At 49.6% G+C, this 141,162-nt stretch overlaps 5 protein-coding genes across 7 annotated transcripts in view; 3 read left to right on the top strand and 2 right to left on the bottom strand.

Moving 5' to 3' along the window:
* The window catches only part of MADCAM1 (mucosal vascular addressin cell adhesion molecule 1), a 179,274-nt gene extending 153,785 nt beyond the window's left edge, over positions 1-25,489 (bottom strand). Inside the window, exons 1-5 of one of the 2 annotated variants that reach the window (XR_013834565.1) lie at positions 24,793-25,489; positions 21,322-21,588; positions 19,508-19,822; positions 17,194-17,907; positions 14,369-15,698 (exon numbers count right to left, since the gene is read on the bottom strand). Coding sequence is in view for 1 of the 2 variants with exons in the window: in XM_079960757.1 (XP_079816883.1) it covers positions 15,592-15,698; positions 17,194-17,907; positions 19,508-19,822; positions 21,322-21,588; positions 24,793-24,844 (1,455 nt within the window). In the remaining variant the exon portion in view is untranslated. Of the gene's footprint in view, positions 1-13,612; positions 15,699-17,193; positions 17,908-19,507; positions 19,823-21,321; positions 21,589-24,792 lie in introns of those variants that run through there. The other variant, XM_079960757.1, reaches the window with a different exon arrangement.
* Positions 2,931-6,577, bottom strand: TPGS1 (tubulin polyglutamylase complex subunit 1). The gene is made up of 2 exons (XM_079960901.1): positions 6,164-6,577; positions 2,931-3,746 (listed from the first exon to the last, which is right to left on the bottom strand). Exons 1-2 carry the CDS (start codon positions 6,517-6,519, stop codon positions 3,215-3,217), a joined length of 888 nt encoding a protein of 295 aa, XP_079817027.1. The 5' UTR covers positions 6,520-6,577; the 3' UTR covers positions 2,931-3,214.
* On the top strand, positions 6,965-10,912 carry LOC307207145 (uncharacterized protein). Its single transcript, XM_079960903.1, has 2 exons — positions 6,965-7,211; positions 9,956-10,912. The coding sequence occupies exons 1-2, from the start codon at positions 7,066-7,068 to the stop codon at positions 10,683-10,685; spliced, it is 876 nt and encodes a 291-aa protein (XP_079817029.1). The 5' UTR covers positions 6,965-7,065; the 3' UTR covers positions 10,686-10,912.
* Positions 25,490-62,510: 37,021 nt separating the features above from the next.
* CIMAP1D (CIMAP1 family member D) lies at positions 62,511-68,910 on the top strand (the record flags this gene model as incomplete). Its single annotated transcript, XM_079960938.1, has 4 exons — positions 62,511-62,626; positions 63,249-63,359; positions 66,988-67,101; positions 68,426-68,910. The coding sequence occupies exons 1-4, from the start codon at positions 62,575-62,577 to the stop codon at positions 68,908-68,910; spliced, it is 762 nt and encodes a 253-aa protein (XP_079817064.1). The 5' UTR covers positions 62,511-62,574.
* A 5,047-nt stretch (positions 68,911-73,957) lies between these two features.
* On the top strand, positions 73,958-120,149 carry SHC2 (SHC adaptor protein 2). Of its 2 annotated transcripts, none has more exons than XM_079960629.1 (13): positions 73,958-74,583; positions 79,963-80,033; positions 82,890-82,950; positions 83,874-83,993; positions 89,118-89,171; positions 104,228-104,279; positions 107,101-107,227; positions 108,450-108,630; positions 110,034-110,100; positions 110,926-111,090; positions 113,235-113,551; positions 115,525-115,635; positions 119,793-120,149. In XM_079960629.1, the coding sequence occupies exons 1-13, from the start codon at positions 74,026-74,028 to the stop codon at positions 119,844-119,846; spliced, it is 1,938 nt and encodes a 645-aa protein (XP_079816755.1). In that variant the 5' UTR covers positions 73,958-74,025; the 3' UTR covers positions 119,847-120,149. The 2 variants fall into 2 exon arrangements, with proteins under 2 accessions (XP_079816755.1, XP_079816756.1); XM_079960630.1 differs by having other exon boundaries at positions 115,525-115,656.
* The last annotated feature ends 21,013 nt before the right edge of the window (positions 120,150-141,162 follow it).

Raw genomic sequence — 141,162 nt, 5'->3', positions numbered from 1 at the left:
GAGTGGCGTCTCTGGAGGGGGGAAGAGGGCGGGACCGGAGGGTGAGGACTGCATTTCCCAGGAGGCTTTGCGAGGAGCGCCTTCCGCATGTATTGAACACACAAACAAATAAGAGAGAAATTCACAAGACACTTCCCTACTTATCTATCTCTGTGTTTAATTACCTACATATTTTCAATGGCTGTTTTAAATCTGCTTCGTTTTTTACGGGCGGTTTCAATGCTTTTTGTAAACTGCTCGAGGTTTTGTTTTTTTTTGCCTTTTTGGAATCAAGCAGTATATAAATTGCATGAAATGGAATTATTATTATTATTATTTTATCATCATCATTATTTCTTTTTCTAATCCGCCTCTTCATCAGACTAGGCTTCAAAGGCAGCTTACAAAAATTATGAAAGTCCAGATAAACTACAGTCTTTTTTGCAATCAAGCAGTATATAAATAGCATGAAATGAATTATTATTATTATTATTTCGTCTAATCCGCCTCTTCCCCAGACTGGGGCTCAAAGGCGGCTTACAAAAATAATAAAGTCCAGCTAACTACAGAAAGCTTTTATATATATAAAGGTAAAGGTACCCCTGCCCGTTTGGGCCAGTTTTGCCAGACTCTAGGGTTGTGCGCTCATCTCACTCTAAAGGCCGGGAGCCAGCGCTGTCCGCAGACACTTCCGGGTCATGTGGCCAGTGTAACAAGCTGCATCTGGCGAGCCAGCGCAACACACGGAACGCCATTTACCTTCCCTATTTATCTACTTGCACCCGGAGGTGCTTTCAAACTGCTAGGTTGGCCGGCGCTGGGACCGAACAACGGGAGCGCACCCTGCCGCGGGGATTCGAACCGCCAACTATGCGATCGGCAAGACCTAGGCGCTGAGGCTTTACCCACAGCACCACCGCATCCACTTTATATATGTATATATAAAAGATACAACTACAGAAAGCTTGTGTGTGTGTGTGTGTGTGTGTGTGTGCGCGCGCGCGCTTTTTAGTATTATCTTTTTATTCTCATTTTAACGATTTCCATGGTGTTTTAATACTGTTATTATATATTCAACAATTTTAATTACTATGTAATTAAACAGTAACACTATTAAAACACCACAGAAATGTGTTAAAATGAAGAAAATAAAAAGAACACAGCCTTGGGGCTCACTACAGTGAATGCACAGCTTCTAGGAGTTTATGGGTTGTGCAGCTGAGCACAAGGTTGTGGGGAATGAGCAACAGGTAATTTCTCCAAAGATTTCAGTGATCTTACCAGGATAAAAGGCATCTGGCTGACCTTAAAGGTATTTTTTGTCTATAACAGAGCTTTCCAAACCGTTTGTCGCGACATGTTAGTGTGTCTGCTGCAGTGTGTAGTAGACGTGTCACACGAACGCTCCTCCCAGGGCTGGGAGGATATCCCAGCTATGCAAAAGTCAAGAGGTTTCTGCAGAGGCACAAAGACACTCCCCCATCAGGCAAGCAAGTGACATTCTCTCGGTTCAAAGATACATCCGAGTCAGGCGAAAAGTGTGTGGAGATGCAGCCTGAAAACCATAGCTGTCAACTTACAGATATGAAAATAAGGGACCAGCAGCCTCCAAAATAAGGGATCAGCAGCCAAAATAAGGGATTTTAGTCAACCAGCAGCCAAATGAAGCCTCAAGTGGTGGTTCCCACAGCGCAGCAACCCGGCAAAGGGGATGCAGCAAGGGAAAACACCGTCCCCTCTCCGCTGGGAAGTGCTGAGCAAAGGCGAGTCCCCAGGCAATGCGGCCGATTTGATCGGCACAAGGCATGCAAGCTCCACACCCCAGTCGTCCTTAAGACTCCTTATTGGGTGAGCAACGCAGCCAGGCAACACAGTTGGAGCCTCCCTCCTCCCTGGCCGGCAGGGAGGGAGGGAGGGAGAGGAGCTACTTCCTTTGAAACCCGGGAAATTTAAGGGACATCATCCATAAGGGACAGCAGGGAAAAGGGAGTTTCCCGCCAAATAAGGGACGGTTGACAGCTATGCATCCGAGTAAGGCAAAGTGTGTGTGGAAATGTAGCCTGGAAATAGGCCTGAGCACCAGGCAGGTGCCGAAAAGAGTACAGTGAAGGTACTTGCTTGACATCAATAGGCAGGGAGTTCCAAAGTGCATTTGTAAAAAAAGCAGCATGACCTACACTTTGAAATTCCCTGCCTGTTGATCTCAGGCACCATCACTGCATTATTTTCGGTGTGGGTTAAAAACACTTTTGTTAAGACAATCCCGTCCATATTTCTAGAATGCTGAAGTGTGTTCTAACCTGCTTTTAGTTTATTCCCAATTTTTTGAATGTTTTAAATTGCGGTTTTCTAAGCTGTTTCTTTTTTTTCCTTTTGGCTGAAAATTGTATTGTTTAATTCCTTTCAAAAACCGCTTTTGAGTTTTTTGTGGTTTATTTTAAACAACCAAGCGATGTACAGTCATTACCTCTTGTTACACTTGCTTCAGGTTAAATCTTTTCAGGTTGCGTTCCACGGCAACCTGGAAGTACCGGAAAGAGTTACTTCCGGGTTTCGCTGCTCGCGCATGTGCAGACGCTCAAAATGACGTCACGCGCATGTGCAGAAGCGGTGGATCACGACCCGCGCAAGCACAGATTGCATTCTGCTCATATTGTGAACGGGGCTCCGGAACGGATCCCGTTCGCAACCAGAGGTACCACTGTATTATGTTCTGAAATAATAAATAAACCTAAAAAGTCTAAGCTCGGGACACAGCTGATCTTAGAACACAGTTCAGCATTGAGAGCAAAAAAAGCACAGTAAAAAAACACTGGTCTTGTGTGCAGATTTCCAAAATCTGACTGGGGAATGTGGGCAGCTGGGACCACATTCTGGGCACACCCATAAAAGGTGTGGACTGGCGCAATGACTTGTGTGGTGTAATAAAAGAAGAAAGAAATCTGAGACAATTTGCAATATAAATAACCCAATTTAAATATCTCCATCATCCGTCAAACCTTTCCAGTGTTTGACATGAGATTTACTCAACAAAAGAGCAGCAGTTTCGGACATCAGTCATGCAGCTCTACTGAACCTCAGAAAGCGAAGTCAGTAAATTGTTGCTCCGTTTCGATCTCTCTCCATCGCCGGCCCAAAACAAGAAGTAGGCATTGTCTCTGCATCCTAGATGAACAGCCAGGTTGGTGATCAGGGAACCAGACGAAGCACACAAACACAAACCCCACTTCAGAGCTCATTCGACAGGTTTCACTCTCGCCACGAAGATGGACGAGGCTCTCTGGAGGAACTCCTCTTTCTTCATAGCCACGCTGGGTTTCCGCTCGGCCAGAGCTTTGTCCATGGCCGAAGCCAAGCAATCTGGCCCCAGCTTGGACCCGGCCTCCAGGAAGCGGATGGGGGCCGCGACCTCGGCGGGGCAAAGGGCATCTTCCAGGGTCCCAAGGACCACCGCACAGACTCGTTTGTCCACTGCCCCCGAGCCGCCGCCCAGTACATTGAAAAGCAAGTCTGCCTTGGCCAGGAATTCGAGGAGAACCAGGCAGGTGAGGACCCCATAGCGGAAGATGTCAAAGGGCACCGCCTCGTGGTCTCGGCAGGAGACCTTACTCAGCAGGGGCAGAGCGATGTCTTCTGGGGTCCCCTTGTCTTGGCACATCAGTCTTAGCAGCTCGCTGTAGAGCTTCCCGCTGACTCCGGGCTTCTTGCGCCTGCCGGCGGCGGACAGAGAATCATAGGCCACACTGACGTTGTTGTTAAAGGCCATCCTACGGGAAGGAACATAAAACAGATCACTGGTAAAGCAGACAATTTAACTACAGTGGTGCCCCGCAAGACGAACGCCTCGCAAGACGGAAAACCCGCTAGACGAAAGGGTTTTCCGTTTTGGAGGCGCTTCACAAAACGAATTTCCCTATGGGCTTGCTTCGCAAGACGAAAATGTCTTGCGAGTTCCTGCGGGGTTTCCCCCCCTTTCCCCCCCTTTTCCTAAGCCCTAAGCCGCTTATCAGCTGATCCGCTAAAAGCCGCTAAACCGCCAATAGCGCTAATCCGCTAAGCTGTCAATGGGCTTGCTTCGCAAGACGGAAAAACCGCTATACGAAGAGCCTCACGGAACGGATTAATTTCGTCTTGCGAGGCACCACTGTAGACGGCACCCTATGTGATATCGAGCAAGAGAATAATCTGGCTACGGTAAGGAAATTTTGACCACGGTATGAGTTCCATGGACTGCAAGAAGATCAAACCTCTCCATTCTTTTCTTTTTTTCAAATTTTTTATTGGTTTTTACAATGTTATAAACAAACAAACAAATAAACACACACACAAGACAAACAAAAATAACAAACATAAATCATAGCCGTATTGAAAATTACAGTTATTAACTTTGTTAATGACTTCCTCGCTTCCCCTTGGTTGAATTTCATTGTATGTCCTTGTTTTTCCAAATCCCATTTTTTTTGAAATTTAACTTAAACATTAATATCCTTAAAACTTCTCCTTATAGAGTTAAACATATTAATTTATCACTTAACATAAATAAAATCCTAAGCTCATTAAGTATCTGCAGGCTATTTCTGGTTAGTTTAACTTAACAAATTAAACTTCTGGTTAGTTTAACTTAACAAATTAAATAAACTAAACTTCTGGTTAGTTTAACTTAACAAATTAAATAATCATTAAATTTATTCCATTCTTCCTAATATTCCTCCTCCTCCTGGTCGCGGACTCTTCCGGTTAGGTTGGCTAGCTCCGAAAAGTCCATCATCTTCATCTGCCATTCTTCTACTGTTGGTAATTCTTGGGTTTTCCACTTTTTAGCTAACAAAATACGAGCAGCAGTTGTGGCATACAAAAATATTTTTGTATGCCACAAACCTCTCCATTCTGAAGGAGATCAGCCCTGAGTGCTCACTGGAAGGACAGATCCTGAAGCTGAGGCTCCAAGACTTTGGCCACCTCATGAGAAGAGAAGACCCTGATGCTGGGAAAGATTGAGGGCACAAGGAGAAGGGGACGACAGAGGACGAGATGGTGGGACAGCTACCAGCATGAGTTTGACCAAACTGCGGGAGGCAGTGGAAGACAGGAGTGCCTGGGGTGCTCTGGTCCATGGGGGTCCTGAAGAGTCGGACATGACTAAACGACTCAACAACAACAACATGATTATTTCCCACCTAGTCATTTTGACACTCAGGCAACCCATTTGCAGAATTTAACAATTCCAAAATTCTTGTGGTCCATGGAGGAAATAACAGAATAATTTTTTTTTTTAGAAAAATAAATGCAATGAAAAGGAAAGATCAATAAATAAACAAATCCCCTCAACTGAACCCAATATATAAAAAGCACTGCATGGAACGAAGGGAATTGTACATCAGCTATAAAATAACTTGTTTTTTTAAAAAAATAATTTGTTTTTAAAGCGTTCTCTCTTCCTATTTCGCTTCTCCTCTGAAAAAAGGGGGTGGGGGGTTGATAGAAGAATGGCAGATGAAGATGATGGATTTTTCGGAGCTACCCGACCTAACTGGAAGAGTCCATGACCAGAAGGAGGAGCAGTATCAGGAAGAGTGGATTAAATTTAATGATTACTTAGTTAAATATGTTAAGTTAAATTAACTGAAAACAGCTTGCCGACATTTAATTGGCTTAGGATTTTATTTATGTTAAGTGTTGAATTAATATGTTTAAGTTCAAAATGTGAAGATCTAAGGATGTTAATGTTTAAGTTAAATTTTACAAGAACTGTGATTTGGAAAAGCGTTAAAAGGATGTGCAATGAAATTCAACCAAGGGGAAGCGAGGAAGTCACCTAACAATGTAAATAAGTGTAATTTTCAATGAGGCTATGATTTATGTTTGTTTGTCTTATGTGTTTGTTTGCTTATGTTGTGAAAACCAATTAAAAAAAATTGAAAAAAAAATTCAAGCGTTCACTCTTACTAATTATAATAATAATAATAAATAATAATACATTTTTATTTATATCCCGGAAGCCGGGCTCAGGGCAGCTAACAACAATAATTCGCTTCTCCTCTGAAAAAACGGTAAGTGGGGGAAGACTTCATGTCCCAGGAGGCCCCGCGCGCCAAAGCACAGCGAAAGAGCCCCGAATCTTGCCGCGGTGCATTCTGGGCGCTGTAGTTTTTCCCGCCCCGGCCTCCCTTCCCACCTGCCGCACCTGTGGGAGTGGTGAGCCAGGCTCAGGTACCACAAGGCCCGTCCGAGGCGCCCCCGCAACAGCCCCCGGGGCTCCCCGCCGCCGTCGGCCGCCGACAAGGCCTCTCCCGCCTCCGCCTCCTCAGGGCCGCCCTGCGCCAGCCTCTCGAAGTAGCCGGCCAGGAAGCCGACGGGCTCCTCAGGCCGCGCCTCCAGCACCTTCAGCAGGGCCTCGCGGACCATGTCGCTCACGCCGGCCTGCAGGAGGAACTCCGCCTCGCTCTCCGACGGGGCGCCGTTCGAGGGAAGGGACGGCCGGACCGGGTCGCTCCCGGCTGCCGCCGCCGCCGCCGAGCGCCGCTTCTCGCTGGCCGCCATTTTGTCTGAGGGCGCCGCTTAGCGACGGCCGCCATCTTGGGTGAGGGCCGCGCGTCGGCCATTTTGGGTGAGGGCCGCGCCTCGCGCTCTTGCGACGGGCAACCAATCAAAAGCCAGCGGGGGAAGAGGAGACGCTGAGGCGGCCGCCGTTCTTGTTTTTAACCCAGCTTCCACCATGAAGAGGGAAATGGCTAGAGCGTCGCCCTCCATCATTACCGGAAGTATAGGCCGCGCTCTACCATAAAGTTGCTAAGGCATAAGGCAGCGCTGCTTTGCGTCGAACATATCGATGATAGATATCCAGTATTATTTTTTTTATTAAAAAAATCATAGTTATTCGAGTGTGTGTGTTTCCCCCCCCCTCGGCCAGTCAATCCCTTCCTGCTCTATGGCACTCCATTTCCGTCGAAACTGCCGGGGCTCCGTCAGGATAGCGGAAGTGTCGCGAGAGTTGGAGCAGCAGCCAATCAGAGCGCTGCGCCAACTCGCGGGGCGAATAAGGCGTGCTGTTTGGGCGGGGGTGAGGCGAAGGCAGCCATCTTTAGTATGGGCAGCGTGACTTTACCCTTACTATGCCTGAAAAAGCAGGTTTTGTTGCTGTCTCTCTTAGTGTACCGGCTGAGCTGTGACTTGGGGAGTTTTATCTGCTTGCGTGGGCAGTTTGACCCCCAGCCCCCTCTTGCTGGAGCTCAGTAAGTTTGCATAAAGTGAGATTGCATGGTGGGTTTTTTTTTGGGGGGGGGGGGGCTAATAGCATTGCAAAGCTATTAAGGACAATAATAATAATAATAATAATAATAATAATAATAATAATAATAATAATAATAATAATAATAATAATATTTTTTAATTTATACCTCGCCCTCCCCAGCCAAGACCGGGCTCAACCAATAATAAAAACAAGTTGATTAAAATACAATTTAAAGCTATTAAGGGCTTTGCAATGCTCACTGCATGATATTTGTTTATTTATCAATAAGGGTGCGGGTTGCTAATCAGCCTGTGTGGTGTTGTTTTTTGCCCGCCCCCCAGAATTTATTTAAATTTTCAGCCTGGTTGCAAAACCAGCTTGCAGGGGGGCGTGGGGGCAGAGAAACCATAGAATCCTAGAATCCTAGAGTTGGAAGAGACCACAAGGGCCATCGAGTCCAACCCCCTGCCAAGCAGGAAACACCATCAGAGCACTCCTGACATATGGTTGTCAAGCCTCTGCTTAAAGACCTCCAAAGAAGGAGACTCCACCACACTCCTTGGCAGCAAATTCCACTGTCGAACAGCTCTTACTGTCAGGAAGTTCTTCCTAATGTTTAGGTGGAATCTTCTTTCTTGTAGTTTGGAACCATTGCTCCGTGTCCGCTTCTCTGGAGCAGCAGAAAACAACCTTTCTCCCTCCTCTATGTGACATCCTTTTATATATTTGAACATGGCTATCCTATCACCCCTTAACCTCCTCTTCTCCAGGCTAAACATCCCCAGCTCCCTTAGCCGTTCCTCATAAGGCATCGTTTCCAGGCCTTTGACCATTTTGGTTGCCCTCCTCTGGACACGTTCCAGTTTGTCCGTGTCCTTCTTGAACTGTGGTGCCCAGAACTGGACACAGTACTCCAGGTGAGGTCTGACCAGAGCAGAATACAGTGGCACTATTACTTCCCTTGATCTAGATGCTATAACCAGGACCAACTCTGTCTCTTGGGTGCACGTGCCTGTGTTTATTTATATGTTTGCTTCTGGTTCCTTCCCCCCACCCCCATTCAAAACGGACAGAGAAATAAAGAATCAAAACTGCAAAGCTTGGGTCCGGAGGATTAAATCAAGAAGTGGCACTAAAAGTAGAACGCCTGGGGTACACACAGACACAAACAACACACTCCATTTGGAAGCCTGTACCAAACACGAAAGCTTATACCTAAAACTACTCGGTTGGTCTCTAATTTTATAATTATAATTATAAAATTCTTTGGGAAGGATTCTTTGAAATACTTAGATCATATAACTTTTTTGAATACTTGATTCTTTTAAGGGAGTTTTAAGGTCTTTTTAACTAACTTTTTAAAGAATAGTTTTAGTTTATTTTGACTACCAGGGGGTCAGCAAACTTTTTCAGCAGGGGGCCGGTCCACTGTCCCTCAGACCTTGTGGGGGGCCGGACTATATTGGAGAAGAAGGAACAAATTCCTGTGCCCCACAAATAACCCAGAGATGCATTTTAAATAAAAGCACACATTCTACTCATGTAAAAACACGCTGATTCCTGGACCACCAGGGGGTCGCATTTAGAGGGCGATTGGGCCGGATCCGGCCCCTGGGCCCTAGTTTGCTTATCATAACAGCAGACCAACACAGCTACCTACTTGAATCTAGTATAATTTCCCAGTAATCTTTCTTTTCCTTTTCCAGTAAATCAGTGTATGCCTTTTATGAACTGAATACACTGGTACCTCGCGTTAAGTACAGTGGTGCCCCGCAAGACGAATGCCTCGCAAGACGGAAAACCCGCTAGACGAAAGGGTTTTCCGTTTTGGAGGCGCTTCGCAAAACAAATTTCCCTATGGGCTTGCTTCGCAAGACGAAAATGTCTTGCGAGTTCCTGCGGGTTTTTTTCCCCTTCCCCCCCCTTTTCCTAAGCCGCTTATAAGCTGATCCGCTGATAAGCCGCTTAACAGCTGATCGCTAAAAGCCGCTAAACCGCTAATAGCGCTAATCCGCTAAGCTGTCAATGGGCTTGCTTCGCAAGACAAAAAAAACCGCTATAAAGCCTCACGGAACGGATTAATTTCGTCTTGCGAGGCACCACTGTACTTAATTCGTTCTGGGGGTCTGTTCTTAACCTGAAACTGTTTTTAACCTGAAGCACCACTTTAGCTAATGGGGCCTCCAGCTGCCGCCGCACAATTTCTGTTCTCATCCTGAAGCAAAGTTCTTAATCCAAGGTACTATTTCTGGGTTAGCGGAGTCCGTAACCTGGAGCGTCTGTAACTCGAGGTACCACTGTAGTATCATTTCCCAGTAATCTTTCTTTTCCTTTTCCAATAAATCAGTGTATGCCTTTTATGAAATGAATACAGTGGTACCTCGCAAGACGAATGCCTCGGAAGACGAAAAAGTCGCAAAACGAAAGGGTTTTTCATTTTTTGAGTTGCTTCGCAAGACGGATTTCCCTCTGGGCTTGCTTCGCAAGACGAAAACGTCTTTCAAGTTTGTTTCCTTTTTCTTAAAACCGTGCATTCACTTCGAGGAGCAACTCATAGCACGCGGTGTGGTAGCCTTTTTTGAGGTTTTTGAAGACTTTGGTGCTTTTTGAAGCTTTTCCAAAGTCCGTGCTTCGCAAGACGAAAAAATCGCAAGTCGAAAAATCTCGCGGAACGAATTAATTTCGTCTTGCGAGGCACCACTGTAAATAAATCTACCCCACCATCCTCTGCTCCATCTTTGCCAGGTGCCTGGAACCCATGGATGCCGGACGCGCCCCTCCTAAAACCCGCCCCCGGAAGAAGAGGAAGAAGGTGACGGTCCGGTCGGGCAAGCTGAGGCGCCCCCAGGCCCCCTCCGCTCCCGCCGGCGTGGACGTCTTCCGCTGCACCGTCTGCGAGAAGGACATCAAGTACCTGACGAACTTCCGCGAGCATCAGCGCATCCACACGGGCGAGCGACCCTACCAATGCAAGCGCTGCGCCAAAACCTTCACCCGATGCGCTGACCTCATCAAACACCGTTTGGTGCACTCGGCCAAGCGGCCCTTCCGCTGCCGGACCTGCGGGAAGCGCTTCAAGCTGCGGGCCGACCTGGACAAGCATGGCAAGGTGCACTCGGACGAGGCTCCCTTCCCCTGCCACTTGTGCGCCAAGCGCTTCAAGCGCACGTCTTGCCTGGTGAAGCACTTGCGCATCCACACGCAGGAGAAGCCCTTCGCCTGTGCGCACTGCGCCCGGCGCTTCAAGTGGGAGGCCTCGGTCAAGGAGCACGAGCGGGTGCACACCGGCGAGAGGCCGCACCGCTGCGGCGAGTGCGCCAAAGCCTTCGCCCACCGGTCCACCTTCCTGCAGCACCGGCGCACCCACCAGGCTCAGCCGGCCTTCAGCTGCAAGCAATGCTCCAAGGCCTTCAACCACAAGTCCAACCTCTTAAAGCACATGAGGAACGTGCACACTGTTAACGGAGAAATCTGAGGGATCCCTTGGGAAAAAAACAAGGACGCCAGCCAGGAATACCAGAGCAAAATGGCAGCCAGACTGGGGACTGGGAGTGGCCGCCGGGACCACATAACACCGGTCCTGAGAGACCTGCATTGGCTCCCAGTAGGTTTCCGAGCACAATTCAAAGTGTTGGTGCTGACCTTTAAAGCCCTAAATGGCCTCGGTCCAGTAGACCTGAAGGAGCGTCTCCACCCCCACCGTTCAGCCCGGACACTGGGGTCCAGCTCCGAGGGCCTTCTGGCGGTTCCCTCATTGTGAGAAGCGAGGTTACAGGGAACCAGGCAGAGGGCCTTCTCGGTGGTGGCGCCCTCCCTGTGGAACGCCCTCCCACCAGATGTGAAGGAAATAAGCAGCTATCTTCTCTTTAAAAGACATCTGAAGGAAGCCCTGTTTAGGGAAGTTTTTAATATTTAATGCTGTATTGTTTTTAACACTTGATTGGAAGCCACCCAGAGTGGCTGGGGAAACTCAGCCAGATGGGCTGGGTATAAATAATAAATTCTTCTTCTTATTATTATAAAACAGCAGCCAGTAGGCTTGGTCTTTATTGAAGACTGTCGCAACAGGACTCCCACTTGCCACAAGGTGGAACAAGATGGAAGCCCCAAACAAAAGAGAACCCAAACTTTTATTAGCTGCTCATCCCCATGTTAAATTAAAGATAAAGGAACCCCTGTTTGTTAGGTCCAGTCGTGGCTGACTCTGGGGTTGCGGCGCTCATCTCGCTTTATTGGCCGAGGGAGCCGGCGTACAGCTTCCGGGTCATGTGGCCAGCATGACTAAGCCGCCTCTGGCAAACCAGAGCAGCGCACGGAAACGCCGTTTACCTTCCCACCGGAGCGGTACCTATTTATCTACTTGCACTTTGAGGTGCTTTCGAACTGCTAGGTGGGCAGGAGCTGGGACCGAGTAACGGGAGCGGGATTCGAACCGCCAGCCTTCTGATCGGCTCTGTGGTTTAGACCCCAGCGCCACCCGCGTCCCAAGAGAAGTCACAGAACCACTCTATTCTGCCTTGGTCAGACCACACCTGGAATATTTTGTCCCATTCTGGATGCCACGATTTAAAAAGGATGTTGACAAGTTGGAAGGTGTGCAGAAGAGGGCGACCGATATGATTGAGGGTCTGGAAAGTAGTCCTGATTAGGAACGGTTGAGGGGACTGGGCATGTTTAGCCTGGGGAAAGGGAGACAGGATAGTCACAAGACAGGTGGAGAAAAGCTTGCTTTTTGCTGCTCCAGAGGGTAAGAACCAAACCAATGGCTTCAAACTAGAGAGAGATTCCGTCTAAACACCAGGATGAACTTTCTGATGGCAAGAGCTGTAAAATTCATATTAAATTGCTGTTCTAGGGGTTGTTTTTAAAAGTCTGGAACCAATTAATCCATTTTGCATTACTTTCTATGGGAGAGCGCGCCTTGGTTGTGGAACGCTTTGGTTTTGGAACAGACTTCCAGAACGGATTATGTTTGAGAACCAAGGTACCACTGTAGATTCAAACTCTTTAAAAAAATGTAGCAACCTGTTAATTTTGTAATGTCGGGACTGGGATGGGGATTGCAAACGAATATTCTGATTAAAAACCTATTGGATGTAGCCTAGCTGCTGCTGCTTTTCCCCTGTGGAACCTACCAAGTGTTGGCTGGGCCATTCTGGTGTTACAGAACATTCACAAACATTCCAACTTCGCCGAATGAAGGCGCTCCTCCCTTGCCTCGTTTTGAGGACTCAAAACTGCTGCCAGGATTAGAAGGGTCAAGCCGATGGCGAGATGAGAAAGTTGCCTTCTTTCAGGTCCACCTCGCTTGCCCGTTTAGCCAGCACTGATTGGCAGTGCCTGGTCTTTCAAATCCAACACCTGCCCCTTCCACCTCCTCCCTGATCCTATTAACTGGAGGGACCAAGGATTGGAGCTGGAGCCTTCTGGATGCAAAGCAGGTGTTCTGCCACTGAGCGCAGTCCCCCTCCCCTGAGAAATAGGGGTCCAGTATACCTGAAGGACCGTCTCCATTCCCATCGTTCTACCCGGACGCTGAGGTCCATCTCCGAGGGCCTCCTGGTGGTTCCCTCCCTGCGAGAAGCCAAGTTACAGGGAACCAGGCAGAGGGCCTTCTCGGTGGTGGCGCCCGCCCTGTGGAACGCCCTACCACCAGATGTCAAAGAGAACAACAACTACCAAACTTTTAGAAGACATCTAAAGGCAGCCCTGTTTAGGGAAGTTTTAAATGTTTAATAGGTTATTTTAGTGTTTTGTTGGAAGCTCCCCAGATTGGCTGGGGAAACCCAGCCAGATGGGCGGGGTATAAATAATAAATTATTATTAATTATTATTATTATTATTATTATTATTACAGGGATCAGCAAACTTTTTCAGCAGGGGGCCTTTCCATTGTTTCTCAGACCTTATGGGGGGCCAGACTATATTTTGAAAAACCTATTATTTAAACAGAGATGCAGTTTAAATAAAAACACCCATTCTAATAATATATAAACACCAAACAGGCCCCACAAATAACCCAGAGATGCATTTTAAATAAAAGGACACATTCTACTCATGTAAAAACACACTGACTCCCAGACCGTCCACGGGCCAGATTTAGAAGGCGATTGGGCCGGATCCGGCCCCCGGGCCTTAGTTTGCCTACCCATGAAACAGAACAGCCTTTCTCAACCTGTGGGTCCCCAGATGTTGTTGAACTACAACTCCCATCACCCCTTGCTAGCAAGGCCAGAGCTCAGGGATGATGGGAGTTGTAGTCCAACAACATCTGGGGACCCACAGATTGAGAAACGCAGAAATAGAAGAAGCTATCCTCTAAGCAGTTGAGGTATCCCGTCTTCCCACGATAGATGGGGCTGCTTTAGGTTTAAGGCTCGTTCAGATCACACAATGCAGACATGATGTGGAAAAGAACCCCATTTAATTACAGCAGTGGTAATCTGTACAGAAAACAACAATTGTATGTACAATAGATAGGGCTTATATACAAAGCAATCTATTTAGGGATATGGCTGCCGTTGACAAAGGCATTTCTGGATGAACTCACTTGATGGGAGCAATGATTTGCCTGGCACCCACCCTGTCCACAGACGATGTCCCCTTCCTCTGCTGTTTTAAGCCCAGAGAGACTTCCCCTGACTGTGGAGGTTCCATCACTAGCAAATTGACACATCTGCCCTCCATAAAAAAGACCAGAAGAGCCTTGAGGGATAACTCAGTCAGTAGAGAAGGAAACTCTTAATCACAGGGTTGTGGATTCGAGTCCCGCATTGAGGAAAAGATTCCCGTGTCACAGGTGTCCCAATTCTACGATTCTGTGATGCTTGGCTGCCTAAGGCTGTAGTCATCGCTGCAATTAAAAAAAGGTTAAGAGACCCCTGACCATTAGGTCCAGTCGTGACCAACTCTGGGGTTGTGGCGCTCATCTCACTTTATTGGCTGAGGGAGCCGGCGTACAGCTTCCGGGTCATGTGGCAGCAGGACTAAGCCGCTTCTGGCGAACCAGAATAGTGCACAGAAACGCCATTTATCTTCCCGCCGGAGTGGTACCTATTTATCTACTTGCACTTTGACGTGCTTTCGAACTGCCAGGTTGGCAGGAGCAGGGACCGAGCAACGGGAGCTCACCCCGTCACTGGGATTCGAACCGCCGACCTTCTGATCAGCAAGTCCTAGGCTCTGTGGTTTAACCCACAGCGCCACCCGCGTCCCTGAGAATTAAAAGTCCTCAAAGAAATACCTGATTTGATTTGTGCTTGGGGGTCTGTTGGCCAGCCAGCATACCCAGCTATTGACGTCTCGAGTTTAAGAGTTGGGAAAGAGGGAGAAATGGAGGAGATGTTGGGCCCACACCTCTAGGGATAGTTTCTATCCAGTCTCTTCTGCAGTGTTCAAAACTCTGGATCATCTGTTTGCCTCCTGCCCACCGCCCTGACCCTAAAAAAGGCCAACTCAAAACACACTGAATTTCAAGTGCGGTCAGAAGCAACCTGTGCTTAGGGTTGCGGCCTCAAAAAATGTCAAGGAGGGACCGGCGCTTGACTGGACAGCTAGACTCGGATGACCTCCTAAACCTCTTAGGATTCCGGCGTATGGTTTCAGTCTTGGCAGAAGTTGTTCCTGTCGATTGGTGCATAGCTGTCAAGCGTCCCTTATTTGGTGGGAAAGTCCCTTATCCCAGCGCCATGTCCCGCTGCTGTCCCTTATTGATGATGTCCCTTAAATTTCCCGGGTTTCAAAGGAAGCAGCTCCTCTCCCTCACTCCCTGCCGGCCAGGGAGGAGGGAGGCTCCAACTGTGTTGCTTGGCTGCGTTGCTCACCCAATAAGGAGTCTAAGAACGACTGGGGGGGTGGAGCTTGCATGCCTTGTGCCGATCAAATCGGCTGCGTTGCCTGGGGACTCGCCTTTGCTCAGCGCTTCCCAGCGGAGAGGTGACGGTGGTTTTCCTTGCTGCATCCCCTTTGCCGGGTTACTGCGCTGTGGGAACCACCGCTTGAGGCTTCGCTTGGCTGCTGGCTGGGCTTTCTGCCTTTGGCTCGGAGGGGCTCAGAAGTTGAACGTACCTGTGCTTTGAAAATCCCTTATTTTCGAGGCTGCTGGTCCCTTATTTTCAAATCTGTAAGTTGACAGCTATGGATTGGTGGGTGGGGAGAGTCGACCGCCCTCCGCTGGGGTAGTAGGGTACCTCTGCTGGTCTTGCCTCTTCTCTGTGACCCCAGGAAGCATGGAAAGAAACCTCTTGAGTCGTCCTGCGGGTCCTCTCTAGTAGCAGCAGCTGGCGGGAGAGGCGCCCCAGAAAAATTCAGGGGGGGAACATGGTAACTGCTGCAGAGAGAACAGCACCAGAACAGGTGGGTGTCGGTAGAGCCGCCGGATCCTAGCCGCGCCGCCGCCACAAGCGACGGGCCACGTAACCAGTGATGACAACCCCTAGGAGTGAGCCGGTGCTTCCGATGGCGACGGCAGTTTCTGTGCTGAACATACCTGGAGAGAGACACAGAAAGGGAGACAGCGTGAGCGGTACAATTCCGCGGTTCCCGAAACTGCAAGAAGCCTGGCGCAATCTATGGGGAAGCTGGTGCTGAGGCAATAACTCCCCCCAACACCCCCCTCCACTTGAGAAATACAGTGGTACCTCGGGTTAAGTACTTAATTCGTTCCGGAGGTCCGTTCTTAACCTGAAACTGTTCTTAACCTGAATCACCACTTTAGCTAATGGGGCCTCCTGCTGCTGCCATGCTGCCGGAGCACGATTTCTGTTCTTATCCTGAAGCAAAGTTCTTAACTTGAAGCACTATTTCTGGGTTAGTGGAGTCTGTAACCTGAAGCGTATGTAACCCGAGGTACCACTGTAGCAATCTATGCCAGAAAGTCTGCCACGCATCTCCCACAAGGGACGGTCTAACTCAGGGCAAACTAAGGTCCGTGGGCCAGATCGGCCCAATCACCTTCTCAATCCGGCCCGCGGACGGTCCGGGAATCAGCATGTTTTTACATGAGTAGAATGTGTCCTTTAAAATGCATCTCTGGGTTATTTGTGGGGCATAGGAATTTGTTCATTCCCCCCCCCCCAAAAAAAAATATAGTCCGGCCCCCCACAAGTTCTGAGGGACAGTGGACCAACCACCTGCTGAAAAAGTTTGCTGACCCCTGCTCTGGAACATAGGAAGTCACCTTATACCAAGTCAGAACATTGGTCCAGCTAGCTGGGAGTGGCTTATTTGTGGGGCCTGCCTGGTGTTTTTACATGACTCAGCCAGTGGAATAAAAAGCAGAGCCAGTACAGAGACCCTAAAGCAGAGACATCACCTTGCCAACAAAGGTCCGTATAGTAAAAGCTCTGGTTTTCCCAGTAGTGATGTATGGAAGTGAGAGCTGGACCATAAAGAAGGCTGATCGCCAAAGAATGGATGCTTTTGAATTATGGTGCTGGAGGAGACTCTTGAGAGTCCCATGGACTGCAAGAAGATCAAACCTCTCCATTCTGAAGGAAATCAGCCCTGAGTGCTCACTGGAAGGACAGATCCTGAAGCTGAGGCTCCAAGTCTTTGGCCACCTCATGAGAAGAGAAGACTCCCTGGAAAAGACCCTGATGTTGGGAAAGATGGAGGGCGCAAGGAGAAGGGGACGACAGAGGACGAGATGGTGGGACAGTGTTCTCAAAGCTACCAGCATGAGTTTGACCAAACTGCGGGAGGCAGTGGAAGACAGGAGGGCCTGGCGTGCTCTGGTCCAGGGGGTCACGAAGAGGCGGACACGACTAAACGACTAAACAACAACAACAACAACAACACAGAGACCCTAGGGATTCAAAAGGCCAAGAGGGGAGGACCGCCTAGGCGACAATGGGTGGTTGTCCCGCGACGGACAGCAGGGCTTTTGCAGAGGCCAGAATGAAACGACCTAGAAAATCTGAAGAGGCCTGCCTCCAGATTTGAGACACTGCTGAAGAAGGGAAAAGGAGCCCCTGTCTACTCACCGTTAGGCACGATGGAGATGGTCAAACTGGCTATCTGGGGCTGGCTGGCTATCGCGACACACCGGTAGACCCCTTGATGCTCCAGGGAGACACTCTCCACAACCAGGGTGGACCGGCCCTCGGCTTCTTCCTGGCGGTACCGGGACTTAGCCACAGGCGTCTCCACCCACCGGACCGGGACGTCTTCGCCGCAGTCGGCCGCGAGGCACGTGATCCGCAGGGTGCCCCCCGTGCTGCCTTGGGTGGGAACAGGGGTGATGACAGGGCGGCAGGGGTCTCTAGAGGGGTTCGTGGTGGCTGAGGAGCTGCGTGGCTTTTCGGCGGCGAGCGTGGCGAGGCTGCTGGCCATGGCGGGGACGGGCGCGGTGGTAGGTGGTTCATCTGTCAAGCAAGGGGGTTGCGAAGTCGCTGGCGTCTCCGTCGACGTCAAGACAGGGACCTGCACGGTGTTGGCCCCAGTCCCAGAATTCTGAGAGCTCGTCTGCACCGCCGCAACAGGATTCCTCGTTGGAGAAGGGCTACTTGTTTCCGGAAGGGGTTCTGGGGTGGGAGATGTGGTCAATGTTGTGGTCAGGGGTTCGGCGGAGAGAAGGGGAAGGCCCTGGGTGGTCGCCGGCGGCTCGGCGAAGGCCGACTCCTGAGTAGCCACGCGGCTTGTTCTTTCCATCACGAGAGCAAAGGTGGCCTCCTCTGTAGCGCTGGGCACCTGTGTGGCTGCGAACCAAAAGTTTTTGCATCTTTTTAAAAAAAGGCATTCACAAGATTTTCACTGGCAGATTAATCAACTAGAGTTTAGTTGATTAATCCGAGCCAGTTCTTTTTTATCAGCAAGGGCTGAGCGCTGATGCTGTATTTTTAATGTCAACGCCAACCTTTCCCCAACACAGTGCCCTCCAATGCTTTGAGCCACGGCTCCCACCAGCCCTGACCAAAGGTGAGAGTTAATGGGATTCGTAGTGCAAAACATCTACTGTAGTCCATCAACTAGGAGGGCTTTAATAATAATAATAATAATAAAATTCTTATACCCTGCCCATCTGGCCGGGCCTCCCCAGCCACTCTGGCTGGCTCCCACCAGAACATTAAAAACACAAACATCAAACATTAAAAACTTCCCTAAACAGGGCTGCCTTCAGATGTCTTCTGAAAGTCAGATAGTTGTTTCTTTCCTTGACATCTGATGGAAGGGCGTTCCACGGGGCGGGTGCCACCACCAAGAAGGCCCTCTGCCTGGTTCCCTGTAACCTCACTTCTCGCGGTGAGGGAACCGCCAGAAGGCCCTCGGAGCTGGACCTCAGTGTCCGTGCTGGATGATGGGGGTGGAGACGCTCCTTCAGGTGTACTGGGCCTTTGAGGCCGTTTAGGGCTTTCAAGGTCAGCCCCAACACTTTGAGTTGTGCCCGGAAACATACTGGGAGCCAATGGAGGTCTTTCAGGACCAGTGTTATGTGGTCTCGGCGGCCGCTCCCAGTCCCCAGTCTAGCTGCCGCATTCTGGATTAGTTGCAGTTTCCGGGTCACCTTCAAAGGTAGCCCCATGGAGAGCGCATGACAGCAATCCAAGCAGAAGATAACCAGAGCATGCATCAGTCTGGTGAGACAGTCTGCAGGCAGGGAGGGTCTCAGCCCACGTACCAGATGGAGCTGCCCTGGACACAGAATTGACCTGCGCCTCCATGGACAGCTGTGAGTCCAGAATGACTCCCAGGCTGCGCACCTGGTCCTTCAGGGGCACAGTTACCCCATTCAGGACCAGGGAGTCCCCCACACCCACCCGCCCCCTGTCCCCTCAAAACAGTACTTCTGTATTGTCAGGATTCAACCTCAATCTGATGGGACAAATTCAGGGAGGATAAAGCAATCAGGGATGCGGGTGGTGCTGTGGGTTAAACCACAGAGCCTAGGACTTGCCGATCAGAAGGTCAGCGGTTCGAATCCCCGCAATGACGGGGTGAGCTCCCGTTGCTCGGTCCCTGCTCCTGCCAACCTAGCAGTTCAAAAGCACGTCAAAAGTGCAAGTAGAAAAATAGGTACCGCTCCGGCGGGAACGTAAATGACGTTTCCCTGCGCTGCTCTGGTTCGCCAGAAGCGGCTTAGTCCTGCTGACCACATGACCCGGAAGCTGTACGCCGGCTCCCTCGGCCAATAAAGCAAGATGAGCGCCACAACCCCAGAGTGGTCCACGACTGGACCTAATGGTCAGGGGTCCCTTTACCTTAAAGCAATCAGGGGGTTAGTAGGCGTGAAGGCAGGGAGGGGGGCATTGCTCTTAGGCTTGTGTCTCCATGTGGGTTTCACACACGGTCAAAGCTTACTTTGGGGGTTCACCACGGCCACCCTGGATTGGCGGAAGGTGTCCGTCTCGACCTCCAGAGTAGCTTCGCACTTGTAGGTTGCTCCCTCTGCGGCCGCCGGGACCTCAAGGATGGAGCGATAAAACATCAGCTGCTGCTCAAAATCCACCATGTCGTCTTCCACCTTCGTAGCCTCCAGCCTCTCCTCTCCCCGGAACCAGGTCAGCGTCAGGGAGCCCGGAGGGTACACCTTGCTCAAGGAGCAGATGAGATGAGCTGGCTGACCAGTCCTCATAATCTTCGGCTCAGAGACCAGTTGCAAGGCATCGGGGAAAGCTGGAAAACAGCCCGTGGGGCGTTAATAATAATAATAATAATAATAATAATAATAATAATAATAAACTAAATTTAATGATTACTTAGTTAAATATGTCCAGCTAAATCAATTGGAAACAGCTTGCAGGTACTTAATTGGTTTAGGATTTTATATAAGTTAAGTGATGAATTAAAATGTTTAATTTCAAAATTGAAAGATCTAAGGATGTTAATGTTCAAGTTCAATTTTTTAAGAACCGTTAAAAGGATTTGCATTGAAATTCAACCAAGGGGAAGCGAGGAAGTCACTTAATAATGTTTATAAGTATAATTGTTAATAAGGTTATGATTTATGTTTGTTTCATGTGTTTGTTTATAATTTTGTGAAAATCAATAATTTTTCAAATAATAATAATAATAATAATAATTTATTTATACCCCACCCATCTGGCTGGGTTTCCCAGGTTTACAGGCAGAATTGGAAACCAGGAAGACGACCTCTTTAATAAAGAATGGGGAAAGTTTATAATTTCGTTGAAAAGCTATTTTAAAGAGTTACATACATTGGTAGGATTGACAGAAAACTTGTAGTAAAAATTTGAACTACGGATGGAGAAATGATTTATAAAAATAGAGTTATGAAAGGGATGCAGAGGGGGAAATCACTACATTAAGATGCTGCACTGGTTGGAGGGGATGATAAGCAGCACGTCGGGGCTGCCGTCGTCCTGGCGCGAGGAGTTCCATCGGCCCTTCCCCGCCTGAGAGAGAGGGAGGGAGAGAGAGCGAGAGAGAGAGCGAGAGAGAGACTGAGACTGACTCTTGCCCATGCCGCACGCGAGCCCGGTATGAGGCGGTTGCGGCACCGCGGCAACCGCTGAAGCGCCGCCCTTCTGCGTCCCACCCCTTCCCCTTCTCTTCCTCCTCCCTCAGGCCGCCTCTTCGGCCACCGCCACCGCCTCCGGCTTCCCCTGGCAGCGCGGCGGAAGTCTTGCAAGAGAGGGGCTGCCTGCCTGCCCGCCGCCACCCGTCTCCTCACGACGTGCCCCGAGGCGAAAAAGGGAGAGACGGAGACACGGCAACTCGCACGCGCTCTCTCTCTCGTGTGGCGGAGGACCCCGAGCCGCTGCTTCCCTCCCAAGCCGGGCGAGCATAAAACCCGGGAAATTTAAGGGACATCATCAACAAGGGACAGCAGCGGGACACGGTGCTGGGATAAGGGAGTTTCCCGCCAAATAAGGGACGGTTGGCAGCTATGGTTCAGATTCGGATTGACACCTATCAGCCTAATGTCAAAGGATGGGACAGAGATGTCCAGATTCCTAGACCAGCTGCCTTAAACCTTTCTGAGTGAGCCCAGTTTGCACCTCGATCTGCAACACCTTCTGCATGCAAAGCAGGTGTCCTTGACACCACATGAGGCCCCTTCTGCAGGCAGCTGCAACCTCAGGGGTGGAGCGGGCGCTTGGCATGCAGAAGGGTCCCCCGGCCGCCCCCTTCGCCTCCACCTCTGCACTTACAGTACACCTGCAGATCCACCTTCTTCTGTCCAGAAGTTCCCCTGCACTGCCCTGTGCAGAACTTGGCTCCTTCCATGCTGACGGTGGCTTTGGCGATGGTCAGGATGCTGTGAGTCTTGTTGGAGAAGATTTCACCCTGCTCAATGTCCAGGCCTTCCCACTGGACCTTGCCGCCAGGGCAGTCCGTGGAGCAGGTCAGCCGGATGGAGCCTCCCAGTTCCACCAGTGCCTTCTGAGGGTGGACGTTCAGGACGGAACTGGGAAGACCTGCATGGCACAGAGGGGGAAGAGAGGTCAGTGCTGAGGGTGGCATGGATGGGGCCCCCTGTGGTTGGACTCCAGCCCCCACCGTCCTCTGACCATTGGTCCTGCTGGCTGCTGCCGCCACAAGCTCTCTAGGTAAAGGTAAAGGGACCCCTGACCATTAGGTCCAGTCGTGGCCGACTCTGGGGTTGCGGTGCTCATCTCGCTTTATTGGCCGAGGGAGCCGGCGTACAGCTTCCGGGTCATGTGGCCAGCAGGACTAAGCCACTTCTGGCGAACCAGAGCAGCTCACGAAAACACCGATTACCTTCCCGCCAGAGTGGTACCTATTTATCTACTTGCACTTCGACGTGCTTTCGAACTGCTAGGTTGGCAGGAGATGGGACTGAGCAACGGGAGCTCACCCCGTCATTGCGGGGATTCGAACCGCCGACCTTCTGATCAGCAAGTCCTAGGCTCTGTGGTTTAACCCACAGCGCTAGGCAGCCCGATTAAGAAAGGCTGTCTTCCTGCCAGCCTTTCCCTCTGGTAACGGGAAAGGGCCATGGGGTTGTAGTCCTGCTCAGAGTAAGCCCATTGGAGTTGATGGACGGGACTAAGTTGCCTTTGGGAACCATCCTGAGATCTTACGATGAAGGGCGGTGTATTATTATTATTATTATTATTTTGTTTCAAAGGATCTAACTCAATAACGATAATAATATGGTGCAGATGTACTATTATTATTATTATTATTATTATTATTATTATTATTATTTCTTTTGTTTCAAAAGATCTAACTCTGTTATTATTATTATTTTGTTTCAAAGTATCTAATTCTAATAATAATGATAATATGGTGCAGATGTACTATTATTATTATTGTTTCTTTTGTTTCTAACTCTGTTATTATTATTCTTATTACTACTTATACCCTGCCTATCTGACCGGGCCACTCCAGCCACTCTGGGCGGCTCCCAACAGAATATTAAAAGCACAATAAAACTTCAAACATTAAAAGCTTCCCTAAACAGGGCTGCCTTCAGATGTCTTCTAAAAGTCAGATCGTTTTTTATTTCCTTGACATTTGATGGGAGGGCGTTCCACAGGGCAGGCGCCACCACCAAGAAGGCCCTCTGCTTGGTTCCCTGTAACCTCACTTCTCGCAGGGAGGGAACAGCCAGAAGGCCCTCAGAGCTGGACCTCAATATATGGTCTGAGGGACGGTGCGCCGGCCCACGGCTGAAAAAGGTTGCTGACCCCTGCTCTAAAAGTTAAAATGTCATTTTTTTGTTTTGTTTTTAAATGCAGTATTCCAGCACTTATTTAAACAGCTAAGAAAGAGCAGTGGGGGAATAAGACCTTAAAATCAACAGCAATATGAAACTTTTTAAAAAATATGTTTATTTTAAAAAGCCAGCTTTTTAATCAGAAGTACCTTAGATTTAAAAGGCGCTGCAAGGGCAATTTCGAAGCCATTTCTGAAGGGGTGACATGTTAACATCTTGTGGCGGGGTGTTCCGTAGACATGGAGCCAACAAATGCACTCAAGGTGGCTCGCAGATAAGGATAAAATGAAACTTTGAAGGCTCAGTGCCATAATGGGCTACTTTTAAAATGAGGCTGCATTTGAAATTGCGTTTTAACCTGTATTTTAAATTGGTCCCCTCCCCACCCACCTATTATGTTTTTACTGTAATTTTACTGGTGTTAGCTGCCCTGAGCCCGGCTCTGGCCGGGGAGGGCGGGGTATAAATATTATTATTATTATTATTATTATTATTATTATTATTATTATTATGTCCCAAACATCTAGTGGCAATCGGTTCTGTAAGACGCCCCAAGATTTTTGTACGTGACTGTAGAATTTACGTGACTGTAGAATTTATTTGACACTTACCAAATGGGTGGAGGGGAGTCCAAGGCTAGGTAGAGCCTAAAATATTGCGATCTTTTGATTTTTTGTTTCTTTTTTTGGGGGGGGGTATAATTTGGGGAGGGGATATAAGAAACTTTGTAAATGAATTCTATGTATAGATATATGTACACTGATACGTTTATGGATATGTTTATTTATGTATTCAATACTTACATTGATATATTTATTTGCATAATTTGAATAAAAATGCATTGAAAAATAAATAAATTTGTATTTCTTCCCCCCGCCCAAAGCGAATTTCGCATCCTTTCAGCGATTTTTCGCCTTTTCGACTTGTCCTTTCACTGCCACTACAACACCCCTGGGCAGCCTCGTTCCATTAAAAGGCCCCGGAGCCGACTTGCTTGGGTGAGATGTGGAGGAAAGCAGCCAACGAAATCTGTTTAGTAGTGCAAGAAATCATCTTTTTTAAAAAAAATAATAATGGGGGAAAACAAAACAAACAATGCACATTTTCCTTTTGCAAATGGCATTTTGTCGAGATGGAAAACATTGCAATTTTTTTCTGGTTGGGACGGTCTTGGGAAAATTTCCTTTTTATTATTGTAATAATAAATTACAATAACGCCAGATGCGTGGGGTATTATAAGGGGCAGGTCGTGGAAGGCGGAGGGAATAGCATTTATTTATTTTTCTCTCTTTTAAAAAAATTACATTTTCCCCTCCCTTCAAATAATATTTATTATTTTCAGTAGATAAACATAGTATATAAAAAAAGATTAACAGTAATAAAAACAAAGAAAAAGGGAAAAAAGAAAAAAGATACATCCAGCATATTACCACTTAATTAATTAAAATTAACCCATCTTCATAAACATAGTATTCGACTTCCTCGAATCTCTCCCATCTGAATTTCTTAGTAATTACCGTATTTTTTGCTCTATAAGACTCCCTTTCGCCCTCCTAAAAAGTAAGGGGAAATGTGTGTGCGTCTTATGGAGCGAATGCAGGCTGCGCAGCTGTCCCAGAAGCCAGAACAGCAAGAGGGATTACTGCTTTCACTGCGCAGCGATCCCTCTTGCTGTTCTGGCTTCTGAGACTCAGAATATTTTCTTTCTTGTTTTCCTCCTCCCAAAACTAGGTGCATCTTGTGGTCTGGTGCGTCTTACAGAGCGAAAAATACGGTATATGTAGCAGTTTCCAATATCAGTGTTTCAAAAGACCATGTCACAGTCCTAATCATATGACATAACTTTCCTTATCGTACATTTTCTTACTTGTAAACTCAATTCCAGTTTAATCCTGGGTAAAAATTGCATTTTGGGAGGGGGGGAGGTGATTCGACTTACCCCAGCCAAGCCTGACGAATACAAACAGCAGTCCCAAGTTGATGGTTGCCATGCTCTTTGCAATTGAGTTATATCTCTACCTACAGTTACACGGACTTATTCCAGCAGCTGCAGCAGCCTGTCTCTTTCCAAATTAATGTAGTTCCTTCCTTCCTCACGGCACTCTCGCCCTGGTGCAGTTTCCAAGTCTGCCTGCAATTCAATGACACCAGCACCTCATAAATCCAAGGTGGGTGTCTCCGCCCACCCCTGTGTCGAGGGGGGGGGGCGTTAAAAAACAATATCCACCCACCCCTCACAGTCTGCCTCTTCCCATAATCCGAGTGATGTTAGAATCCTGGATTTAGCCTTTTTTCCAGAAATACTTTCCCTCCCCCTTTTAATCAAAGAACGAAGAGGAGCAATTAACTCTTCAACTTTGCTTATCAGCAGACGAATCCCGTTCTGTTTATTGGAGGTGTTCCAATAAACTGCAAAAAAAGCCGTTTCCCAAGTGAAAGCCGTCCAGGGGAATCCCACTGCGACCCTGAACGAAGGAGCCTTCCTGCTGGATCTCTGCATGATATGTGGTCACCGAGAAACCAGCCTGACTAAAGGCGCTGCGTCGCTCAGATTCAGAAGTTCGGAACGCTAATTTTCTCCCAAGCTGAACGCACAGCAGGATTAGCCTCCCTTAAAATAAAATAAAGAGTTTGTTTGTTGTGTCTCTGTCAGAGTCCACGATCTGGGCTAGCTCCAGAGCAGCGATTTGTTCAGGGCAGCCCCCTCTGTTGTTATTGTTGTTCTTGTTGGTGTTGTTTAGTTGTTTAGTCGTGTCCGCCTCTTCGTGACCCCCTGGACCAGAGCACGCCAGGCACTCCTGTCTTCCACTGCCTCCCCCAGTTTGGTCAAACTCACGTTGGTTGCTTTGAGATCACTGTCCCACCATCTCGTCCTCCATCGTCCCCTTCTCCTTGTGCCCTCCATCTTTCCCAGCATCAGGGTCTTTTCCAGGGAGTCTTCTCTTCTCATGAGGTGGCCAAAGTCTTGGAGCCTCAGCTTAAGGATCTGTCCTTCCAGTGAGCACTCAGGGCTGATTTCCTTCCGAATGGAGAGGTTTGAACTTCTTGCAGTCCATGGGACTCTCAAGAGTCTCCTCCAGCACCAGAATTCAAAAGCACCCATTCTTCGGCCATCAGCCTTCTTTGTGGTCCAGCTCTCACTTCCATACATCACTACTGGGAAAACTATATAGACCTTTGTCGGCAAGATGATGTCTCTGCTTTTTAAGATGCTGTCTAGGTTTGCATTGCTGTTGGATTGTTTGCTGGACCTCAAAGGCTGAAGTAGGTGAACTTAATAAGATAGTTCTGTCCTTTGATAATGTAAGGTAAAGGTAAAGGTACCCCTGCCCGTACGGGCCAGTCTTGACAGACTCTGGGGTTGTGCGCCCATCTCACTTAAGAGGCCAGGGGCCAGCGCTGTCCGGAGACACTTCCGGGTCACGTGGCCAGCGTGACATCGCTGCTCTGACGAGCCAGAGCCGCACACGGAAACGCCGTTTACCTTCCCGCTGGTAAGCGGTCCCTATTTATCTACTTGCACCCGGAGGTGCTTTCGAACTGCTAGGTTGGCAGGCGCTGGGACCGAGCAGCGGGAGCGCACCCCGCCGCAGGGATTCGAACCGCCGACCTTTCGATCGGCAAGCCCTAGGCGCTGAGGCTTTAACCCACAGCGCCACCTGCGTCCCTTTGATAATGTAGACAGTTGTTAATTTTTACGGAGAGCTATACAAAGTAGGCCCTGGGGAAAAACTGGAAAAGTGATAGAATACTTGGAGAAAAATAAACTGCCTTAAGGGAGTTTCCTAAGCGGCTTTCCCCTGTTCTGTGCCAAACAAAGTTCGTACCACCTTGCTCCAGAATGCCCAAGAATGCAGCTTTTAGAGCTTTCCAAAGTAAAGCAAAAACAACCAGCACAAAAAGTAAAGCACAAAAATTCTACGTGCTCTGAAAAGCAGGCAGAAGGATCTGTAGTGAGCGTGGAGCCAATCAAAGGTTTGCAGGTGAGAAGTCTTCCCAGACCCCACACTTACCCACTTCTGATGTGCTTTTCTAGCTAGTGCACAAGATACGTGCCCCCCCCCCCAGCCAACCCCGGATGCTGGTCCTGGAAGCTGCCCAGAGTGGCCGGGCAACCCAATAAGATGTATAAAGAGCAAGATTATCATTATGGAATGGGGCGTGCCTATTTTCATCTGAGAAATGTTGGAGGGTACAAACATCAGAAACAATCAAAACGAGGATAATGCCGCCATGGGTCTGGCGGTAGTCGTTTTGTGCGTGGAAGACTCCTTTTTCCCCTTTTGCAATATTTGCACCCCTCCTGGTCCTGTTCCTCATTCCACCCCCAACACAACACTTCTTGTTGCTGAGTCGTTTTGTCGTGTCCGCCTCTTCGTGACCCCTGGACCAGAGCACGCCAGGCACTCCTGTCTTCCACTGCCTCCCGCAGTTTGGTCAAACTCATGTTCGTAGTTTCAAGAACACTATCCCACCATCTCGTCCTCTGTCGTCCCCTTCTCCTTGTGCCCTCCATCTTTCCCAGCATCAGGGTCTTTTCCAGCGAGTCTTCTCTTCTCCTGAGGTGGCCCAAGTCTTGGAGCCTCAGCTTCAGGATCTGCCCTTCCAGTGAGCACTCAGGGCTGATTTCCTTCCGAATGGAGAGGTTGGATCTTCTTGCAGTCCATGGGACTCTCAAGAGTCTCCTCCAGCACCAGAATTCAGAAGCATCCATTCTTTGGCGATCAGCCTTTTTTATGGTCCAGCTCTCACTTCCATACATCACTACTGGGACAACCATAGCTTTAGCTATATGGACCTTTGTCGGCAAGGTAATGTATCTGGTGTACCTTAACAGGAGTAGGGTGGGGGGGAGAGGTGTCCGATGAAATTGGCATGGGGAAGGGGGAAAGTTTCACAGATGCAGAAATCCTTTGGCCTTACGCTACCCTCTGGCCTTTGGTGGAACGGACACTTGCGTGGTAGGAAAACCCGCCTCAGTGTCCCATGCTGAAATCGCGTTTCCAATGAAATTCGTAAGCTTCCTTCTCGTTTCCACTGAAAAACCGTGGAATCAGAGGAGGCCTTGCCAGTTTCTAATCTCTGTGTTTTCACTCCAAAAGATTTGTCAGATTTATGAAAAGGTCAGCTCGTAGACAAACAGAAACCCGGCCAGCTATGTTTGATGCTGGCCTCACCCTTTTCCTTCCAAGGTTTGCTGTTTCAAAGGAGTCCAAGGCGGCGGGGACTGTGAAGGAAACTGGGGCAGCCCCATGGATGAGCAGCCTTGCTGCCTCTGCAGACCAATGTCCAAAAAATTACACCCATAGAAACAACAACAATTTATTACCGTATTTTTGACGCACCTGACCATAAGACGCACCTAGTTTTTAGAGAAGGAAAACAAGAAAACATATATTCTGCAGGAAACAGTGGATGTATGATTTTTGTGGTTCATGCTGTGGCCACAGATGTGATTTGATGTTGAGTTTGGGGTAGCCCAATGCAAAAATCCTGAGGATCCATGTGGATCTGTGCTTTGTAACCACGTTTTTGCGCCATTGCGGCCCCACGCAACAGTCGGTGCGTGGGTTTTTTGGGTGCAGACTGTAGCCATGGACATGCTATGTGATCTGATGGTGAATTTGGGGTGACCCAATGCAAAATTCCTGAGGATCCATGGGCTTTTACCTCCTCCTCCCAGGCAGCCTCCTTTATCGCTAGCGTCCCTTATCTCCCTCCTGATCGCTTGCTGATCAGCTGCTTTCTTTCAACACTCCCTTCCCTCTTGTTTGCCTTAGTGTCTTTTCCTTAGCTGGAGCAGTTTTTTGCTCCTCCTTTTCTTCTAATTTCTCTCCTCATTGCTTTAGTCTTCCTGTCTCCTCTCCTTGCAAGTTCGCTGTCTTTACCTCCCCACTCCCAGGCAGCCTCCTTTATCACGTCCCTTATCTCCCTCCCAATTGCTTGCCAATCAGTGGCTTTGTTTCAACACCCCCTTTCAAAAAAAAAAAAAAGAAGAAGAAAGAAAGAAAGAACGAAAGAAAGAAAGAAAGAAAGAAAGAAAGAAAGCATGATCTGCTTTTTGCCCCTGGGCAATTCGGCTCCAGGGACCACTTATTCGCTCCATGAGACGCACAGACATTTCCCCTTACTTTTCAGGAGGGAGGAAAAAAGTGTGTCTTATGGATCGAAAAATACGGTATTTATACCCCGCCCATCTGGCTGGGTTTCCCCAGCCACTCTGGGTGGCTTCCAACAAAAGATTAAAAATTCTATTGGTCATTTCATTCTTCTAAACTACTTTGAGGTTTTCTTTCTTGCCATCAAGCAGTGTGCATATTACAAAAAGGAGTAAATAGGTAATAAAGCATGCAATGTTAGTCCTACTCAGAGTTCGTTGTTGGCACCTGTCTGTCTCGAGAGGGCCTTCTCGGTGGTGGCTCCTCCCAGGCGACAATAAACAACTTTCTAGAAGACATCTGAAGGCAGCCCTGTTTAAGGAAGTTTGTAATGTTTGATGTTTTACTGTGTTTTTAATGTTCTGTTGGGAGCCGCCCAGAGTGGCTGGGGAGACCTGGCCAAATGGGTGGGATATAGGTAATAAATTATTATTATTATTACTACTACTACTACTACTACTACTACTACTACTACTACAGGGATGTGGGTGGCGCTGTGGGTTAACCCACAGTGCCTAGGACTTGCCAATCAGAAGGTCGGCGGTTTGAATCCCCACGACAGGGTGAGCTCCCATTGCTCAGTCCCTGCTCCTGCCAACCTAGCAGTTCGAAAGCACGTCAAAGAGCCAGTAGATAAATAGGTACCACTCCGGTGGGAAGGTAAACGGCGTTTCCGTGCGCTGCTCTGGTTCGCCAGAAGCGGCTTAGTCCTGCCGGCCACATGACCCGGAAGCTGTACGCCGGCTCCCTCGGCCAGTAAAGCGAGATGAGCGCCGCAACCCCAGAGTTGGCCATGACTGGACCTAATGGTCAGGGGTCCCTTTACCTTTACCTTACTACTACTACTATTAAAATAATGTGCAAAATTGCTTCATATTAGGGGAGTAAGTTGCTGTAGCAGTAGTAATAATAATAATAATAATAATAATAATAATAATAATAAGCAGGACAATGTAAAATTGGGTGCAAAAGCAAGGCAGGAACAGGCAGACCAGCTTTCGCACAACATTTCCTTTTTTTAAAAAAGTTGCCAATGGGTGTGGAGCGAACTGGGAAACAGAACATAAAAAACTGCCCCTGCGACTTTCTGCATTCAAAAGAGATGCTCCAGCGCTTAGTGAAGAAAGCCTAAAGTTTGCGAAAGACGAGAAATTGGGAAATGGCATAAGAAGATCGGAGGAGGTAAGGTCAACAGCCCTCATTAATGCAGTTTTATTTCCGCAAGATACTTCCCTTGGCTGCCTCTTGTTTATGGGAAAGTTGGTCTTCCTGGGAAATAAGTACCTTCCCGCCATTGGCTTGGCTGCAGCCAGCCTTGGAACTACTTGTAAGTAGAAATTTCCTCCCCAAAGAAATAAAATAAAATAAAACTTTCGCCAAGGACAAGGGAAGCTGTGGCTCTGCAAAGGCCGCACCCCAACTCTCCACAGTTCCCCCAGTATGGTCAATGCTTTGAGGCAAGGATAGCCAGCAATTTCTGGAGGGCCTAAAGTTCAGCATCTTTGGGGAAAGACCTCCCTGGTCCTGAATGGGTTAACTGTGCCCCTGAAGGACCAGGTGTGCAGCCTGGGAGTCATTTTGGACCCACAGCTGTCCATGAAGGCGCAGGTCAATTCTGTGTCCAGGGCAGCTCCATCTGGTACGCAGGATGAGACCCTACCTGCCTGCGGACTTTCTCCCCAGAGTGGTGCATGCTCTAGTTATCTCCCGCTTGGACTACTGCAATGCGCTCTACGTGGGGCTACCTTTGAAGGTGACCTGGAAACCACAACTAATCCAGAATGCGGCTACTAGACTGGGGACTGGGAGTGGCCGCCGGGACCACATAACGCCGGTCCTGAAAGATCTCCATTGGCTCCCAGTACGTTTCCGAGCACAATTCAAAGTGTTGGTGCTGACCTTGAAAGCCCTAAACAGCCTCGGTCCTGTATCACTGAAGGAGCGTCTCCACCCCCATCGTTCTGCCCAGACACTGAGATCCAGCACCGAGGGCCTTCTGGTGGTTCCCTCACTGAGAGAAGCAAAGCTACAGGGAACCAGGCAGAGGGCCTTCTCGGTGGTGGCGCCCTCCCTGTGGAACGCCCTCCCTTCAGATGTGAAGGAAATAAGCAGTTATCTTCTCTTTAAAAGACATCTGAAGGCAGCCCTGTTCAGGGAAGTTTTTAATATTTAATGCTGTATTATTTTTAACACTTGATTGGAAGCCACCCAGAGTGGCTGGGGAAACTCAGCCAGATGGGCGAGGTGTAAATAATATCTTATTTTTATTATTATATAAAGAACGTGGTTTCAAAAAGGTGCAGAATGGATGAATCTTTATTTGCGTCAGCCATCGGCCATAGCAGCAAAGCAACAACACAATATACAAAGAACAGAAATGAAAAAGTCAATTCTATAAAACACACTTTAGGGTCCTGAATCAACAGTCGAATAGCGGACCTTATTTTGATTGCCCCTTGCCACCTTTGCTGTCACCTGCTCATCTTGATCTGCCAGGAGAAAGGGCACTGCGGCAGTGGTTGGGTGACCCGGGATGGACAATAAAAGAGGGGTGATAATCTCATTCCTCAAGTCTTTATTAAGAGTGCAAGCCAGAAGGGCATGCGCCACCGATTCGGGACTGCCATCTCAAAAAGGGACAGAAGCATTTTTCGTGCGGGATCTGTTGGAATTGTCTCTCAAGTCCAGCCGAGGGCAAGACATTCAATCTTGAATATTGATACTGATATTGTATAAAAATGTGCTGTATTAACTATACAAAACTATACTAAATTAAGGTTATAACACTTAATTTAAATTTAACACTTAACTTAAAGGGATGTGGGTGGCGCTGTGGGTTAAACCACAGAGCCTAGGGCTTGCCGATCAGAAGGTCAGCGGTTCGAATCCCCGCAATGACGGGGTGAGCTCCCGTTGTTCTGTACCAGCTCCTGCCAACCTAGCAGTTCAAAAGCACGTCAAAGTGCAAGTAGATAAATAGGTACTACTCCGGCGGGAAGGTAAACGGCGTTTCCGTGCGCTGCTCTGGTTCGCCAGAAGCGGCTTAGTCCTGCTGGCCACATGACCCGGAAGCTGTACGCCGGCTCCCTCGGCCAATAAAGCGAGATGAGTGCCACAACCCCAGAGTCGGCCACGACTGGACCTAATGGTCAGGGGTCCCTTTACCTTTACCTATAACACTTACTTTCATATTAACTTCATATTAATAAAGTTATTTATAATTATTAGTAGTTTACATTATATGTTTACACCTCTTCTTATTTCATGTTACAAAAAGTTTCTATAGACTAGAGTATCAGTCTTTGTCAATTGTGTTTCTATAGGAACTTTTGTTATTGCCAAATGCCAATGTATTTGCGTTATTAAGTTTGTTAAGAATAAAAAAAAACATTCTAAGCTAGAGCTTCATCATTATTTCCCTATTAATATACTTCTTCTTAATTGCACTTCACTATTAATATCCTTCTTCTTAATTGCATTTCAGCTCAACAATTACTTTGATAAAGTGCGTGTTTTGTTATGTGCAAATGGCTTTAGATACCCATTGTTGTTGTTGTTGTTTAGTTGTTTAGTCGTGTCCGCCTCTTTGTGACCCCCTGGACCAGAGCACGCCAGGCACTCCTGTCTTCCACCGCCTCCCGCAGTTGGGTCAAACTCATGCTGGTAGCTTCAAGAACACTGTCCCACCATCTCGTCCTCCGTCGTCCCCTTCTCCTTGTGCCCTCCATCTTTCCCAACATCAAGGTCTTTTCCAGGGAATCTTCTCTTCTCATGAGGTGGTCAAAGTCTTGGAGCCTCAGCTTCAGGATCTGTCCTTCCAGTGAGCTCTCAGGGCTGATTTCCTTCCGAATGGAGAGGTTTGATCTTCTTGCAGTCCATGGGACTCTCAAGAGTCTCCTCCAGCACCAGAATTCAAAAGCATCCATTCTCCGGCGATCAGCCTTCTTTATGGTCCATAAATTACCACGTAGCATATATTCAACACACAAAAAAGCTAGCAACAATTTGTTGTTGACAAAGGACAGCTGGACATATAAAGGGCCCCATTACCTTCAGTCGCTGAGGGCCTCATCAGACCTAAATCCAGCCCTTGCAATGACCAATGAGATCCACATGGAGGCGCATGGATTTAGGCAAGTTTAGAGCACAATGGGAACACTCAAGGCTTTCTGGTATTCCCCGGTTTCCCCATTCTTGGAAGCTGCACTTCTGACCCCTTGATTTGAGTGTGCTTTCCTCTCACCTTTGACTCTTGGAGGGAACTCAATCTCCGCTTCCAGGGCAGAGAGAATCCAAGCCACGGAACGACAACAATGAAAATCCGTTCTGCGGCGCTTAGGAAATGCAGTAGCAAGCACTCCTCAAAAATCCCCAGCATTGTCTAGCGGACATATTTTCGGGTGGGGTGACCCCACTCCGGCGCAAAGAGCGTCCCTCTCTCTCTCCTTCGGACGGCCACCCATCGCCAGCAAACCACCCAAACCTTTGGCCTTGATTTTCTGCACAAAGGCAGGTCCGAAAATTTGCTGATTCCGGAAAGCCCTCTTGGGTGTTTAGCTAAGGCTGCTTGTTTTCCTGTCGTCTTATCCGTCGGGTCATCAGCTAATCAGTTTTTAACTGGTTTAGGAAGTGGGTTTTTAAACAGGGGCGTTCGTTTTCTTTTTTTAGAGGTTTGCCATCATGGAACGAGGAGCTTAGAAACTGACAAAGAGGTATTCAAGAAGACACAAGCCCTTGAGTCTCACTGAGACCAAGATTCTAGATCTCATGGTTCTGCACAAAGGGCAGGTTTAACTAGGAACTCCATTGTACTCAATGAATTTAGGTCAGCTACAGACTAGGGAGGGACGCGGGTGGTGCTGTGGGTTAAACCACAGAGCCTAGGACTTGCTGATCAGAAGGTTGGCGGTTCGAATCCCCGCGATGGGGTGAGCTCCCGTTGCTCGGACCCAGCTCCTGCCAACCCAGCAATTCGAAAGCACACCCGTGCAAGTAGAAAAATAGGTACCACTCCAGCAGGAAGGTAAACGGCATTTCCGTGTGCTGCTCCGGTTCGCCAGAAGCGGCTTAGTCCTGCTGGCCACATGACCTGGAAGCTGTACGCCGGCTCCCTCGGCCAATAAAGCGAGATGAGCGCCACAACCCCAGAGTCGGCCACGACTGGACCCTTTACCTTTTACAGACTAGGGAACTGGGCCAGCATTAACACAGTGAATTTCCACAGAGACAAATGTACGGTTCGGCATACCCTCCAACATTTATCCAGTGTTTGAATCCCATTCCGTAATGATAATTTTACTATTTATACCCCACACATCTTACTGGGCTGCCCCAGCTACTCTGGGAAGCTTCCAACATATATAAAAACACAACAGAACATTAAAAAAAAATAACTTCCCTATACAGGATTGCCTTCAGACAGCTTAGGGGTCGGATAACTCCATACCCTCCAACATTTCTCCAATGAAAATAAGGACCCCTAAGGAAAAATGGGACATTCCAGGATCAAATCATTTCCTGGGACAGCTTCTCTAAATCAGGGATGTCTCTGAAAATAGGGACATTTGGAGGGTCTGGCTTCTCCACTTAGGCAGGAAGAAGCAGATGCACAAATTTAGGATGGGGGACACCTGGCTTGACAGCAGGACATGTGAAAAGGATCCTGGGGACGTAGTAGAACACAAGCTGAACATGAGCCCACAGGGTGATGCAGCAGCAGAAAAGGCTAATGCTATTCTAGGCTGCATAAGCATAAGTCTAGTGTCCAGATCAGGGTGTGCTGATCCCGGGGGGAAGGTTACCGTAGGCGTAGTCAAAGTCCGGTCCTGGGTCACTAGCCTGGAATCGGTCCACAAGGAGCGGGGCGAGGTCCGAACCAGGAAGCCGGGCGGGGACAGGAGCACTGGAGAGTCAGGTCTGGGTCCGGGCAGGAACAGGAACTCAACAACGACGTTGCTCCCACAACCTGGGACCGGACCGACTGGCCTTTATCTGTTCTGAGGCCAGGGGCGGTCCCGGCCCCCAGGAGACCCGCCTCTCTTGGCCTTAAGGCGAGCACTCCTCCTGGGAGCAACCAGTTCCCTTCGCCTCTCTGCCCTGAGTCTCTGCAGTTCAGGAGAGGCTAAAGGGTTACTGGGCCCAGGGGGAGACTCACCTGCAGGCACTGAGTCCTCAACCACCTCCGGAGCCAGAGTGGGATCACCTGGTGCCTGCTCCTGAGGCTCCGACACAGGTGCAGGCGCTTCAGCATCAAGGCCCTGCCCCAATTCAGCCGGCCCTGGAGGCGGGGACTCCTGTGCAGGCTGGGATTCCTCCGGTTCAGCCTCTGAATCGGAATCCCAGGCCATCACACAGGGGAAGGAATAGTACTGCTCTATTCTGCCTGGGTCAGACCACACCTGGAGTACAGTGATACCTCGGGTTACAGACGCTTCAGGTTACGGATGCTTCAGGTTACAGACTCCACTGACCCAGAAACAGTACCTCGGGTTAAGAATTTTGCTTCAGGATGAGAACAGAAATCGTGCTCTGGCAGTGCAGCGGCAGCAGGAGGCCCCATTAGCTAAAGTGGTGCTTCAGGTTAAGAACAGTTTCAGGTTAGGAATTGTTACGGAAAAATTCCGGGTGCTGAGTTTCCTTGCCACCCGGCTCGTCGGACAATGTCCGCGGGTCCTAGCGGAAAATGAGTTCAGCCGGAGACAGGAGCAATGAACGGAGATCCCAAGTTTATTGCGCAACAGGTTCAATAAATGGCATTGAACCCCGAGAGTGGGGCGACATGAACTTTTAAAGGTTCCCTCCAGGTCCCAGAATACAGTGCAGAAAACGTCACATATACATCATAAAGAGGTGGGGTTACACGGATCAGCAGTACAAGAAATCGGGTGGTGGTTTACACAAATCAAGGTGGGGGCTACAGAGATCAGCAGTATAATAAGGTAGGCAGAGCAGAGATCAGCAGTATAATAAGGTAGGCAGAGCAGAGATCAGCAGTATAATAAGGTAGGCAGAGCAGAGATCAGCAGTATAATAAGGTAGGCAGAGCAGAGATTGCCCGGAGTGGTAGAGATATGCATAAACGTTTCCTGAGTACAGGTGATGGCAAGACAATGGCAGAGCCATGCATCGCCCATTATCCGGTATTGTCCGGAGGAAGGGCTTGGCTGGACCATCCGACAGGATTAAGGTTTCCCTGAGTACGTGACCTGTCGGTTCGAGGATTATGGCGTCGAGGGTAGCATCATGGAGTCCGGAGGGAATCGAGTAGAATAACATTAAAATGGAGAAGATCGAAGCTTTGGCTGATTTTATATTATTTTCCGAAGTTTTCGGCTTCTTGCCGGTCAAGTGTATATTGTAAATTGAGAGCGGAAACAAATGGATACAATGTAACAGGAGTTTGACAGTTTTACGAGGTCGCTAGTTTCGGATCCATTGTTGTAGCAGTGGGGGGCCGTCAACACCTTGTCAGGAGGTTAAATGAGGCGTGCAAGAGCTCCCTGAGCTAGCTCCTGCAGGGGAATGCACGTTCCTGATTGGCTAAAACGCGGCCATTATGGTCAATGGGGAAACAGTATGATACGGTCTACTCATTAGAAATAGGGGAAACAAGGCTCAAGCGGAGGCTGTATATAGAAGGAAAGATATAAGGAAAAGATATTGTCTATAAAGTGGGGGGTATAGTGTGGTGCTTGTGTAACAGTGTGGGGGTTCAGGAGTCACGGCAGAGCTGGGTGCCACCGAGGTCATCGCCTCGGGCCCCGTAGTCACACGGAGGAGGGGTGAGGAAAGGTCCCCCCCCCTCCTTCCGTATCAGTCCCCCATTCGGAGATAGATTTGCATTAAAGTTCTGTAAGAACTTGCAAATCCTTTCTCCGCACCCTATACCCCCGTGATTTCGTACTCCCCTTCCCCTAGGTGTCTCATTTGTACATATTCAGGGAATATAGAGGCACTGTGGGAGCGGGAATAAGCTCGGATAGGAAGAGGGGTGGATTGAGTAGGACAGCGGAGGAGAGAGCAACAAGGAGAGACACAGTGTATAGTACAGCAGAGCATTGAGGCACAAAGGATAATAATAAGGGCAGTGAGCAGTATCACCTTGAGTAACTGTCGGAGCCATCCGAGCTTAGGCAACCATCCCCACAAGTCTATGTCGGATAGACCCTCATGTCGTATCTCATTTAGTTTTCCTGCCAGCTCGTGGATATTGTTCAAATGTCCGGTAATATTCAAAGTCTGATCAGTCACATATGTACAACACTCAGTGCCTATTAGGGCACAGGTCCCTCCTTGACTGGACAGGAGAAAGTCCGTCGCAATCCTGGTCTGCAAACTAAGTTGTCTCACCTCTGACAGCTCCGACATCAGAGAGTCGGTGATTTGGGTTGCCTCTTGCATGAATTTCAGAAGGATGTCGGTAAGCCGGAGGATGTCCACATGATTAGAGCCGGCCCCATAGGCAGGGAAGAGTGCACGACCGACAGTCTCTCCGTTGGCGGCGACATCGGATAAGTCCGACAGTCCTTTTTGTTCCCTTTTATTTCTCTGCCTCCCAGGGGGTAGGTGTGGGATTACTCTAATGCCGGGGACAATGTATCCTACGAAGCAAGATCCTGACATATGAGGGCTTACCCAGGTATATGCGCGATGGCCACATACCCAAAACAGGCCGCTGAGGTAAGACTCCATCCTCCCGGAGGCAAAAGCTTGGAGCAACATGGAGTCGGTGGGCTGAGGTAGCCAAGTAGGTGGGTGTCCGATGACAGTGGCCCAAGCAAGGGTGAGATTTTGGAAGGTGTGGGACCCAGTCACATCGGTAAGAGTGACGTGACCAGTGGGCAAAAGTTCCAAGTTGGAGGGGCAGGTACTGGACCCAATGAAAGTTCCCTCTCCTGTGAAAATGCGGCAAAGGGGCCCTTTTGTAGAGCCAGTGAGGTAGAGGTATTGGTGGGTCAAATTCAAGGCCGTTAAATTCCAAGAGGTGACATCTCCGGATCGGAACTGTTCAGTGGTCACGGGTACAGGAACAAGGGGGAGACTTTGTTGGAGGTGGCTGGGTGCATGTGCGCATATCCAGCATTCAGGATAGGGTGCTTCTTTAGCCACCTGGCCCAAGAGTTTGATGTAAGAGTTCTGTTCCCAAGAGGAGAGGAGGTCTTTTCCTGGGAGGGAGGGATCGTTGCCGAGCTGACGGGGTGCCGTGCCGAGTGGATGAAGAGGGTCCGTGGTATTAAGGAGTCGCCTATCCTTGGCTACGCCCCCGCATCTCAAAGGTCCAACGTGATCCCAAGTGGGAGAGCGTGAGGGATGTACCGGATGATACCATCCTTCTAAATATTCTGCCCCTCTCCAGTCGTGGACGACTCCAAGATTCCAGAGGCAACAGAACCCTCTCAAGCAAAGTCCTTGTAGTTGGGGTTTCTGGGGTTCTGGAGTCATGGAGAGACATTGGAACCCGAAAATTAGGTTGTCAGAGGGGTCTGTTGTGTCGGTGTAGGACGATGTGGCCCCCCCTTTTGTGACTTCAGTCCAATTTGGGTTCCTTGAGACTTCTCCGTTGCTATAAAGAAAATGGGTCCCGTTCTTACAACTAAGGCGGTAGTAGGAGCGGTCAAGGGTGACTGTTGCCGACCCAATCCGGTGTAGGCGTCCATCTCTGATGAAAAGTTCCCAGTACTCGTTGCCAGTTAATCGGGGCACAAGGGAATGGCGTAGCAATGTCCGAGACTCAGGGAGGCAGAAATCAAAGTCCCCCATTCGGTCCGGGTTTGACTTCCCGCCGGTTTCGACTCGATGGTAGCCTAAAAGGTGGTAATCCGTAGTTAATCCGGTGCAATGGTCTGTTGGTGTGACTGAGGATTGAGTCAAAGTCCCGTAATCAAGGAAGAGGAAGAAGAAATACATGATCGGAGTCTGGGGACAGCAAGGCATGATCGAGGAGAAGAAATTATAAAGTGTGCTAATCACGGAGTCGTCAGGGCGTGTCGTCAAAGAAGCTGTTATCGAAGGTACGCTGTCAAAGACGCTGTCAAAGCGAGCTGTCAAGCGCGCTGTCAGAGGTGTACTGTCAAAGGCGCTCTGTCAGAGGAGCCGTCAAAGCTAGCTGTCAAGGCGCGCTGTCAAAGGCGCGCTGTCAAAGGCGCGCTGTCAAAGGCGTGCTGTCAAAGGAGCTGTCAAAGGCGGTGTCCAAGCAGCTGTCAGAGGAGCTGTCAATAGAGCTGTCAAAGGCGCGCTGTCAAAGGCGCGCTGTCAAAGGAGCTGTCAAAGGCGCGCTGTCAAAGGCGCGCTGTCAAAGGAGTTGTCAAAGGCGCGCTGTCAAAGGCGCGCTTTAAGCGTAGTTTGATGGCCGTGGGATCTGGGATGATCTCAGACGTCCAGATGGGTGGATCTGTGCTCGATCCGGTCTGTTGGGCCCGATTCTGGCCCCGGTCTGCTGGTCCGGTCTGTTGGGCCCGATTCTGGCCCCGATCTGCTGGTCCGGTCTGTTGGGCCCGATTCTGGCCCCGATCTGCTGGTCCGGTCTGTTGGGCCCGATTCTGGCCCCGATCTGCTGGTCCGGTCTGTTGGTCGTCGTTGTCGTCGATATATGAGGTTGGTGGAGTAGGAGGGGTCGAAAAAGTGAAGTCCTCGCCGAGGTCTCCCTCCGTCTCTTGAGGGGGGGGCGTCGATTTACACCTGGTATGGTGTAACCATGAGTGCTTCTCACCTATTTTCACGGCGGTTGGCGATGTGAGGAGAATTTGGTAGGGACCTTCCCACGCTGGCTGAAGGAGTGCCCTCTGATAGACTTTGACAAGGATCCAATCGCCTGGTTTGAAGGAGTGTGCCTGGACGTCGGTGGGTAGATTTTGTCCTTCGATGGCCGCGTAGTGGTGGAGACGTTGAAGCTGTGTCTGGAGCTGAATGACATAATTAGTGAGTTCTGCTTCCCCCAGTTCAAGTTCTGAGAGGGGAAACAGAGTGTTGTAAATGGGAGGGGGTCTCCCAAATAGGAGTTCGTATGGGGATAGTTTCAATGGTCCAGTTGGGGCACTTCGTATGTTATGGAGAACTAGTGGAAGGGCATTTACCCATTTTAGTCCAGTGAGTTTGCAGAGCTTTCCTAGTTGTGTTTTGATTTCTTGGTTCATGCGCTCTACTTGGCCGGAAGATTGTGGGTGATAGGGCGTATGAAGGTCCCATTTTATTTGTAAGGCCTTGGCCACTAATTGTACTATTTGAGCGGTGAAATGAGTTCCTCTGTCACTGTCTAGTCGACGGGGAACCCCAAATCGGGGAATAATGTCGTGTAGGAGGGCTCTGGCCACTACAGAGGCGGTAGGTTTTCTACAGGGGAATCCCTCTACCCAGGAGGAGAGTTTATCCACTATGATCAGAGCGTGTTTGAAACCCTGACAGTGCGGTAAGTCAATAAAATCCAGCTGTAGACTTTCAAAGGGAACGAATGCCCACAGTCTGGCTCCTGGTGGTGCTCTAGGTTGTCGTTTGGGATTAAAGGAGCTACAGGTAACACAGTTCTTTGACGCTGCTGTGGCCGCTACCGCAAGTCCAGGAGCGTACCAGGATCTTTTAACGTGCTCTATCAGTCTCCCTTTTCCCCAGTGTGTACGTTGATGGAGGACCCTCACCAATTTTGGAACCCAAGCTTTTGGAAGGACAGTCCTTCCGTCGGGGAGAGTCCAAACGTCATTTTGTTCGATCGCACCCACAGAACGCCAGAGAGTCTTTTCCTCCTCGGGGGCTTCTTTGTAAATTTGTGTGGGATCAATATGAAGTGGGATTTGCAAGGCTTGAAATTCCGATTCATTGTTTGGGAGGCGGAGCGCGGCTGATTGGGCTGCCTTATCAGCTCGCCTGTTACCCCTTGAGACGGGGTCTCTACCCCGGGTATGCGCTTTGCAATGGACTACTGCGATTGCGGTAGGTAGATGGATAGCGGTCAGTAGTCTCTCTACTAAAGCGGAATGTGAAATTTTGGAGCCTGCAGCGGTTAAGAAGCCTCTTTGTAACCAGATCTGGCCAGTTGTATGGACTAATCCGAAACAGTACTTACTGTCCGTGTAGATTGTAGTTCGCTTGCCTTCACTGATCTCGCAGGCCCGTATGAGCGCTATTAGTTCTGCAGCTTGGGCGCTATATTGTGGGTTTATCGGATTTGATTCTATTACTTCGAAGTCGGTGACTACAGCATATCCTGTTTTCCTTTCCCCGTCCACAACCTTTGAACTGCCGTCTGTATAAAGTATTAAATCTGGGTTTTCTAATGGTAGGTGGTCTAGGTCTTCTCTGGGTTTCTCGGCTTGACGGACTATGGTGGCGCAGTCATGGTGTGGGGTTCCATCATCAGGGAGAGGGAGGAGGGTGGCTGGGTTGAGGGAGTTAACCCTCTTTATAGTGACATTTGATGGGGTCAATAGAAGGGCCTCATACTTGTTTAATCGAGAGTTTGAAAAGTGATGGCTGCCTCTGAGGGTTAATAGGGTGGAGACGGAATGGGGCACATGGATGATGATTTCATGTCCCAGAACCGTTTCCTGAGCCTTTTCGAGGAGGATCGCTGCGGCAGCTATGGCTCTTAGGCAGCTTACTGCGCCTTTCGCGGTGGTGTCTAATTGAAGACTGTAATATGCTATAGGTCTCTCTTGGTCTCGGAAAGACTGTGTCAATACCCCGGAAGCTACTCCCATTTGCTCATGGATAAACAAGTTAAATGGGATCCTGTAGTCGGGTAAGCCTAGCGCAGGGGCAGATCTTAGTTCTCGCTTTAAACGTTCAAAAGATTTGTATGCGTCTTCCTCCCAAACTAGGGTGTCTGGATGATCTTGGCGGGTCATAGCGGAGAGGGGTTTTGTTATTTCGCTGTATCCCGCGATCCAGGCTCTGCAGAAGCCAGCCATACCTAAAAATCCCCGAAGTTGTCGTTTAGTTTTTGGAAGGGGAATCTTAGTGACTGCTTCTATTCTATCGGTCGCTAAGCTTCGGGTGCCTACTCCTAGGATATGCCCGAGGTACTTTACTTCTTGCTTGCAGTATTGCAACTTTTTTGGTGACACCTTATGTCCTTTTCTGGCTAGTTCTGCAAGGAGATGTTTGGTGTCTATCTTACATGCTTCCTCACTGGTGGAACAGAGAAGGAGGTCATCCACGTAAAGCAAGAGGGCGGAGTTTGCAGGGAGCTGGACATCCTGTAAATCTTGGTGCAAGATGGCCGAAAATATTGCAGGTGATTCCACGTATCCCTGGGGTAACCTCGTCCAGGTTAATTGACTGGGTCCCCAGGTAAAGGCGAAAAGAAATTGGCTGGCTGGGTCCAGGGGGATACTAAAGAAGGCGGAGCACAAGTCTGCGGCAGTGTACCATTTGGTTTCTGCTGGAATGGCGTTCAAGAGGGAATTGGGATTGCCGACTACTGGATGGCGGGGTATTACAAATTGATTCACCAGTCTCAGATCCTGGACAAAACGGTACCGGACTGGGGCCCCTTCTGTCGATGGTTTCTTTACTGGAAGTACTGGGGTATTGCAAGGGGATGCGCAAGGGACTAGGATGCCCTTCTCGAGGAAGTCTTCTATCATAGGAGTTAGTCCCTCTATGGCTTCTTTAGGTAGGGGATATTGCTTTGTGCACGGAAAGGGTAGGTCTGTTCTATAGACGATTTTGACTGGAGCTGCCGACAACAAAAGACCTACTGAAGTTGACTCAGTGCCCCATAGAGAAGAGGGCAATTCATTTTCCAGTTCTGGAGGGAGTTCCGGGAACTGCCTGTCTGTTTTGGCCTCTTCAATTATTCCCTGGAAGGCGGGGATGGATTCCTCTGGCATATGTAAGTAGATGCCTTCCTCAGAACATTTAATGGTGGCATTTAATTTGCAAAGTAGGTCCCTTCCTAAGAGGTTCACCGGGCTGTTGGTTAAGAGGAAGGTATGTTCCGCTAGTAGGGGTCCGAGGGTAACTTTAGTCGGACGCGATAGCGGGCAAGTGCGGGGTATCCCATCCAGACCCATGACTTTTCTGGTCTCCGGACTTGGTTCCAGGTGGCTATCCGTTAAGGTGGAGTAAGTGGCTCCTGTGTCCAATAAACATTGATATGGATGGCCATCTATCTCAATGGTACAGAATGGTTCTTCGGAGGATAACGTTAAGATTGGGCAGATAGTTTGGGTTTGGTTGGGATCCCCTTCTAATTGTCAATAACTCCCTTGATCGTCCGGAGGGGGTTGGTTAGGGGGGTGTAAGGGAGGTGCTGTAGCGTTGGCCCACGGGCGGGCGGATGGAGTGATCGCGGGCATTTGAGCCTTTGGTCCTGGTAAGGGTCTTTGGGTTTGAGCAGGTATAGTTGGAGGTGGCGGTGGTTTGTGGGGGGCAGAGGCTGGCTGAGGGTTATAAGTGATGGGCGGTGGGTTTCCATATCCATAGGTTGCATTTGGATGTGGTGTCCCGTAGATCGTGTTATTGAGGTACGGGCAAAACCGCCTAATGTGGCCTTCTTCTTGGCAATAAAAGCATCCGGTGGTGGTAGGTCCCCAAGGCCTATGGGGATTGGGATTGGGGTTTCCTCCTCCTCGGATTCCCCTCCCTCGGTTGAAGCCCCTGCCCCTACTAGGGTTTAACTCCATACTAAGGGCTAGGACTTGTTCGGTTTCAGGTTTGGGGTCCCTTTTCTTCCTCTCATCTCGTGAGTTATAGACTGATTTAGCGATGGAGAGGATTTCGCTGATACTTTTCCCATCGTATCCTATCTGTAAATTTAAGGCTTTTCTAATATCGGGACAGGCTTGATCTTTAAAGAAGCCTTTCACTATGACTTCGTGCTGAGAGTTCTCTGGATCAATTCCTCCCCAGGTCTTAATGGCGGATACAAGTCTCGTATAGTAATCGGACGGGTGTTCATTTGCTCCTTGTAGCACAGTCTGGACTTTCGTCCAGTTAACGGTGCGTTGTCCGGCGGCCTTGATGCCGTCTAAGATTGCCTTTTTAAACAAATTTAAGCACCAGATTCCGTTTGTGGTATTATAATCCCATGTCGGTTCGGTGCGCAAGCATTGGGCTGTGAGCGCCGCTAACCCTACCGGGCGTCCTGTCTGATAATCCGGGAGTTCAATCATTTCTCCGGCTTTGGCTAAAATATCTGCCTTCTCAGCCTCGTTGAAAAGTGCGTTCAGGAGAACGTGAACGTCTGGCCAGGTCGGCTTATGGGTTGAAAATATTGCGCTGACCTGACGGTGACATTTATCTGGGTCGTCCCTCAATGATGGCATTTGGTTCGACCAAGTTACCAGGTCTGCCGTATAGAATGGTTGGTGGGTATATATCATTCGGGGGGCTCCGTCCGGCTGTAACGGTGGGATTGGCAGAGCCCTTAAGGGCATCTGGACGGCCGTAGAGTCCAATTGCCTGGACGTCCCTGGGGTCTCTTCGGGTCTTTCTAAAGGGAGTGAGGTTCCTAGGGTAGCATTTTGTACCTCCCTGGCTAAGGAGTTGATGTTTTCCGTGATAGCATTCTGTATCTCCCTTGCTCGTGTCAAAGGGCTGATGTTCTCTGAGGTCGTACCCTGAACTTCTCTAGCCGGTGGGAGGGAGCTAAGGTTTTCCGAGGTAGCATTTTGCATTCCTTTGGCTCGTTGCCTAGTTATGATTTGACTCCCCCCCCCCCGTGCCCCTTGTTCCTCTGCCTCTTCGCTGTTATCATTATCCTGGTCATCACTTGGGGCGGGTGGAACAGTTTGTCTGTAGTAAAAGGGGATAAGCGTTTGTTCCACGGAGTCGTCTATAGGGTGTCCTTCGTAAGGGGGGGGCAGAGGAGACCTCCCATGATTTAGGATGGGCAGTTGGTAGGTCGCTCCTCCCTTTGCAACGTGGAGCAGTCCTCGGACGGCTTCGAAAGCGGCTAAATACCCTAGTTGACGGGGTTTTTCTTCCATCAAGTAGTTTCTTAGATGCCTCAGGCGGTCTTCATTAAAGGAGCCCCCTGTTGGCCACCGTAACTCGGGCTTTGCAGAGGCAGTCCCGGCCGGCCAGGTTTCTTTACATAGATCTTCTAATTTCTGCTTCGACAGCAGGTTGTGCCCGGGGATAGACTTCCAATAAGAGATGACGAATTCAAGAGGGGAGTCGGGGTCCCTCTGGGATTCAGATGGCTTCCTTGAAGCCTTCTTCCCGGAGTGAGCCCGCTCATGTTTAGAAGCTTGGGTACCCATTTTATTCACGCGTGTCTGGGTAAAGAGAGGGAGAGGGGGTCGTTAGGGTTTATTTGGGTCTTGGGGATTATCAACAGTTTCCTAACGGGGTTTGAGAGCTCTTTCTACTTATTTCCTATTCTCTTCCTTTCCTACTTCTTCTTCAATTTCCTGGGGTTTCCTTTCCACTCTGCCAAGTCCCACCCAGTCCTCCCTGGACTATCCCTCCTGGCAACCTCCTACCTATCGTCACAAACTTGGGAAAAGGGGGCCCTACTGAACGCCCGCGCCGTGCGGTGCCAGATCGGGTGGTCCCTTGATAGAGTTTTGAACGGAAAATCCCCCTTGCTTTCGGAAGCGGGCTCACGCACGATTCACGTGTTACGTGGCCCGACCGGTGCGGCTGGGATTGATACAGAAAGTCAGACCCCTTCCTGCCCCCTCCGTAAGGGCGCTCGGGAAGTTCGGAAGAAGAATTCCAGACCCTTGCTTCAACTGAGAGAGTCCGTTGCGGGGAGTCGGCTATCTTTTCAAGCCGGGTCTCTCCGTCTTATTTTCGGACCCCCAATTGGTGCAGCTGACTGGAGGGTTTGAGAGGAGAAAGAGATAGAGCTCAGAACCCCCTTTTGGGTTGAGCAGTGGTCCCCGTTCTCTCTCGCGACGGACCAAGGGAAAAGGTAAGAAGGATCGATAGAGAGGAGGGCAGAGAATTCAGTTGCCAGGAGATTCCACCCCCTTACCACCAGTGCACTGGGTTTCTCTACTATACTCACGCGTCTTCAACGTTGATCCCGGGATCGATGAATATGCCGGCCGGATTCCCTTTGCTCCTGGGCTGAACCCTGGGACGTTCGATTACCGCCCGGAAGATGGCCGGGGGTCCTAAGGATCTTCCCAGGCAAAACGGCCTGGTGCCGGCTGAAGATTTCGGGGCCCCCGGTCAGCAACACGGGAGAACCGCCCTGCCCCACGTTGGGCGCCAAATGTTACGGAAAAATTCCGGGTGCTGAGTTTCCTTGCCACCCGGCTCGTCGGACAATGTCCGCGGGTCCTAGCGGAAAATGAGTTCAGCCGGAGACAGGAGCAATGAACGGAGATCCCAAGTTTATTGCGCAACAGGTTCAATAAATGGCATTGAACCCCGAGAGTGGGGCGACATGAACTTTTAAAGGTTCCCTCCAGGTCCCAGAATACAGTGCAGAAAACGTCACATATACATCATAAAGAGGTGGGGTTACACGGATCAGCAGTACAAGAAATCGGGTGGTGGTTTACACAAATCAAGGTGGGGGCTACAGAGATCAGCAGTATAATAAGGTAGGCAGAGCAGAGATCAGCAGTATAATAAGGTAGGCAGAGCAGAGATCAGCAGTATAATAAGGTAGGCAGAGCAGAGATCAGCAGTATAATAAGGTAGGCAGAGCAGAGATTGCCCGGAGTGGTAGAGATATGCATAAACGTTTCCTGAGTACAGGTGATGGCAAGACAATGGCAGAGCCATGCATCGCCCATTATCCGGTATTGTCCGGAGGAAGGGCTTGGCTGGACCATCCGACAGGATTAAGGTTTCCCTGAGTACGTGACCTGTCGGTTCGAGGATTATGGCGTCGAGGGTAGCATCATGGAGTCCGGAGGGAATCGAGTAGAATAACATTAAAATGGAGAAGATCGAAGCTTTGGCTGATTTTATATTATTTTCCGAAGTTTTCGGCTTCTTGCCGGTCAAGTGTATATTGTAAATTGAGAGCGGAAACAAATGGATACAATGTAACAGGAGTTTGACAGTTTTACGAGGTCGCTAGTTTCGGATCCATTGTTGTAGCAGTGGGGGGCCGTCAACACCTTGTCAGGAGGTTAAATGAGGCGTGCAAGAGCTCCCTGAGCTAGCTCCTGCAGGGGAATGCACGTTCCTGATTGGCTAAAACGCGGCCATTATGGTCAATGGGGAAACAGTATGATACGGTCTACTCATTAGAAATAGGGGAAACAAGGCTCAAGCGGAGGCTGTATATAGAAGGAAAGATATAAGGAAAAGATATTGTCTATAAAGTGGGGGGTATAGTGTGGTGCTTGTGTAACAGTGTGGGGGTTCAGGAGTCACGGCAGAGCTGGGTGCCACCGAGGTCATCGCCTCGGGCCCCGTAGTCACACGGAGGAGGGGTGAGGAAAGGTCCCCCCCCCCTCCTTCCGTATCAGAATGGACCTCCGGAACGAATTAAGTTCTTAACCCGAAGTACCACTGTATTATTGGGATGTGGGTGGCACTGTGGGTTAAACCACAGAGTCTAGGGCTTGCTGATCAGAAGGTCGGCGGTTCGAATCCCCGCGATTGGGTGAGCTCCCGTTGCTCGGTCCCTGCTCCTGCCCACCTAGCAGTTCGAAAGCACACCAGTGCAATTAGATAAATAGGTACCGCTCCAGCGGGAAGGCAAACGGCGTTTCTGTGCGCTGCTCTGGTTCGCCAGAAGCGGCTTAGTCCTGCTGGCCACATGACCCAGAAGCTATACGCCGGCTCCCTCAGCCAATAAAGCGAGATGAGCGCTGCAACCCCAGAGTCCTAATGGTCAGGGGTCCCTTTGCCTTTACCTTTACCACTGTACTGTGTCCAGTTCTGGGCAGCAGAATTTAAGAAGGATGTTGACAAGCTGGAAGGTATGCAGAGGAGGGTAACTGAGATGATCAAGGGTCTGGAAACAAAAGCCTTATGAGGAGTATTTGAAGGAGCTGGCTGTGTTTAGACTAGAAAAGTGGAGAATGAGAGGAGATGTGAGAGCCATCTTCAGAAATCTTAAGGGCTATGAAATATACTCAGAGTCGCAAAGTGATTTCATGCTCTTTATTCAGCTCATAGTGGTGAGGAGGAATGAATGAAAGTCCCCTCAAAGTATCTGCTTTATATACATTATTTACACAATGGGCTGCACATGATTGGCTAATTCTGGAATTCTACTGTAAGCCAATCAGGTTGTGGATTCACTTCTATCTGGAGCATGATTGGGTGGTTCCTGCCAACCAATCATACTGCTGCATTGTTCTAGGACCAATCAGACTGCTGCATTCTGAATCCTATTGTTCTAGGACCAATCAGACTGCTGCACTTTGGATCCTATTGTTCTAGGACCAATCAGACTGCTGCATTTTGGATCCTATTGTTCTAGGACCAATCAGACTGCTGCATTCTGGACCCTATTGTTCTAGGACCAATCAGACTGCTGCATTCTGGACCCTATTCAACTCAGTACATAACAGTGTTTGAGACCACAGCGCCACCCGCACCCCTCCTGTACCCTCCTCACGTCAACTGCTGAGCATTGTGTGGGCGCCCAGTTGGCCACTGCAAAAACAGGATGCTGGCCTGGCCTTTCGTCTTGCCCTCCAAATTCCCCCTTGCCAACTGCGGACCTCAGGAAAGAGAGAAAGAGCCAAGCAGGGTTGGCGGCGGCGGAGGAGGATAAAGGACACTTGACGTTCCAGACTGACATCTGTCACCCTCAAGGTTGAGAAGAAAGGGTGGCCTCAGCGCTTTTCTCCCAAAGCGCCGAAGTGTCCAGAAATAAGAGCCCGGCTGCACAGGAAAGGAAGGCATCCATTTCCCAAGAAGGGGACCGCAGTCCCACTTGAGGGAAACAATGGGTTTGGAGGACAGGGTGAAGGGCAAATCATTCCAAGGCTGGAAAATCTGCAGATATGCCAAGGACTGTGGAGGGGACCCAGCGCCGGGATTTGTGGAGACAACAGGAAATGTTTGCCTGCGCTTTCCTATGGTTGTCAAACTTGGAGTTTTGAAGTCTGTGGTGCAGCAAAGCATGCATTTTTTAAAAGAATCAGCAGCACCTCACATCCTTCGATGTAAACATCCCTCTAGCACTGAAGGACAGGTTGTGGCGAGGGGGTTGAGAAGATGACCTCTTGACCGCCTCAGGGAAGCGCTGATCTTTACGTCGTAAGGTAAAGGGACCCATGACCATTAGGTCCAGTCGTGGCCGACTCTGGGGTTGTGGCACTCATCTCGCTCTATAGGCCGAGGGAACCGGCGTACAGCTTCCAGGTCATGTGGCCAGCAGGAGGAAGCCGCTTCTGGTGAACCAGAGCAGCGCACGGAAACGCCGTTTACCTTCCCGCCGGAATGGTACCTATTTATCTACTTGCACTTTGACGTGCTTTCGAACTGCTAGGTGGGCAGGAGCTGGGACTGAGCAATGGGAGCTCACCCCGTCATTGCGGGGATTCGAACCGCCGACCTTCTGATCAGCAAGCCCTAGGCTCTGTGGTTTAACCCACAGCGCCACCCGTGCCCCTTTATGTAGTAAAGGATGAGGCAAAAGAGGACCAGAGTTCAGGGACAGAGCCAAAGGACCCTGGTTCCATCCCGAGACCCTCAAATCACAGAATCTTAGAGTTGGAAGGGACACCCAGGGGTCATCTAGTCCAACCTGCTGTAACGCAGGAATCTCGGCTAAAGCATCCCTGACCATCCAACCTCTGTTGAGAAACCTCCAAGGAAGGAGAGAAGGAGAGTCCATCACCTCTTGCTCTCACTGTCAGAAAGTCTTTCCGAACGTCGAGTTCCTTGCAACTTATTCGGCTTAACCTAAAACTGTTCTTAACCTGAAGCACCACTTTAGCTAATGGGGCCTCCCGCTGCTGCTGCGCCGCTGGAGCACGATTTCTGTTCTCACCCTGAAGCAATGATCTTAAACTGAGGTACTATTTCTGGGTTAGCGGAGTCTGTAACCCGAAGCGTCTGTAACCCGAGGTACCACTGTACATTTACCAGTGAATTCTTACATTTGGTATTGTGCAGCAGAGGCCCTTGGAATAGATAGGAAGAAACTGCGATGAAGTGTTTTGTGGGGACAAATCGCAAAGGCCACAAAAGCAATGGTGCTGGTTTTTGGTAGCGGGCTGCATGTGCGTGATATCTGCTGGAGGGGCAACCCCCCCAACCTATACACAAATTCCTGCAACAGTGTGCACAAAACTGAGCTGGAGACCAGCGGCGTAGCGTGGGTTGTCAGCACCCGGGGCAAGGCAAGTAATTTGCGCCCGCTAACCCGGGGCAAGGCAAGTAATTTGCGCCCCTAACCCCTAACCTGCCGCCGCTGCCAGCTTCTTCTTGCTGCTGCCTGGGCTGGGGTATTTACGGTAAGGTAGCCACGGCGGCACGGGACGCAGGTGGCGCTGTGGGTTAAAGCCTCAGCGCCTAGGGCTTGCCGATCGAAAGGTCGGCGGTTTGAATCCCTGCGGCGGGGTGCGCTCCCGCTGCTCGGTCCCAGCGCCTGCCAACCTAGCAGTTCGAAAGCACCTCCGGGTGCAAGTAGATAAATAGGGACCGCTTACCAGCGGGAAGGTAAACGGCGTTTCCGTGTGCGGCTCTGGCTCTGGCTCTGGCCAGAGCAGCGATGTCACGCTGGCCACGTGACCCGGAAGTGTCTCCGGACAGCGCTGGCCCCTGGCCTCTTAAGTGAGGTGGGCGCACAACCCCAGAGTCTGTCAAGACTGGCCCGTACGGGCAGGGGTACCTTTACCTTTACCTTTAGCCACGGCGGCAGCAGTGGTGGGTCCGTGTCAGGTAATCTGAGGCGAGTTGCCGCTGGCGCTGCCGCCCAAACGACGCCGCTTGCCTGGAGGAGGAGGGCAGAGAGGCGAGGAAAATGCAACATGGCTCAGCAGCTGCAGCAGCAGCGGCGGCGGCGGGGCTGTGAGGAGGGGCTGCCTGGCGCGCCCTCCGCGGCCCTGACGTGCGGGGACCGCGGTGAGCGCTGAGAGCCGCTGCCTGCCGGATGCCTTCAGCCCGGACGCGCGCACAGCTCGTCGGTTCCGCGAGACATGGGGCTCTGCTACAGCCTGCGCCCGAGGCTCTTCGGTGACTCTGGATGTTGCGCCCGGTGCAGCCGGCCCCCCCTGCACCCCCCACGCTACGCCACTGCTGGAGAGGCCCCATGAGAACATAAGCTGACCCCATGTAGTCTAGCATCCTGTTCTCACAGTGGCCAACAGGATGGGAAGCCTGAAGGCAGGATTCAAGCGTAAGAGCCTTCTTCCCTCCTTTGGTTTCCCCCTCTTTACACACAAGCAGTGCCAGATTGACGTATAAGCTAAACAAGCCGTAGCTTAGGGCCCCGCTCTCTTGGGGGACACCCCAAAAAATTAAAGGAAAAACACCTGGATGTACATTCCCAAAATATAAGATTAAAAAACAACAACAAAATAAAACTGAAATAAATAATTTAAGGTCTTATGCATATAGTAAAGGTAAAGGTAAAGGTACCCCTGCCCGTACGGGCCAGTCTTGACAGACTCTGGGGTTGTGCGCCCATCTCACTTAAGAGGCCAGGGGCCAGCGCTGTCCGGAGACACTTCCGGGTCACGTGGCCAGCGTGACATCTCTGCTCTGGCGAGCCAGAGTCGCACACGGAAACGCCGTTTACCTTCCCGCCGGTAAGCGGTCCCTATTTATCTACTTGCACCCGGAGGTGCTTTCGAACTGCTAGGTTGGCAGGCGCTGGGACCGAGCAGCGGGAGTGCACCCCGCCGCAGGGATTCGAACCGCCGACCTTTTGATCGGCAAGTCCTAGGCGCTGAGGCTTTAACCCACAGCGCCACCTGCGTCCCCATATAGTAAAGGTTCATAAATGTACCAAGAAAACGCGTACATAGAAATATAGGCCACATGTCTGAAGCTGCACAGGAGAGCAGCCATGGAGCCATTTTGATTCCTAAACTGAGCAAATGTTTTCTCTGCAAGGTCAAACTGGAAAAGCCTCCCCATTGCCTTTTCCTTCACAAATCCTGTCTTAAGGGTATATCTGTGTATGAATGGGGCGAGCCTGTGACCTGGCTCAGGAACTAAGTATTTATCATTACAGAAGAGTGGCCAGGCTCCCAGGGTATCAATCCAGTAAACATTAACAGGTAACTTGCCAGACAAGGGATGCAGGTGGCGCTGTGGGTTAAACCACAGAGCCTAGGGCTTGCCGATCAGAAGGTCGGCGGTTCGAATCACCGCAATGACGGGGTGAGCTCCTGTTGTTCAGTCCCTGCTCCTGCCCACCTAGCAGTTCGAAAGCACGTCAAAGTGCAAGTAGATAAATAGGTACCGCTCCGGCAGGAAGGTAAACGGTGTATCCGTGCGCTGCTCTGGTTCGCCAGAAGCGGCTTAGTCCTGCTGGCCACATGACCCGGAAGCTGTACGCCGGCTCCCTCGGCCAGTAAAGCGAGATGAGTGCTGCAACCCCAGAGTCGGCCACGACTGGACCTAATGGTCATGGGTCCCTTTACCTTTACCTAACTTGCCAAACAGTAGGTAAACAACCCACTCAGATTTCTGCCTTAGCCTGCCCTTCCTGTGATTTCGGTATGATGTTTCCGGGGGTGGTCTTTGACTCCAAGGTGGGCAATTGAAAGGGCGGACACACCTTCATTCTGGGTCCTCCTCCTTCTCTTGTGTGTGAAGAGAACACCCTGTTGCCACAGTTCAATAAAGATCAGGCTTACAAGCTGCTTTGCTTCTCAATATTCTCTGGTTGGCCTCTGTTTTTTTCCTCCGACCGATGGAGAACCTACAAAGGACGCTATGAGGGCTCTTGTTGTCCCCCATAAGGGAATAAGGGCAGATTTTCGTTTATTACAAAACCTACATACAGCAGCAGTGTTTTGTGTTGTGTCGGCTCCTCTGATGTAGGTCATGCCCCCCCCCCTGCTAGCCTGCTCCCTAAAATATCCCAGGTTTGCTCCTTTCTATATATAGGGTGCCTACATTCTGCATGGACTGGTTGCAGGACAATATAGGCAAATGGCTTGAGATACCTATTAGGTCCATAAATGACCATATAGCATATATTCAACACAAAAAAACAGCGACCATTTGTTGTTGACAAAGGACAGCTGGACATAGAAAGGGCCCCGTTACCTTCAGGAGCTGAACCTAAACCCAGCCTTGCACACAGCTAACCTTTCCCTGAAATTCTCTCTGTCCCTTTGACCGATGCAAATTCTCCCATGAAAGGCCATCCCCGCTAATGATCAGGAAGGATTAAAAAATAAATTCAATAGGAGGACATCATCATCATTACGTTGCACACATTCTCTTGGCTACTCAAAAAAAGAGAGGAAAAACCCCTGTAATTCCGATTTGGTTGTCACCCACTGGTGAGAAGCCTTCTGAGAGACTGCCAGGAAACAAGGGAGAAAAGTTTATTACCCCTGCCGCCAGAGAAATCAGATCCTACAAAATCCCCACAGAGAAGGAAATGGCATGGATAGGTTGAGCGCAATGCCTCTCTAATGGGAGTGGAAGCCTTGTTGATACAGACATCGCTTGCTATGGGCGGGGAGACGAGGTTGCGAGAAGCAGGAATGGCACAGGGCCACATGGAATGAATTCCTGGATAATGAAACTTGCTTTCTCGGGCTTCTTGTCCAAGAGCAGAACTTTCATTTCATCCAGTTATCATTAAGGTCGACGGCGCTCGTTAATGCGGTTTGATATCCTTATCTCCGGCTGCAGGAAAAGCGTCTTTTGTTGATGGGGAATGTGGGTTTTCCTGGGAAATGGAACTGTTCCCAGCACTGGTTTCACCACGGCCAACTTTGGAACTACGACTTCTTCTTTTTTCGTAAATTTGTTTATTTGGTTTTTTCGTAAATTTGTTTATTTGGTTTTTCAAATCAAGATTTTACAGCTGTGGGTAGAGCCTAGGGCTTGCCGATCAGAAGGTCGGCAGTTCGAATCCCCGCAACGGGGTGAGCTCCCATTGCCCAGTCCCTGCTCCTGCCAACCTAGCAGTTCGAAAGCACATCAAAGTGCAAGTAGATAAATAGGTACCGCTCCGGCGGGAAGGTAAACGACGTTTCCGTGCGCTGCTCTGGTTCGCCAGAAGCGGCTTAGTCCTGCTGGCCACATGACCCGGAAGCTGTACGCCGGCTCCCTCGGCCAATAAAGCGAGAAGAGCACCGCAACCCCAGAGTCGGCCATGACTGGACCTGATGGTCAGGGGTCACTTTACCTTTTATCAAACATAAATCATAAAGACAGGATTCCATGGAATCTCCTGCACTCCCATCCTCTCCTTTGTGGGTCCTATTATTACGGTAATCCTTTCCTCCTGCATCTTTTATGATAATCCAAACCCTTTAGCCTCTTCCATTATGTCTAGAATTCAGCCTTAAACTACAGGTGATATTCCAATCCTACAAGCAATTTTAACTATTTACCCCTAAAAAACCCGTAGCCTTCCTGCTAGGAATTATGTAACCTCACTTCTCCCAGAAGGCGCTCGGAGCTGGACCCCAGTGTCCGGGCTGGACGATGAGGGTGGAGACGCTCCTTCAGGTATACTGGGCCGAAGCTGTTTAGGGCTTTCAAGGTCAGCATCAACACTGTGAATTGTGCTCGGAAACGTCCTGGGAGCCAGTGTAGGTGTTAAGTTGTGGGTGAACATATCAGACAACACAGCGATTCCTCAAACAGCTCTTGTTTATTCACAGGCCAGTACAGAACAGGACTGAACTGAAGGGTTCAGCCAGCCTGCTTATACAGAGCTCCAGTACCACACAGGTGGCACTGTGGGATAAATTGCAGAGCCTAGGACTTGCCGATCAGAAGGTCAGCAGTTCGAATCCCCGTGATGGGTTGAGCTCCCGTTGCTCAGTCCCTGCTCCTGCCAACCTAGCAGTTCGAAAGCACATCAAAGTGCAATTAGATAAATAGGTACTGCTCAGGCGGGAAGGTAAACGGCGTTTCTGTGCGCTGCTCTGGTTCGCCAGAAGCGGCTTAGTCCTGCTGGCCACATGACCCGGAAGCTGTACACCGGCTCCCTCGGCCAGTAAAGCGAGAAGAGCACCGCAACCCCAGAGTCGGTCATGACTGGACCTAATGGTCAGGGGTCCCTTTATCTTTTTTACCACGCAACTGTAACAACTTTCTGTAACTATCCAACCACTGAACGTCACTTTCAATCCCTTATTTGCATATGTGGACCTGAATGAAAACTATCTACGGTATCCCCCTGCTGGCCCAGGGTGAGAAATTCAGTAGGTCTTTCAGGACCGGTGTTATATGGTCTTGGCAGCCGCTCCCAGTTATCAGGGATAATTGGGGAAAGGAAGCATATAAATACATACATACATATATACATACATACTTACATACCTTCACCAGTATTGCAATCTCTTCCTACAAATTCCGAGGTGTACGTAACGTTGCTTCTACTCAGAGTAGGCCTGTTGAAATTAATGGGCTCAAGTTAGCTGTCTCTGTTCTTTTCAATAAGTCTACTCTGGGTAGGGCTAAGAGTAGAGACAATCCATTGTGTGAGGTTCTGGTCACCGTATCTGAAGGAAGGAAGGAAGGAAGGAAGGAAGGAAGGAAGGAAGGAAGGAAGGAAGGAAGGAAGGAAAAGTTTACTAATCACAAAGTCTATCATGCCATCTAAAGTTTTTCATAAAAGTGTCTCTGCATGTGTCTCCCTCTCTCTTCCTCTCACTATGGTTCATTAAAATCCAGCTTTCAGCCAACTAACATTCTCAACTGATTCATCAAATCTATATTTATCGGGGCTGCGGTGATTAAAAAAGGTTATTATCTTCCAAAAGGTTCTGTCAAGTTTCTGAGCGGCTATGCCCAAACTGTCCTCTGGGCGGCACTGGTGCACAAATTCCAAAAACAATGAATGCTAAAAAGTTTTAACACGACTTGGGAATTAAACCCCCCCCCACACACAAAAAAAACATTTTGGTTGCATTAATATAATTTGCTTTTGCTTGCCAAGTTACATTTGTGTAAAACTGCAAAATAGAAATCATTAAAAATGATGGCTAAGTACACACAGTTGTAGTAGTAGTTGTTATGCCACAATGGAATGTCTAGGCAACATTTCCTTTTTTCCTGCGACATTTATTACTCTTTTTGTTATTGTTGTTGCTGCTGCTATTATTCATTACATTTCTATATCGCTTTATATTTTAAAGGGAAAAAAATCTCAAGGCGGTTTACAACACATGTAAATCTCAAATAAAACAATCTGGAACTAAACAAAGCTTCAAGGAAAATATATCAGAGTAACATTTTGCTTTGAATGCCTACTATAAATGCCTACTTCATATATATATATAAAAGGTAAAGGACCCCTGGACAGTTAAGTCCAGTCAAAGGCAACTATGCGGTTGCAGCGCTCATCTCACTTTCAGGCCAAGGGAGCCGGCGTTTGTCCACAGACAGCTTTCCGGGTCATGTGGCCTGCGGGACTAAACCGCTTCTGGCACATGACGGAAACCAGAGGGCATGGAAACACCGTTTACCTTCCTGCCGCATTGGTACCTATTTATCTACTTGTGCTGGCATGCTTTCAAACTGCTAGGTTGGCAGGAGCTGGGATGGAGCAACGGGAGCTCACGCCGTCACGGGGATTCGAACCACTGACCTCCTGGTCAGGAAACCCAAGAGGCTCAGTGGTTTAGACCACAGCGCCACTGTCAGGAGTGCTTGCAGGAGCCAGACCCTGTGACCAGTAGGGCTTCGCAGGACTGGGGCCTTCCTAAATTTGTTCTGGAGAGGCAAGGTGCGGCCGCACAGGTGAGGCCGCTTGGTAACTCGCTGCACCTGGTGGCAACAGCAGGGAAGGGATATAAGGTCAGCATTTCCCTTTGGCTTTTTGCCACAGCATCACGTTCCCTGCCTTGCTGCGTTTGACTCCTTGCTTCTTGACCCTCAGACCCCTGACTTCGTGACTCCTAGCTTCTCGACCCTCAGACCCCTGACTTCGTGACTCCTTGCTTCCCGACCCTCGGACCCCTGACTTCGTGACTCCTAGCTTCTCGACCTTCGGATCCCTGACTTCGTGACTCCTTGCTTCCCGACCCTCGGACCCCTGACTTCGTGACTCCTTGCTTCTCGTCCCTTGGACCCTTGACTTCGTGACTCCCTGCTTCCCCACCCTCGGACCCCTGGCTTCTGGACTCTCATTCCTGCTCCCACCCCGCCATCTTGTCCCCGGTCCCGACGTCCTCAGCTGGGACTTCGATCGCCCGTAGACCGGACTGTGACAGCCACCCTGAGTCCCTAACTTCATTTATAGAGCTGGACTCCAGGAAGGCAGGGTGGTGTAGTGGTTAAAGTGTCAGACTAGTACCTGGGAGATCAAATCTCCACTCCATCACAAAGCTCTCGGGGCTGACTTTGGAGTCAGTCGCAGCCTCTTCTCTTTCCTCACAGGGTCGTTGTAGTAGGAGGAGGTTGAACCATGTTGTATTTGGAGGGTGGCGGTGTTACTGAGGTTATGTGGGCAGCAGGGAGATTCCTGAAGACAGCCACCATTCCACCTGCTATGCCAGTCCCAGCGATGAGTCTGACCTCAAAATTACCACCCAACTCCAGCTTAATAGCAGGGGAAGATCCGCTGCCTATATTCCGCTTTAATAAGTAAACAAGGTGAGAAAACACAGAGTGGCTTCAAGTTGACTTCAGTAGAAGCAGCGACAACGGGAGTCGGCTGCCGAATCTGCCATGTCGGGCCTGCAGGACAAAGAATGCCAGAGGAGAAGGAACGTCGCCCGCCTGTCAAGCCTCAAGAGTTCCAATTAGCTAAATTGGCAGCAGCAGTGCCCAAGTCGAGAGAAGAAAGGAGGGGAGCACACCACTAGTGCAAGGTGTTTTAAAACCTTTAATGAATGCCCCCGGGGGTGAAGTTTCCGAGGGCTCCGCGCGAGGTTTTCTTTCAGTAGATTGGCGTCAACGCTGACGAAGCTGCTAATTGGAAGATGCTCGGTAGGTTTGGCGGGGCGGGGAAGGAGGGCTGACCGGGCTTCTCCAAGTCGGTGCCCCCACCTCCATATCCTGCCGGACCTCTAACTCCTCATCAGCCACACCCAGCTTGGCCAAAAACCGACTCTGGGCCCAGGCTGCCAGAAAGACCGTTATTCTCCCTGCCTGGGGGAAACACCGTTCTCGGTCCCACCACCCTCACAAGCGAATTGGGTAGGGACACAAGAGAGGGCCTTTTTGGTGTTGGCTCCTCCCAGATGTCGTGTAGCCTTATTAGACTTTACCGGTTGGTGGGGTCTGCGTTGCTCCCAGAGGGGAGGAAGGAAGTCAAATGACACCAAGGTTTGGTTCAGAGAAAGAGTTCTTTATTTCTGCTCTCCGGAGCAGCAGAAAGGTCAGTTCACAGCAAGTCCAAAGAAATGAGAAATTTCATGCAGTATATATATCCTCCAGGCACCCTCTCCCCCCTTCCCCAGGAATCCAGCCACGTCAGCTTATACAGTGGTGCCTCGCAAGACGAAAAGAATCCGTTTGTCTAGCGGTTTTTTCGTCTTGCGAAGCAAGCCCATTGACGGCTTAGCGGCTTAGCGCTATTAGCAGCTTAGCGGCTTTTAGCGGCTTATCAGCTTAGCGGATAAGCAGATAAGCGGCTTAGCGGCTTAGAAAAAGGGGGGGGAAGGGAAAAAAAGTCAGAAAAACTCACAAGACATTTCGTCTTGCAAAGCAAGCCCATAGGGAAATTCGTTTTGCGAAGCGCCTCCAAAACGGAAAACCCTTTCGTCTAGCGGGTTTTTCATCTTGCGAGGCATTCGTCTTGCGGGGCACCACTGTACACGTAAGTTGACATCCATGACCATAAACAGATATCCCTGTCCTGGGACCCTTGACCATAAAAGGGTGTTCCTGTTCCTATACTCTTATCTTGGGGCAGGAGGTCACCAACTCTGAGAACACTCCTGGCACCGTTCCTGGGTCCCTTGTCAGACCTGACAAGATCTGTGCGTCTTTTTGTGGTCAGGATGTAAGATAAGACCCAGACGTGCCATCCCTGCTCCACTGGAACAGCCAAGGCCATCCATTGCCGTCACGGACTGATAAAGGAGAGGGCTTTGAGAACTTGTTTATACAGCTGGCTTTCTGTTTATACATTGACCCAAGAGCTCAAGTTAATGCATTTTAGAAATGCTCCCTTGGAGGAGGAAAAATGGCGATTTTGGGTCCCATTTCAGACTGACTGTACAGAAACCCATTCCTTCAGTCGGAATTCCCTCCCTAGAGAAACCGGGCTGGCTCCTGCCTTGCCATATACCCGCTACAGGCGGAGATCACTTTATTCCAACCGGCCCTGGAAAAGACCCTGATGTTGGGAAAGATGGAGGGCACAAGGAGAAGGGGGCGACAGAGGATGAGATGGTTGGATAGTGTTCTCGAAGAGACCAACATGAGTTTGACCAAACTGCGGGAGGCAGTGGAAGACAGGAGGGCCTGGCGTGCTCCGGTCCAGGGGGTCACGAAGAGTCGGACACGACTAAACGACTAAACAACAACAAGGTCTGGGCCAAATGAGATCCTAAAACAGGCAGAGATCAAGACACACAGCTGCCCGTTTGCAAGAGAAACAGTCACCTTATAAGGACGGCGTAATGAGCTTCCTAACGGAATGCATGCGAAGCACTTAAAAAAGTTCTATATCGGTGCCAAGTATTAGTGGTCCTAATTAGCATTAATAGCAGTAATTAGAATTAAATTAAAGCTGGGGCGGCATCACGCCGGCAGTTGGTGAGCTGAAACAGGAGCAGATCTCTTCAGAAGGAAATCATTAGGCATAAGAAGGGAGGCGGAAATGTCAAAATAAATAAATGAAGTAATGGCGTAAGAGACCACGCCGCAGATTGGTTAGCATCCGATTTGATAAAGAGGAAAATCTCCGCTTCTACCCCAGTATCAATACTATTAGGGTGTTAAAGGTAAAGGGACCCCTGACAATTAACTCCAGTCATGTCCGACTCTGGGGTTGCGGCGCTCATCTCACTTTATTGGCCGAGGGAACCGGCGTACAGCTTCCGGGTCATGTGGCCAGCAGGACTAAGCCGCTTCTGGCGAACCAGAGCAGCGCACGGAAACGCCGTTTACCTTTCCGCCGGAGTGGTACCTATTTATCTACTTGCACTTTGACGTGCTTTCGAACTGCTAGGTGGGCAGGAGCAGGGACTGAGCAACGGGAGCTCACCCCGTCATTGCAGGGATTCGAACCGCCGACCTTCTGATCGGCAAGTCCTAGGCTCTGTGGTTTAACTCACAGCGCCAGCCGTGTCCCATTAGGGCGCTAGGTGGCTGCCAATATAAGAGTGTACGAAAACCTGAAAACAAGCCCCTCTAGTCCACCATATTCTCACGGCAGCCATCCAGTAACTCTCCCCTACTGCAGTTTGCCGCAACTTGAACTCAGAACCGTATTGCTTGGTTTCACAGGCCTGGGGTTGGGGGTAGGTGTCTGGAGTCTCAGCTAGCAAGGTAAGGAGTCATCCATGCTGAATCCGTCCCCCCCCCCCAAATCTCCCCTCCTCTCAAGGGTTGTCATACATCCAAAATTTCCCAGACATGGCTCAGAAAAACCTCGAAAACTTCAACAACTTTGGTCGAACAGTACAAAAGCCACACCCATTGGCCCGCCTCCTTTGGCCTCTGGCTCCGCCCACCAGGGCATGTGGCCCTCAGAAGGTTCCATACAAGGCAATATGGCCCCTGCATGAAAAAAAGTTTCCCCACCCCTGCTCCAACCACTATGCAGCACTGCCTCTCTTGGATTACATTGATTCTTTGCTAATATTCCCCACTCTCCAACTCCCAATTTTCTTTGGGCTTCCCTCATGAAGGCAGAACAGGGTATAAGCGAGAAATGATGTGTTTTTGCCCGACGCTGCAAGGCTTCCAGGGAGATTTATATACGATCGATAATAATGATGATAATAAACAACCTTTTGTCTCCCCCAAACCTTTGCATCTCTCCATTAGTGCAACAAGACTGGATATGTGATATAATCCTTTTTGTTTTTAAAGAAAAGGTTGACATCAATTACAAAAATAGATTTCTCCCGTTTAGCGCAATAGCCGCGATGTGAATTTGATTGGTAGCTGCCTTGAAACTTTGTCGAAAGGCAAGATGCGAATCTAGGCTGGGGGCGTGCCAATAATCAACGAAACCAATCAATTTCTCTCACAGGTTTATTGCTCGATGCGAACGAGGTCTTCTCTGAACACCACTGATCAGTTTTTTGTCCGTTTCTGTCAAATGAAGAGCACGCATCTCTGCTACAAAGCAGGGATGGGTCAGGTTGGTTAGGCTCTCCCCTCTTCCATGTGTCCCAGAATCAGAAGAGGTGTGAAGAGGACAGAGCAAAGACAGGCAAGATGAAGGAGCCTCAGATTTCTTGGAAAGGAACTGGGGGAGGAAGGGACTTAGGTAAAAGGTAAAGGACCCCTGGACGGTTAAGTCCAGTCAAAGGCGACTATGGGGTTGCGGCGCTCATCTCGCTTTCAGGCTGAGGGAGCCAGTGTTTGTCCACAGACAGCTTTCTGAGTCATGTGGCCAGCAGGACTAAACCGCTTCTGGTGCAACAGGACACCGTGACGGAAACCAGAGCGGTACCTATTTATCTACTTGTGCTGGTGTGCTTTCGAACTGCTAGGTCGGCAGGATCTGAGACAGAGCTCGCCCCGTCGCGGGGATTCGAACCGCCGACCTTCCGATCGGCAAGCCCAAGAGGCTCAGCGGTTTAGACCACAGTGCCACCCACATCCCAAGGGACTTAGAGAGCGGTGGAAAGGCGGAGACCTTCAGCCTTCGCAACGGCCTCATTGGGGAAGAGTTACTGTGCTCACGGGCTCTGAGCTGGTTTGTTTCTTTGAATAGTTAACTTTGCCAACGCCTTGTGAGTTATTGCGGACTTGCTCACGATGCCTCTGTTCTGCCTCCGCAGTTGGGGCTGCCAAGTCTTCTGAATCCCAGTTGCTGGTAACCGCAGAAGGCGAGAGCTGCGTTCGAATCCAGCTGTGGGTTCCCCCCCAGGCACTGTGAGAAGAGAATGCCAGACTTGGTGGCCCGTTGGCTTGATCCAGCAGGGAGCTTTTTTGATGCTCTCTTTGTTTACCTGCCGCTCACCCGGCAGAAATATTTCGCGAGTGCAATGTCTAGAAACATGGAGCAGCACAGCTCCCCGAGGGCATTTCAGCTGTCTGCGCCAGCGTTCCTTTTGTGCCACCATATCACTCTCTTCGGAAAGATCGGGAAGATACATTTACAGAGACAATCTCTCTCCGGCCACCTGCTGCGTATCCCCTTTCAGAGCATCCTTTTATCGACAGATCGCCGGCAACCCGAATGACATCTCGCCGTCCCTGACAGTGAGACGTGAGCAGGCGCAAAGTCACTTCTCTTCTTCCTCGCTGCGGGCCGGTCCACCTGGAGAGATAGAGAGAGAAACTATTCTCTACGCGTGCAAACGCCTAAACATTTGTGTCTTACTGGCAAGAAAGGTGTGTGTGTGTTTTTCCTGGGTTGGGAGGACAGAGACAAGAAAACATTATTGACCCCCGACGAACACCATATTTGCTGATCCAAGATGGAAGACTCCGGACTGAAAAAGATGCCAGCGATTGCTGCTCGCGAGACGGGTATGGAGGACTATTGCTTACTTTGTTTATACTGAACATAAAGATAAAGGTAAAAGGACCCCTGACCATTAGGTCCAATCGTGACCGACTCTGGGGTTGCGGCGCTCATCTTGCTTTATTGGCCGAGGGAGCCAGCGTACAGCTTACGGGTCATATGGCCAGCAGGACTAAGCTGCTTCTGGCAAACCAGAGCAGCGCACAGAAACGCCGTTTACCTTCCCGCCGGAGTGGTACCTATTTATCTATGGAGTCGGACATGACTAAACGACTAAACAACAGCAACATTCCAAAGACCTATTCCAAAGACGCAGGTGGCACCGTGGTCTAAACCACTGAGCCTCTTGGGCTTGCCGACTGAAGGTCGGCAGTTCGAATCCCCGCGATGGGGTGAGCTCCCTTTGCTCCGTCCCAGCTCCTGCCAACCTAGTAATTCAAAAGCACACCGGTGCAAGTAGATAAATAGGTACCACTGCGGCGGGAAGGTAAACGGTGTCACCATACAGTCTGGTTTCCGTCACGGTGTCCTGTTGCACCAGAAGCGGTTTAGTCCTGCTGGCCACATTCTTAGTCACTGAAACCTGTTTCTAAAATGTTTCCCCCCCCCCTTCATATACCATGCCAGGCCCCGGACCGGGATGTTACACCTTGCCTCCGACAGTTGGGTTTGTCAACCACGACTACACTCGATTCACCAGTCCAGCTTACTCCTTCCACCAGAGGTTGAAAAACAGACGTGAGTAGTTGAACCGCCAAGTGGTTACCTGTAAGGTAAAAGAGCAATGCTTGAGGAGGAAGTTGTGGCTTCTATATGGGCTGTTGTTGCTTGAGTGGGTGGGTGGCAGTTGTTTACAGTGATTAGCTTTTGAATTGATGCTTTTGAATTGTGGTGCTGGAGGAGACTCTTGAGAGTCCCATGGACTGCAAGAAGATCAAACCTCTCCATTCGGAAGGAAATCAGCCCTGAGTGCTCACTGGAAGGACAGATCCTGAAGCTGAGGCTCCAAGACTTTGGCCACCTCACGAGAAGAGAAGACTCCCTGGAAAATACCCTGATGTCGGGAAAGATGGAGGGCGCAAGGCGAAGGGGACGACAGAGGACGAGATGGTGGGACAGTGTTCTCGAAGCTACAAACATGAGTTTGACCAAACTGCGGGAGGCAGTGGAAGACAGGAGGGCCTGGAGTGCTCTGGTCCAGGGGGTCACGAAGAGTCGGACACGACTCAACAACAACAACAACAACAGTGATTAGCAGCCATTTGTGAGGTGCTTTCTGGGTCGGAGAAGGACCCAGAAAGCTTCTTCGTGGCCTAGGTTCAATCTCCTCAGGGAGCAGGTGACTGGGAAGGCCCTTTTCAGTCGATGACTCTTATATTCAGATTGGCTAATACAGTGCAGATGACACAACCTTGATGGCAGAAAGTGAGGAGGAATTAAAGAACCTCTTAAGGAGGGTGAAAGGGGAGAGCGCAAAATATGGTCTGAAGCTCAACATCAAAAAAACGAAGATCATGGCCTTGGTCCCATCACTTCCTGGCAAATAGAAGGGGAAGAAATAGAGGCAGTGAGAGATTTTACTTTCTTGGGCTCCATGATCACTGCAGATGGTGACAGCAGCCACGAAATTAAAAGACGCCTGCTTCTTGGGAGAAAAGCAATGACAAACCTAGACAGCATCTTCAAAAGCAGGGACATCACCTTGCCAACAAAGGTCCGTATAGTTCAAGCTATGGTTTCCCCAGTAGTGATGTATGGAAGTGAGAGCTGGACCATAAAGAAGGCTGATGGCCGAAGAATGGATGCTTTTGAATTCTGGTGCTGGAGGAGACTCTTGAGAGTCCCATGGACTGCAAGAAGATCAAACCTCTCCATTCTGAAGGAAATCAGCCCTGAGTGCTCCCTGGAAGGACAGATCCTGAAGCTGAGGCTCCAAGACTTTGGCCACCTCATGAGAAGAGAAGACTCCCTGGAAAAGACCCTGATGTTGGGAAAGATGGAGGGCACAAGGAGAAGGGGACGACAGAGGACGAGATGGTGGGACAGTGTTCTGGAAGCTACCAGCATGAGTTTGACCCAACTGCGGGAGGCAGTGGAAGACAGGAGGGCCTGGCATGCTCTGGTCCATGGGGTCACGAAGTCGGACATGACTAAACGACTAAACAACAATACAGTGTCTAGCATGGGGCTCATGGGTTCAATTGCACCTTTAATATTCTGGTACCTCTGAGCCTTCTTCCTACACTCATTGCTTCTGGTAAGGACGGTTACCCTTTTTCCTCACTTGGAAAGGACATAGAGTTGAAGGAGGAAGTTGGAAGAGTGGCGCTCTTTCCCACTTCCTCTTTCAGCTCACTGTGTTCAGATAATAATAATAATAATAATTTATTATTTATACCCTGCCCATCTGGCTGAGTTTCCCCAGCCACTCTGTGCAACTCCTAATCGAGTGTTAAAAACAATACAGCATTAAATATTAAAAACTTCCCTAAAAAGGGCTGCCTTCAGATGTCTTCTAACAGTAAAGATAGATCTTTATCTCCTTGACATCCGAAGGGAGGGTGTTCCACAGGGCAGGGGCCACTACCGAGAAGGCCCTCTGCCTGGTTCCCTGTAACCTCGCTTCTCACAGGGAGGGAACCGCCAGAAGGCCCTCGGAGCTGGACCTCAGCGTCTGGGCCGGACGGTGGGGGTGGAGATGCTCCTTCAGGAACCATTGGGCTACTGGCCTCGCCTCTGCTTGAGCTGTCACCTATCTGTGGTTGAGGGCAGTCTAGTAGGCAGTGGTGACAGTGTCAAGGAGGAGGGGGCATGTTTAGGGAGAGGGCCCTACTGAGGCCATCTTTCCCACATGGCCACCTCTAAATAACACACACACACACACACACACTTCATATGTAGCAGTGCTACCAGCTATGCAACGGGCTGGGAAACTTCCAAAATGCTTCTGAATATTTCTTCCAGGAAGTCCAAACGAGCTGTCCAGATGTGGACAGATGTGCTGGAATGTGTGTGCATTGCACCCAATGTCAGAACAGGAGAGCGCTTGCGGTACAGCGGGATGAAGCGACGAAGCACAGGCCAAACTTTCCTAAAATCGCAGAAGGCGCGGTTAAAATTAGCACATGAAGAGGAATAAAAGGATGTACATGTTCTCAAAGTTAATGGAGCTTATAAAACAAATGAACATGACTGAAATGGAGACGAGATAAACATTTGACAGGTGGCATGAATAGCTGTCAGGATTCAAGTCTCCATGACAATTTTCAGAGATGGGGCCCACAGACATCTCTCTGCACCTGGAAGCCCTTACCGAAAACAGTATCCAACTTTAGTACTGCTCAGAGTAGTCCCATTGAGATTAAAGGACCTGCATGCATTTTTGTCAGTGAGTAATCTCTGACCGGGGTCGGATTTAGGTTTGATGAGGCCCTGAAGGTCATGGGGCCCTTTCTCTGTCCAGCTGTTCTTTGACAACAACAAATCGTTGCTGTTTTTTGCATTGAATATATGCTGTATGGCAGGGGTCAGCAACCTAAGGCCCATGGGCCGGAAGAAGAAGAAGAAGAGTTTGGATTTGATATCCTGCCTTTCACTCCATTTAAGGAGTCTCAGAGCGGCTAACAATCTCCTTTCCCTTCCTCCCCCACAACAAACACTCTGTGAGGTGAGTGGGGCTGAGAGACTTCAAAGAAGTGTGACTGGCCCAAGGTCACCCAGCAGCTGTATGTGGAGGAGCGGAGACTCGAACCCGGTTCCCCAGATTACGAGTCCACCGCTCTTAACCACTGCACCACACTGGCTCTGGTGTAGCCGGATAGGTCGTTTGACCAGTCCACGAGCCACACCCCGAACTGAGCTGCCCGTTCGTGCGCGGCACTAAATCGGCACAGCGCAGCGTGGGGACTCGGAAATCGCGTCTGTGTCTGCGCATGCGCAGGTGCTGAAAATCGCAGGTGCGCACACGATCTAGCCCATGGAGGGATCTCTGCAGGATCGATCTAGCCCAGGCAAGATAAACTTTGCTGACCCCTGCTATACAGTAATGCAACCAGTCCATGCAGAATGTAGGCACCCTATATATGGAAAGGAGCAAAGCAGTGATATTTTAGGGAGCACGCGGGGCCCATGACTTACATCTTGGAGCTGCTGTATGTAGGTTTTGTAATAAACGAAAATCTGTCCTTATTCCCTTATGGGCGACAACAAGAGCCCTCATAGCGTCCTTTGTACGTTCTCCATTGGTCGGAGGAAAAAACAGAGGCCAACCAGAGAATATTGAGGTATGCTGTCCCTCTCTAGGTGTACCCATTGTTTTGTCTCGTCTTCTAGTATATCTGCTGTTGTTGTTTTTCCTCCTCTCCAGTAGACCTGAAGGATTCAAGCCCTGGGCCGTGTTACTTTGTGCACCCTGAGCTCACACGCTTTGGCCGGGCGAAGGGACCTTCCTACTCCATGCTGGCAAGAGCGAGAGCCCCAGGTAAGCGGGCAGGTGGGCTTTGGAAACACCCATGAAACAGAGAGCATGCAAGATAAGGGGAGTTTGGGTACCGACTAGATTGCTGTGAGATGCTTAGGCTGGGGCTGCCCTCGGAGAGGGCACAAAGGTTGCAGCTGGTTCAAAACACAGCGGCTAGACTATGAGCTTTACCAGGCTGCCGGTTTGTTTCTGGGCCCAATTCTGGTGCTCATCTGGGCCCAATTCTGGTGATCAGCAATCCCTCCACGCTCAGAGGCTTAGGCCGGTGCTGGTCTTGCAGGAGAGGGTCTCGAAGTGGGAGATCTCCCCCCAAAAGTGCTTCTGGTATCTTCATCGTACTGCTTTCAGCAAACTGCTGACGACAGACCTTTTTATCCTGGCTTTTGACACTTGAGATGTATATTTGGTGACAGGGAGGGGCCGCCGAGACCACATAATGCCGGTCCTGAAAGGCCTCAATTGGCTCCCAGGATGTTTCCGAGTACAATTCAAAGTACTGGTGCTGACCTTGAAAGCCCTAAACGGTTTTCACCCCCATTGTTCAGCCCAGACACTGAGGTCCAACTCCGAGGAGCTTCTGGCGGTTCCCTCCCTGCGAGAAGTGAGGTTGCAGGGAACCAGGCAGAGGGCCTTCTTGGTGGTGGCTCCCACCCTGTGGAACACCCTCCCATCAGATGTCAAGGAAATAAACAACTATCTTACTTTTAGAACCCCATAGTCACCTTTGACTTAACCGTCCGGGGTCCTTTGCCTTTTTTTTTACTTAGTAATAATTCGACTCCTGGGACACGGGTGGCGATGTGGGTTAAACCACAGAGCCTAGGGCTTGCAGATCAGAAGGTTGGCGGTTCAAATCCCCGCAATGGACGGGGCTAGCTCCCGTTGTTCGGTCCCTGCTCCTGCCCACTTGGCAGTTTGAATGCACGTCAATGTGCAAGTAGATAAATAGGTACCGCTCCAGCGGGAAGGTAAACGGCGTTTCCATGCGCTGCTCTGGTTCGCCAGAAGCGGCTTAGTCCTGCTGGCCACATGACCCAGAAGCTGTACGCCGGCTCCCTCGGACAATAAAGCGAGATGAGCGCCGCAACCCCAGAGTCGGTCATGACTGGACCTAATGGTCAGGGGTCCTTTTACCTTAATTCGATCCCTACATTGGGCATAAGATTCCTGCATTGCTGGGGTTGGGCTGTATGACCCACGCGACCCCTTCCAACTCCTCAATTCCGCAACTCAGCTCTGTGCGAAGCTACTTCCTGTTCTCCGACCACTACACCATGCTGCCTCTGTGCCCAAGCTGTGTTCATAGTGTGTATTTTCCCTCCAGGTCTGCCCCAGACCCCTGGGCCGGGGACGTACAGCCCCGAGAGGGCCCCTCCTCCGTCGCAGCAGAGACCGCCTTCCTTTTCCATCGGGGCCCGGACCAAAAGCCGCCTGGTGGACCCCGTCCCGGCCCCCAACAGCTACACCCTCCCCTCGCTGCTTGGCCCGCGGGTGCCCAGCAAGCCCTCGAGTCCATCCTTCACCATCCGTGGCTGGAACGCCAAGGGGAGCTACGCCGAAGACCTCTCCCAGACCCCCGGCCCGGGGCGTTACAACACCACGGACCCCAGCGTCTATCTCTGTCGGCCCCCATCTTTCTCCATGTTGGGGAGGTTGAAGAAGCCCACACAGGTCTCCCACACCCCGGGCCCCGGGGCCCACAGCCCAGAGAAGGTCAAGGTTCATAGGGCGAAAGCTCTTTCCTATTCCCTTGGGGTCCGCCACTCAGAATTCCTCATGCCCCTCATCACAGATGTTCCAGAATGGTAGAATCAGGGACTGGCTGGGCACATAAGCGACTGCCTCACCCGTCGCACATCTAGGACATGCGGATCATACCCAGCTCTACCTCTCTTCCAAATCAGAACCAGTGAAGGCGGTGAAGGTCCTGTGTGAGTGTCTGGAGGCTGTTGGAGGATGGATAGTGGCTAACAGATTGAGGTTGAATCCTGACAAGACAGAAGTACTGTTTTTGGGGGACAGGGGGCGGGCTGGTGTGGAGGATTCCCTGGTCCTGAATGGGGTCACTGTGCCCCTGAAGGACCAGGCATGGGAGTCATTTTGGACTCGCAGCTGTCCATGGAGGCACAGGTTAATTCTGTGTCCAGGGCAGCTGTTTACCAGCTCCATCTGGTACGCAGGATGAGACCCTCCCTGCCCGTGGACTGGCTTTCCAGAGTGGTGCGTGCTCTGGTTATCTCCCGTTTGGACTACTGCAATGCACTCTACGTGGGGCTACTTTTGAAGGTGACCCAGAAACTGCAATTAATCCAAAATGCGGCAGCTAGACTGGGGACTGGGAGCGGCCGCCGAGACCACATAACACCGGTCTTGAAAGACCTACATTGGCTCCCAGTATGTTTCCGAGCACAATTCAAAGTGTTGGTGCTGACCTTTAAAGCCCTAAACGGCCTCGGTCCAGTATATCTGAAGGAGCGTCTCCACCCCCATCGTTCTACCCAGACACTGAGATCCAGCTCCGAGGGCCTTCTGGTGGTTCCCTCACTGTGAGAAGCCAAGTTACAGGGAATCAGGCAGAGGGTCTTCTCGGTAGTGGCGCCCTCCCTGTGGAACGCCCTCCCACCAGATGTCAAAGAACAACTACCAGACTTTTCGAAGACATCTGAAGGCAGCCCTGTTTAGGGAAGCTTTTAATGTTTGATGTATTACAGTATTTTAATATTTTTTTGGAAGCCGCCCAGAGTGGCTGGGGAAACCCAGCCAGATGGGTGGGGTATAAATAATAAATTATTATTATTATTATTATGAGAGACACAGACTGATTCAAAGCTGCAATGATACACTGCGCAAAGGATTTGGGAATGAACGGGCGAATGAATCTTTATTTGTGTCAGCCACCGGCCATTGCAATAAAACAACAATGCGATATACAAAGAATGGAAATAAAAAGTCAATTGTATAAAATACATTTTAGGGTTTTGAGTCAATAGTCAAATCGCGGACCTTATTCTGATTGCCCCTGCTAAAAACCTTGCCACCTTTGCTGTCACCTGCTCATCTTGATCTGCCAAGAGAAAGGACACTGGGGCAGTGGTTGGGCGACCCGGAATGGACAATAAAAGAGGGGTGATAATCTTAATCCTGTTGTCTTTGTCCATGGAGTTTTCTTGGCAGGGATACTGGAGTGGCTTGCCGGTTCCTGCTCCAGGTGGATCATGTTTGGTCAAAACTCTCCACTACGACCTGTCCATCTTGGGTGGCCCTACATGGCATGGCTCATAGCTTCTCTGAGTTATTCAAGCCCCTTCGCCACACCAAGGCAGTGATCCATGAAGAGGATGAAAGATGGAGGGCACAAGGAGAAGGGGATGACAGAGGATGAGGTGGTGGGACAGTGTTCTCGAGGCTACCAGCATGAGTTTCACCAAACTGCGGGAGGCAGTGGAAGACAGGAGTGCCTGGCGTGCTCTGGTCCAGGGGGTCACGAAGAGTCGGACACGACTAAACGACGAAACAACAACACAATCTTATTCCTCGTCTTTATAAAGAGGGCAAGCCAAAAGGGCATGTGCAACCAAATCCTAGCTGTTGTGGCATACATAAATAGATTTTTCTGAGACCTAGCTATGTGCCTCCTGTACCATTCCTAAAAGAAGTGACTCTGCTTGTTAGGGGTGTGTGTGTGTCTTTTAAACATGTTTTTCATCTTGTTATATATCATTTCCTAATTCTCTAACTATTTTGCATGTCCACCACATGTGGAAAAAAGTTCCTTCTGTTTCCAACACAATGACACAGTCCCTACCAGTGAAGAATGGCAGATTAAACTGATGGACTATGCAGAAATGGCAAAACTGACTGGAAGAATCTGGAATCAGGAAGACCAACATTTCAATAATGAAATGGCGGAAAATATATAATTTACCGTATTTTTCGCCCCATAGGACGCACCGGCCCATAGGACGCACCAAGTTTTTTTGGGGGGAAATAAAGAAAAAAAAAATCCCCCCCCCAGGCGCTTGTGGGGCCGGCAGCGGGGAGAAGCGCTCTTCTCTCCGCCTTCAGACCAGGTCCGGGGACAGCAGGAAGACGCGCTGCGCCTCCCAGCTGTCCCCGGAGCTTGCGGGGCTGGCGGTGGGGAGAAGCACGCGTCTCCCCGCCGTCAGCCTCCAAACCACATCGGGAGACAGCGGGATGGCGGCGTTCCACCTCCCCGCTGTCCCCCGACCTTGTGGGGCTGGCGCTGGGGCTCTCCTGAAGCCTGGAGAGCGAGAGGGGGTGGTGCGCACCGACCCCTCTCTCTCTCCAGGCTTCAGCAAACGCCTGCATTCGCCCCATAGGACGCACACACATTTCCCCTTCATTTTTGGAGGGGGAAAAGTGCGTCCTATAGGGCGAAAAATACGGTACCTATATATATAAAAAAATCATTGTAAGCGATTAAAATTATTAGTAGTATTGGAATGATGCTTGTACTTAAATGTTGGGCCGTGGTTTTATTGCAGATTTAATAGAACTGGATTAATGAAGAAGATGCAGAAATTAACATAAGGGTAAATGAAAGGTAAAGGTGAAGGACCCCTGGATGGTTAAATCCAGTCAAAGGCGACTGGGGTTGCAGCGCTCAACTCGCTTTCAGGCTGAGGGAGCCGGCGTTTGTCCGCAGACAGCTTTCCGGGTCATGTGGCCAGCAGGACTAAACCGCTTCTGGTGCAATGGGACACCGTGACGGAAACCAGAGCGCACGGAAACGCCGTTTACCTTCCTGCCACAGTGGTACCTATTTATCTACTTGCACCAGTGTGCTTTTGAACTGCTAGGTTGGCAGGAGCTGGGACAGAGCAACGGGAGCTCACGCCGTCGCGGGGATTCGAACCGCCCACCTTCTGATCGGCAAGCCCAAGAGGCTCAGTGGTTTAGACCACAGCGCCACCCGCGTCCCTTAACATAAGGACCCACATATGGGAGGAGGGAAGTCCAAGGGAACTTACAGGGTTTGTTTTATTTATTTGTTTGATGTATGTCTGTAAATCTGAAAATTTAAACGATTTGGTGTGTTTTTTAAGAGCAAAATGGCACAAAACCTCTGGCAGAGGAGTAATTAATTCATCACTTGCTTTCTCTATCCCTCCCTGTGGCCTGGTCCCTCGACCTGCCGAGGAGAACAGCTCTCACCTGTTTTTTTTTTGCCTGTGACTGGGCTGCAAACTCAGAATTGTACGGTCTCTCTCTCTCTCTCCGCCAGAAAATAATCCGAGCCTCTGAGACGACAGGCCAGCTTTCTTCAAGCACCAGAGCATGTCCACCTTCTGACTGTCATTCTCTTTAATGAACTGTCCTTGATCCACTCTGAAGATAGCAGGGGCTTAGGGAGCCAAAGATTTGGCTGCTTGCAGAATTACGATGCCTATCCTGCTGGCAAAGGAAGGAGCAAGCAGGCCTTGTCTCTGAAACCAGAGGCTTACGGCGGATTCGCAGCAGCCTTTTTTGCTGGGGGGTCAGGGGGACGCTCACGGGGGGGGTGGTGGGGGAGTCCTAGCAAGGCAGGCAGACCCACACCCTGTTTTCCAGACATATCAATTCCACGATGTTGTGCTGCCGAATGCCGTTTGCCTTTTAGTTGTGTCTCAACGAAACCACTGACTGTCTGGCGAGAGTGGTGCATGCTCTGGTTATCTACCGCTTGGACTACTGCAACACGCTCTACGTGGGGCTACCTTTGAAGGTGACCCAGAAACTGCAACTAATCCAGAATGTGGCAGCTAGACTGGTGACTGGGAGTGGCTGCCAGGACCACATAACACCGGTCCTGAAAGACCTACATTGGCTCCCAGTATGTTTCCGAGCACAATTCAAAGTGTTGGGGCTGACCTTTAAAGCCCTAAATGGCCCAGTATCCCTGAAGGAGCGTCTCCACCCCCATCGTTCTGCCCGGACACTGAGATCCAGCTCCGAGGGCCTTCTGGCGGTTTCCTCCCTGCAAGAAGTGAGGTTACAGGGAACCAGAGAGGGCCTTCTCGGTGGTGGTGCCCGCCCTGTGGAACGCCCTCCCTTTAGATGTGAAGGAAATAAGCAGCTATCCTATCTTTAAAAGACATCTGAAGGCAGCCCTGTTTAGGGAAGTTTTTAATATTTAACGCTATATTGTTTTTAATACTTGATTGGGAGCCGCCCAGAGTGGCTGGGGAAACTCAGCCAGATGGGCGGAGTATAAATAATAAATTATTATTATTATGCGTTTGCAAAGCTAAGCAAGAACTTTGCTTCAGGATGAGAACAGAAATTGTGCTCTGGCGGCGCGGCAGCAGCGGGAGGCCCCATTAGCTAAAGTGGTGCTTCAGGTTAAGAACAGTTTCAGGTTAAGAACGGACCTCCAGAACAAATTAAGTACTTAACCCGAGGTACCCTGTATATGAAACCCCTAAGGTTAAAAAACACCCCAACACACCTGAATCTTTAAAGTTTCCATGATGAAAAATAATAATATAATAAATTTTATTTATATCCCGCCTTCCCCAGCCGAAGCCGGGCTCAGGGCGGCTAACAACAATAAAATTCTAAAATCTAAAATTCTAAAAATGTGGGGAACGACCCCTTCTTTTCTTGGGGATGGGGAACGGCCGCAGGAACAGCGAGTTTATTTTTTCTGCCAATTTGTCTGGGCAGCTGGAGAGAGCAGCAGCAGCAGCCTCCAATTCTGCAGCGCTTGTGTGTGCAAAGAAATAAATAAATGGTAGCCAGGGAGAATTACGTCATGGTGTGTTCTCTGATCTTCCCAAGGGTTGGGTAAGAGAGGGATGTCTGCTGGAGGCCTGTATTGGCGGAGGGGGGGGGGGCGGCATGCGGCAGGGGCGGCGTTCGGCCGGCCGCGCTGCTCAGAGCGACCGGGAGCACTCTAAAACCACTTAGCCAGACGAGCCGGGGATGCTAGCAGTGCCGAAGTATGACCGTTTTTGGAACGACGCCCTGACTCCGTCGGAGAAACCAGCCATGAGCGGCAAGGTCGCTTCGGCCACCGGGCCGCTGCCGCCCCCCTCGGCCGCCCCCGCGGACCCCCCCTGCCCCCCGCCGCTGGGCGAAGAGCAGGAGGCCGTTACCACCTTCTGCATGCTGATTCCCAAAATGCCCCAGTGGAAATTTTCCAGCCCTTCGGGGTTTCTCAGCCGGAGCCCCTCCGGCAGCAACAAGGAGATTTCGGCCGCAGGGAGAGAAGTCCGGGGCACCCCGCAGCCCCCCTCGTCGGGCCTGGCTGCCGTCCTCAGCGCCTGTGAGCCCGTCTGCGCCACGCCCTGCAGCCTGCAGGTGATGAGCCGGCTGAGGGGGGGCCCTGTCGGCGGTGGGAGGAAGGCCCCACGGGCCGAGGGGGGCCGGCCGGCCGGGGAGGAATGGAGTCGGAAAGGGAGCTTCATCAGCAAACCGGTCAAAGGCTGGCTGCACCCGGACGAGAGAATCCTGGGCCCAGGGGTCTCCTACATCGTTCGGGTGAGTGGCCGTTGGGCCCCTGCTTCCTTCGCAAGGGGGGGTCGTTTTGGGGACAACGTCTGGGGGCAGTTTTGTGGGGGGGATTTTTTGCAGGTTGGGCTATGTCGTTTTGGGAGGGGAGCAGAGGCGAATCCAGGTGGCAGCTCTCCCTGGGGGCAGGGAAGAGTTAGTCCACTTTGCCCCCAAATGGCAACAGGATAACCTGCAATCTGGCCTCCTCGTGGTTAAAAAGAGGCAGTGCCGTGCAGTTGTTAGAGTGTCAGAGATCAGGGTTTGAACGTCACGGCACCTGCTGGGTCTCGATCATTTCCCCGAATACAGCCGTACCTTGCTTCTCAAACGTCTTGTGACCCGGATGTTTTGGCTCCCGAACGCTGCAAACCCAGAAGCGAGCGTTCTGCTTCGCGAACTTTTTCCGGAAGCCGAACATCCTACATCGTTCGGGTGAGTGGCTGTCGGCCTCCTGCTTCCTTTGCAAGGGGGGTCGTTTTGGGGACAGCGTCTGGGGGCAGTTGGGGGGGGACTTTTCGTAACAGGCACCAAACCTCACGAGCCCATCCATGGCCCGAAATCTGGAAGCGCCGGGAGTGCTAATTCGTGCGATTTGGCACAGTGGGCTGCCAACCAGAAGGTTGGTGGATCAAGCCAACCCAGGGGGCATTTCAGGGGGTTGGACTAGATGACCCCCGGGTCCCTCCCAGCTCAACAACTCTATGATTCTAGGGGGCATGGTGAAAAAAGAAGCAGACCTCAGGGGAAGCCCTGCCGATCAAATACCCAGTCTGACCTACTGGTTGCAGTTGCTCTGTGGAGTGGAGTTCACTCTGCACGTGCTCAGAGGCCATCCCCGATAGTAGTTTGCTGCTCTTATGGGTCTTTTGTGTGCTGTGGAGCATTTTGAGAGCGCCCCGGCATGGTTTCAGTCGGGGTAAGGCTTTCAGAACAAATCGAGCGCGAGCCTCGGGACCTCTTGCTCATAAGCTAGCGGACAGCGATCACTAGTTTGACTTTTTTTGGCCCTAACAACAAATGTATGGGATGCGGGTGGTGCTGGGGTTAAACCACAGAGCCTAGGGTCGAATCCCCGCGATGGGGTGAGCTCTCGTTGCTCGGTCCCTGCTCCTGCCAACCTAGCAGTTCGAAAGCACGTCAAAGCGCAAGTAGATAAATAGGTACCACTCCGGTGGGAAGGTAAATGGTGTTTCCATGCGCTGCTCTGGTTTGCCAGAAGCGGCTTAGTCCTGCTGGCCACATGACCCAGAAGCTGTACGCCAGCTCCCTCGGCCAATAAAGCGAGATGAGCGCCGCAACCCCAGAGTCGGCCACAACTGGACCTAATGATCAGGGGTTCCTTTACCTTTACCTTAACAGCAAATGTACCCATTGCACAGACTGGAATGACGTACCAGGGAATCGGGACAGGCGAACTCTCTCGCGCTTAGTCTCCGTTTTGAATTAATCGGGCCAGAAGTGGATGGGGGTTGAGGTTTGTGTGTTGGTGGAGGGGAGACAAAAAGACAGAGTAGGTTTTGCGGTTTATATTTTAGCCCCCTCCACTCAGCGTGGGATTGAAGGGTGTAAAGAGGATCTGATCTGGGGTGTCCTCCTAGCGACTTACATGTAACAGCAGCCTGGAATCACAGTGGCCTGTTTGTTGATGCCCTCAAAGGCTGGAGTTCAAAAAAGAGTCGCCTCCCCATTTCGGCAGCACCAGTGATATGGGGCTGTCCTTTAAATCCTTTAAATATATAAACATAAGAATAAACCTAGGTGTTAAATGATAACCAGGGCTGGTGTGGCACCTTGCGAGACGCGAGTTCGAATCCCCGCTCCGCGATGGAGCTGACCTACCTTTCAGGGTTGTGAGTGGATGGGAGAAACATTATTATTATTATTATTATTATTATTATTATTATTATTATTATATTGCCATGAACTCCGTGGAGGTATAGATAAATGCTGTAGATAATTATCACAATGCTGATCTTCAGGAAACAGGACGCAGAAACCTGGCACTTTCTTTCTAGAGAGGTAGAGAGCACTTTCTTAAGTCAGTTAGAAAATGGGCACGACTTCCTTGAAGCTCCCCCTCTTTTTTTTAACCGAGCGCTTCAGCCAGGAAAGAAAACCTCCGAAAGCTGCTTGCAGATATCAGGGAAAGGGCAATCTCTGCCCTACAGCGTAAAACTGGAAAGACACATCACAAAAGGAAAAGAGGGAGGAGGAGGGAGGAGGAGGAACCCTTTCGCTAACCCCTTGTTCTTAATTCGTTTAAGGGGCCATTTATTTTGACAGGCAAATTGCAGCAGCAAAGCCTTTTTTTGTGGGGAGGGGAGGGAATCTTCCCTGCTTGAAAAATGATTATAAATCAGTCCTTGTTAAGCTGGGTTTCTCGAGAAACATCCATTGTTCTGAACCTCCGCTGGCTGAGAAGTCAGAAACGAATGGCATATGGAAATAAATGAGGGCAGAACAGTTCTGAGGGTCACAGGCCGGCTGTTGGTGTACATGGGATGTGATCCCCCGGTGTGTTCAGATGGCTTTACTCTCGAGTAAGGATGGAGGGACGCAGGTGGTGCTGTGGGTTAAACCAGAGAGCCTAGGACTTGCCGATCAGAAGGTCGGCGGTTCGAATCCCCATGAGGGGTGAGCTCCCGTTGCTCGGTCCCTGCTCCTGCCAACCTAGCAGTTCGAAAGCACGTCAAAGTGCAAGTAGATAAATAGGTACCACTCCGGTGGGAAGGTAAACGGCATTTATGTGCGCTGCTCTGGTTCGCCAGAAGCGGCTTAGTCCTGCTGGCTACATGACCCGGAAGCTGTACGCCAGCTCCCTCGGCCAATAAAGCGAGATGAGCGCTGCAACCCCAGAGTCAGTCACGACTGGACCTAATGGTCAGGGGTCCCTTTACCTTTAAGGATGGAGGAGAGAGTCAAATGAGTGAAACTGTATGAGACAGCTAGGTATGTTTAACCAGGAGAAGACTGAGAGGTGATTGTGAGAGCCATCTTCAAATATCTGAAGGGCTATTCCAGGGGTCAGCAAACTTTTTCAGCAGGAGGCCGGTCCACTGTCCCTCAGAACTTGGGGGGGGGCGGATTATATTTTGAAAAAAGAAGAACGAATTCCTATGCCCCACAAATAACCCAGAGATGCATTTTAAATAAAAGGACACATTCTACTCATGTAAAAACACGCTGATTCCCGGACCGTCCTTGGGCCGGATTGAGAAGGCGATTGGGCCGGATCCGGCCCCTGGGCCTTAGTCTGCCTACCCACAGGCTATTCCATGGAAGATGGAGGGTAGGACTCGAACCCATGGCTTACAAGAAAGGCGAGTCCAGCTAAACATTAGGAAGAACTTTCTGAGGACAAGAGCTGTTTGACGGTGGAACAAGACTCCATCGGAAGGTGGTGAAGGTTTTTAAGCAGAGGTTGGATGGCCGTCTGTCAGGGATTCTTCAGCTGTGATTTGGGGGTTGGACTAGATGATTGCTGGGGGTCCCTTTCAACTCAAAATTCAATGATTCTATGCTCCCGTCAAACCCTCACTTTCCTGAACACCATGCGAACCCATCCACAGCTATCCTTCAAAATTCGCACTTCTACGAATTTTGCGACACAAGCCTCATTAACGAAAAAAAATTGCATTTGTTTGGGCAAAGTGGGCATCTTTTCATACTCGCGAAAGCAACATCATAATATGCATTATATAAAAGGGGGCGAGAACTGATTTGCAAAAAGGCATGCGTATAATATAAAAATGTGTTTGTTGGAAGAAATTTGCACTGAAATGCTGAAGAATTTTCATGAGGGCTCCCCCCCAGCCAGTCGAGAAATAAACCGCAAATTGCCGCAAAGTTTGAACAACTGAAAATAAGAATGCAAAAATGAGAAGCAGGGAAGGCCAAAAGGGACGGCTCCTTCCATTCCTATTCTCAAGTTATATTTCCTGGTTTCAGATTAGGGAGATACTGGGTTGTTATTCTTCTAGAATAGTATCCTAAGGCAAACAGACTTTCTTTGTGGGGGCTAGGGGAGGTCGCAAGGGGAGTAAATTAGATGAAAGCAGAATGAGGTATGTGTAGCTAAGTTTTTCTCAAAGTAAACTCATTGGAATTGATAGGCCTGAGTTAGTCATGTCCGTTAAGGTCAATGGGTTTTGTCAGTAGCAGAATTTAGCTGCAAACAAGGAAGGATGCGACAGAATTCTGATTCCACCCGTGGTTTGAGGAGATCCTACCTGATGGATATTTCCCAAAACAATGTGTGGAACAAACCATAGCTATCCTCTGAAATTTACAGATTTCCAAATTTTGCAATGCCCTTCTTCAGTCAAGGAATGTGTGTGTGTGTGTGTGTGTGTGTGTGAGAGAGAGAGAGAGAGATTGAGAGGTATAGAAATCTATACAATTTTGAAACCTCTCATTACTGCTTTACTAGCATCCCAAAAGGGACTCGGGTGGCGCTGTGGGTTAAACCAGAGAGCCTAGGACTTGCTGATCAGAAGGTCGGCGGTTCGAATCCCCGTGATGGGGTGAGCTCCCGTTGCTCAGTCCCTGCTCCTGCCAACCTAGCAGTTCGAAAGCACGTCAAAGTGCAAGTAGATAAATAGGTACTGTTCCGGCGGGAAGGTAAACGGTGTTTCCGTGCGCTGCTCTGGTTCACCAGAAGCGGCTTAGTCCTGCTGGCCACATGACCCGGAAGCTGGACGCCGGCTCCCTCGGCCAATAAAGCGAGATGAGCGCCGCAACCCCAGAGTTGGCCACGACTGGACCTAACGGTCAGGGGTCCCTTTACCTTTTACCTTAGCATCCCAAACCGTCTTTCTTTCTATCTCTTGATTTAAATTTAATTCAAAACAGTCCCCCAGGGCTTTTCGCCCGGGTTTTCGTAAAACATTTTGATTATCTAAAAGCCCTTCATTTAATCTCCATCTAAACGGAGTGTGTTTCCCCCCTCTCCTCTTAATTCAAGTATTACTGAATTACGATCTGAAAGTGGAAGATTCGGGAGAGACAGAAGGAAGCCCTTCTTCACACAGTGTGCAGTTCACACAGGAGCCAGCAATGGCCACCAGCCATGGATGACTTTAAAAGGGGATGGATACAGTTATAGTTATAGCCGAAGCAGCTGTGCTTCGGGATGGCACCTGCCAAAGCCACAGGAGCCGAGCACGTTGGTCTTGGATTCGAATCCTGATTTCTGCTTTCCCTGGTCGGCCACTGTGAGACCAGGATACTGGGTAGGTTGATCCAGAAGGTCCTTCTTGTGCTCTGAAGGGACCCCATGGGCCACTTAATGCAACCCCGTGCAGTGTGTGGCAGAAGTCAGAGTTGGACCGCTCCACCTTCGCTGATGTCCCTTCTCTGCTTTTTCAGTACATGGGATGCATCGAGATTCTGCGGTCGATGAGGTCCCTAGATTTCAACACCAGGACGCAAGTTACCAAGTAAGTGTCATCAAACCCCGATGAGATCAGGACAGGGTGGGCTGGGGGGCAGTTACAGACGACAGGGTATAGGGTGGTATATTGTTTAGTCGTTTAGTCGTGTCCGACTCTTCGTGACCCCCTGGACCAGAGCATGCCAGGCCCTCCTGTCTTCCACTGCCTCCCACAATTTGGTCAGACTCATGTTGGTCTCTTCGAGAACACTGTCCCACCATCTCGTCCTCTGTTGTCCCTTTCTCCTTGCGCCCTCCATCTTTCCCAACATCAGGGTCTTTTCCAGGGAGTCTTCTCTCCTCATGAGGTGGCCAAAGTATTGGAGCCTCAGCTTCAGGATCTGTCCTTCCCGTGAGCACTCAGGGCTGATTTCCTTCAAAATGGAGAGGTTTGATCTTCTTGCAGTCCATGGGACTCTCAAGAGTCTCCTCCAGCACCAGAATTCAAAAGCATCCATTCTTCGGCCATCAGCCTTCTTTATGGTCCAGCTCTCACTTCCATACTTCACTACTGGGAAAACCATAGCTTTAACTACGGAGCTTTGTTGGCAAGGTGATGTCAGCAAGAGCGGTATATGCATTCAGTTAATAATAATAATGATAATAATGATGATAATAATGAATAACAACAACAACAACAATAATCATAATACTATTAAATTGCTCTGTGAAGCAGGGAGAGAATAGGGTATGCGTCTCAGAACCCTTAACAAACAGCAGCTCCCAGGATTTGGGAGTGGGGACATGGCTGTTTAACTTGGCATAGTGGCCCTGCGGTCTAAACCACTAAGCCTCTTGGGCTTGACGATTAGAAGGTTGGCGGTTCAAATCCCCGTGACGGGCTGAGCTCTTGTTGCTCGGTCCCTGCTCCTGCCAACCTAGCAGTTCGAAAGCACGTCAAAGTACAAGTAGATAAATAGGTACCACTCCGGTGGGAAGGTAAACGGCATTTCCGTGTGCTGCTCTGGTTTCAATAGAAGCAGCTTCATCATGCTGGCCACGTGACCCAGAAAAATCTCTGCGGACAAATGTCGGGTCCTTCGGCCTGTAAAGCAAGATGAGCGCCGCAACCCCAGAGTCGGCCACAATTGGACATAACTGTCAGGGGTCCTTTACCTTTACCTTTTTAGTGGTGCTTACAATATTTGGTGTGGTTGCAGAGGGTTAAAGTGGGATAGTTCTGCTTTAAACCTCCAGTGCGGACGGGAGGCCTGCGATGGGTCTTTGCCCTAGCTGCCAACCTTTCCCTTTTCTTGTGAGGAATCCTATTAGGAATAAGGGAATTTCCCTTTAAAAAAGGGAAATGTTGACAGCTATGGTCTTTGCCCTGATGGAGCAGCCAGGATCTTCTGAACGCGCTCATGTATGAGACTAGGACCACCCTGGGGAGAGCTTGACACATCAGCCCTACAGGAAGGAGGAGGGAGGAGGAACCACGGCAAGGGGGTAGCCCCCTTCTCTTGCCCGTGCAAAGTGCGGATCGATGGTGGGTAACTGGAGAAGGACGGCGTTTCTGCAGTGGGGCCGGAGGGCCATGCATTATTGAAGAGGCGCTGCCCCTTTCCCACCTTCCGACCCCAATGACTTTGGAGTCTGAATGTGCAGACAGCAAGTTTGCTTGCAAATGGATCGCTCCGATAGGGATTCCTGCGATTGTGGGGCAGGCTGGGAGATGCCCCACTGCCGGGAGGTCTTCCTCTGTAGCATTTTTTCTTTCCCTCCCCGAACCTCTGCTCCAACACACACACAAACACACACACACGGTCTCTGCCTCTCTCGTTGCAAATTGCCTTCATTTTGTTGTTGTTGTTGTTTAGTCATTTAGTCGTGTCTGCCTCTTCGTGACCCCCTGGACCAGAGCACACCAGGCACTCCTGTCTTCCACTGCCTCCCGCAGTTTGGTCAAACTCATGTTTGTAGCTTCAAGAACACTATCCAACCATCTCGTCCTCTGTCGTCCCCTTCTTGTGCCCTCCATCTTTCCCAACCTCAGGGTCTTTTCCAGGGAGTCTTCTCTTCTCATGAGGTGGCCAAAGTATTGGAGCCTCAGCTTCAGGATCTGTCCTTCCAGTGAGCACTCAGGGCTGATTTCCTTCCGAATGGAGAGGTTTGATCTTCTTGCAGTCCATGGGACTCTCAAGAGTCTCCTCCAGCACCAGAATTCAAAAGCATCAATTCTTCGGCGATCAGTCTTCTTTATGGTCCAGCTCTCACTTCCATACATCACTACTGGGAAAACCACAGCTTTAACTATACGGACCTTTGTCGGCAAGGTGATGTCTCTGCTTTTTAGGATGCCTTCATTTGGCCGTCCCCAATTAACAGCCAGCTTGGTGGGATCATGAATTTAATCACTCTCTTTCATAATCCCCTATGTCGCTGGATTCCCTGCAGGAGGAGTTCCACAGTTTAGCTCTGCGCTGTGTAGAGAAGGACTCCCTATTATCCGGACTGCATCTTCCCCGCTGAAAATGTTCAATACAATATAAATATGTTGGAAAAACTTACCGCATTGCGCTTCAATGGATGCCCACAAGCTTGACCAGATAGAGAGGGGCCTAACACTGAGCCATTTATTATCTGATCTATGTACAGTGGTACCTCGGGTTACATACGCTTCAGGTTACATACGCTTCAGGTTACATACTCCGCTAACTCAGAAATAGTGTTTCAGGTTAACAACTTTGCTTCAGGATGAGAACAGAAATCGTGTTCCGGCGGCGCGGCAGCAGCAGGAGGCCCCATTAGCTAAAGAGGTGCTTCAGGTTAAGAACAGTTTCAGGTCAAGTACGGACCTCCGGAACGAATTCAGTACTTAACCCGAGGTACCACTGTATTCTAGAATTGTTTCTTCCTTTTCCAGGGAAGCCATCAACAGACTGTACGAAGCTGTCCCGGGAGTCAAAGGAACCTGGAAGAAGAAGGTAGGTTTGATACCTGCCCCCACCCTCTATGAGATTATAGCATAAAACAGTTATTTTGGACTGGACAACAGCTCAGTGGTAGAACATCTGACCCAGGCTCAGTCCCCGATGGAACTTCTGGGTAGGGCTGGGAAAGACTCCTGTGTGTAATAATAGTAATAATATAATATTTCTACCCCACACATCTGGCCAGGTTTCCCCAGCCACTCTGGGCGGCTCCCAACAGAACATTAAAATCACGATAAAACATCAAACATTAAAAACTTCCCAAAACAGGGCTGCCTTCAGGTGTCTTCTAGAAGTCAGGTAGTTCTTTATTTCCTTTACATCTGGTGGGAGGGCGTTCCACAGGGAGGGCGCCACCACCGAGAAGGCCCTCTGCCTGGTTCCCTGTAGCTTTGCTTCTCGCAGGGAGGGAACCGCCAGAAGGCCCTCGGAGCTGGACCTCAGCGTCCGGGCAGAATGATGGGGGTGGAGACGCTCCTTCAGATATACTGGACCGAGGCTGTTTAGGGCTTTCAAGGTCAGCACCAACACTTTGAATTGTGCTCGGAAACGTACTGGGAGCCAATGGAGGTCTTTCAAGACCGGTGTTATGTGGTCTCGGCGGCCGCTCCCAGTCCCCAGTCTAGCTGCCGCATTCTGGATTAATTGCAGTTTCCGGGTCACCTTCAAAGGCAGCCCCACGTAGAGCGCATGGCAGTAGTCCAAGCGGGAGATAACCAGAGCATGCACCACTCTGGCCAGACAGTCCATGGGAAGGGAGGGTCTCATCCTGGGTACCAGATGGAGCTGGTAGACAGCCGCCCTGGACACAGAACTGACCTGCGCCTCCATGGACAGCTGTGATGGAGAAATAGCCATAAAGGATTGAGGGTTTTCGCAAGTTGTTGACCCTCTCTCTCTTCCCTCTCTCCTCCCAGGCACCTAACAAAGCTCTCGTCTCAATTCTCGGCAAAAGCAACCTCCGTTTCGCTGGCATTAGTATAGCAGTCAACATCTCCATCGACGGGCTGAATCTCATGATCCCTACAACCCGACAGGTAAGCCCTGAATACCCCTCAATATTCCAATATTTCCAGTTTAGGGCCCTTGTCTCGGCTGGTGCTGAGGTGTCCACTACCCAGGCATGATCCTTGCCAATCAGGGCTCACATAGTGATGTCACTGTGGGCAAATGAAGCCAAAAGTCCACTTCCTGGACCAGCCACAGGGTGTTCCTAGAAAATCAAGGATCTTGCAGTGACTGGGTGATGTCACTGAGGGTCAACGAAGGCAAGTTAGAGTGAGGGCAACACTTCCTGGGCTAGTCATATTTGTGGTCCTAGTCAATCAGGGATCACAAGTTGAACGGATGATGTCACAGAAGGCGATACCTCGTCAGCTGGTCACATGCTTGGTCTAGTTCAGAGAGGGTTAGATTTGATGAAGTGAACATGTGTGTTGCGATCACACACAGAGCCCCCGGACGTTTGACGGTCTATTGCCCCTGTGCCACCACTGCGATTGTTTTTTCCGCTGCCACCACCCCATATCTCACGAGGACACATGGAGTCCAGTCAGTTGTTAACATAAACAAATAATCAAGTTTATTTTTAAATTCAGGAACAAGCTTATGGTTTCAGTTAATTTTTCTCTTGTCAGTTTCTTATTCTTAGTTCCTAACAACTCCAAACTGATTATTCCAACTATCTATCTGACTCCACCGAACAATTCCTCTCACTCTCTCACAATACAACTCTACCAACCCACATCTAAACCTCCCTCTTCCTTCTTCAACTCCCAAACCTCAACTCTCAAACCTCAACTTCAACTGACTTTCAAAACCTCCACTCTAACTTTTATTCCCCACTTGCATTCTCACTGGCCAATCACATCACACCTATTTTAACCCTTTCCTTATGTCCCATCCTAGGAGGCAAACTCCACAATGTGTGAGGGCCAACCAAAGTTGTTGACCTTTTTTGAGGATTTGACCCCAAGAAATAAGCTGCCACAAGTCCCCAAAATGGACTTTGGACATGCCTGGTCTAGTCAGGATCATGTGTTGAGGTAATGATGTCACCACAGACTGATTGTATGAAACACTTCCATTTCATTGCCGTTTGGGGGGAAAAACACCTTTTGACAAGGACTACCGTATTTTTCGCTCTATAAGACGCACCAGACCATAAGACGCACCCAGTTTTTGGAGGAGGAAAACAAGAAAAAAAAAATATTCTGAATCTCAGAAGCCAGAACAGCAAGAGGGATCGCTGCGCAGTGAAAGCAGCAATCCCTCTTGCTGTTCTGGCTTCTGGGATAGCTGTGCAGCCTGCATTCACTCCATAAGACGCACACACATTTCCCCTTACTTTTCAGGAGGAAAAAAAGTGAGTCTTATAGAGCAAAAAATACGGTAACTTGTTTGTGAAAATAAGGCCACCCCTGTTTTTTTGAACCCAAAATTAAGAAATCAACATTTTAAACATCAAACAGAACAACCTTGGTATTTTCTTAAATATTCAAAACACTACCTTTTTTGGGATGGGTCGGGTGTCAGCCCAAATTCACAGGAAGAGGAGATAATCTGAAGGCGACCCCCATCAGGGACTCTGTCTGCCCGTGAACCAGGAACCTCAGCCCTGGCTGGGACTGGGGGAAGAAATTCAACTTGGTTTGCATTTAAAGCCAAATCTATCGAATCCATTCTTTCCGAAAGAATACAAGAACCAGTCGTCCCTCGAAATCTGTACTGGTTTGAATTTTGCAGTGAAGTTCTCCGACCAAGCAAAAATGCGTCAATTAGGGGAAGGGGTGCATAAGAATGAAAATCGCATAGAAAGTTTGTGCTATATTAGGGGAAAGGGCTTGCAAAAATGTGAACAGTCGTCATAGGGGGGGAAAATACGTTTACTGGGGGAAATCCTCACCAAAGCGCTTGTGAACTTTCAAGGTGTTTTTAAAGTGTATATAATTAGCAAATGACTGCTAATAATAATAATAATTTATTATTTATACCCTGCCCATCTGGCTGAGTTTCCCCAGCCACTCTGGGCGGCTCCCAATCAAGTATTAAAAACAATACAGCGTTAAATATTAAAAACTTCCCTGAACAGGGCTGCCTTCAGATGTCTTTTAAAGATAAGATAGCTGCTTATTTCCTTCACATCTGAAGGGAGGGTGTTCCACAGGGCGGGCGCCACCACCGAGAAGGCCCTCTGTCTGGTTTCCTGTAACCTTACTTCTCACAACGAGGGAACCGCCAGAAGGCCCTCGGCGCTGGACCTCAGGGTCCGGGCTGAACGATGGGGGTGGAGACACTCCTTCAGGGATACTGGGCCATTTAGGGCTTTCAAGGTCAGCACCAACACTTTGAATTGTACTTGGAAACGTACTGGGAGCCAATGTAGATCTCTCAGAACTGGTGTTATGTGGTCTCGGCGGCCACTCCCAGTCACCAGTCTGGCAGCCGCATTCTGAATTAATTGCAGTTTCCGTGTCACTTTCAAAGGTAGCCCCACATAGAGCGCGTTGCAGTAGTCCAAGCGGGAGATAACTAGAGCATGCACCACTATGGCAAGACAGTGTGTGGGCAGGGAGGGTCTCATCCTGCGTACCAGGTGGAGCTGGTAGACAGCCGCCCCGGACACAGAATTGACCTGCGCCTCCATGGACAGCTGTGAGTCCAGAATGATTCCCAGGCTGCGCACCTGGTCCTTCAGGGGCACAGAGACCCCATTCAGGACCAGGGAGTCCCCCACACCTGCCCGCCCCCTGTCCCCCCAAAACAGTACTTCAGTCTTGTCAGGATTCAACCTCAATCTGTGGAGAACTGAAGTTTAAGATTGGGAAAGATGAGAGAATGGGCAGTCCAACGGGCAGCTCCTTCCATCCTACCCAAGTGAGCTGCCCAGGAATGGAGGAACACAGGTTATCAAGCCCCGCCCTCCAGGTGTAGATCAGCTCCTGGATTGGCTGGGCCTAGTGTGAGCTGGGGCTGATGGGAGTTGTAGTCTAAGTCATTGGAGGGCAACGGCTTGGCCTGTGTTGGCCCCGGACCATGGTCACCAAAGCTGGCCCAAGTAAGGTTGTGGAGGGTGGGAATTCAATTTCATTTGCATTTATGGAATTGCCACTTTCCAGAAGAACATGGCCGTCCTTAGATACAGTGGTACCTCTAGTTACGGACATAATTCGTTCTGGAGGTCCGTTCTTAACCTGAAACTGTTCTTAACCAGAGGCATGCTGTTGTTAATGGGAGCTCTTTCCACCGTTGTGCTGCCGGCACATGATTTCTGCTCTCATCCTGGGGCAAAGTTCTCAACTCGAGGGAACTCTTCTAGGTTAGCGGAGTTTGTAACCTGAAGTGCGTGCCAATGGTTCAGGGATTATGGGAGTTGTAGTCCGGCATCCTCTTCCAAGTTTGAAGAACGCAGACCTACAGAAACGCCTCTGTTCAGAGGCACGGGTGCCAAAATGCTGGTGGAGTTCCACAAGGGCTTTAAGAAATATATATAAATCTCAGACTGACGTGGAGAGCTGAATTGGAGACTGGGGAAACGAGGAACCAAATGTGTCAGGGAAATGCCATCAGCTCAGGGGCAAGAGGGGAAAAGCCGGATGGATTACAACCGACTCACAGATTGCTGTTATGTTACCAAGGGGTTGCTCGGCTGTGAAGCCTTACTTTTGATGCCAAAATAAACTTTCTCTGTCCAGAGCGCCTCTGTTCCGTGTCTTGCTCATTCACTGGCAGAATCCGTGAGTGGGCGGTCCTTAAACCTTCCCCAGCAGAGTAGTTTCTTGACGCCCAGTCTGCGCCTCCCCCCTCGGCGCGGAAGCTTACTGCGCAAGGAGGCCGTGGGTAACGGAGGACCTCTCTCCTCCCCACTTTGCCCAGGCCAGGTGTCCTGGCAACGCCTCGCCTCCTCCGAGCCCTGAAGCTCCTCTCTGCTGGAGGCGTGGTTACTCTCCTCCGCTGAGGAGGAGCTGCTTCCCACGATCTTTGGGGGGTTCTCTATAATCCAGCCAGCTTTTCCCCTCTCGCCCCTGAGCCCATGGCAGTTCCCTGACAAAATGGAACACGTCCACTTGTACGGGTGCCATCACATCAGAGAGGGCAGGCTATCTCTGTGGCGTTGGCCGCCGTTGCAGTGGCGCTCCCTGAGAAGACCTTGCCAATCCTTTAGGGGGGTATCACGCCGTCCCAAGGTTGTCCTGTCCCCCATTCCGTGCCGAAAGAGGCCTGGGCGACCCCACATGTACCTGGCTTGAGAGCAGTACATGTGAAAAGGATCTAGGAGTCTTGGTTGACCACAAACTTGACATGAGCCAACAGTGTGACGCGGCAGCTAAAAAAGCCAATGCAATTCTGGGCTGCATCAATAGGAGTATAGCATCTAGATCAAGGGAAGTAACAGTGCCACTGTATTCTGTTCTGGTCAGACCTCACCTGGAGTACTGTGTCCAGTTCTGGGCACCACAGTTCAAGAAGGACACTGACAAACTGGAACGTGTCCAGAGGAGGGCAACCAAAATGGTCAAAGGCCTGGAAACGATGCCTTATGAGGAACGGCTAAGGGAGCTGGGCATGTTTAGCCTGGAGAAGAGGAGGTTAAGGGGTGATATGATAGCCATGTTCAAATATATAAAAGGATGTCACATAGAGGAGGGAGAAAGGTTGTTTTCTGCTGCTCCAGAGAAGCGGACACGGAGCAATGGCTCCAAACTACAAGAGAGAAGATTCCACCTAAACATTAGGAAGAACTTCCTGACAGTAAGAGCTGTTTGACAGTGGAATTTGCTGCCAAGGAGTGTGGTGGCGTCTCCTTCTTTGGAGGTCTTTAAGCAGAGGCTTGACAACCATATGTCAGGAGTGCTCTGATGGTGTTTCCTGCTTGGCAGGGGGTTGGACTCGATGGCCCTTGTGGTCTCTTCCAACTCTATGATTCTATGATTCTATGATTCTATGATTCAATGTTTGCGAGGAAGGCATTGCCCCTGAGAGACTCGAGTGCGGATTGATCGGCTCAGTCCCTCCCCCTCTCTCCAACTGCTCTATCGACCCAGTCGCTGAGCGATGGCTAAGTCATTCCCATGACCTTCTCTGTCCTCTGTGTCCGTCAAGCTCTTCTCAATGCCTCTCCCTCCCTCCCACCCACCTCTGCCTGTCTCTTTCCATCGCAGATCATCGCGAACCACCACATGCAATCCATCTCCTTCGCTTCGGGGGGTGATACGGTAAGGTGGGGGTTCGAAGGCTTTTTGTGCATGTGTCAAACCGTGGGAGCAGTCGGGGAAGGGGCACAGGCCCTCGCATCTGGGACGGACGAAACGCAGGACGATCGTAGCCCCATCACACTTTTCCAAAACAAAATTGTGCTGAAAAGATTGTAGGAATGGGCATGCATGCAAAACAACAACAACAACAACAATTTATTATTTATACCCTGCCCATCTGGCTGGGCTTCCCCAGCCACTCTGGGCGGCTTCCCAAAAAATATTAAAATACTGTAATATACCAAACATGAAAAGCTTCCCTAAACAGGGCTGCCTTCAGATGTCTTCGAAAAGTCTGGTAGTTGTTGTTCTCTTTGACATCTGGTGGGAGGGTGTTCCACAGGGCGGGTGCCACCACCGAGAAGGCCCTCTGCCTGGTTCCCTGTAACTTGGCTTCTCACAGGGAGGGAACCGCCAGAAGGCCCTTGGGAGATGGATCTCAGTGTCCGGGCAGAATGATGGGGGTGGAGACGCTCCTTCAGGTATACTGGGCCATTTAGGGCTTTAAAGGTCACCACCAACACTTTGAATTGTGCTTGGAAACATACTGGGAGCCAATGTAGGTCTTTCAGGACCGGTGTTATGTGGTCTCGGCGGCCGCTCCCAGTCACCAGTCTAGCTGCCGCGTTCTGGATTAGTTGCAGTTTCCGGGTGACCTTCAAAGGTAGCCCCACATAGAGCGCATTGCAGTAGTCCAAGCGGGAGATAACCAGAGCACGCACCACTCTGGCGAGGCAGTCCGCAGGCAGATAGGGTCTCATCCTGTGTACCAGGTGGAGCTGGTAAACAGCTGCCCTGGACACGGATTTGACCTGTGCCTCCATGGACAGCTGTGAGTCCATGCACAAGCATTAAGCAACAGAGCCTGCGTTCGCCTGAGATGTTGTGGGGCTATAACTCCTGCCGGGCGCAGCCAGCACGGCCGATGGATGATGAGAACCGTAGTCCAAGAACATCTGGAGGGCCAGAGGTTTCCTGCCTGCAAGGAAACCATCTGCACTGTGCATTTAAAGCAGTTTCGTATCACTGTAAACAGTCATGGCTTTCCCCCAAAGAATTCTGGGAAGTTGAGAGGCCTCTCTTCTCCTCAGTACAATACCCAGAGTTCCTTGGGAAGAGGGATTGGCCCTTCTGGGAACTGTAACTCTATGATCGGTAGAGGGGGGGTCTCCTAACAAGCCCCAGCGCCCTTCTGAACTACAGTTCCCAAGATTCCTCGCGAGAAACCATGATTGTTCAAAGCGGCACGATGGTGTTTTAAATGGATAATACAAATGTGGCCTCAGACTGGGTTCAAAACCTCATTCAGCCTTGAGGCTCCCCAAGTAATCTTGGGCCAGACTCTGGGTCTCAGCTGGCCCACCTCTCACGGTTGTCGTGAGGAGAGAGGAAATAATGTCGAACAGAGATGGGGAATCATAACAATGATAATGATAATGATAATGATAATGATAATGATAATGATAATGATAATGATAATAATAATGATAATGATAATAATAATAATAATAATAATTTATTATTTGTAACCCGCCCATCTGGCTGGGTTTCCCCAGCCACTCTGGGCAGCTTCCACAGAAACCAAAAATACACTAAAATATCACACATTAAAAACTTCCCTGAACAGGGCTGCCTTAAGATGTCTTCTGAATACCAGGTAGTTGTTTATCGCTTTGACATCTGATGGGAGGGCGTTCCACAGGGCGGGTGCCACCACTGAGAAGGCCCTCTGCCTGGTTCCCTGTAGCTTCACTTCTCGCAGGGAGGGAACCGCCAAGAGGCCCTTGGGAGATGGACCCAGGTGTCCGGGCTGGACGATGGGGGTGGAGACGCTCCTTCAGGTATACTGGGCCGAGGCCGTTTAGGGCTTTAAAGGTCAGCTCCAACACTTTGAATTGTGCTTGGAAACGTACTGGGAGCCAATGCAGGTCTGTCAGGACCGGTGTTATATGGTCTCGGCGGCCGCTCCCAGTCACCAGTCTGGCTGCCGCATTCTGGATTAGTTGTAGTTTCCGGGTCACCTTCAAAGGTAGCCCCACATAGAGCGCATTGCAATAGTCCAAGCGGGGAACTATTCATGCTTGCAATTGTCAGCAATGACTGGTCTTTGGAGGCATTTATTACACCCTATAACCTAGCCGCCGTTGGCCACTTGCCAGCAAACAAATATTCAAATATGGGAATGTCTGTAGCTCAGCGATAATAGCATCTATTTTACATGCAGAACGCCCCAGGTTTAAGTGCCGTATTTTTCGCTCTGTAAGACGCAGCAGACCACAAGATGCACCTAGTTTTTGGAGGAGGAAAACAAGAAAAAAAATATTCTGAATCTCAGAAGCCAGAACAGCACGAGGGATGGCTGCGCAGCGAAAGCAGCAATCCCTCTTGCTGTTCTGGCTTCTGGGATAGCTGCGCAACCTGCATTCGCTTCATAGGACGCACACACATTTCCCCTTACTTTTTAGGAGGGAAAAAGGGAGTCTCATAGAGCAAAAAATACGGTACATAAAGAGCCTGGCTGGGTCAAAGGAAGCATTTTGATTCAGCATCCTGGGCTTACAGTGGCCAACCCCCTCGGAGAAGTCCGCAAACAAGGCCTGAGAACAACAGCCCCTCTCCCCTCCTGCGTTTTCCAGCAGCTGCTACCCCAAAACATCCCTGCCTTGGGCAGTTGAGGTAGAAAATAAGTCATCAGACTTTCCAGAACTCCTGGGCTGACCTGGTCTCCATGTTGGCCTGAACTCCTCTAGGTGGCAAGGAGGGGAACTTGAATCTCCCGGTGAGCAAGAACGCCTTCCTTTTCAAAGGAAGGTTATTTGTGGAGCTTGCAAATTTCCATACTACAGGAGCTGGCTCAAAATGACTCTTGAGAAGGCATAGACAAACTCGGCCCTCCAGATGTTTTGGGACTACAACTCCCATCATCCCTGACCGCCGGTCCTGTTAGCTAGGGAGGATGGGAGTTGTAGTGCCGAAATATTTGGAGGGCCGAGTTTGCCTATGCCCGGGCATAGGGTCTCAAGGGTGAGGGTCTGCCCTGCTCCCCTCTCCCAATTAACTTCCATCTCTAGGGATCAAAGGAAGAAAAAGAAGTGGCTCAAGAGGAGGCGAGGGGCCTGGTTACCCCATGTGACGTCAAACAAATCAACCCCTGGGTCTTAGGCTGGGCCCTGAAATGATTGCACAGACTCTCAAGCAGGCATAGGCAAACTCAGCCCTCCAGATGTTTTGGGACTACAACTCCCATCATCCCTGACTGCTGGTCCTCTTAGCTTAGGGATAATGGGAGTTATAGTCCCAAAACATTTGGAGGGTTGAGTTTGCCTATGCCGGGCATAGGCTCTCGAGAGTGAGGGTCTGCCCTGCTCCCCTCTCCCAATTAACTTCCGTTGCCACGGATAAAAGGAAGAAAAAGAAGTGGCTCGAGAGGAGAGGGGCATGAATGAAATCAACCCCTGGGTCTTAGGCCCGGTCCTGAAATCTCAGCGTCTGGGATGCTCCAGGCCTGGCAACGTTGATCAGGAACAATAGGCCCCCAAGGGGAGGCGTAGCTGAAGGAGGAAAGGGAGATCCATCTCTGTCCAGGCAGAGGAAGGTCTTCGCTAGTGTTATGTACTGAGTTGAATATATACTCGGAGTCGAGAGTGGATTTCATGCTCTTTATCCAGCTCATAGTGGTGAGGAGGAATGGAAGTTCCCCCAGGATGTCTGCTTTATATACATTATTTACACAATGGGCCCCATGTGATTGGCTAATTCCAGGATTCACCTATAGGCCAATCAGGTTGCGGATTCACTTCCACCTGGAGCTGGATTGGGTAGCTCCTGTGGACGAATCAGACTGCTGCATTCTGGACCCTATTGTTCTAGGGCCAATCAGACTGCTGCATTTTGGATCCTGTTCAACTCAGTACATAACAGCTGGGCTTCAGAAAAGATCAGGGTGCAACGTTTGCTATTAGCCCCTTCATTCCCACTATTCAATGTGAACATTGCATTATTCATTCGTTAAAACAACATTCATTTCATTACCCGTTCATTCATGTGAATGTTGTTTTCCACGTTTTCCGGAGGTTTCTCCTCTCCCCTTCGATTTCAATTCCTTTGGTTGCTACAGCTTGCGGCAGTGGCCCTGAAACCAGTTTTGGTGGCTTGCCATCCCTGGTGTTGGCCGCCATTTTGTTTTCCCAGAATCCTCTGGGTACTCTGTACGGGCAGGAAAAATTCGACGTGGGAGGGGAGAGAGGAATGGGAAAAGCAGCCGCCCCACCTCTAACGGCAGGTCCTATCAGTGACCGGCATTTTTTCCTACTCCTGGGACGCCCCAGAAGGAAGGCAATGGATTGGCCCTCCCCAACGTTACTCTTCCTCAGAGTAAAAGGTAAAGGTAAAGGACCCTTGGATGGTTAAGTCCAGTCAAAGGCGACTATAGGGTTGCGGCGCTCATCTCGCTTTCAGGCCAAGGGAGCCGGCGTTTGTCCGCAGACAGCTTTCTGGGTCGTCTGGCCAGCAGGACTAAGCTGCTTCTGGCGCATGATGGAAACCGGAGCGCACGGAAATGCCGTTTACCTTCCCGCTGGAGTGGTACCTATTTATCTACTTGCGCCAGCGTGCTTTTGAACTACTAGGTTGGCAGGAGCTGGGACTGAGCAACGGCAGCTCACCCCATTGCAGGGATTCGAACCGCTGACCTTCTGATTGGCAAGCCCAAGACGGTAAGTGGTTTAGACCACAGCACAACCTTCCTCAGAGTATACCTGTTGAAACTGGTGGAAGTCTTCCACTGCCTGGGCATGCAATTGGGGACTGGAGTTGGAAAATGCAATAATAATAAGAATAATAAGAATAATAATAAGAAGAGTTTGGATTTGATATCCCGCTTTATCACTACCCGAAGGAGTCTCAAAGCGGCTAACATTCTCCTTTCCCTTCCTCCCCCACAACAAACACTCTGTGAGGTGAGTGGGGCTGAGAGACTTCAGAGAAGTGTGACTGGCCCAAGGTCACCCAGCAGCTGCAGGTGGAGGAGCGGAGACGCGAACCTGGTTCACCAGATTACGAGACTACCGCTGTTAGCCACTACACCACTAATAATAATAAATTTATTATTTATACCCCGCCCATCTGGCTGGGTTTCCCAAGGGCGGCTTTCAACAGAATATTAAAATACAAGAATCTATTAAACATTAACAGCTTCCCTAAACAGGGCCGCCTTCAGATGTCTTCTAAAAGTCTGGCAGTTGTTGTTCTCTTTGACATCTGGTGAGAGGGTGTTTCACAGGGTGGGCGCCACCACCGAGAAGGCCCTCTGCCTGGTTCCCTGTAGCTTTGCTTCTCGCAGTGAGGGAACCACCAGAAGGCCCTCGGAGCTGGACCTCAGTGTCCGGGCTGGACGATGGGGGTGGGGACGCTCCTTCAGGTATACTGGACCGAGGCCACTGAGCGGCACCATCCTTTCTTGACAAACCCAACCTGGTGTTCTCTAGATGTCTTGACCTCTGACTCCCACCAGCCCACCAGCCCCCATTTATCATTAGGCCTCTCTGGTTCCCGTGCTTAACGACCCTCCAGAGGGAAGCTTGTTTGATCACTTATTCTTGAGGGCGTTTGGCCAAACCACATCTGTTCCAGGAGGCTTTTAGCTAATTGCTCATTCGCCTTCCCTCCTCCGAGTGCTCCACCGTGATCGATGTTTTCGGATAGTTGACCTTTGGTCATTTTATAGCTGGCGGGCGAAATCCGGGGTGTAGAATGAGCAAGCACCCCTTTGTTCAACAGGGCTTCTTTCTCGCCTCCAGCGCACCACGAACCCCTCAAATCCGTCTCAGACGTCTGGAGCAGATTGGGGAGGGTTGGACAAAGGAACTGGAGCCCTGAAACCAGAGGTTCTGTTGTTGCTGGTGGAAGCGCCTAGTGAGAGGCAGTGTGGTGGAGCAGTTAGAGCATGGGTCAGCAAACTTTTTCAGCAGGGGGCTGGTCCACTGTCCCTCAGAACTTGGGGGGGCCGGACTATATGTTTTTTTTGGGGGGAAATGAACAAATTCCTATGCCCCACAAACAACCCAGAGATGCATTTTAAATCAAAGGGCACATTCTACTCATGTAAAAACACACAGATTCCCGGACCATCCGTAGGCCGGATTGAGAAGGCAATTGGGCCAGATCTGGCCCCCGGGCCTTAGTTTGCCTACCCATGGATTAGAGCAACGGACTAGGACCTGCGAGGCCAGGACAAGTCCTGTCTTGGTCCTGAAGTTCACTGGACGACCTTGCGGACCAGTCACTGCCTCTCAGCCTAACCTACCTCACAGGGTTGTTGTTGATGAAATTTATTATGGTCAGAGACGAGCTTGTGAAACACAAATGGATCTACAATCCCAATAGCAAAACAAACATTTAAAACTATATACAACAATGGATTTTAAGTTTTAAAATGCCATAGGCATAAAGTAAAGGTAAAGGGACCCCTGTCCTTTAGGTCCAGTCGTGACCGACTCTGGGGTTGCGGCGCTCATCTCACTTTATTGGCCGAGGGAGCCGGCGTACAGCTTCCGGGTCATGTGGCCAGCAGGACTAAGCCGCTTCTGGTGAACCAGAGCAGCTCACGGAAATGCTGTGTGGTACCTATTTATCTACTTATCTTCCCGACGGAGCGGTGCCTATTTATCTACTTGCACTTTGATGTGCTTTAGAACTGCTAGGTGGGCAGGAGCAGGGACCGAGCAACGGGAGCACACCCCGTCATTGCGGGGATTCGAACCGCCAACCTTCTGATGGGCAAGTCCTAGGCTCTGTGGTTTAACCCACAGCGCCCCCTGCGTCCCCAAGAGCACAAAAACTTTAAGATAGACAACTGTAGAGAAATAACCCAGAGTTGCCCGTGGATATGAGTTTGGGAATTTTCCTAACAAACTAGATTGAATCGGGGTGGTGGTCTGTGCCTACAGATCTATGCGCAGAATCTGGCGACAATCCGGGTCGTCTTGCGTTCTTTGCCTAACCAGAGAAGATCAAATTTTTGCTTTACTGGGAGGTCAGCAAGCCTCACCAGCAGGGGGTCAATGGTTTCTCTACGCGCCTCATCGTAAAAGGGACATCTAAAAAATATGTATTCGGACAGGCTCAAATTCTCTGGTACCTCACAGGGTTGTTGCTGAGACTGAATGAGGAGTGGAGAAGCATCTACATGCCCCCATTGAGCTACAGTGGTGCCCCACAAGACGAACGCCTCGCAAGACGGAAAACCCGCTAGACGAAAGGGTTTTCCGTTTTGGAGGCGCTTCACAAGACGAATTTCCCTATGGGCTTGCTTTGCAAGACGATGATGTCTTGCGAGTTCCTGCGGGTTTCCCCCCCTTTCCCCCCCTTTTCCTAAGCCGCTAAGCCGCTTAACAGCTGATCGCTAAAAGCCGCTAAACCGCTAATAGCGCTAATCCGCTAATCTGTCAATGGGCTTGCTTCGCAAGACGAAGAAACCACTATACGAAGAGCCTCACGGAACAGATTAATTTCGTCTTGCGAGGCACCACTGTATTTGCAGAGAAAAAGGAGGGAATCCATCCAATCTTTTTGCTCAAGGAAGCCAACATTTGTGGGAGGGGTGGGTTGGGTTATTGGTTTGGTTTTTCCGTTCTTGTTTTTATTATGCATTTTGTGTTTACATTTTGTATTTTCATGTTGACAACTGCACCGCGACCTTTGGATTTAATGCAGATTTAATAAATAAAAATGATAAACCGAAATAATAAAACAATGAACATAACAGGATCTCACCCTGTTATGTTTCCATGAATTGTACGGTGTTCTTCGCCCGAAATCCACTTCCAGTAAACCCGTGGGGAAAAAAGGTGAACTATATGTTTTAAATGATAGTGTACAGAAATGCAGAATGATTGTAATAGCAGTGCGTAATAACCATGATCCTGAAAGATCATAATATGCAGGTTCAGTTCTGGCTGAATATGGTACTATTGCCCTAGTAGGAATGGTTTTTGTCATTTGGTTTATTGACTAAGGGGTGGGTGGGCAATGCTTCAGAAATATCCTGCGTGCTTCAGACAGGAGCTCACTTTCCTTGGTCACTCTGAAGTGACCTTAGCTCCCTTTGGCCAGAAGCTAAAGTGTAGCCTTATTAGACTTTACCAATTGGTGGGCTCTGCGTTGCTCCCGGACGGGAGGAAGGAAGTCAAATGACACCGAGGGTTGGTTCAGAGAAAGAGTTCTTTATTTCTGCTCTCCGGAGCAGCAGAAAGGCACTTGCGTGGTGAGTCCACAGCAAGTCCAAAGAAATGAGAAATTTCATGCAGTATATATATCCCTCCAGGCACCCTCTCCCCCCTTCCCCAGGAATCCAACCACGTCAGCCTATACGCGCAGGTTGACATGACATATGTCCCTGCTCCGGTATTCTTAACCATAAAAGGGTATTCCTTCCTGTACTTCTGACCATAAAAGGGTATTCCTGTTCCTACTCTTATCTTGGAGCAAGAGGTCACCAACTCCAAGAACACACTCTGGTGGTGTTCCTGGACTAGGTCTGTGCGTCTTTGTGGTCAGGACGTAAGATAAGGCACAGACGTGTCATCCCTGTTCCACTTTGGAACGGACAAGGCCATCCGTCATTACCAGCCTTCATAGACTGATAAAGGAGAGAGCTTTGAGCACTTGTTTATACAGCTGGGTTTTGGCTCAAAGGGGGGGGGGGGTTTGAGTCAGTTTCAAACTGACTGCACAGAAACCCATTCCTTCAAAAGAGAGCCTCACATTGGTTCAGTCCCCAAAGCTTTGGATTGGCTACTGAGGAATACTTATTTATTTCTTGCATTTGTTATATCCTACCTTTTTTCTCCAAGAAATTCACGATGCCGTACAAAGTTCTTTCCCCTCCTCATTTAACCCCCACAACAACCCTGTGAGGGAGATTAGTGCTGAGAGGTTGCCCAGTGAGCTTCGAACCCTAGTCTCATTAAACCCCGATATATGTTTAGTTAATAATCTTTTAGTGCTCTGTAACCTTGAAATTATTTTTTAAAACCAAGTTAGTTCACTTTCCTTCCGCTATAATTTAACAAACAACTTAATTGAAAATATTCGAACCATTGAGTTCAATTATCGTGGAATCTTTTACCAATTTCTGTATACTGGGGGGAAAAATGAGCGTTTCTTTTAAATGGAAAAAAATGATATTACACTGAATACAATACTTCCCCCATGCTACCAAATTTCTCAACCTTTGCACGTACAGTTGTACCTTGGCTGACGAATGGAATTCGTTCCGGAAGGCCAACACTTTAAGGCCAACCCTCTAACCACCAGACCACACTTGCTTGCTGCTTAACATTTTGGCAGAAGTGGATGAAATTTGCAGGCAGAGCCACCTCCTTTTAGAGTGGTTGAAGCCGTCTGACTTTCAGATAATAAAGAGGTGCAGGGTTAGGAATCCAAGAAGCTGCCTTGTACAGAGTCAGACCATTGTTGTTGTTGTTATTTAGTCGTGTCCACCTCTTCGTGACCCCCTGGACCAGAGCACGCCAGGCACTCCTGTCTTCCACTGCCTCCGGCAGTTTAGTCAAACTCGTGCTGGTCGCTTCAAGAACACTGTCCCACCATCTCATCCTCTGCCGTCCCCTTCTCCTTGTGCCCTCCATCTTTCCCAACATCAGGGTCTTTTCCAGCGAGTCTTCTCTTCTCATGAGGAGGCCAAAGTCTTGGAGCCTCAGCTTCAGGATCTGTCCTTCCAGTGAGCACTCAGGGCTGATTTCCTTCAGAATGGAGAGGTTGGATCTTCTTGCAGTCCATGGGACTCTCAAGAGTCTCCTCCACCACCAGAATTCAAATGCATCCATTCTTCGGCGATTAGCCTTCTTTATGGTCCAGCTTTGTGGTCAGACCACTGGGTCTTCCTAACTCAGTATTGTCTACAGTGACAGAGAGCACTCTCTGAGGTTTCAGACAGGGACTCGCTTTGCCCATCCCACTTGGAAATGCTGGGGTTTTAATGTGAGACCTTCCGCATATAAAGTAGCAGCTGCTGTACTGCTTTGGTGTGGTCCTTTTCTCTAAATGTAAAGTAAAATTCTAGTCCTCATGGTTCTGCATTGGAGAGGCCAGGGATCCAGCATGGAACCTTCTGCATGGAAAACAGAAGCGACAGCCTTTCCCCAATGGGATTTTGCCAGAGCCTTTAAAATTTGTGTGTGAATGTTGCTTTTTTCCAAAAGTGATTACCTGTGGGTTTGTGGACAATTGGACTACAGTAGTACCTTGGATGGGACGTGGGTAGCACTGTGGGTTAAACCACAGAGTCTAGGACTTGCCAATCAGAAGGTCGGCAGTTCGAATCTCCGCAATGACGGGGTGAGCTCCCGTTGCTCGGTCCCTGCTCCTGCCCACCTAGCAGTTCGAAAGCACGTCAAAGTGCAAGTAGATAAATAGGCACCGCTCTGGTGGGAAGGTAAACGGCATTTCCGTGCGCTGCTCTGGTTCGCCAGAAGTGGCTCAGTCCTGCTGGCCACATGACCTGGAAGCTGTACTCCGGCTCCCTCGGCCAATAAAGCGAGATGAGCGCCGCAACCCCAGAGTCAGTCACGACTGGACCTAATGGTCAGGGGTCCCTTTGCCTTTACCTTTAGTACCTTGGATCCCCAAAGCCTTGCAAGTTGAAGCTGCGCATTGGTTTCTGAGTGTTTTGGAAGTTGAACGGACTTCCAGAATGGATTCCATTCGTCAGCCAAGGTATGACTGTACGTGCAAAGAAGGTTGAGAAATTTGGTAGCATGGGGAAGTGTTGTATTCAGTATAATATCATTTTTTCCATTTAAAAGAAACACTCATTTTTTTTTCAGTATACAGAAATTGGTAAAAGATTCCACGATAATTGAATTCAATGGTTCGAATATTTTCAATTAAGTTGTTTGTTAAATTATAGCGGAAGGGAAGTGAATAGACAACTCACTTGGTTTTAAAAAATAATTTCATAGTTACAGAGCACTAAAAGATAATTAACTAAATATATATCGGGGTTTAATGATAGAAATGGGGAGGTGGTGGTTAAAAATCCAAGGTTTGAAAGCGAATTGGAATTGTTATTGTAGGATGGTGATTACCGCCAGTATATGGGAAGCTATTTTTGCAAATGAGCTTAAACTTCTCCATTTCTACCCCTTTGAGGAAAAATTGTTCTGCAGGTTTACATAATTGGTATTTAACTCCTTTCAAATTAAGCCAAATGAATAGGTTAATGTCAGAGCTCTGCTGCATCTGATTTTCATATATGGCTATATAAAAAGCCCAAAGTTATTGGAAGGGAATTGTTCAGATTCTTCGGAGGGCTGATAAGGCCATGCTGCTACCACCACTGTTAAGGTCTACCCCATGCAATGCTAGTGCAAAATGCAAAATCCATCGTATCTACGGGACCGCCTCTCCCTGTATGCTCCACAGAGAGCCTCAAGGTCCATAAATAGCAACACCCTAGTGGTCCCGGGCCCTAAGGAAGTTAGATTAGCTTCAACCAGAGCCAGGGCCTTTTCAACACTGGACCCAGCCTGGTGGAACGCTTTGTCTCATGAGACCAGGGCCCTGCGGGATCTGATTTCTTTCCAGAGGGCCTGTAAGACAGAGTTGTTGCACCTGGCCTTTGGCTTGGAGCCAATTTGATTCCCTCCCCCTCTTTCTTTTTTCTTTTTCCTTTCTCCTCCTGCGATGAGGCTGCATTTTAATATTTTAACGTTTCAATATTTTAATGATGTATTTTAATCTTGTTTTTAAGTTGTATTCATTCAACTTGTTTTTTTATTGTTGCTTGTCAGCCGCCCTGAGGCCGGCCTTGGCAGGGGAGGGCGGGGTATAAATAAAAATTATGATGATGATGATGATGATGATGATGATGATGATTTCATGGGTAACTTTGGAAGCAAGTCAATTCTTCCTGGGAGGGTGCCATCTGATGAGGTGGTGGAAGGTTGCCACAACATTTGCTCTGAAGGTGGAAGGGCTAGAAGCCAGTGGGAGGTGGGTTTGCAGGATGTCTCAGAGCCCCGGGACCCCCAAACCACCCGCCTTGTACCCTGGACGCCTCCCTTGAAAGGGTGAAAAAGCACACCAGCCCTACAGCTGCACCCTTATTTGTGGCCATGATCCATAGGGGGACACCATTGGGGAGGGTTGGTGGCACAAACAAGGCGAGCAGTGGTAAGGCTGCTTTGAGCAGGGCTCAGGCAAGGGGACGCAGGTGGCGTTGTGGGTTAAACCACAGAGCCCAGGGCTTGCCGATTGGAAGGTCGGCGGTTCAAATCCCCGCGACAGGGTGAGCTCCCGTTGCTCGGTCCCTGCTCCTGCCAACATAGCAGTTCGAAAGCACATCAAAGTGCAAGTAGATAAATAGGTACCACTGCAGCGGGAAGGTAAACGGTGTTTCCGTGCGTTGCTCTGGTTCTCCAGAAGCGGCTTAGTCCTGCTGGCCACATGACCCGGAAGCTGTACGCCGGCTCTCTCGGCCAATAAAGCGAGATGAGCGCCGCAACCCTAGAGTCGTCCGCGACTGGACCTAACGGTCAGGGGTCCCTTTACCTTTACCTACTCAAACTTTCCATGTTGGCGACACACTTTTTGGATGTGCATTAGTTCGCGAGACAGACAAGATGATCCTTGGGGTCTCTGCCAATTCTACAATTATATGAATTTATGAAACCCCCCGTTCCTGTTTCTGTGGGCAGAGACTTTCATAAAATCACAGAATCTTTAGAGCTGGAAGGGACCCGAGGGTAAACGGTGTTTCCGTGCGCTGGTCTGGTTTGCCAGAAGCGGCTTAGTCCTTCTGGCCACATGACCCAGAAGCTGTACGCCGGCTCCCTCGGCCAATAAAGCGAGATGAGTGCCGCAACCCCAGAGTTGGCCATGACTGGACCTAAAGGTCAGGGGTCCCTTTACCTCTAAGGCAAGGAGAAAACCTTGGAGGGAGGTCAAGGTGGAAGTTCAGCACCACGGACAGCACTCCAGCAGCTGAGTCCAGGTTGCCTCAGGAAGGCTCTTGAGCAGCTGAGACTGCTTTGTAGCAGGGCGATATAGTCACCGATAGGATGCCCCATCTGTCTGAGTGCAACCTGCTGGATCGTTAAAGGGCTGAGGTATTCTGTTGCACCTGCCAAACTCCTTCAGCATATTATTTATGTAAAAGAAGGGATTCTGGCAAGAGAAGTGATGCATCTCCAAACAAAACCCACTTAGACTTCTTTATTATGTGTCTCATGGAACTAGTGTGAGGGACACGAGTGGCGCTGCGGTCTAAACCACTGAGCCCCTTGGGCTTGCCAATCAAAAAGTTGGCGGTTTGAATCCCTGCGACGGAGTGAGTGAGCTCTGTCCCAGCTCCTGCCAACCTAGCAGTTCGAAAGCACGCCAGCGCAAGTAGATAAATAGGTACCTCTGCGGCGGGAAGGTAAACAGTGTTTCCGTGCGCTCTGGTTTCCGTCACGGTGTCCTGTTGTGCCAGAAGCGGTTTAGTCCTGCTGGCCACATGACCCGGAAGCTGTACGCCTGCTCTCTCGGCCAGTAAAGCGAGGTGAGCGCCGCAACCCCAGAGTCGGCCACGACTGAACCTAATGGTCAGGGGTCCCTTTACCTTTACCTTACCCATCTCCATTGCTGCTTCATTCTTGTGGCCAAAGTCTACAGGATTGCGTGTGTTTTTCAGCCCCCGGGAACTTGCGCTCCATAATCATTGTAACCGCGCCAAACAAAGAGTTGTTGTTTGAATGTATTTATATCCTGCCTTTCTTCCAAACTGGGATTCAAGGCAGCTCCCAGCGTTTACAAACACACAGAATAATGAAAACAAACTAGTTGGAAGTAATTTGGATACAGCAGGACACATTTAAAACCGGGAATGAAAATTAAAAGCAACATCACCTTAGTTTCCAAAGGCCTGTCTGAATAAGGATGTCTTTGCTTACCAGTGAAAGTATAACAAGGAGGGAACCAATCTGGCCTCTTGGGAGAGGGATTCCGCAATCGGGGGCTGCCACAGAAAAGGCCCTGTCTCTCGTGCCACCACCAACCGTGCCTCTGATGTTGATGAGACCGAGAGGAGGTGCTCACCCAAGGACCTTAGCACTTGGGCTGGCGCATGTTGTGCTCAGATTTAAAACAGAAATCCTACATGAATTAAAAAATGTGTTTCTTCCTCTGTCTTTCTCCCTCTTCAGCTGTTGTTTCTGCTAATGAGAATCAGCAGGGTAGAAGAGCTGGAAATAACGCAAATATATTTCACATCTGGCAACCGACGTATCCCTTTGGTTTCAGATAGTTTTTGTTGTTGTTTAGTCGTGTCCGCCTCTTGGTGACACCCTGGACCAGAGCACGCCAGGCACTCCTGTCTTCCACTGCCTCCTGCAGTTTGGTCAGACTCATGCTGGTAGCTTCGAGAACACTGTCCCACCATCTCGTCCTTTGCCGTCCCCTTCTCCTTGTGCCCTCCATCTTTCCCAGCATCAGGGTCTTTTCCAGGGAGTCTTCTCTTCTCATGGCCAAAGTCTTGGAGCCTCAGCTTCAGGATCTGTCCTTCCAGTGAGCACTCAGGGCTGATTTCCTTCCGAATGGAGAGGTTTGATCTTCTTGCAGTCCATGGGACTCTCAAGAGTCTCCTCCAGCACCAGAATTCAAAAGCATCCATTCTTTGGTGATCAGCCTTCTTTATGGTCCAGCTCTCACTTCCATAAATCACTACTGGGAAAACAATAGCTTTAACTATACAGACCTTTGTCGTTCAGATAGTAGATGAATCTCAAAAACCCGGGATATGCATCTTGCTCTCTAGGAGGGTTATTTTGGTCAGAATTGAGTATAAATTCCAGAGTTAACTTCCTGTAAATGAAAGTTGGTGTCCTGGGCTTCTACCCATGTACTATCTGAAACCAAAGGGAGACAATGGCTGCCAGATGTGATATCCTTCCCAGCTCTCCTATTCCACTCTATCTTTCACCCCTTAACTCTCTTTTCTTCATTGGGCTTTTGGACAGGACACAACTGACTACGTGGCTTACGTTGCAAAGGACCCCATCAATCAACGAGGTGAGAGAAACCCCGCAACGAGGGGCTTAAGGAAACGACTGACAGCCCCTCCAGGTTGCTGTGAAAACTTGATCATGCAATACGAACGCTAAGTGTTACTTACAGCAATTTGCAAGGATCAAAATTTGTACCCTGTGTGGTCAACCTGTCTCATATCTCCTTCAGACCACCAACACAAGCAAGGATACCTTTCCAAAAATCCCGAAGAATCTTCTCAAAAGCCTCTTTGCTATCAAAGAGGATCCACCTACACAGGTGTCTAAGTGAGAAGAGAAAGTAGGCTTCGCTATTTAGCAGTTACAGTGGACGCTCGGGTTTCGAACGTGATCCGTGCGCAATGCATGTCCGCAACCCACAGCATCCGCAACTCACAGCGGCGTGTCTGCGCACGTGCGGGTTGCGATTCGGTGCGATTTAGCGCCTCTGCGCATGCATGACTGCCGAAACCCAGAAGTAACCAGTTCTGGTACTTCCAGGTTTTGGCGGTCCGCAACCCCCAAAAACACAATAATAATAATAAATTTTTATTTATACCCCGCCCTCCCCAGCCAAGACTGGGCTCAGGGCGGCTAACAACCAATAATAAAAACAAGTTGATTAAAATACAATTTAAAAGATTAAGACACAACATTAAAACATTAAGATGCAGTCTCTTCATAGGAGGAGAAAGGAAAAAGAAAGAGGGGGAGGGAAACAAACTGATTCTAAGCCAAAGGCCAGATGGAACAACTCTGTCTTACAGGCCCTGTGGAAAGAAATCAGATCCTGCAGGGCCCTGGTCTCATGAGACAGAGCATTCCACCAGGCCGGGGCCAGTACTGAAAAGGCCCTGCCTCTGGTTGAGGCTAATCTAACTTCCTTAGGGCCCGGGACCTCTAGGGTGTTGCTATATATGGACCTTAAGGTCCTCCGTGGGGCATATCGGGAGAATGAAGCGTCTGTAACCCAAGATATGACTGTATATCTAATTGTTTGGTTCCAGAGCTGTCTCTGTCGCCACAAGGGGATGGCAGCCCAAATGAGATGGTGGAAGCAGACTCAAAGCTGCTCAAGCCAGCTTTGTGCTTGCCTGAGGTCAGGACCCTGGACAGAACTCGGGGTGATGGGCCAGGGTTTAAGAGCAATTGCTTCAGGACCATGGACAGCAACCCCGCAGCTATTTGAGAAAGGGAAAATGTTGCTTCAGCACCACCTTGCTGCAATTGCCAGAGCTTCATAGTTTGGGTGTGGAGGACCCAGATGGAGGCCCTGCCTCATGGCTGATGAAGCCAACTAGTTTAAGGAATCAGTAGCCCATTCCTCAGAATTGCTAGGGGAGATCAGTGCAGAATCTAGTGCTGATGGCTCTCCCCAAAGGAGTGGGTCTCTGATGACTGCCCAGAAAAACTCGGCACCAGGGCCTGAGTTCAAATCCTTCTCTTCCTCTGAGGTCTCAAGAGGTTCGGGGTTGGAATATCTATATCTATATCTATCTCTATCTCTATCTCTATCTCTATCTCTATCTCTATCTCTACCTCTACCTCTACCTCTACCTCTACCTCTACCTCTACCTCTACCTCTACCTCTACCTCTACCTCTACCTCTCTCTCCCTCTCTCTCTCTCTCTATCTCTATCTCTATCTCTACCTCTACCTCTACCTCTACCTCTACCTCTACCTCTACCTCTACCTCTACCTCTCTCTCTCCCTCTCTATCTCTATATCTCTATCTCTATCTCTATCTCTATCTATCTATCTACTGTATTTATATCTATCATCTCTCTCTCTCTCTCTCTCTCTCTCTCTCTCTCTATCTATCTATCTATCTATCATCATATCTATCTATCTATCTATCTATCTATCTATCTATCTATCTATCTATCATCTCTCTATCTATATCTATCTATCTATCTATCATCTATCTATCTATGAATTTATATAATCCAGAAACAATGGAACTGTTTAAATGATTATTTACATAGACAAGGATTAAGTGTAAGGTATCGGTTGTGTGTTTAAAATAGATTTATGAAAGATTTAGAAAACTTATTGATTAGAATATTCGTATGAGATTGTATGGGGAAAATACAGAATAACAGATACAAATTTGCTTAAAATGCATATAGGAAGTGCAGTGTAAGGGGTGGAAGTCAAACAATGAAGTTTTATTGTTGAGATATTTGTGGAGTGAATTTGGAGGAAATTCTTCAAATTTTTCTTCTTTTTGCAATTTTTCTTCTTCTTTTTTCTTTTCTTTCTTTTCTCTTTTTTGTTCTTTTTTTATATGTGTGTGCTTATCTGAAAAAAAACATGTAGGTATGTATTCGTATGTATTTTGCTTGCATTTTGTAATAATTATGTTAAATAAAATTTAATATTTATATTAACAAAAAAGCAGTTCAGGGTTGGGATAGCCCTGGCCAGAGTGGTTACCGTATCTTTTGCTCTATAAGACTCACTTTTCCCCTCCTAAAAAGTAAGGGGAAATGTGTGTGCGTCTTATGGAGTGAATGCAGGCTTCGCAGCTATCCCAGAAGCCAGAACAGCAAGAGGGATTGCTGCTTTCACTGCGCAGAGATCCCTCTTGCTGTTCTGGCTTCTGAGATTCAGAATATTTTTTTCCTTGTTTTTTTCCTCCAAAAACTAGGTGCGTCTTGTGGTCTGGTGCGTCTTATAGAGCGAAAAATACGGTATATTGGAACCTTCAACTTCTACTGCAGCCTAAGTTTTACATTCAACCTTTGAGCAGCTGTGTCATTCTACTGTCTCATGTTGAGCTTGTCATCAAGCTGAGTGAGTGTTGAGTAACTCCTTCTCTCTCTCTCTCTCTCTCTGATTGGCAGCCTGCCATATCTTGGAGTGTTGTGACGGGCTGGCGCAGAGTGTCATCAATACCATGGGGCAAGCTTTCGAGCTCCGGTTTAAGCAATATCTCCACAGCCCCCCCAAGGCTATGGGGCTTCAGGATAGGTGTGTATTTCAGAACCCGAACCTCTCTGGGGCAATTCTCCAGCAACGATAAAAAAGTGCATATTGACACCAGCTGCGCATGAAAAGGAATATATGAATTAAAATAGCATGAAGGGGGTGGGGGGACGTGGGTGGCACTGTGGGTTAAACCACAGAGCCTAGGATTTCCTGATCAGAAGGTTGGCGGTTCGAATCCCCGTGACAGGGTGAGCTCCCGTTGCTCAATCCCTGCTCCTGCCAACCTAGCAGTTCGAAAGCACGTCAAAGTGCAAGTAGATAAATAGGTACCGCTCCGGCGGGAAGGTAAACGGCCAGCGGCGTAGCGTGGGTTGTCAGCACCCGGGGCAAGGCAAGTAATTTGCGCCCCCTAACCCCTAACCTGCCCCCGCTGCCAGCTTCTTCTTGCTGCTGCCTGGGCTGGGGTATTTACGGTAAGGTAGCCACGGCAGTGGCGGCGGGTCCGTGTCAGGTGATCTGTGGCGAGTTGCCGCTGGCGCTGCCGCCCAAACGACGCCGCTTGCCCGGAGGAGGAGGAGGGCAGAGAGGCGAGGAAAATGCAACGTGGCCCAGCAGCTGCAGCAGCAGCTGCGGCGGCTGGGCTGTGAGGAGGGGCTGCCTGGCGCGTCCTCCGCGGCCCTGGCGCGCGGGGACCGTGGCGAGCGCTGAGAGCCGCTGCCTGCCGGATGCCTTCAGCCCGGACGCACGCACAGCTCGTCGGTTCCGTGAGACATGGGGCTCTGCTACAGCCTGCGCCCGAGGCTCTTTGGCGACTCCGGAGGCGGCGAGCGCCCCCCCAGATGTTGCGCCCGGTGCGGCCGGCCCCCCTGCACCCCCACGCTATGCCACTGTAAACGGCGTTTCTGTGCGCTGCTCTGGTTTGCCAGAAGTGGCTTAGTCCTGCTGGGCACATGACCCGGAAGCTGTACGCCGGCTCCCTCGGCCAGTAAAGCGAGATGAGCGCCGCAACCCCAGAGTCGACCACGACTGGACCTAATGGTCAGGGGTCCCTTTACCTTTACCCTTATGGTCATCGTGTTGCCTAGACATTGCTGACTTAAACTAAAATGGGCAGGTTCACTCATCTGTACTTTGAAGGCAGTTCCACCGTTGCTGGAATGAGATAAATAAAAGATGCTCAGCTTTGTAGTTCAGGTGGAATCTCATTGGTCGCTTGTTGTGTCACATGACCTCTCCTCCCCTCCCAATTTATCTTCCTGGGCAGGGCAATGGGAACGGAAGACTCTGCATGGGGAGAGGATGAAGAAACCTCAGAGCACGACTATTACAACAGCATTCCAGGAAAGGAGCCTCCCATTGGTGGGTTGGTGGACTCCCGCCTTCAGCGGGGCCCCTCCCTCAGCCACGCCCATTCCCAGCTCTCCTGCACCGGTCCTTTCAGCCAGGTGACCACAAATACATACATTTAATACATATTTTATTCATACCCTGCCCTTCCTGGTTTAAAAACCGGGCTCAGGGCAGCTAGCAGCAAATATAAAACATTGATTAAAATGCAACTTAAAAACAGCATAAAACAGCATAGAATACAACATAAAAAGCAGCATTAATATCAATAAAATTCTAAAATTCAGGGGTCACTTTTTTTGGGGGGGGGGAAACCCCAGTCAGTAGACACCAGGGCTAACTTGCCAAGTTGGTCCTACTAGGGCCAGCAAGGAGGTGTGTGGATAAGAATTTAAATGTGGGGTCCCAGAAAGGGTTTCTTCATAGAAGAGGAAAGGGAAAAGGGAATAGAGGATTAAGCTAATTCAAACTGAAGGCCAGGTGGAATAGCTCTGTCTTACAGAACCTGCGGAAGGAGATCAAGTCCTGCAGGGCCCTGGTCTCGTGGAGGGTAGAGCATTCCACCAGGTTGGAGCCACCACTGAAAAGGCCCTGGCCCTGGTGGAGGGTAGTCTGACTTCCTTAGGGCCCGGGACCTTTAAACTATGGTTATTCATGGACCTTAAGGTCCTCTGCGGGACATACCAGGAGAGGCGGTTCTGCAAACGTAGAAACGGCAAGGGCAAGAGTGAACATTATTATATACAGATTAAAAGGACACTATTGCAGATTTTTTAAATCATGAAATGAAAGGCTGTGGAAGCAAGTGCTAAGGGTATGGCTTTGTGACGCTGTAAGATGGACATGCCTATAAGAAGGGAGGACCAGGAATGGATTATTGAACAGGCTAAAGACCCTCAAAATTCATGACGTGGTTCACCAAGAGCACCCAGCTTGCCCTTCACAAGTAGTATTTGTAAAAATGCAATCGCCTCCTTCCGAAACAGGACTTCCTCGTTTCTGGGGACAGGTGTGCTATTGCCACCTTTGAGCAATGGCCCCACGAGATGAGGAGCTTTGTAATCTTAATAATAATAATAATAATAATAATAATAATAATAATAATAATTTATTATTTATACCCCGCCCACTCTGGGCGGCTTCCAGAAAAATATTAAAATACTGTAATACATCAAACATTAAAAGCTTCCCTAAACAGGGCTTCCTTCAGATGTCTTCTCAAAGTCTGGTAGTTGTTGTTCTCTTTGACATCTGCTGGGAGGGTGTTCCACAGGGCGGGCGCCACCACTGAGAAGGCCCTGTGCCTGGTTCCCTGTAACTTAGCTTCTCGCAGCGAGGGAACCACCAGAAGACCTTTGGTGCTGGACCTCAATGTCCGGGCAAAACGATGGGAGTGGAGACGCTCCTTCAGATATACTGGACCGATTGCCTACGGAACCCACCTTTTTGGCCTCCCAGCCAAGAGTGACATTTGTCGTCTCCCCAATCTTCTGCTCTGTAGGTTGCGTCTCCGGCTAGGAGAGACCACAGCACTCACTCGAACTTGAACTGGGACTCCGATGCTCACGGTAACTCATCACCACTTATTCCTCTTTCTGATTTAGATCTCCAAGTGCTGCTCAAAGCTGGATCTCAGTGTCCGGGCAGAACGATGGGGGTGGAGACGCTCCTTCAGGTATAAAGGGCTGAGGCTGTTTAGGGCTTTCAAGGTCAGCCCCAACACTTTGAATTGTGCTCAGAAATGTACTGGGAGCTAATGTAGGTCTTTCAGGACCAGTGTTATATGGTCTTGGCGGCCGCTCCCAGTCCCCAGTCTAGCTGCCGCATTCTGGATTAGTTGTAGCTTCCAGGTTACCTTCAAAAGTAGCCCAACATAGCGTGCATGGCAGCACAGTGGTACCTTGGGTTACATACGCTTCAGGTTACAGACGCTCCAGGTTACAGACTCCGCCAACCCAGTACCTTGGGTTAAGAACTTTGCTTCAGGATGACAACAGAAATTGTGTGGCGGCGGCAACACGGCAGTGGGAGGCCAATTAGCTAAAGTGGTGCTTCAGGTTAAGAACAGTTTCAGGTTAAGAACGGACCTCTGGAACAAATTAAGTACTTAACCAGAGGTACCACTGTAGTCCAAGCGGGAGATAACCAGAGCATGCAACACTGGCCAGACAGTCCACGGGCAGGGAGGGTCTCATCCTGTGTACCAGATGGAGCTGGTAGACAGCCGCCCTGGACACAGAACTGACCTGCGCCTCCATGGACAGCTGTGAGCCCAAAATGACTTCCAGGCTGCGCACCTGGTCCTTCAGGGGCACAGTTAATCCATTCAGGACCAGGGAGTCTTTATGGTGAGCTGCGAAAGCTAGACAACACGGTGTGGTTGTGTCTTCCAGGCCAGAGCTGTGATGGCTACGTCCAGGCAGATGGGAAACCCCTGGGCTCCCAAGACTATGAAGAGCACATGTATGTGAACACCCAGAGCCTGGACCACTGGGAGGCGGATGCTGGCGTGCACCGAGCGGCTGACGAAAGCCCCACAAAGGACCTCTTTGATATGAGTAAGAAAGTGATATGAGTAAGAAAAGTTGCCTAGGCAGGACTGAACCTGACAGAAGTGTGCTACTCCCACCTGGCAGAACCAAACGATAATTTTTATTAATATCTCCTTCCCACACTGAATGGTGCTCGGGGTGAGTTGCTTAAGGAGGGCGAGAGAAAATAAACACAGCAGAAAGTGAGTCGTGAGAGGGGGGAAGGAGTTTAGTTTGTGGCAAGGAAAGGTTCTGGCCAGTGTGGTGTAGTGGTTAAGAGCGGTGGACTCGTAATCTGGTGAACTGGGTTTGCTTCCCCGCTCCTCCACATGCAGCTGCTGGGTGACCTTGGGCTAGTCACACTTCTCTGAAGTCTCTCAGCCCCACTCACCTCACAGAGTGTTTGTTGTGGGGGAGGAAGGGAAAGGAGAATGTTAGCCGCTTTGAGACTCCTTTGGGTAGTGATATCAAATCCAAACTCCCCCCCCCCTCCTCCTCCTCCTCCCGCCCCCTTCATTTTCTTGTTCTCCTCCTCTTTCTCCTATCTTTCTTGTCTTTTCGATTCTATTTGTTCTAAATATTATTCTATTGTACAATCATACCTTAGATCCCAAACACCTTGCGAGTCAAACGTTTTGGCTCCTGAATGCCGCAAACCTCCTGGAAGTGGATGTTCCGGTTTGCGAACGTTCTTTGGAAGCCGAACGTCTCCCGCAGCTTCCAATTGGCTGCAGGAGCTTCCTGCAGCCAATTGGAAGCCGCACCTTGGTTTCCGAACATTTTGGAAGTCGAACGGACTTCCGGAACAGACTCCGTTCGACTTCTGAGGTATGGCTGTATTGTGAAAAATTTGAAGGGCTCCTGGCGCCATTCCCTCCCCGACTTTCTGCGCTCAACATGGACAGGGCAGTTGTCACATTTAGGCCAAGCGCCTGAAATCTGCACAGAGAAAAGCTTCATCTAAGCCAGTGGTTCTCAACCTGTGGGTCCCCAGATGTTGTTGGACTACAACTCCCATCATCCCTGAGCTCTGGCCTTGCCAGCTAGGAGTGATGGGAGTTGTAGTCCAACAACATTTGGGGACCCACAGGTTGAGAACTGCTGATCTAAGCAAATAATAATGTAGTGGGTTAGGAGTGGGTCAGGCATGTTGACCACCTCTTGCACACCATCCATTAGCCATTTCGGAAAATAGACCATGACTCAGTGCTAAAGCATCTGCGTTTCATGCAGAAAGCCCCAGACTCAAACATGAACGGGATCTTCTTCTTTGGCGATCCATCGTAGCCGAATAAGATTGTCTTCCACAAACACGGTTTTAACAGTGAGTCCGTAAGGGACTGTGGAGGCCAATTCTGGATCCACACGTCCTTCCACAGTGGGGACACAGGTTTCCAGGCGGGAGTTGATCCCGGTGTCGATTTGCCAAGCATGCCTTCCTCTTAGCACGTTTCTCCCTTGCGTCCTGAGTTCGAGTGTCTTCAAAGCCCACAGCACCTTTGGGAAAGGCTGTTCTCCAACTGGAGCACTCGCAGGCCAGTGTTTCCCAGTTGTCGGTGTTTATACTACCTTTTTAAAGATTTGCCTTGAGAAAGTCTTTAAACCTCTTTTGTTTACCACCAGCATTACGCTTTCCATTTTTAAGTTCGGAATAGAGTAGTCGCTTTGGAAGACAATCATCAGGCATCCACACAACATGGCCAGTTCAACGAAGATGATGTTGAAGAATCATCGCTTCAACACTTGGGATCTTTGCTTCTCCCAGTACACTGGCATCAGTTCACCTGTCTTCCCAAGTGATGTGTCAAATACTTCAGAGACACCACTGATGGAATCAGTACTCAAGCAGTAACCAGCTCAATGTGACAATGGTCTGACTCAGTGTTAGGTGACTTTCTATGCTCCTAAAGACAATGATCATAAGCTCACTCCAGATTTGACAGCAACAGCAAAGAGTCTGAGATGTCAGGTGTGGCTTCAGCACCACGGACAGCACTAAGGCAGAGATGTGGACAGTCTAGGACCAGGATGGGGTGTGGAAACTAGTCTGCTAGTTCATTGCTCCATCCACTTTCGCCTCTGCTCCCACCCACCGCTGACAAGTGGCCCCCTGGAAGGGAACGTGGCCCTTGACTCCCTGTCCTTGATTGAGTTCTTTTGGTTTCCCCCAGGGCCGTTTGAGGATGCTCTGAAGCTTCACGAATCCATGTCAGCTTGCGGCGTGGGTGTCGGCAGCGGCAGCCCCCCAATTGAGGACCAGTGGCCCAGCCCACCCACCCGGAAGGCCCCCATCGCCCCCACGGAGGAGCAACTGAAGCAGGAGCCCTGGTACCGCGGGAAGCTGAGCCGGAGGGACGCGGAGAAGCTGCTGCAGGTGGATGGGGATTTCCTGGTCAGGGACAGCGTCACCAACCCGGGACAATACGTCCTGACCGGGATGCAAAGCGGGCAGCCCAAGCACTTGCTCCTGGTGGATCCGGAAGGCGTGGTAAGCAGCCGGACCTCAACGAGGGCTGGGTTTGCGGTGATGGGTGGCTGGACACTGAGGCACCCATTGGTCTCAGTGGGTCTACTCTGAGTCTGACATGCCCCTGAGTGTAGGTTGCTGCTCTGCAGACAGGAGGGAAAAGGCACTTAACATGTGCCTAGTGGTACTTTTAAAAAATGTATTTTATTTAAGTTATTTGTATACCGCCCTTCATGTATATATATGCCAGGGCAGTTCACAATAAGAACACAACCATGCTGTTTAGATAATACTGAACATATACACAACCCAAAAGCATTTTTCATAGAATCATAGAATCATAGAGTTGGAAGAGACCACAAGGGCCATCGAGTCCAACCCCCTGCCAAGCAGGAAACACCATCAGAGCACTCCTGACATATGGTTGTCAAGCCTCTGCTTAAAGACCTCCAAAGAAGGAGACTCCACCACACTCCTTGGCAGCAAATTCCACTGTCAAACAGCTCTTGCTGTCAGGAAGTTCTTCCTAATGTTTAGGTGGAATCTTCTTTCTTGTAGTTTGGAGCCGTTGCTCCGTGTCCGCTTCTCTGGAGCAGCAGAAAACAACCTTTCTCCCTCCTCTATGTGACATCCTTTTATATATTTGAACATGGCTATCATATCACCCCTTAACCTCCTCTTCTCCAGGCTAAACATGCCCAGCTCCCTTAGCTGTTCCTCATAAGGCATCGTTTCCAGGCCTTTGACCATTTTGGTTGCCCTCCTCTGGACATGTTCCAGTTTGTCAGTGTCCTTCTTGAACTGTGGTGCCCAGTTTTCAGATTCACCATGACACCAGTACCCACCCAGAGAGCAGAATTTTGTAACGTGATCAAATTTCGGTGCTTAGAATAGAGCTTCCTTTGCTCTCAGATTAAAGAAAAAGTACATTTTATTCAAAATACCTAATAGCCTGAAAAAGGAGCCCCAAAGACAACTTACATTCTGAATAGAAATTTTCTGTATTTTTAAGCAACTTTTATTTGGATGAAGACTTTTAGTTTTTCATATCTGTATTGAATTTCCTAAGCATTCTGTATTTTATTGTCATAAATTGCTGCTTCTGCCTGGCAGAAGCGATCTATAAATATAGGGGTGCATGCAGCGTTGCTCTTACACAGAGTAGACCCATTGAAGCGAATGAACACAGCAAACTTAGATTCATTAATTTCCATGGTCTGCTCCAAGTAGGACTTCCTTTATTTCTTTCTTAAAATCTATACACAAAGCTGGTTTACCAAAAAAAGATTATTAACCTTTCAAACTTTAAAAACATCTGCAAGGGGGGTGGGCAGAGAGGATAAAACAATAAGATTACCAGTAAGAAAAATTAACAACTGGATATTTAAAGATGGATTATTAACAGGTGAGAATGTAAAGTTATAATATATTAAGATAAATTATTAAGATAAAAGCAAAAATGGAAAGGATTTGCTGAAATAACTAATTGAACTAGAATACAAAAAAGGGAGGTGTGAGGAGGTCAGGGAAACAAGTAAATGAAAGTTATGACATGGAAAGGTTGACTTTTTTAAATTGTTTTTACTTTTTTGTATTTTGTATTTTTTGTTTCTTTTTCTTTTTTTTTATTCATGTAACTTTTTTGAAACATTAATAAATATTATTTTTTAAAAAAGAAAGAAAAAGTAACAACTGGAATTTAAAACTTATTTTAAAAGTCAAAATAGCAACAGGCTAAAAACAGATTCAAGCTCACGTAAACTTTCGAAACGTTTGGATGCATAAGGGACTGGACCAAACTGGTGACCTGTTCCTTTAAGGAAGCGCGTGGCCAGAGGTGGGAGGGGACTGTGTCAGATGTTGGGTGTGGCTAAAGGAGCAGGGGGCGGAGCCTCAGGCCTGATTCTACCAATGCTTGCAAGATCTATGTGCTTGTGCTGTTTCACCCATGTGCAAAGATTAAGCCTCTTGCTCTCCTCACCTGTTTCCTTTAGGTGAGGACAAAGGACGCCTTGTTCGAGAACATCAGCCACCTGATAAACTACCACCTGCAGAACGAACAGCCCATCGTGGCCGCCGAAAGCGAGCTCCACCTGCGGCAGGCTGTAAGGTGGAAACAGTGACGGGTGAGTACCCTGCCTCTGCTCTGGTGGAATGACTTTGGTGCATCGTTGCATCGTTGGCTTGTGGAACTGACTGCCACAAGATGGAGGGGAATGCGCCATGAGCAGCGATGACTTCAAATAACGCTAAAATTAAACGAGGTCGCGCAACTCCATATAGAAGAGGCTTTATTCTTGTTTAGTCATTTAGTCATGTCCGACTCTTTGTGACCCCCTGGACCAGAGCACGCCAGGCCCTTCTGTCTTCCACTGCGTCCCACAGTTTGGTCAAACTCATGCTGGTAGATTTGAGAACACTGTCCCACCATCTCGTCCTCCGTTGTCCCCTTCTCCTTGTGCCCTCCATCTTTCCCAACATCAGGGTCTTTTCCAGGGAGTCTTCTCTTCTCATGAGGTGGCCAAAGTCTTGGAGCCTCGGCTTCACGATCTGCCCTTCCAGGGAGCACTCAGGGGCTCCGTTTCTCCTGCTGCTTCACTGAAGGGGCACTGAGCAGAGAGGGGAATTTTTTCCCCCTTGTTCTCCCCCTCTAAAACAAGGTGCATCCTATGGTCAGGTGCGTCCTATAGAACCAAAAATACAGTATTTTTTTGTTTTCCTCCAAGGAGCTCAGAGTTGCTGTCTCCAAACACCCCACAAACCGGTTCATCTGGGGTTTTTTTGTGTTGCTGATGAATCTTTTAGAAGAAGAAGAAGAGTTTGGATTTGATATCCCGCCTTTCACTCCCCTTCAGGTGTCTCAAAGCGGCTAACAATCTCCTTTCCCTTCCTCCCCCACAACAAACACTCTGTGAGGTCACGGACTCTTCCAGTTAGGTCAGGTAGCTCCGAAAAATCCATCATCTTCATCTGCCATTCTTTTATTGACCCCCCCTTTTTTTCAGAGGAGAAGCGAAATAGGAAGAGAGAACGCTATAAAAACAAATTATTTTTTTAAAAAACAAGTTATTTTATAGCTGATGTACAATTCCCCTCGTTCCATGCAACGCTTTTTATATATTGGGTTCAGTTGAGGGGGTTTGTTTATTTATTGATCTTTCCTTTTCATTGCATTTATTTTTCTAAAAAAAAATAATTCTGTTATTTCCTCCATGGACCACAAGAAGAGAAGAAGAAGAGTTTGGATTTGATATCCCGCTTTATCACTACCCTAGGGAGTCTCAAAGCGGCTAACATTCCCCTTTCCCTTCCTCCCCCACAACAAACACTCTGTGAGGCGAGTGGGGCTGAGAGACTTCAAAGAAGTGTGACTGGCCCAAGGTCACCCAGCAGCTGCATGTGGAGGAGCGGAGACGCAAACCCGGTTCCCCAGATTTTAGAAAAACAAATGAGAAACACCGCAAACTGATGCGGGAATGTGGAGGATCAAAGATGAAGACTGTAAAGATGAGGCAGTAAAAATAAAAGGAAATAGGAAACGAGACCCCAAAGGTATATTTGGGGGATGGAGACCATTCCCCCAAGGCAGATCTGAAAGGATCAGGATTGAGACTGCTGCTGTGACCACCCTGAACATCATACATAATGCTCTCCATCTTTTGAGGATTCAGCTAAACTGTGGTCTTGCCCTCGAGTCCTGCCTACTCGATGATATCTTTTTTATTTTCGCTTTTATTTTTTATTTCACTGCCTGTTCTTTTCCAAGGATTTCGCGCCACGGCCCGAAAACCGCTCCCTTTCCCATTTCCCACTCCTCCTCCATCTTCTTGCCATCATCTCCCTCTGAAGGACGGCTTGTCAGCTTACCTGTCAGCGCTGATGGAGCCTTGCTAGGTGGGTGTGGGGAAAAGCACAACCGCCCCTCCCTAAATTCGCCTCCCCCCTCAGCAAATTTGAAACGAGACTCTGTCTGCAAAGGAGGAGGCCACAACAGGACCTGCCGGTTTTTCAGAGGGGCTCCCAGAACTTGTGTGACCAGTTTGAGAAGAAACATTTTAAAAGAAACAAGAGGGAGGGGCAGATCAGATCGGATTCCTGGCTTCTTCGGGTACAGCTGGAGGCTCTGAAAGCCTGTTGCCAGCCAGTGTAGACAAAACTGAGTTTAGATGGACCTGGGGGTCTGACTCAGTCTGACTCAGCTTCCTATGTTCCTAAATCTGACCCTATTAGTCTGAAAAACCAGCTCTCCAAAGAGAGCAGCTGTGCCTACAAATTTCATCCGCTTCTGCCAAAAGGTTACAGATACACAGGGACACGGGTGGCGTAAGGGACATAGGTGGTGCTGTGGGTTAAATCACAGAGCCTAGGACTTGCTGATCAGAAGGTTGGCGGTTCGAATCCCCGCAACGACGGGGTGAGCTCCCGTTGCTCAGTCCCAGCTCCTGCCCACCTAGCAGTTCGAAAGCACCACAAAGTGCAAGTAGATCAATAGGTACTGCTCCGGCGGGAAGGTAAACGGCGTTTCCGTGCGCTGCTCTGGTTCGCCTGAAGCGGCTTAGTCCTGCTGGCCACATGACCCGGAAGCTGTACGCCGGCTCCCTCGGCCAATAAAGCGAGATGAATGCTGCAACCCCAGAGTCGGCCACGACTGGACCTAATAGTCAGGGGTCCCTTTACCTTTAGCTTACACAGCCCACAACAAGACAGATGCCTGGATCTTCGAAAACAGTGAGCTTCATCTGGGCTGGATGGATTTATGGCTTGACTCTGTATATGACAGCTTCCTTGTTTTCCTAAAATCCGTGCAGCAGGAATACTGCAGGGGCCAGAGAGTTAAGTCTAGAGGGCTAGATTTGCTTCCCCATGCCTGAGGTTTCACACTCCTGGTATAGGGTCTCTAATACATGGATGATGCTAAAGGGGGAAAGACGACTGGTTGCAGCCGTGAGCAGGAGATTGCCAGTGGCGATTTGGTGGGTGATTGGTGGCTGCAGCAAGGGCTTCTGTTGATTGGCGGCTGCAATTTGATGGCTGCTGTCAGCAAGCAGGCAGATGATTGGTGGCTTGGGTGAGCGATTTTCCGCAACCACCCCCCAAAAAAGCTCAACACCTCTGGACAATCTCTCTCCCCCCCCCCATTTTCTTAATTTGGATCCCCCAAAATACGGGTTGTCTTATACACGGTGGCGTGTTATACACAGGAAAATATGGTCGTTGCCATGCGTTTTCATACCTAATTCATTCTGGGGCAATCAGAATAAGATCCACGATTTGACTCTTGATTCAAAACCCTAAAATGTATTTTATATAATTGACTTTTTATTTCTATCCTTTGTATGTCGTATTGTTGTTTTATTGCGATGGCCGACGGCTGATGCAAATAAAGATTCATTCATTCATTCATTCATACTTAATGACCTTGTAAGGAAAATATAGGGGCGTGGGTGGCGCTGTGGGTTAAACCACAGAGCCTAGGACTTGCCGATCAGAAGGTCGGCAGTTCGAATGCCCGCAACGGGGGGAGCGCCCGTTGCTCGGTCCCTGCTCCTGCCAACCTAGCAGTTCGAAAGCACGTCAAAGTGCAAGTAGATAAATAGGTACCGCTCCGGCGGGAAGGTAAACAGCGTTTCTGTGCGCTGCTCTGGTTTGCCAGAAGCGGCTTAGTCATGCTGGCCACATGACCCAGAAGCTGTACGCCGGCTCCCTCGGCCAAGAAAGCGAGATGAGCGCCACAACCCCAGAGTCAGTCACGACTGGACCTAATGGTCAGGGGTCCCTTTACCTTTATCTTATGACTGTACTAGGGGATGCGGGCAGCACTGTGGGCTAAACCACAGAGCCTAGGACTTGCCGATCAGAAGGTTGGCGGTTCGAATCCCCATCACGGGGTGAACTCCCATTGCTCAGTCCCAGCTCCTGCCAACCTAGCAGTTCGAAAGCATGTCAAAGTGCAAGTAGATAAATAGGTCCCGCTCTGGCTGGAAGGTCAACGGCGTTTCCGTGCGCTGCTCTGGTTCGCCAGAAGCGGCTTAGTCCTGCTGGCCACATGACCCGGAAGCTGTACGCCGGCTCCCTCGGCCAGTAAAGTGAGATGAGCGTCGCAACCCCAGAGTCGGCCACGACTGGACCTAATGGTCAGGGGTCCCTTTACCTTTAAGGAAAATATCTTATTTTAAAAGGGGGAGGAAGGAAGAAGCCAGAGATATGTGGAGCAGTGCAGAGATCCCCGTTGCTTCCCTTACTGAAATGTCTTTTCCATTAGGAATCTGGCCCTCTGTGCAGAAGCTGTCCCTGTCACCCCACCAGCCAAATCTGAGTCTGGAATCCTTGCTTTGCAGAAGCAGCAATCTACTGGCAGAGGAGAGACATCGAGAAATTTGAAGTGGAGTCAGAAATCCTGGATTCTACCTGAATCGCCACCTTCCCGACTCGCTCTGCCCCATCACCAGTCGCTCCCACTTTTTAAAATTCTTTTTAAAGTTCAGCCGTCTCCTTCTCCCACTCCAGATGTGGGGTGGAATGCTTTAAATCGGTCCAGATGGCGTACACTGCAAGGAGGGTTGTGCACAGCTTTCTAGCAAATCAGCTCAGAGTTGAAAGGTTTCTCAGTTTTATTAAAAATGGGTTAGGGTTGGCAGCAGGGAGGCAGGAGAGAATCTAGGCTAGATCGTGCTTTCTAGATGAAAATGGAGATTCTCGATTGGAATGAGAGGCAGCCAAGATGTTCTGGGGGCTGTCTGCCTCCGCCTGGCTTTGGAATCAACAACAGGCTTTTAATATATATATATAGGGCAATCCAGTTTCAAATCCAGTGAAGGGATCTTCTTCCCAAGCAGCCCTGGACGGAGGCAGCTGAGGAACAACTGTGTGGTTCTCTAACCTCCTTTTCCGCAAAGTGTCTTCCTTTCTCCGAATTCTGGGGTTTTTTGGAGTCACTGGAAGGGAAGAGAGAAGGGAGCAAATTATCTGGAACTGCTTGCCTGACGCTGCCTGGTTTTTCTCCCTACTGACATTGGTGCTCCTTTCAATTAATGGGAGTTTGGAAGAACACGGCCAGAAGTGTTTTATCTAAAAATTATCTCTTCGGATTTGCTGCTTTTGGGTCATGGTGGCTGAAAATTCCCCTCCTGTGCCACCAGGGGGTGCTGTGACGCTAGGGCAGCATTTCAAAGTGGCTTCTCTTTTTCCAGTGCAAGCAAACAAACAAACCCGCCTTCTCTAGGCATGCCCCACTTGCTTCTCTCTGATCTATCACATTGCTGCCTGGATTTTTTATTTAAAAAAGAAACTCGTTTTGCCCATTCCCTCCCCAGGCGAATGTCTGCAGAACTCTTAGCACATATATGAATAAATACGGCCTATTCTATCACACAGTTATCCACGGAAACATTTGATGTCTGGAAAGCACTGGCTGTTTTGAATATGTTTCTAATTAAACACGGAAATGCTTAACGTTGCTCTTAAGTGTCTCTGTTTGATGGCTGTTGTTTTCCCTGCTCAAAAAATAAAATAAAATGTTTTGATGTGCGCATCATTTAGATATTAATGTTTGATCTTCTGAATGTGCCAGGAAAATGGAAACTCCGTTCTCAAGAGAAGAAAACTTCTTTCAAATACAGTGGTGCCTTGGTTCTCAAACGCCTTGGTACTCAAACAACTTGGAACCCAAACACTGCAAACCCTGAAGGAAGTGTTCCTGTTTGTGAACTTTTTTCAGAAGCCAAACATGCTCCGTTTTGAGTGTTACGCTTCCAATTTGAGTGCCACACTTCCGTTTCGAATGTTACGCTGAGATCTGTTTGTTTTTGCTATTTATTTTGCGTTTTTGCAGCTCTTTTTTGTTTTGTTTTTGTGACTGTGTGGGAACCCAGTCCAGCTACTGATGGACTGATTGTGCGACTGCAGTACATTGTTTATTGCTTTCATTTTATGGATGAATGGTCTCGTTTGATAGTAAAACCTATGTTAAATGGCTGTTTTAGGGGTTGTTTTTAAAAGTCTGGAACGGATTAATCCATTCCGCATTCCTTTCTATGGGAAAGCGCGCCTCGGTTTTGGAACGCTTTGGTTTTGGAACGGACTTCTGGAACGGATTAAGTTTGAGAACCAAGGTACCACTGTATTACTAAAGTTGGGCGCCTCTCAGCAGTGGCAAGAATCCAGGGAGTCCCAGGCACTCACACGGGGCCTATGGTCCTTTGGAGAATCAAGAAACGGCGGAGACTGTCGTAGCTTTCAGAAATATGGTTTATTCACCTATTTACACCTTCGGTCTGTGTGGAGAAGGTTCTCCCCCTCCTCATTTAATTCCCTACAAAAACCCTGTGAGGCCAAGAGGCAGGGGTTGACTCCCCAAAGGTCGCACAGTGAGCTTCAAGGCTGAGAGTGGAGATTTGAGCCCTGGGCTGAATCTACACATATATAAAAAAATGCCGTGAAAATACTTAAAAAAAACAAAAAACGTTTAAAAATATATGTGGAATTTGCCATTAGCTTGCCAGTGCCATGTAGTGTCACATTTGTGTAAGGCACTTAGAATGTTATATTTGCAGCTGTATAACTAAGTCCCTTGGAAGCGGGTGGTGCTGTGGGTTAAACCACAGAGCCTAGGACTTGACGATCAGAAGGTCGGCGGTTCGATTCCCCGCAATGACGGGCTGAGCTCCTGTTGCTTGGTCCCAGCTCCTGCCAACCTAGCAGTTCGAAAGCACGTCAAAGTGCAAGTAGATAAATAGGTACCGCTCCGGCGGAAAGGTAAACGGTGTTTCTGTGCGCTGCTCTGGTTTGCCAGATGCGGCTTAGTCATGCTGGCCACATGACCCGGAAGCTGTATGCCGGCTCCCTTGGCCAATAAAACGAGATGAGCGCCACAACCCCAGAGTCGGCCATGACTGGACCTAATGGTCAGGGGTCCCTTTACCTTTAGCTAAGTCCCTAGCTAAGGTCCGTATAGTTAAAGCTAGAGTTTTCCCAGTAGCGTTGAATGGAAGTGAGATCTGGACCATAAAGAAGGCTGATCACCGAAGAATGGATGCTTTTGAATTCTGGTGCTGGAGGAGATTCTTGAGAGTCCCATGGACTGCAAGAAGATCAAACCTCTCCATTCTTCAGGAAATCAGCCCTGAGTGCTCCCTGGAAGGACAGATCCTTAAGCTGAGGCTCCAAGACTTTGGCCACCTCAGGAGAAGAGAAGACTCCCTGGAAAAGACCCTGATGTTGGGAAAGATGGAGGGCACAAGGAGAAGGGGACGACAGAGGACGAGATGGTGGGACAGTGTTCTCGAAGCTACCAGCATGAGTTTGACCAAACTGCAGGAGGCAGTGGAAGACAGGAGTGCCTGGCGTGCTCTGGTCCAGGGGGTCACGAAGAGGCGGACACGACTAAACAAGAAGTCCCTAGTCCCACAGGTCTTGAACTCGCACTCTAACCATTGCACCATGCTGGCTGACATTTTTTATAAGGCGTTCCAGCCAGATTCGGCTATTGCACTGATCATCGACGCCGGCGAATTCCTTGCCACTTTGCCACAAAGGGAGATGCGTTCGTAGCTTTCTGAGACACCCACCTCTCTCTTTCACCGTTCTTTTGTGCTGTTTGGCTTCTGCCAAGATAATTGCATCGTCCTCTGGAGTGGACGCTTTTGAAGGCTGTCTGAGACGGTCTCCTTGCTGGTCAGAGCTTTGGAATAACCTTCAGCCAATTACGGCGCTGGGCACTTGGCTGTTGCAGCCTCCTCCTGGCTCCCAGATCTGCCGTGGACACAGATCTTGGAGTTCTGTCTCTTTTTTGACTGCTATTCCCTTCCCACCCACCCCTCTGCCTCACTTTGCAGGGTTTTAATTGCCTGAGATTTTTTCCTTTTCTTCCGCCTTGCCAAGAGGTCTCTGCTGAAATAAAACAAAGATCAAATTGGTTTGGGAAAGAGGGAATCCAGCTACGAGCAGATGGTGGTGGGGAGAAGTTTATGTCTGCTTTTTCAAGATTGTTCCTCTCCTCGTCCATCCCCCCCCCCTCATTTTTCCACATCTTGTTTAGAATTGTGTCAACACGAATCCTTCGAACTACCCAGAGACTTTCTTTTTAACGCCGGAGGCAATAATTCACTATTGCAGTTTTCTCGGTTCTTCTCTGATTTGATTTGCTGCAATCTCGTTCCCTCTCTCTTCCCTCGCAACCTGCAGCCTTTTCTGGGGAGGTGATGGAATCCCACCCCCTCAATTTACATAAATTTGCTATTATTATTATTACGCTTTTGCTCTTCTGTGTGGAGGAGAGAGCAGAGACTGTCAACAGGACGGAAGGGGGAAGGATGGCCGGCAGTGCGGTACTGTTAATATTATTCATTCAACTTATGTTGTTGTTGTTTAGTCGTTTAGCCGTGTCCGCCTCTTTGTGACCCCCTGGACCAGAGCACGCCAGGCACTCCTGTCTTCCACTGCCTCCTGCAGTTTGGTACCAGTTTGGTACAGTGGTACCTCGGGTTACAGACGCTTCAGGTTACAGACTCCGCTAACCCAGAAATAGTACCTCGGGTTAAGAACTTTGCTTCAGGATGAGAACAGAAATCGTGCAGCGGCAGCGGGAGGCCCTATTAGCTAAAGTGGTGCTTCAGGTTAAGAACAGTTTTAGTTTAAGAACGGACCTCTGGAACGAATTAAGTACTTAACCCGAGGTACCACTGTACAGGAGAGCAATCCTGAAACCATTTTGACTCTCCCCAATTGACCTCAAATGTTTCTCTGCAAATGTTTACCTGCCTTTAGGGCATCTCAGTGTATGAATAGGGGGAGCCTGTGACCTGGATCCAGGAATTAATGTATTTACCATCACAAAAGAATGGCCCAGCTGCCTAAATAAAGCAATCATGGGCCATTGTCATTTCTGTTGTAGACTGATTCTTCTGTGATGTGTGTACAGTGTTTTGCAGGGTGGTCTTGAGCTACAGAGTGGGCAGTTTCAAAAGCCTATATAAGAGCTTGCACACCAATGTTCTGGGTTCCTCCTCCCTCCTGCGTGTGGTGAGTGGGGACAGTGTTGCAACAGCTGAATAGAGATCAGGCTTACTAGCTGCTTTGCTTCTCAATCTTCTTCTTCTTCTCCTTCTCCTTCATCTTCTGAGGTCCAGCGCCGAGGGCCTTCTGGCGGTTCCCTCATTGCGAGAAGCAAAGCTACAGGGAACCAGGCAGAGGGCCTTCTCGGTAGTGGCGCCCACCCTGTGGAACGCCCTCCTGCCAGATGTCAAAGCGATAAACAACTACCTGACATTCAGAAGACATCTTAAGGCAGCCCTGTTCAGGGAAGTTTTTAACATGTGATATTTTACTGTATTTTTGGTTTCTATGGAAGCCGCCCAGAGTGGCTGGGGAGGCCCAGCCAGATGGGCGGGGTATAAATAATAAATTATTATTATTATTATTATTATTATTATTATTATTATTATTATCCTCCTCCTCCTCCTCCTCCTCCTCCTCCTCCTCCTCTTCTTCCTCTTCTTCTTCTTCCTCCTCCTCCTCCTCCTCTTCTTCTTCTTCCTCTTCCTTTTCCTCTTTTTCCTCCTCCTCTTCTTCTTCATCGTCTTCTTCCTCTTCCTCCTCCTCCTCTTCTTCTTCTTTGATGACCCCTCATAGCCGAGTAAGATTGTCTTCCATAAACACGGTTTTAACAATGAGTCCATAAGTGACTATAGAGGCCAATTCAGGTGACTATAGAGGCCAAATCCACACATCCTTCCACAGTGGGGACATTGGTTTCCAGGCAGGAGTTGATCACTGTGTGGATTTGCCAAGCGTGCCTTCCTCTTTCTCCCTTGCGTCCTGAGTTCGAGTGTCTTCAAAGCCCATGACACCTTTGGTAAAGGCTGCTGTCCAACTGGAGCGCTCGCAGGCCAGTGTTTCCTCTGGTTGGCCCAGTGGCGTAGCATGGGTTGTCAGCACCCGGGGCAAGGCAAGTAATTTGCGCCCCCTAACCTGTGGATTTGAGCCCCCTAACCCATGGATTTGCGCCCCCTAACCCTAACCCCCAGATGTTGCGCCCGGTGCGGCCGGGCCCCCCTGCACCCCCCACGCTACGCGTTGGTCTCTGTTATTTTCTCCCACCAGTAGGGAACCCACTTAAAGACTCTACAGTGGTACCTCAGGTTACATACGCTTCAGGTTACAGACTCCGCTAACCCAGAAATAGTGCTTCAGGTTAAGAACTTTGCTTCAGGTTGAGAACAGAAATCGTGCTCCGGCAGCGCGGCAGCAGCAGGAGGCCCCATTAGCTAAAGTGGTGCTTCAGGTTAAAAACAGTTTCAGGTTAAGAATGGACCTCCGGAACGAATTAAGTACTTAACTCGAGGTACCACTGTATAAGGGCTCTGGAATATCCCATAAGGGAAAAGGAACAGGTTTTTTCCTACATCATCTGGCTATATAGCAAGTTTCTCAACCATGAGCAACAGGTGAGCCATAAGCTGTTTATTAGACAAATCCGGAGCAGACAGGAAATATTAGGAAAATAAAGCTATCTTCGGATCTGGCGAGGCAGATTGTTTGATGACTTTGCCCCAGAAAGGGAGACAGCTTAAAAAAACAACAAACCCTCTCTCAAAATCTGAGTACCCAAAAGAGTTGAAGCTGAATGGTGGGAGACAGACAAAAGGCACGATTTGCTCACACAGTGCATACTGAAAATTATGGGATTCCCTTGCAAAAGAGGTGACAATGGTCTGGACAGCTTTGAAACAGGATCAGGCAAGCTTGCAGAGGGGAAGGCTATCCATAAGCTACCGTATTTTTCACCCTATAAGACACACCAGACCATAAGACGCACCTAGTTTTTGGAGGAGGAAAACAAGAAAAAAAATATTCTGAATCTCAGAAGCCAGAACAGCAAGAGGGATCGCTGCGCAGTGAAAGCAGCAATCCCTCTTGCTGTTCTGGCTTCTGGGATAGCTGCGCAGCCTGCATTCGCTCCATAAGACGCACACACATTTCCCCTTACTTTTTAGGAGGGAAAAAGTGAGTCTTATAGAGCAAAAAATATGGTATGTTATAAGGATTCTAAGCTCTCAAATATAGAATAAATGTTCATAATAAATGTGCAAGGCAAACAAATACATAACTTATATAAAACCACGTGTCTGCAAATTGTACGGGAGAGCAATCCTGAAGCCATTTTGACTCTCCCAAATGGACCTCAAATATTTCTCTGCAAGGAGGAAGGAAATGGGAAAAGCATTTTTCGAGTTTTCTTTGGACTGTAGGGGCTTACGCCTCCCTTTGCAAACACAGCCTGGGAAGTATCTGTTAAGCTGAGCGCACTCTCAATATGCATAAGAGATTCAGGAACTAATATTTACTATCTCCAAGGAATGGCCCGGCTACCCAGAAAAGGCAATCAAGTAAGGCATTATTATCAGGTATCCTGGAAGATAGGAGAGAAGCAACACACTCAAATTTCTGCTGCAGACCGCCTCCTTCTGTGATGTATGTATGATGTTTTGGGGGGTGGTCTTGGGCTACAGGGTGGGCAGTTTCAAAAGTCTATATAGGGGCTTGTGCACCATTGTTCTGGGTTCCATCTCCCTCCTGCGTGTGGTAAGTGGAGACCCTGTTGCAACGGTTCCTTGAATAAAGATCAGGCTTATTAGCCGCTTTGCTTCTCAATATTCTCTGGCTGGCCTCATGTTATTTTTCTCCTACCGATAGGGAACCCACTTAAGGACTCTGTACAGGCTCTGGAAATGCACGATTTAACCTCCTTCCGCAGGGCCTGTAAGACAAAGCTATTCCGCCTGGCTTTCAATTTGAACTTGGCCTGATCTTTTATTCCCCTTCCTTCCCTCCCCCTCCCCTTTTTATGAAGATTACCCGCTCTGGGGTCCCACAGTTAATTCTCCCCTGGTCTCCTCGCTGGCCCAAATAGGACTAATTTAGCCAGCTAGCCCTGCTGATCATCTAATGTTTATTGGATGGATTTTCCCCATAAATTGATTTTTGAATTCTGAACTTATTGTTGCTGTTGTTGTTGTTTAGTCGTTTAGTCGTGTCCGACTCTTCGTGACCCGCTGGACCAGAGCACGCCAGGCACTCCTGTCTTCCACTGCCTCCCACAGTTTGGTCAGACTCATGCTGGTAGCTTCGAGAACACTGTCCCACCATCTCGTCCTCCGTCGTCCCCTTCTCCTTGTGCCCTCCATCTTTCCCAACATCAGGGTCTTTTCCCGGGAGTCTTCTTTTCTCATGAGGTGGCCAAAGTCTTGGAGCCACAGCTTCAGGATCTGTCCTTCCAGTGAGCACTCAGGGCTGATCTCCTTCAGAATGGAGAGGTTTGATCTTCTTGCAGTCCATGGGACTCTCAAGAGCCTCCTCCAGCACCAGAATTCAAAAGCATCCATTCTTCGGTGATCAGCCTGCTTTATGGTCCAGCTCTCACTTCCATACATCACTACTGGGAAAACCATAACTTTGACTGTACGGACCTTTGTTATTCACCTTTTATACTGTATTTTGTGCTGTTTTTTTTTTTTTTTGCATCAATTAAGTGTTTTAAATTTGTTGTTAACCATCTTGAGCCCGGTTTTCTGAACCGGGAAGGGCGGGGTGTAAATAAAAAAATATTATTATTATTTATTATGGAATACCCTGTAAGGGAAAGGGAGCAGGGTTTTTTTGTTATAACAGCTAGTGATCGTGATGTCCGTGTTCTCCCTCCAAGATCAGATGCAGTGAGTGCCTCTGAAGACCAGTGCATAGCTGTCAACCATCCCTTATTTGGTGAGAAAGTCCCTTATCCCAACGCCGTGTCCCGCTGCTGTCCCTTATTGATGATGTCCCTTAAATTTCCCGGGTTTCAAAGGAAGCAGCTCCTCTCCCTCCCTCCCTGCCGGCCAGGGAGGAGGGAGGCTCCAACTGTGTTACTTGGCTGCGTTGCTCACCCAATAAGGAGTCTGAGAACGACTGGGGGGTGGAGCTTGCATGCCTTGTGCCGATCAAATCGGCCGTGTTGCCTGGGGACTCGCCTTTGCTCAGCGCTTCCCAGCGGAGAGGTGACGGTGGTTTTCCTTGCTGCATCCTCTTTGCCGGGTTGCTGCGCTGTGGGAACCACCGCTTGAGGCTTCGTTTGGCTGTTGGCTGGGCTTTCTGCCTTTGGCTCGGAGGGGCTCAGAAGTTGAACATACCTGTGCTTGGAAAATCCCTTATTTTGGCTGCTGATCCCTTATTTTTGAGGCTGCTGGTCCCTTATTTTCAAATCTGCAAGTTGACAGCTATAGACCAGTGAGGAAGAGTTGCCCTTCTGCTTGGATCCTGCCTGTGGGCATCCCATTTGGGGCATGTGCTTGACCACAGCAAGAGCAGGGAGCTGGAACAGACAGGCCCCCTTTGAACTCATCTAGCAGAGCTCTTCATATACCTTTAAAGGTAAAGGTAAAGGGACTGACCACTGGGCCCAGTCGTGACCGACTCTGGGGTTGTGGCGCTCATCTCACTTTACTGGCCGAGGGAGCCAGCGTACATCTTCCGGGTCATGTGGCCAGCATGACTAAGCCGCTTCTGGCTAACCAGAGCAGCGCACGGAAATGCCGTTTACCTTCCCGCTGGAGTGGTACCTATTTATCTACTTGCACTTTGACATGCTTTCGAACTGCTAGGTTGGCAGGAGCAGGGACCGAGCAACGGGAGCTCACCCCGTCATTGCGGGGATTCAAACCGCCAACCTTCTGATCGGCAAGTCCTAGGCTCTGTGGTTCAACCCACAGCGCCACCATTCTTTTGCTGGTGGAGAACCCAGCGATGGGAAATTTCTGTGGTCCTTCACTAGATGCCTTCAGCACGTGCTTATTTTGCACCTGATTGAAGTGCAGTGTGTTTGAGGACTGGGACATTCACAGGGAAAGCAAAAGGCTGGTTTACAAAGCTATTGCACTACCAACCTTACTGTATGCTTGTGAAACGTGGACCACTTATAAACGCCACCTCCAGCTCCTCGAAAGATTCCATCAATGGTGATGGTGCAGCTATAGCAGCAGCACCTAGGACCCATGAGCATATAGGAAGAAGCCACTATCACATCTAGTCCAGCCCCCTCTTTGCAAAGGGGTCACCCAGCTGCCCCTCAGGGAATAGGAGAAGAGATTGCTGGGTCAGACCAGGGACCCGTCTCTCGACCCAGAGCTGCCCCCTCACATCAAGACCCGGAAAGCCGTCAACAAAGCAACGCCGTGGGTCCTGGGATCTCTGAGTCTTTTCTCCCCCGTTGGCGTCATGACTTCATTCATTACCAGGAAGCGATTTCCAGCGCAGCGGTTTAAGACCGGGCTGCTTTTCATCTCGCCTTTGTTCCTTGCACAATGGCAAAACGGAGAGAGAGAGAGAGAAGTTGCCGGATAAATAGAAAATAGGAAGCATAAATCAAAGTCAGGGGCCTGTTCTTGTTCAGCGCTCACCTTCACCTGGGGGCGGTGGGAAGGTGTCGCGGGATATTAAAATGAGAACGATCAAAAGGCGCTGGAGTTTTTCCCCCGCTCTCCAAGGAAATGCCTACCGCTTTGCAATTGAATGGGGGAAAGAGGGGAGGGGAGAAGACTAAGGGGGATAAGAGACAAGATAGAATCATAGAATTGCGGCGTTGAAAGGGAGTCAAAGTGTCATCTAGTCCAACCCCCTGTGAGGACTGAGGTCTGCAAAAAGGAGCAGCCTGTGTCCAAAGGGCAGGATTTGACAATAAAGCTTCTGAAATGCCCCATGGCCAAAATGCTTGTGGGTTTTCTGAAGTGCTGTCAGGAGAACAGGTTCCCAGCTTGATAACACAGTATGCGTAGATAATTAAAAAGGAGGATTTATTGCAAAAACAGAGAGCTCCAGACAGCTCTAACAAAGCCGCTGGCATCACGACTCAAGATGACCCTTCTGAAGACTCCTTCCGGCGTTGACAGAAGATCTTGAACTTACGACCCTTACGTCTCTTGTTTTGCTTCCTATATAGCAGCCCTCCCATTCGCCAACTCTTCGGACTTAGTGGATCAGCTCCTACCTCTTCCTTTTCTGAGAGGTTGTCTCTGAGTTTGTTCGTGCCTGTTTGTGCTTCCGGCGAGCTTTGGCTGTGTTCAAGCCTGCTCTCAGTGACTGCCTTATCAGCCTGCCCATCAAGATCAGGAAGAGCCGGTCTGAACTGCCAGTTCTCTCCTGCCTGACTAATGTCAAAACCTCTCTGTTCCTGGCTGCTTTCTGCAGCGGGCTGCAAACCTTCACTTGGAGCTGGCTCATTCCTGACGAGTGCTGAATTACAAGGTGCTGTTTCAAAAGTGGGAACTGACGGAGAGGCAGTGTGGTGCAGTGGTCAGAGTGCTGCACTGGGACCTGGGAGAAGCAACCGGGGTGCTCCATCCATCCCCACTCAGCTAGGAAGCTCACTGGGTGTGGCCAGCCACTCAGTCTCAGCCTTACCTACCTCGCAAGGTTTTTGTGGGAATCAAACGGACCATGTACGCCAGCTTGAGCTGTCAATGCAATAATAATAATAATCAAAGAATGAAAATGAAAATATGTAAAAAAGCATTGCGTAAGGGACACGGGTGGCGCTGTGAGTTATACCACAGAGCCTAGGACTTGCTGATCAGAAGGTCGGTGGTTTGAATCCCCGCAACGACGGGGTGAGCTCCTGTTGCTCGGTCCCTGCTCCTGCCAACCTAGCAGTTCGAAAGCATGCCAGTGAAAGTAGATAAATAGGTACCACTCTGGCGGGAAGGTAAACGGCGTTTCCGTGTGCTGCTCTGGTTCACCAGAAGCAGCTTAAGTCATGCTGGCCACATGAACCAGAAGCTGTACGCTGGCTCCCTCGGCCAAGGAGCTTAAAGGAAGCCCCTGCTGAGATTTTTCAAGCCATTGGGCTGTAGTGGTTAGAGCATGGGTGGGCAAACTAAGGCCTGGGGGCCGGATCCGGCCCAATCACCTTCTAAATCCAGCCCACGGATGGTCCAGGAATCAGTGTGTTTTTACATGAGTAGATTGTGTCCTTTTATTTAAAATGCATCTCTGGGTTATTTGTGGGGCCTAGGAGTTCGGTCATTATTTCTTTTCAAAATATAGTCCAGCCCCCCACAAGGTCTGAGGGACAGTGGACCGGCTCCCTGCTGAAAAAGTTTGCTCACCCCTGGGTTAAAGGTAAAGGTAAAGGGACTCCTGACCATTAGGTCCAGTCGTGGCCGACTCTGGGGTTGCGGCGCTCATTTCGCTTTACTGGCCGAGGGAGCCGGCGTACAGCTTCCGGGTCATGTGGCCAGCAGGACGAAGCTGCTTCTGGCGAACCAGAGCAGTGCATAGAAACGCCGTTTACCTTCCCGCCACAGTGGTACCTATTTATCTACTTGCACTTTGACATGCTTTCGAACTGCTAGGTGGGCAGGAGCAGGGACCGAGCAAGGGGAGCTCACCCCGTCGCAGGGATTCAAACCGCCGACCTTCTGATTGGCAAGTCCTAGGCTCTGTGGTTTAACCCAAAGCACCAGAACAGGAGCTGGGAGATTAGATTTTGAACCCCCACCTGGCCATAAAACTCACCATGGATGGTGCTGTCTCTGGGCCTAACCCACCTCACTGGGTTATTGTAAGGATAATATGAGGTGGTTGGGGTGAACCGTGTATGTTACGCCGCATTACTTAGAGGAACGAAATGGGAAAGCAATAAAATAAATGTGGGCGAACAGTACAGCCTTTCTTCCTCCTCCTGTGCCCTCTGCCAGCCCCTGCAGGGCATCGGTTGCTTGCCAGCTGTTGCAGTTGGGCAAGGCTGGACTTTTGCCCAGGCCTTGTGTTTATCCAAAAGGGAACCTGTTTGTTTTCCTCCTGCTCCAGGAGTCGATGCAAACACTCTCTCCTTTTGTTGCCTGCTGCCCGCCCTCCCACCTCGCTGGCCCCAGTTACCGTACTGTCTGCAAAAGGAAGTCTTGCAGGACTCTGCTGAAGAAAGAAAGAAAGAAAGAGAAAGAGAGAGAGAGACCTGCTAGGAAAGAGGTGAAATTGAAATCAAACTTTGCTAGGCGCAGAATGATCACCTGGAAAGAGAAGGGGACACCCGGAAGAGATGAGATGCTTTGATCTACGTATTTCTTGCTCTATAAGACTCACTTTTCCCCTCCTAAAAAGTAAGGGGAAATGTGTGTGCGTCTTATGGAGCGAATGCAGGCTGCGCAGCTATCCCAGAAGCCGGAACAGCAAGAGGGATTGCTGCTTTCGCTGCACAGAGATCCCTCTTGCTGTTCTGGCTTCTGAGATTCAGAATATTTTCTTTCTTGTTTTCCTCCTCCAAAAACTAGGTGCGTCTTGTGGTCCGGTGCGTCTTATAGAGCGAAAAATACAGTATATCTGATTGTCGTGTATGAGAAAGTGGGCAAAGGAAAGCTTTTCTCCTCTGCTAACGCCAGAACAGCTGACAGATAAAAGAAAGAGTTAAATTATGGAATTAACACCCACGAGAGGCACAGATGTAGGGTTGCCATATGTTCAGAAGCTGAACAACTTTGAGGTTGATTTCTCAGCCTTTGGGCCATTTCCCCTCCCCTCCCTCCCTCCCCCCCAAAAACTTTTGTGTCTGGATCTTTTTACTTCCTGAAATACATCAAACCTACACAGATGGCCAGGACGCGTGTGGCACTGTGGGTTACATCACAGAGCCTAGGACTTGCCGATCAGAAGGTCGGCGGTTCGAATCCCCGCAATGACGGGGTGAGCTCCCGTTGCTCGGTCCCTGCTCCTGCCAACCTAGCAGTTTGAAAGCCCGTCAAAGTGCAAGTAGATCAATAGGTACCGCTCCGGTGGGAAGGTAAACGGCGTTTCCATGCGCTGCTCTGGTTCGCCAGAAGCAGCTTAGTCATGCTGGCCACATGACCCGGAAGCTGTACGCCGGCTCCCTTGGCCAATAAAGCGAGATGAGTGCCGCAACCCCAGTCGGCCACGACTGGACCTAATGGTCAGGGGTCCCTTTACCTTACACAGATGGCCACTGTTGTAGAAAACTGGGGGGGGGGTTGACCTTTGCTGCCACAAGGGACTCTGAGCCCCCTAAGTCCATGACTGGTTTGAGAAAGGACGGAGGCAGCTTTCAGGGAAAGCAAAGAAGATTTTAATTTTTCTGTTGCAACAGAGTTCTGCTCCCTTCTTGCTAGGAGGTGAACAAACTGCAGGAACATTTAAGACTTTAGACATTGCCCCAATCCCTTAGGCAAAGACGCCCCCCCCCAAAGCATCATACATACATCACAGAAACAGGGGTGCAGAAATATGAGAGTGTGGCTTCTCTCCTGTCTGCCAAGATACCTGATAATGTTTTGCTGATCGCATTACCTGGGCAGTATGGCTATTCTTTTGAGATGGTAAATCTTGAATCCAGATCACAGGACATCGCTTCTGTTGTTGTTGTTTAGTCATTTAGTCATGTCCGTCTCTTCGTGACCCCCTGGACCAGAGCACACCAGGCCCTCCTGTCTTCCACTGCCTCCCGTAGTTTGGTCAGACTCATCTTAGCAGCTTCGAGAACACTGTCCAACCATCTCTTCCTCCGTCGTCCCCTTCTCCTTGTGCCCTTCATCTTTCCCAACATCAGGGTCTTTTCCAGGGAGTCTTCTCTTCTCACGAGGTGGCCAAAGTCTTGGAGCCTCAGCTTCAGGATCTGTCCTTCCAGTGAGCACTCAGGGCTGATTTCTTTCAGAATGGAGAGGTTTGATCTTCTTGCAGTCCATGGGATTCTCAAGAGTCTCGTCCAGCACCAGAATTCAAAAGCATCCATTCTTCATCGATCAGCCCCCTCTACATACACAATATATGCCCCGAAGACAGGATTTGTAAGTGAAAGAACTATTGGGAAAGCTGCCTGCAGGATATTTCCTTCTGTAGAGGAAATAAATTTAGAATAATCAGGAGAGCTATTTGGGATTGTTCTGTGGGCTAAAATAACGTGCAGCTTTCTTAGGGAATATTTCCTAAATTTTGAAGGGCAAAGGATTGGGGTTTTCTGTGGAGCATGTGTTTGCTGTGTGTGTGTGTGTGTGTGTGTGTGTGTGTATGTATGTGTGTGTACCCTTAAAATTTGCTTATCTTGCTTATCCAATCTCATCCAGTCCCTGATCCATACTAAACAAGCAGATTCATAATACAATTTAAGGTCTGGGAGGGCAAACCCACCTCTATCTTTTACATCTGTAAGTATTTTATGTTTTATCCTTGGCCTTTTGCCCCCCCAGATAAATCTTGAAATCTCTTTCTGCCATTTTTTAAAGCATTCATCTTTCAGGATGACTGGTATTGATTGAAAAAGAAATAGCATTTTTGGCAACACGTTCATTTTAATCGCCAATATTTTTCCTAACATTGAGAGATTCATTCTGCTCCATATTTCTAAATTTCTTTTTACCTCAAGCCAAATTTTTTCATAGTTATTTTTAAATAGGTTTATATTTCTTGATGTTAACCAAATCCCTAAATATTTAACCTTTTTATGGACTTCAATCTCAATGTTTTGTCCTAATTCGGTTCGTTCTTCTGGCCATAATAATAATAATACTAATTTATTATTTATACTCCGCTCATCTGGCCGGGCTTCCCCAGCCACTCTGGGCAGTTTCCAAAAAAATATTAAAATACCATTCATGAGAAGAGAACGCTCTTCTGTTGTCCTTATAAATCCAGCCAGCTACTGTTGTCCCTTTTCTTTCAGTCCGAACGCCCTTGCAGGGGCATCGTGACGACTGAGGCAGAGGAATAATAATAATAATAATAATAATAATAATAATAATAATATTTATTATTTATACCCTGCCCATCTGGCTGAGTTTCCCCAACAACTCTGGGCGGCTCCCAATCAAGTGTTAAAAACAATACAGCGTTAAATATTAAAAACTTCCCTGAACAGGGCTGCCTTCAGATGTCTTTTAAAGATAGGATAGCTGCTTATTTCATTCACATCTGAAGGGAGGGCGTTCCACAGGGTGGGCACCACTACCGAGAAGGCCCTCTGCCTGGTTCCCTGTAGCTTTGCTTCTCGCAATGAGGGAATCGCCAGAAGGCCCTCGCCACTGGATCTCAGTCTCTGGGCTGGACGATGGGGGTGGAGACGCTCCTTCAGGTCTACTGGGCCGTTTAGGGCTTTCAAGGTCAGCACCAACACTTTGAATTGTGCTCGGAAACGTACTGGGAGCCAATGAAGATCTCTCAGAACTGGTGTTATGTGGTCCCGGCGGCCGCTCCCAGTCACCAGTCTGGCTGCCGCATTCTGGATTAATTGCAGTTTCCGGGTCACCTTCAAAGGCAGCCCCACATAGAGCGCGTTGCAGTAGTAGTAGGAAGGGAAGAACAGGGATATCAGAAAAGAAGAGAAGGCTGCCTCTTTTTGCCCAGCAACAGTATGCAAAAATCTCTGCACACTTTTGCCGTGGAACAGATGGAAGGCGGGTAGAATAAGTGTAGAAACAGGGTGTCAGAGCTCACAAATTTTCGAGAAGCCTTAGAATAGCATCCCAATTAAGCGAGCGGCAACCTCCCTCTGGCCACAGACCTCGTCGCAAAATCACACACAGACAGAGACCTCCTTTGGCATTCTTCCTTGGAAGCTGGTTGGGAAGATATTTTCCCCCTTATTTGTTTACGCAGATTCCCTTGCTTTCCTCCGTGTATGCGCATGCCTCCCCACCATAGCTGTCAATCGTCCCTTATTTGGCGGGACAGTCCCTTATCCCAGCGCCATGTCCCGCTGCTGTCCCTTATTGATGATGTCCCTTAAATTTCCCAGGTTTCACAGGAAGCAGCTCCTCTCCCTCCATCCCTGCCGGCCAGAGAGGAGGGAGGCTCCAACTGTGTTGCTTGGCTGCGTTGCTCACCCAATAAGGAGTCTAAGAACGACTGGGGGGTGGAGCTTGCATGCCTTGTGCCAATCAAATCGGCCGCCTTGCCTGGGGACTCGCCTTTGCTCAGCGCTTCCCAGCGGAGAGGGGACGGTGGTTTTCCTTGCTGCATCCCCTTTGCCGGGTTGCTGCGCTGTGGGAACCACCGCTTGAGGCTTCGTTTGGCTGCTGGCTGGGCTTTCTGCCTTTGGCTGGGAGGGGCTCAGAAGTTGAACATACCTGTGCTTGGAAAATTCCTTATTTTGGCTGCTGATCCCTTATTTTCGAGGCTGCTGGTCCCTTATTTTCAAATCTGCAAGTTGACAGCTATGCTCCCCACCCCTTCCAAATTTTATTCGAACAACGACTCCACAAAGTAGACCAGGCAGAGACAGACAGAGAGAGAGAGAGAGACTCATCACCCGGTGATACTTCATGGTTGAGTTAGGATTTGAACTCGAGTCTCGCAGCCCCTAGCCCGGCTGGCCCTCTAACAGCTACATCACACTGGAGTTTGAGGTTTTGAATGCACCCGATATCTTGGCTGCATCATTCTTAGGGCACAATTTTACAGGAAGCTTAAAGGGAACTCTCGAATTTTTTCTCCTTTGCAAGCAGGACTTGCTGTCAGTGGTAATTAGCTGATAGGTAGGGACGTGGGTGGCACTGTGGGTTAAACCACAGAGCCTAGGACTTGCCGATCAGAAGGTCGGCGGTTCAAATCCCCGCAACGGGGTGAGTTCCCATTGTTCGGTCCATTGGCCAATAAAGCGAGATGAGCACCGCAACCCCAGAGTCGAACCCCAGAAGATCTTCGGTTTGAATCCCCGCGACATGGTGAGCTCCCGTTGCTCGGTCCCTGCTCCTGCCAACCCAGCAGTTCAAAAGCACATCAAAGTGCAAGTAGATAAATAGGTACCGCTCTGGCGGGAATGTAAATGGCACTTCCGTGCGCTGCTCTGGTTCGCCAGAAGCGGCTTAGTCATGCTAAGAGGGTGATCTTCACTGCGCTTGGGCGCCACTAATGGCCAGGAGGTGGTAGTGCAGCTTTTGGACCTCCAGGTTGTCAGGGGACGTCAGAACCCAATGGGAGCCCTTCAGCCCTTTTAAAGCTCTCGGTTTCTCCACAGCTGTGAGACATGAGAGAAGGCTAGGCTGCTATGATCTAGACGTGTGGACAAACTGACCCAGACCCAGTGAATGCCTGAGCCCGAAGGGTCCTCACCTGTGTGGGATCCTCAGATGCAGGCATCAGCTGAGTCTGCTCTGGCTCCTGAGGTGATGGAGGACCCATTGCCTGAAGGTGCTCCACTCTTAGCCCCATCAGAGGAAGCTGAGGTTGCCTCTGGGTCTGGTGACCCTCCAGCCTCTCTTGAGTTGCAGAGGCTTAGGGCAGAGAGGCGGAGGGAACTAAGTTCCCGCAGGAGAGGCCAGGAGAGGCGAGTCACCAGGGGATCGGGGCCACCCTATGCCTTGGGGCAGATAAGAGCCAGTCAGCCCCAGTCCCAGGTTGTGAGAGCAACATTGTTGGTTGCTATAAAGGTAAAGGGACCCCTGACCATTAGGTCCAGTCGTGACCGACTCTGGGGTTGCGGCGCTCATCTCGCTTTACTGGCCGAGGGAGCCGGCATACAGCTTCCAGGTCATGTGGCCAGCAGGACTAAGCCGCTTCTGGCGAACCAGAGCAGCGCACGGAAACGCCGTTTACCTTCCCACCGGAGCGGTACCTATTTATCTACTTGCACTTTGACATGCTTTCAAACTGCTAGGTTGGCAGGAGCAGGGACCGAGCAACGGGAGCTCACCCCGTCATTGCGGGGATTTGAACCGCCGACCTTCTGATCGGCAAGTCCTAGGCTCTGTGGTTTAACCCACAGCGCCACCCGTGTCCCTTTGTTGGTTGCTAGTTCCTGCCTGAACCCTGCCCTGCTCTTCTGCCTGAGCTCCTGACCCGCCCTGGTTCCCTGCTTGCAAGCCTATTCCTGACTTCACCCGACTCCCTGCCCTGCACCCAGCTTCAGCTACAACGGACTGCCTCCACGTCGCACCTTCGACCACGGACCGGACTTGGACCTCGCCTCTCGGGTAACCCACGGGACCAGCCCACAACGCCGCCTCCTCCGTGGCGTGAAAAACCCACATTTCCCCCTTTGTGAAATCTCAGTGGCGGCTGTCTTCCAAGCCTATTTTCGGTGTCAGATTATCTGGGGGGTGAGTCCCCCTCCTTTCCACCTCCTTGTCAGGGGGGCATCTGCTGCGAGTGCCCGCCTGTAATTTATGAGGTGTCCTTGCCTGCTGCGCCAGCCTTAACGAGCCGCGGACCTTTAACGAGACGAACGCCGGTGGCATGAATCTTTTTAATTTCCTCTGGTGTGACGCGAAATGTAGCCTTTCTCAGCCCACCCCTCCCCTCCTTCCTTCCCTCTCCTGCACTTGGCAGCTCAAAGGTCTGGGAACTGAGTAGAGCTACGGGTATGGATCAGGACCGGGGTCAGGGAGAGAATTACCAGGGGCTGAGGCTCAGGTGGGTGGGTGGGAGGTGCTGGCATGTGGGAGGAGCCAGATGCCCTGGGGGAGGAGCTTATCAGGGCTGGATGAGCCATTGAGCAAAATCTTCATCTTCTTTGGCGATCCCTCGTAGCCGAGTAAGATTGTCTTCCATAACACGGTTTTAACCGTGAGTCCGTAAGTGACTGTGGAGGCCAATTCTGGATCCACACGTCCTTCCACAGTGGGGACATAGGTTTCCGGGCGGGTGTTGATCCCGGTGTGGATTTGCCAAGCGTGCCTTCCTCTTAGCACATTTCTCCCTTGCGTCCTGAGTTCGAGCATCTTCAAAGCCCAGGACACCATTGGTCAAGGCTGCTCTCCAGCTGGAGCGCTCGCAGGCCAGTGTTTCCCAGTTGTCGGTGTTTATACTACATTTTAAAAGATTTGTCTTTAAGCCTCTTTTGTTGACCGCCAGCATTACGCTTCCCATTTCAGAATAGAGTAGTCGCTTTGGAAGACGATCATCAGGCATCCGCGAAACATGACCAGTCCAACGAAGTTGATGTTGAAGAATCATTGCTTCGACACGGGTGATCATTGCTTCATTGATTTCTATCCACCCCAGTTAGCACCACTTAATCTGCAGCCGCTGAACAACAAGCCCCCAACTCTCTCTGCAAAGACATACAAAGCTCTGGGGCATCTTAATCTGGGGGGAAGCAAGAGGACTCCAGACTCTCCCCCCAGAGGATGAACTCTCATCTCTTGGCAGTGGTTCAGCTGCTACATCCAGCCTTATAAATCGTCGCTGTCGGTGCTGACCTTGAAAGCCCTAAACGGCCTCGGCCCAGTAGACCTGAAGGAGCGTCTTCACCCCCATCGTTCTGCCCGGACACTGAGGTCCAGCTCCGAGGGCCTTCTGGCGGTTCCCTCATTGCGAGAAGTGAGGTTGCAGGGAACCAGGCAGAGGGCCTTCTTGGTGGTGGCACCTGCCCTGTGGAATGCCCTCCCACCAGATGTCAAGGAGAGAAAGAACTATCTGACTTTTAGAAAGCATCTGAAGGCAGCCCTGCTGAGGGGAGTTTTTAATGTTTGATGTTTTATTGTGCTTTTAATTTTCTGTTGGGAGCTGCCCAGAGTGGCTGGGGAAACCTAGCCAGATGGGTTGGGTATAAACAAACAAACAAAGTAACTAACTAACTAACTAACTAACTAACTAACTAACTAACTAACTAACTCACTCTTGCCCTGCAGTTCTGCTGTATGCAAGCTCCATCTGGGCGGGGTATAAATTATTATTATTATTATTATTATTATTATTATTATTATTACAGTGGTACCTTGGGTTAAGAACTTAATTCATTCTGGAGGTCCGTTCTTAACCTGAAACTGTTCTTAACCTGAGGTACCACTTTAGCTAATGGGGCCTCCTGCTGCCGCCACACAATTTCTGTTCTCATCCTGAAGCAAAGTTCTTAACCCGAGGTACTATTTCTGGGTTAGCAGAGTCTGTAACCTGAAGTGTCTGTAACCCGAGGTAAAGGTAAAGGGACCCCTGCCCATTAGGTCCAGTCGTGGCCGACTCTGGGGTTGCGGCGCTCATCTCGCTTTACTGGCCGAGGGAGCCGGCGTACAGCTTCCAGGTCATGTGGCCAGCAGGACTAAGCCGCTTCTGGTGAACCAGAGCAGCGCACAGAAATGCCGTTTATCTTCCCGCTGGAGCGCTACCTATTAATCTACTTGCACTTTGACGTGCTTTCGAACTGCTAGGTGGGCAGGAGCAGGGACCGAGCAATGGGAGCTCACCCCGTCATTGCGGGGATTCGAATCACCGAATTATTATGTATTATTATTATTCTCTGTTCACAGCAAAGCGACCCAGGCGGCAAAACATCCTTGTGGGTGTGTTACGCACCCCACATCAGATCCTACTACATGCAGACTCTTGGTTGCAGTGGGTTGGACTAAATGACCCTTCGGGTCAAACGCCGACGATTATTTTATTCTTCCTTTCTGTGCCCCAGCCTCATGCTTCCTTGCTGCCTCCGGCTGTTATGACTCCTGCCAGACGACATGTCACCCTCCCTCTTGCCTTCCCCACCCTTCTCCTTCTGCTTCCCCCCTCTGTAATATTAAAGCACTTAATACACTCAGTAGAGCCCTCGAGCGCTGCCGCCTCGCCCTTCAAGTGCCCTCGGCTTTTGTCTGGCACGCTGATGGAGCGAGGTGCTCAGTTTGGCGATGCATTACACCCCCGTCTCAAGGACCCTTCAACGGGGCACCCAG

The sequence above is a fragment of the Podarcis cretensis genome (assembly GCF_951804945.1).
Source record: "Podarcis cretensis genome assembly, chromosome: 18".
NCBI classification, from domain to species: Eukaryota; Metazoa; Chordata; class Lepidosauria; order Squamata; family Lacertidae; genus Podarcis; species Podarcis cretensis.
Note: the sequence above shows the minus strand (reverse complement) of the source record. Positions and strands in the feature narration are given on the sequence as shown.

Excerpts from the sequence above, each read along its gene's own strand:
- TPGS1 (XM_079960901.1), bottom strand. The coding sequence starts at position 6,519 with ATGGCGGCCAGCGAGAAGCGGCGCTCGGCGGCGGCGGCGGCAGCCGGG. Across the intron at positions 3,747-6,163 it reads CTGGCTCACCACTCCCACAG|GATGGCCTTTAACAACAACG; the intron begins GTGCGGCAGGTG and ends TCCTTCCCGTAG.
- LOC307207145 (XM_079960903.1), top strand. The coding sequence starts at position 7,066 with ATGGGCAGCGTGACTTTACCCTTACTATGCCTGAAAAAGCAGGTTTTG. Across the intron at positions 7,212-9,955 it reads CCCCCTCTTGCTGGAGCTCA|GTGCCTGGAACCCATGGATG; the intron begins GTAAGTTTGCAT and ends CATCTTTGCCAG.
- SHC2 (XM_079960629.1), top strand. The coding sequence starts at position 74,026 with ATGCTAGCAGTGCCGAAGTATGACCGTTTTTGGAACGACGCCCTGACT. Across the intron at positions 104,280-107,100 it reads GGACCCCATCAATCAACGAG|CCTGCCATATCTTGGAGTGT; the intron begins GTGAGAGAAACC and ends TCTGATTGGCAG. Across the intron at positions 107,228-108,449 it reads GCTATGGGGCTTCAGGATAG|GGCAATGGGAACGGAAGACT; the intron begins GTGTGTATTTCA and ends CTTCCTGGGCAG.